The following is a 144179-nucleotide window of genomic DNA, read 5'->3' as shown; positions in this document are numbered from 1 at the left end:
CCACCACAGAAGATAGTGAAACTGTAAGAGTTGGCTGATCAGAGTGATCGGAAACTCTCTGAAGAAGCTATTTCTTCAAATTGTATGTTGATTGTTTCCTATCACTTTGGTATGCCTATCTTCGCAGTCTAAATTTATCACATTTGACTACCAACTTTAGCTACTTAATTTTACTCGACATTCAACGTACGAGATATGTAACTTCGCACTTATTTAATACAATTATGAGATATTTTCTTGAGGTCTGTAGGCTAATAAACGTGTAGTTGATGGTTTTGTTGATGGGAACTTGCCATACACAACAACGGAACAACTGAAGATGGTGAAAAGCCGAAACACGTCTGGCGACGCATATCAGCGGGGCCAGGCAGACTAAGATGATTGCAAAAGACCAACAAAAATTTGTAAGTTCTTTTGGAGAAACCGTTTTTTCAGGCGGATTCTGATAGGTAATTCAGATGATTTGATCTTGAAGCGCGTTTTGGCAATTGCCATCTTCACTGGTCGTTATGTACAGTGGTTTATCGAAATACTTTATCCTGTTTATATACATTAAACTCTCAATCACTGTATTTCCGACGTTTCATTTTTCCTAAAACAAATTAAATAACATAGGTGGCAATGATGAAAGAGAAAAATCAGTACTTACCGTCACCAAACCTGATTTAATTGCTTTTCATATTGGTATAATTAAATATTCATTAAAAAAAGCAATTTTGGTTGGTATACTAGCTGTTTTGGTCTTTCAGGCTTCTTACAATTTTCAATAGCTGGGTCTATTTGATTTCTGTATAGTCGGATCAACCTTGTGGAACGGTCGTACAAGATTATCCTTGGAAGTGATTTCTCGTTGTATAATTTCATTTAATCAACTTATGCGTTCTATTTATTACGGTTTCTACAAATGATGCTTGGTCGTTTTCGATCTACATCATCGTACTAATTGCCTATCTTAAATGCCGAAAATTTTCCATAGATGAAAATAGATCGACCAAGCTACTTAGCCCATCACTCCTCAGACTTCAGGAAACAACAAAACAATATTCCGGTTTTCTCAGAACTGAACAAACATTTACTTTTTGTTTTTCACGTTTGAGCACCACAATTTCTTCATTTTTCCATGCGCCAAATCCTAAACACCCTGCCCCGTGCATTCAAATCAGAGGGAAAAATAAAATATCCAAGTAGTGATTATGCTAATGGTGATTTTTTTCGACTGTCAGAAGAGAAGCGAAGCCCCGAGCATAGAGTTGGTACAATAATTGCGTATAAATATTAATGCCATTTGGGATCGGCGTGAATGGCGCCGGTAGAAATGCGTGGCCGATGGAAAACCGATTTCTTCACGCGAAAAGTGACCGGTAGCAAAAGCTTAATTGTTTTTTGTTTTTTTATCGGAAGATCTAGAGCCATCGCCTCTCTCTCCTGAGGTGGTGGCACGATCAAGAACTTTATAACCAACAAACTTGTAAACCGATTAATTCTCTCGTGTGGATGTCATACGCGGAACGGCTCTAAACGGATTATATGAACGAGTAAGGCGATTTATTGATGCGCCATTTAAAATTACCACGCGTTCGCTCAGCAGTAAACACGTTCCGTTTGTAACAGTCCTGAAATCAAATTTAATTATAGACGAAAGTACGGTCACTACGGTACTACTAGTATCACCATAATAATAAGTTTTTTTTTTACAAAAAATATCGTTAAACAGCTTATAGTCCAGATCTGCTCGGTAGAATGAGAATTTTTGAGTTTCAAGGAGGATTTCATTGGATTTTGGGGTTAGACGCGTGTCCACCATGAATACGAGATGAACCCGTCGATTTACAGCAATTACCAGAAACGTTTAGAATTGTCGACACGTGTTATTAGTTTTCTTCTTTGGTAATCGTTGAATTATGGTGATTGGTTAAAAGACAAAATAAAAGGCACGTCAAGAAGTTGTTTTCATTATGAATAAACCCACCCTGGAAAGGCGGTTCGTTTTGTTTTTTTAAAGAAAACCGACAATTATAATATTTATGGACTGGCTGGGGGATCTCAGCCGTTCTTTTCACTTTTTTTGTGAGGTTTCAAAGAATACCAATGTGAATGGTTTCTCCCAGCGTTTGTAAACAAAGTACTGAAATCGTTCACTAATTACAATTTGATCAATTCCCGTTTTATTTCAGAAAAATGAATTTTAGTACCTTTGAGGGTATAATTCAATGCGGTTTCAAAGCTGTTCAAATCCACCACCTTTTGCAGATATAACTTTTATGTTCCCTTAGTATAAACTATTTGGACAATTAGCAGGATGTGCACATGCACTGTTCTCAATTTGTTTAGATATTTATGTGTGCAGGTCGCACTTGCAATTAGAAACGTAAAAATGTTAAATTGAAAAACGTATTGCTATAGTTTAACAGCATATTTTGATAAACTCAATTATAATTCAAGAGTTTTAGGAGGCAAAAATGGTCCTTTATGTCACTACATTACATAGTAATATTTAATCCCTTGATTAAATTATTTTAAGTTTTATAATACTTACTATCTATAATGATGTCCATAACCAGTCAGATATAGGTGGATAGACACTAATTATATGACGATTGTGATGATAATGGATAATTAAATAAGTGAGGAAGAAAAAATAAAAAATAGAGAGAGAGAGAGAGAGCGAGGGTGAGGGAGGGATATAGAGGGAGAGTGAGTGAGTGAATGAGTGAGTGAGAGCGAGAGAGAGAGAGAGAGAGGGATATAGAGGGAGAGTGAGTGAGTGAGAGCGAGAGAGGGTGAGTGAGAGCGAGAGAGGGTAAGAGCGAGAGAGAGAGAGAGAGAGGGATATAGAGGGAGAGTGAGTGAGTGAGAGCGAGAGAGGGTAAGAGTGAGGGAGTGAGAGAGAGAGGGATATAGAGGGAGAGTGAGTGAGTGAGAGCGGGAGAGGGTAAGAGTGAGGGAGTGAGAGAGAGGGAGGGAGGGTGGGAGAGAGTGAGGGAGAATGAGTGAGCGAGATAGAGATTGATTGATTGTCGCATTATTTAACAATCACTCAAGGTTTGGACTCTAGGACTCTAGGTGTAAGAACACCTAAAGTGAAATTACAGGAACACGATTTTATAAACTCTATTCAATCTACCATACACAACAAAGTTGATCAAATTATAAACTTAGTTTATAGATTAATACATTCAAATAACAAACGGAAGAGAGAGAGAGAGAGAGAGAGAGAGAGAGAGAGAGAGAGAGAGAGAGAGAGAGAGAGAGAGAGAGAGAGAGTGATTGATTGATACCGCTTTATTTACATAATCTCTCAAGATTTGGTCTCAAGGACCACTCTAAAGAGAAATACAGATTTATTTTTACAATTACACTACTCAATCTTTTAGAAGTACATAAAACTGAAATATTCCTTGGTTTTACACTTTGACCAATTCATTGTATAATATTATGTAATCTCTTTACATATTTATAACAAGGTGAACGAAAGATAACATAACAATAACTAAGTAAATTAAATTTTGCAAAAAAAAATAAAACATAAAATTTCTTCAGCATAAAGTAAAATAAGTTAACTTTCTTTTACAAGGTATTTAACACTACTTATTAACAGAGGTATATTAAAATGTCTGACAGAATTATGATTTAAATTAAGCATAGTTTTAAATTGAATTAACTTTAATTTTAACATCTCTTATAACAGTAATTAAACTAACAATAATAATTAACATAATAAAAATAAAAGAACAGAGAGAAAAGAAACATTTTTTAAAAATTTTCTGAGAATGTTACACATACTTTGAAAGTAGCCGAGCTTTTAATTGTTTTTTAAAACTTTCTATTTTATTGCATTTCTGCATGCAGTTTGGGAGTTTAGAGAACATTTTGGTACCTTTTACTATAAATGAATTACTAAAAGTTTTTGTTCTATATTTTTGTACATACATATGCCTGTCTTTATATCTAATGTTAATATTATGTATTTCAAAAGTGAATTTAATGTTCTCATATATAAGCTGGGTTTTTTTTGTTTTTATTATTTTATACATGTTACATAGAATTTTATAATCCAACATATCTTTTACTTTTAAAATTTCTAGCTGCGCAAATTTATCACGTATGCGATCATCATATTTTAGATTTAAAATATACCTCATGCATATATTTACTCCTACTTGTAATCTATAAATTTGCATGCAATTTAAGTCGCTCATGGCTGGTAGTACGTACAATATGTATGGAAATATTAGGGTTTGCACTAACTTTTTTTAACATTGACATTGTATTTTACAAATTGTAATAATTTTTTTAATTTATAAACTGTAGAATACATTTTACCTTTGATTGATAATGTTTGCAAATTCCAATTTAAGTTTTTTTTCTATAATTAAACCTAAGCATTTTACGTTTTCTTCAAACTTTAATTCTTTTTCTTCTATTTTGATCTTACTAATACAATTTACATTTATTTTTTCTAGCAGTTTATTATGACCTATCAATATGGCTTTACATTTGCTTGGATTTAGTACTAATGAATGCCTTCTACTCCACTTGTTTAGATTTTGTAAGTCCTGATTAACTTTAGCTATGGTATCATTTATATTCAGTGCTTTAGATTGTACGAAAGCATTTAGATCATATGCGTACATACACAATTTACAAGTTCGAAATGTGTCTTTAATATTGTTTATGTAAATGGAGAAAATTAGCGCTGACAGCGTTGACCCCTGCGGTACGCCTTGCTTAATTACTTGACTAACAGACGTACGTCCCTCGGCAGTTTTAACTTTCTGTTGTCTATTATTTAAATAGCTGTGGAACCACTTAATCACCTTATCAGAAAAATTAATTGACTTCATTATAGCCATCAGTATTTCGTGATTAACGTTATTAAATGCATGGCTGAAGTCCACAAGTGTCATCACCGTCACCTGGCTATCATCGATATTTTTTCTTATTTCATCCGTCAGCATAATCATAGCAGTTTCAGTGCTATGTGCTTTTCTGTAGCCATATTGATGTGGTTTAAGAATGTTTCGGGTTTCTATGTATGAATATATTTGATGGAATACAATTTTANAGAGAGTGAGAGAGAGAGTTATGCTGCTTCATTGTCAAAAACGGATTTATGACTTTTTTAACGTCCTCTGGAATGTGGACGTCCACCAGTTGGAAACGTCAGATCCATCAGCATGTTTAGTAGGTGAAACGGCCAGTCGAAGATGTGTAAGGGTCGGATGTGTACATTATCCGCCCGCTCTCTGCCCACTGTAATTTGCACGCTGACCCGTGAACCCCCTTTCATCCTACCACAGTTTCTAAAATCAGTCGGCCACACTTTCACATCGTCTTCAGGATTTCTGTCACTCTATTTCCTACCTTTTACTGGTCCTCGTCTTAAAGTGGAATTTGACAAACCTAAAATCATTTGAAGTGTTAAATTATATGCCTTTAGAGCCCAAACCGTTGGACCTGAGTGGGATCATTCAACATTGCTTAACAAGCCAATTTAAAACATTTATCGCAAACAGCCTACTATTATCTAAGATAACTGGTTAACTTATAATTAATATTAATTTAATGTCAAAACAAATATTAATTTTTGTTCAACAGGTGAGATTAGGCGGTCGAGAATTATTCGTGTCGTAGTAGATGATTGATTTTCACTTATACAGTAGAATAATGTCAAGTAAACTTTCTTTTTAATAATAGCCACTTATACTTTTTATTTTATAAAAAAAGTTGAATTAAGCTTTTTCACCGTTAGTTCAGAATAAAATCAACTCGAAAGGCTGAAAATTTATCTTCTATGATTAATCCGGGCTATCGTACCGTGTGCGGTTAACCCGTGGATATTTCGAGATATTATCTTGATTCGAGCAGACGGATAAAATGACGATATAATCGCAGTCGGCTTCTTTTCTTATTGACAGTGATAAGAAAGCGGTGTACAGTCAAAGAAGGGAAAGAAAGAAGTTTACGAGAATAAAATGCGTTTCATTACGGTATGAGAATAGTCGAGGAATATTGCGCTCCGTGGATACGTGATCCAATCATTGACGCATACGCCACATGGTAATTTGGCCATCAAAAATTATCAACGGTCTGTTTTCATATCCCCGTGTTTTCAGAAAGTTTCAGTTTATAAATGCGACGGAAATCGATTTTTAAATCAACTCCTGGGATACGATTTCGTCAGAAAAGAAAGCATGGAAAAGTATAAAAATAAGAAACAATTTATAATCTTCATCACAAAAACCTATTTATATAACATAACTTACATGCAAGCAATTTTTCTTAAATTGGCAAAGTACTCACTAAAGTGAAACATTTGTCATGATCGATGCTGAACTAGAAGTTTAAACAAATAGACTATTAAAGAAACTTTCACGAAAACTTCGGATAGATGCCAAATAGAGGTCATGGTAGACGCATATTTGTTTCATTTTTTAAAGCAGAGATAAGTTTGACCAACCGTTCTAATTCCAGACGATGATTACAGTCAAGGTTTGCCATATTTTTGGTAGCATTGTGATCTGACAAGGGGGAGATTACAGACGTGCGATCACCGATTTTAATGATATATTTTTCGGTGATACTAGGTCGAGAAATATTCAGTTGTCAGAGTGTGACGGGAATTGTCGTAGCAAGGGTCTTTGAAATGATTAACATGCCGTTCGGGAAAAATGTAAACAAGTACACCGTTAAAAAATATTCGAAAAAAGTGTTCCCAATACTTAATAAAATATTGTCTAATATAAATATATATTATTATTCATACAATCTTTTCTTTTAGTTTTGTAGCAGATCCAGGAATTTGGAAATAGATTAATTACATTTCAACCTCACAATTTTCAAGATTTATATTTCTTTTTAAAGGCAAAACTATGTTTATATTTATTCTTCCATTGTTGAAGTTGTTGCTAAATTAGTTGTGTTATGCTTTTGCATAAAAATAAAATACACCAACTCCCCACAAAATGTGAATTAGAACTTCTCAACAAACAAAATAATAAAATAAAATAAAAAATAAAAATAAATAAATCCACTTAAATAAAGCAAAGAGAAATACAAGAATAGTTTCGTTATGTTATCGATTTGCTTCTAAATGTTATCATCGGCTGGATCAGCAATTCTATTAATGGGCTAGTAAACTACTTGGAACGTTCTCGATGTCCTCAAACTTGTGCTTCTCTCATTCTAAACGAGGCACTTATTTCAACGGACGTATTTCGGCCCACGAGTGTCAAAAAATCGAAACGGCTCCAATGAAATACGTAAAATCTTAAGATTTCGTTGAGAAAAACCCAAGTTGTCCAGAGCGACGTATGCAAATTGCCTTGGCTTCAGGTTTGTCGGTCGTTAACAATGAAGTTTGTGGGGCTTTAGTTTTAACTGAATTTAAGAGAGGATCAATATGTCAATGATTGTTCAATAGTTATGAAGTCGCACCAGTCTCACACAGTAGGCTATATAAGTTATTCATTTTTCAGTAAGTACTGATATGCAGTTTCATTGGTTTCACGAGGTAGGTTATACATAGGCTCATTATTTCATAAGGTAGGTTATGTAAATGCACTTATTGTACACTTATTTATCAATATGTAACATATGCAGTTATGAGTCATTAAGTTTCATAAAGTGGATACATACAAATTCTCAACAGTTCTGTTATGTCGTTCCCCAAACCGTTAATGGTTCAACAACAAAAAAAAGTAACAAAAGGCAATTATATATTTAGCGATGGTTTTGGGATCATCTAGATTCATGTTAGGTAAAAACTAAAAGAACATTAGTAATGTTATATCCGGTCATTAAAAAAAATCCTTCCAATAGACGTAATTTAAGCACAAACTTCTATTTATCTATCCTAAGACCTCTCGATCAGGTGAAAAAAGAAAGTAATTCATCTGTTTCATAAAACAAGGTATTCCTCAGTTTCATAAAATAGGTTATTGATGAGTTTCATAAAGTAGGCCCTTCATCAATTTAATAAATACAATTTTAATCAGTTTCATGAAGTAGGTTTTCGATCAGTTTCATTAAAGGGCTCTTTATCGGCTTCATAAAAGAAGGTTACTGATGAGCTCATAAAGTTGGGTTTTCATATATTTTGTAAAGAAATTTCATGTATTTTGATGAATTTTTATTAATAGACTCTATTGGTTTGATAAAGAAGGTTATTGAACTGTATCGTAAAGTAGGCTTTTCATCTGTTTCATAAAACAGGTATTGATCAGTTGTATAAAGTAGTTATTCATCAGAAGGTTATTCATCCATTTTATAAAGAAGGTTTTTTTATCACTTTCATAAAATAGGCTCTTCATCAGTTTCATTGAGAATGTTACTGATCAGTTTCATAAAGAATGTAATTGATCAGTTTCATAAAGAACGTTATTGAACAGTTTCATAAATTTGCTTATTCAACAGTTTCATAAATAAAGTTAATCATCCGTTTCATAAAATAAGTGATTTATCTATTTCATAAAGAAGGTTATTTATCACTTTCATGAAGTAGGCTCTTCATCAGTTTCATAAAGAACGTTATTGAACAGTTTCATAAATTTGCTTATTCAACAGTTTCATAAATAAAGTTAATCATCCGTTTCATAAAATAAGTGATTTATCTATTTCATAAGGAAGGTTATTTATCATTTTCGTGAAGTAGGCAGGTTCATTGAGAATTTTATAACTCAGTTTCATAAAGAAGGTTAATAAAAAGTCAATTATGCAATGTTTCAACAGTTTCAGAAAATATATACATGTGTAATTAACGTACATGTGTACGTTAATTAGTTTCACAAAATAAATAATATGTATTAATTAAGTCTTTAACTATTTGGTTAATATGTCATTTATATTTTGTGTGTTAATTTGTATGATAAGAGATCAATATTGTCAATTAGAATAGAACAGAAACATTTATTATCTTTTTATATATTATTATATGTAGACACGAGGAGTTACAAATAAATTATTACAATTAGACTTAACAAATAATTGCAAAATTATCACAATAAGGTATCACGACCTTGAAAAACTAAAAAAATATAATTTCGATCATAATACTATTTTCCTTATAAATGTATCTTTAAAGCCCTTTTAAAACTGGACAAATCATTAATCATTTTGATACTAGAAGGGGGAGCATTGAAAATGTAAGTGGGAATCACATTTACTTTTGATTTTTTTAAATGAAAATGGCAATTTTATAAATGTATAAGCAGGATAGAGTAATTATTTTTTTAAATTATTATTATTTTTTAACGAGGGTTCGCAACAGCAAACGTCATATAACCCTCAGGGTACCGGTCTTTTTGAAAAAAAGCCCATTTGTAAGTACGTCGGGGTCCAATCCAGCGGCCCTGCATTCGAACCCGGGACCTTTACCTTACAGTGATGAGCGCCGTGTTGCGGCCACCGACGCCCCCCATTATTTTGTTATTTACAAAAAGCTGATGGCAAAACTGCCTTACTCCTACACCGCTCATAATGCGAACAATTTTTTCGGGTTCTAAAGACCTTAATAGCGTAAGTACTAAATAAAAAAAAACCAGACCATAGGAGAGCAATGATTCAAAATTATTTGTTACAATGTGGGGTGTTTAGTCACCGTCATCGAATGATTATTTGGAGATCTTGAAGTGCGGTCTGGTGTGACGTGGATTTTAGAAAAACATTTTCTTTATCATGCCAATGTTTCGATCTTTATTGACATCACCTTCATGATGCACGTTGGCATGATAAAGAAAATGTTTTTCTTAAACCTACGTCACACCAGACCTCAGGATCTCCAAATAATCATTGGCTAACGGTCACTAAACACCACACATTTCTACACGAGAAGAACGAAGAACATGGGATTCTACGAACAGATTTCAACGACATATGGACGCCAAGCAAAGAGCATTTCGAAGGACATCGCCAACAACGAGAAGAAACTTGCATCGGCTATCAATCAGAGAACTTTTTTGTTGAAATGCAGACAACACAAGGCCCTGCAGATAATCTCAATAAAGATCGAAACGTTGGCATGATGTAAAAAATGTTTTTCTAAAACCTACGTCACACCGGACCGCACCTCACGATCTCCATATAATCATTATTTGTTACAGTTTTATGAATGTGTCGACTCGTAGTTTTATCGTTTAACATATTTTAAAACTTATTATTACTTCCCCTTCTCAGTAGATTTTCTATATGTTCATCATTTTCATAAAGAAAATTATTCATGAGTTCACCATAGGTTCCTCCGTTTCATAAACCAGAGTATTATATGTAAGTTAACATGTCATTATAACTTGTTTAAACTTAACACGGTGATATTTAACATTTTTATATTGTTTAATCGAAATAATATATTAAAAATCATATACATTAACAATTTTTTATTGTAATAAAACGGTAAAAGTATAGAGCTCGCACCCGATTCGATCTGACTAATCCGAAAGCTTGTTCATGAGACGATTAGACAGATTCTTAATGTTGTAATTTGTATACAAACGGCGATAAGAACTTGATCGATGATATCAGCAACGATGTACATTCAACTACACGTGTAAGAGTTCTGGTTCTATTCTATAATTTACTCGGGTTATATTAAGAATAAAAAATATTTATCAGGAATCAGAATCAAGGCTTAATAATACTATTGGATGATTATTTAAATATTATATATAGTAATAGATACGCTAATTTAAAATTGAATAGGTGTTTTATCAGATTAAAATGTAAACGTTATGGCGCTTAGAAATAAAATACTATAAAAATTGTATTTGTCACGAATGACGATTTCAATTGTAGGTTTTGCCTAGGGATGCATTAAAAAACTTCATTTTACAAAAAGAATCAGAATTAGCCACCTGGGTGTTGATTATAAGAGAAGATATGGGATTTTTCAGTTGTTCGACAATCCTGGAATGTATAATTTTTTGTACAAATATATGTGTACTTCTCTCAGAATATCAATAACAAAATTTAATTCATTTTAACTTATTAAGCAATAGATAGTACATATTTTAAATAGACGGCATAATTAAAAAAATGAAATAAGAAAACCAACAATGTCTTTTTTTTTCAAAATTTCAAACATTCCACTTGGGTTTTCATACCATATTTTCAAAACTCAACTATGGATAATTATTCAACATGTATTACAGTAGAAATGCAAAAAAAGTGCATTAAATTTGGTCAAGGGTTCTGAAGATAATCGAATTTAAACGAGGTCAATTTTCAAATTAGTGCACCCTAATATTCATGGAAATGCATATTTTTAAATTACAGTCGCGTATTAGGCTAAAGACTAGTTTGAGAAGTAATATACTTCGATAATAACCCTATTAGGAAAAAAAATCATACGAGAAAAAAGTTCAGGAATTATCATATAGTGGTCGATTTTGATTTAAAAAAACAAGAAGAACTATCAGTTCGCTCTTCTTGGGAAGTAAAACATTTTGTATAAAGCTTTATTTTTTCCACTATCACTTTAACGTATTGTTTCGTTATCGTTTTATTGACCAAAGGATAGTTTGAATATATGAATTTATAAAATTCACACATGGTCATAATTTTGAAAAAAAATTATGTATAAAAAATTGTTATATTTGAACTCACAAATTGATATCCAATGTCCCGGTTGTATACAATAAAGGTACAATTAATTAAGGTTTTTAGTTGAGATAAAAAAAAGTCAGTGTCACGAGCGGGATTCGAACCAACGATCTTCGCCTAGACACGCCGCTGCTCTACCACTTGAGCTATCATTACCTCGTGAGGTGACACTGACTTTTTTTATCTCAACTAAAAACCTTAATTAATTTAAAGATATTAATTGGTCAAGCGGACCACGAAAACTAGAAAATTTAATAAATATACAGTTAGGGATGAAAATAAATAAGGGAAAAAATTTTTTTTGTAAGTCTTCTATCTCTTTTCAAAAACAGGTTTTCGACCTTTCGAACTGTTCGAAATGGCAATAAAACATCACACTATAGGTACAAACAAGTTCTTTAAATTTGGTCAAGTGGTTACGGAGATAGTTGTACCAAAAGTCAGTTTTCCGATTAGATTAAATCGAGATAGTGGTCAATGTAAAATCGTATTATGTTTGGTGCATCACAGCTGCATTTCAACCCAAACAATACAAAACTATTCAGTATCGTCTTTTTAAAATATAAGAAACTGGTCTCATGAGAGTTGTATTGAGTAAGTGAAGGCGATGTACTTGCTTGTTCATCTCGTTCAGTCTACTGTTGCTGTTTCCGTCTTTCATACGAGTTTCCGCATTTCACCTTCTACATCACTTTGATTTTCATGTTTTAGCCGTGTTACTAAATCGATTTCCTTATAATTCCCCATTATCATCACATTTTTCCTTCGTTTAAATTTCTAAAATTATACCTCGTTAATTGTATGAGGTAATTCGAGTAATCAGCCGGTTGGAAGAGGGAGCAGATCTGAAATCAATTGGGGGCCGGTAAAATTCGTAGTTATTTGCATGAATTTAATTTCTTATCCGGATCATCGCCGGGAGCCATGGAGCAAATATGACGGCTAAGGCCGTTGAGCAGAACCGGTACGTGGCCCGACGCCGCTACCGGGAGCTTGACGTCAAAATGAAGAAGCCTCCGGCTCAGCCCGACGGGCACATCTTTCATTGCAACTCTTATTAGTCAGTCAAGTTATCAATGTCACGGTTTTTAAAATTGTGCTTCCCTAGGCAAGACTGTCTAACTTATAATGAGGATGAAGTAGTGGAAACTAACTCTGGCCATGCGAAGATTTCTCCATATTACCTCGTGAATGGTTAAATAGAAAAAATGACAACAAACAATTACGCCATTTTGGTGATCTTATATTTACAGGAACTGGACCGGTAATACAGGCGAAATAAGTTCTACAGTTTTGCTGTATCAAAAGAAAAACAATTAATTGTAAATCTAATTTCCCTAATTTAATACCAAAAGTGGTAAAAAATGAAATTTGCAAAGTGATGGCCATATCTCAGGTAAGATCGTAGGGTAGTATGGGACTCCGTATAAAAACATAAACAGACAACAAAAAATAAAAACAGACCAAATTGTCTCTTCTCTTCTTCACTGGGTTCCAAGCCACATTGGACAAAATGTTGACGAAAAGACTGAAAAACTCGCCAGTCAGATTTCCTGAGGCCCGAACTAATCTGTAAAACTTCAAACTACCGTAATGTAAAGTAACTTTCAAGTATATACTCAAATTAAAACCCCCTTGTACTATGAAATAGCACCGAAGAACAGAATCAGAAGAATTACACCACCAAATTACATCCAATTGGTTTCTGGTGCAGCAATGCCAGAACAGACTAGATTATCGCAGCGCATTAACAGTACACGTTCTCAATAGGCATGTAACAAATGGGGAGATGAATATAAGGTTTGTAAGTTCTTCTAAGGAAAGGATAAAACAGCAGTACACATTGTTCTGGCCTATTCGAATAAGGCTTCTTCTCAAGAGCATATAATAAATCAAAACAACAAACATAATTATGAAACCATGTTTCCAGCAGGTAGAGAAAGGTGATGAGCCCCACCTAAATATGAATGGTGCCACCCCACATGTGAATGGTGCTTGAGCACGACCAGTATCTGGGTCTCCTATTGTAATTTTTTTAAGGAAAAGTGCTGTTCTATTGCATATAATACTGCTAGTTTCGTATCCCTAGCGCCTGCCGATTACTATTATAAATTTCAAAAAGCTGGAATTGCTAGTGGCTGGGAGAAGTGATAGGCTCAACTCTGTACACGTGCGTACGTGTGTACGTACATGTTCACATTTGAGCTTAAATAAATCAGTAATCAGTAATAATTATGGAACCACTATTAAGGCTTGTAAATATCTTGAATCTAGATAGTGATATAAGAAATTATCATACAAATGGTGCTGAGGTACTTTTCTCTGGTGCTTAACCCGCATTAGGAAGTTTGAAGAGGTGTTTGCCTGATATTACAGTTTCCTAAAGTTCATGCGTTTGTTAAGGGCTTTTGACTTACTTTTGTCGAATAATTTGCACACACTTTGTGGATTCTTTTCTCCCTTTAAACCGGAGCTTCACATCTCCCAGAAATCAAGTTACCCGCCGATGGGACATTTATGTTTCCCAATGTTTTCTTCCTATTTCCTATTTATTACAGTGAGCTAAACAAAAAATACATTAAAACCCCCTAAAAGGAACCTAATGGACAAAGTGCAAAATGCAACTTAGTGACAAATCTACATGTGCCAAAAAATTGCACAGCGTTTTTCATGTTAAAGCGTAAAAATGAGCAATGTAATGTGGTATTAATTAATAGCGGTAGTGATGGGGATAAAAGAAGTGGCTGCAAGGCCTTCTGCACCTCTACCTGAGTAGATCTATGCTCCCCCATGTTTTTATAACACATACGCTAGCTTCAGGTTGTTGATCAACCTCCATAGCCTTGCCAGCGGCTCTTTCGAGTAGGATTTTGCTTGCGCCTTTTCCTCTCCTTTTTGCATAAATCTGCACCTACAAAGACCTTCACAAAACATTAACTGTGTTCTGCGGTCTTCTCCTCTTCCTGGCAATATCTGCACAGTGTTTCTTCTGTCTACTCCAATCCGGTGCCTGTGCCTTAGATCTTAGGCGGCAGTGCCCTGGAACCTGATGGACTCAGTAAAATGTCCCTTTAGTCTCCTCGATAACAAATCTAATCTAGCAGTTTGTCTAGAATATCACAGTCCTTATCAGTGAAGTTGAACAGCAGTTTGGTTGCGTCTTAGGTGACAATCCCCTGCCAGGAGTCCAACCAGAATTAATTAGCTTTAATCCTTAAATGTCTGGTAGTCTTCTCACTAAACCCCATCGTCAAGTCTTCTGACTACTTCAAAAGTGGCGACAAATGCGCCATCTTTCTTAGTTGATCTACTGAACGATGGAATGCTCTGTGAGGCCGTAAGCTTGTAGAACTACATTTTTTGTTAGCACTTTGTTTGCAAATTATGCAGCAACCATTGGTGTGAACAAAGAGAGACGAGAAAAGAGACCGAATATCCATAAAAAAAAGTAACTGGTGACTGGCTTTGACTTCTGAAAAATAAAATCAAAGAAAGATAAACTGATCTCAGATGACTACACATGGCATTCACTTAGATGTATCATTCATTAATTTCACATACACTCCTTTTAAGGACAGGATTTATCAAATAAAACTTAATTTTTAATAAGTGTGAAAAGTTAAGTCGGTATCAAGGATACGAAGGCTAACAAAAAGCCGTAGTTATAGTTATAGTTAGTTATAGTTATAACCCATATGTGGAGGATTACAATAGTCCTACCTCTTGAACGCAGTGCTAAATGTTCATAAGCAGCCTGATCGACGAATCCGTAAGTTTCAATTCAAACTTCGTTTTTTCAAGTTAAAATGTCAAATAAGGAATGGAGAACTTATAGCGAGGAAGAGCCTATGGAATGCAAATATGGATCCCCTTTTGAAAGCACTTGCTTTATACATAATCTGGAGGTAAATAAATTTTTGTTTTGTCCTGCAAACTTTGCATCACTTAAAACAGCTAGGAGGTTGTTCAGTTATCGACCAACTTTGATTATAATCTGGTTTGGGATGTTATTGGGTATGTGGTCCTTCAATGAATCATAGGAACTGTATAATACAGTGTATGATTCATTGAAGGACCACATACCCAATAACATCCCAAACCAGATTATAAAACAGCTAGGGCAACTTGTGTACAAAGAGATACGACGAAAAGCACCCGAATGTCCTCAAAACATGCTTACTGATGATCTGATCCCTTGATCATTCCCTGCTAAGATTTACCATTCATTAAAGTGCTATGTAGCTATTTTCAACAAGAAGCCATTAGAAATGATATAGAGACTAATAAAAAGTCTTAAGCGAGCTATAACTCATATTGGATGAGCACTTGGGCCTCCAAATGTACAAAATCAACATAGTTTCTCAAACCTGATAGCAGTTTTATTGTTTGTTTTTTGATACTTAATTCAGTAATACCTCAGGAAAATATCAAGCAAAAACGTATCGAATGCTGAAATACTGTTACCTGTGAAGTATTGATATTTTATCCGCATCCCTAATTAGGTCCAATTAAAGGCAAAGAACGATTGTCTGTCTGCATTGGTAGCCGAATTTATGACTGACCCCGGACAATATTAGGTAACCGGCATAACATCCTCTTGTCCGATTTGTTTATTGGACTGGACCCCGCCTTAAATTCGGTCTGGCGTTTAATTTGATGGTTCCTGAATTTTTACGACCTTGCCAGGGGACCCGCGGACGCAGTTAAGATAAATAGCGGGAACGTTTAACCGGCAGACTTGGGCTCGGACTTTTTAAGCTTGCCTTTCACCGTGACGAAAAAGCAGTTACGGCACTAGACTCTAAACTGAATCAATAAAGATTTCTGTTGACAAAAATAATCATCGTTTAATGGCCATCTTAAACAAACTGGCGCACGTGGTCATCAAATTAAATCGCTTAATTAAACGATCGATTTGCTTGCTAATAAAACCAATAACAAAATTAATGTTAATCACAAGCTTATCTATTTAAACTGATAATAATATTATTAATAAGCTTTTTGAAAAATAAAATAATACATTTTGTAAAATTGATAAAAGGTAAACTGAAACTGCGCCTTTGCCAGGAGTTCAACATTATTTTCGTCATAATAGAAAAAAGAAATTTAGGAAAACGTTTTAAAACGTCTAGAGTTTTTTTATCACAGAATAATAGGAATAACTTCGAATGATATAGTTAACACAATCGATAGATCTACTTACTATATAGTGATTTCTGTTAAGTAATTATTTTTGAACAAAGTTGTATTGTGTTTTTAGAATATTTGCTACTTAACCCCCTCTTAACTCTATCATTATGGCTCTTACTTCAATCCACAAGAACAATTTAGAGTGAAATGCACATCTTCATTTTCCTTTATGTTTCAAGTTCAAAATTTCAAAACAAATTTTCATTAATGTATAGATCCTGGTATACGATAGTAGACGATAAAGGTGGGGGTGAGGATAGTGTTTAATGCCTGTAAAAGCTAATTAATGCTTACTCGCAGTTTGTTGTTTTCAACAATCCGGATTTCAAGCCTTAAGCTCATCCATCATCAGGTTGAAGGAGTTATATATGTCGAGAGAAGTGTAACTCTTTCAGTCTGATGATGAGCTTAAGGCTTGTAATCCGGATTGTTGAAAACAACATACCGTGAATAAGAGCTACCTTTTAAAGATAATAATAAGATATGGTATTGCGCCTATTTTGACCTGACCACAAGTCTTTCTCTGACTTTATATTGTCAAGTTTACATATATATTTTTCGTTTCGCTTTACCATAGTTACGACGACATATATTTACCATATATGATAAAACTTGGCTAATTAAGCTTAGGTAGTACTTAACTACCATCTAAGTAAAATGAGTAAAGTTGAGACAGAAATATGCCGGGTCCGTCAAGAGAATGTGAGGCACTATCCCGCATACAGGATATCCACTTCAGTAAAGCATTCAGCAAGGGAAGTACGGTATGGACTTGACTATTTGGGTTCAACAGTTATAGACGAAGAAAAAACTTGGAATCCTTATTTGATCTCCCTACAATAATAAACTAATCTGGCTTTAGAGATCAGCGCTCAATGTTCCTGTGTAATGGCTTCGGTGGTACATAGGAACAATAAAGAGAAGATTAGCATGACACACTATCTTGTATTACTAAGAAGAAGATACGGATTACTTCTTGATGATGAGGAGTCTATCAACGAAGTTGATATCGTAGTCTGCTCATTAAGATTAAAAACCACCCGGACACGTATTAGGACCTGATGTTATCATATAGTAACAATTATTCGTTTTCTGAAAAATTCAAAAAGTCGACTTTTATTTAAAAAATCTAGATTCTTATATTTCCCCAAGGAAGGGTATGGGAATGCTCTACATCTTGTATCAGGGATTTAGTCCCTCATTAAAACTGGTAATTTTGCTGAGGACGTCGGGGCATTGTCTCGTGGCGAACAGCAAATGGAACTACGGAGCTTGAATGAAGGGAGAAATGGAGATTGAAGCAGAAAACAAAGAAGATACAATGGTATGCTCTAGCTACATAACTAGTGTAGAACCAAAATCACTGATTTTTAAAGTGATGGAGCAACAAATAAAGTCGAGTACCTCGGCATGCCCCTTGACCAAAAATTATATGGAGCAACCTTACTGTGCAACGTATAAGAAACCGAAGTGGTTGCACTTTTTACTTCACCCAAAATCTGAACAACCGCTAGACTTGAAACATCGGATCTACCTATTGCTCATAAAAACCGATATGGATGTACAGTCATGGATACATGGACATAAGTCAAATAGGTGCAGACTCCGCAAAATCGAATATTGAGACAGGTGCCCGGTAGTATGAAACAAATTCAACCTTGCTCTCCTACCCGAATATATCACTGGTAGTTGACGTCACTGAGGTTATTCCAAGCTATAGTCCACCATGACAACTCACCCAAACCCGCTTTAGCTGTTAAAACAGCGTTCCCACAAAATATCTGAGGGATAAAAAGAAAAAGGATGAGAAACTTGAACCAGTGAACCTTGATAAGTACAAAAAATTAGACTGTAATCATTTTATCTAAGGTTTAATAAAATTAGCAAAGTTTATTACACATACATACATACATACATATATATATATATATATATATATCGTTATTTATTGAATTGTATTGCATTATTTATAAATATAATCTTATTTGACATAAAATGATAATAAATTGGTATCTGGCTGTTAAAAAAAGGGATGAACTCGAGCTAAGCTGAATATAAGAAAAATAATACTCTCGACTGATCGTGTTTTACACCAATTAACCGCTTCATTTGGTCATAGTTCAGGTTGTCAGCAGAATGCGATCTGATTTAATATGAGCAGTGTCATTACAAATAATCTCTAGTTGTCCTTAGTAATATTTATTAAACCACAGCTCACAGTTGTTCTTATTATTTTCAAAACGTATGTTAGTACGGTCAATTTAATATCGTCCATTCAGTGTTTATATTACTAAATGAAAATAATGGATTCTGTACTTGAGGAAAAGGAAAATCCTCAAATGAAATAAAATTCTACTTAACGAAATAAATCGGCCATTTGTAGCTGTTAGTAGCAGGCATGTTTATGTATTCAGTAAATGTAAATTACGAGTAGAAATATCAACGTCTACATATGAAGAAGTATTTAAAATTATTTTGAAACAATCGTAAGCTTGAATTCATCTTAATCCATGTTTTATCTTGTTAAAACGTTTTCCTTCACGACGGTTTGCATGCTGAACATTTTATCTTCGATTAAAAACTTAATACATGCACATCATTCTTTAATGTAACATACAGTCTAATCTAGATTTAACATTCTCGAATATGTGAGCATTGGAACGAAAAGAACAAAATTGTAAGCACGTGAATTCCATTTGTGTGGAAACTATCTTAATCAGTGAAGGTTTCAAATACAGGGTGGCCTTTTTAGATGGCTCGGTTGAATTTTTCTTGACGCAATGACTCTATAAAAAAATACGTATTTAATAGTTTTTAGGCTATTTTCGAATATATTACCAGTTTTTGGAGAAATATTATGCAGGATACTTTACGCCCAGTTCAACTTCAAAATTTCAAATACGTCCCTATACATACTGGCTGTCATTTTAAAGGATTTTTACACTGAAAGTAATGATGCAATCGGATTTTAAATTGGGCAAAAATTGACAAAGTTATGGCCAATGTCTACAGATTGACATAAAGAAGTTTTTTTTTTACAGGCGATCTCAAATTTCCTTGAAGACCTATTCAGTTCCAACATTGCCAAGGATTGGCTGGCATTGCAACCTTATCCTGGAGGTGCTCCTGTCGTTATCAAACATCTCTTTTTAAAATTAATAAGATCTTCATAAATTGAACTTAAGCCCATAGTATCTGTCAGAATGTTACGATTATTATTTTCCATTTTAGTATGTAGTACCTCTGTTATTTTTCTTCTTAGTAATTGAGACTCTTTGTCAATTATTTCAACATTCGAAAAGCCAAATTTATGCCTACTGGATATTGAATGTTTTGATAGTCAAGTACCTGGATTTATTGCCACAATGAGAAACATGGCATCAAATACATTGGTCAAACAAAGCAAAGATTAAAAAAATAGAATCTATTTCTCATAATAATCTATGCTCATACTTCTGATTGTGGCAATAAATCCAGAACTGGCACCGACTATCAAAACATTCAATATCAAGTAAGCATAAATTTGACTGTACCTGAATAATTTTTCTCAAAAAAAGTAAACATGTGAAACGAGACTAAAAAATATTAATCACGTCATTTTCCTTTTATTGTAAGGACCTGATTGATATCAAAAAGTTAGTGTCACGAACGGGATTATATATATATATATTACACAGGGCGGGCGACCAGGACCCGAGGGGTTAAAAGCCTGAGTATCCCTAAAAGGTCCGGGACCTGATCGGCTCACGAGTCCTGCATAAACCTTTTGGACCTATTCACAAACCCCAGGATTGTGGACCATTTTATCCTGGGGAGTGTTTTGGTTATGTCCTCTCCTTCGAAAGTATTAAATCTTTCCCTAGCATACCTATCGCATTCTGCGAGGTAGTGTCGAGCCGTTTCTTCTTTAGTTTCGCAGAAGCGGCAGAAGGGGTCTGGTAGAGTACCCATTATGAAGAGGTGTCTTCTCAGGGGGCAGTGGCCCGTTAGGATACCTATCAGCCTCCTTATTCCCCTCCTAGAGTTAGAGAGTAGCCATTTCGTTTCTTTAGGTTTGATTTACAAATACATAAAAATTACACGTGATGGAAAAAGACCAAGCTATAGGTTCATAAGTCAACAACCTCAAGAATATATCTCATAATGTTGGGTGTGTCCCCCTTACTACAATAGATTGTATTTCAGGTGGTTCTTTTTATATTTGATTTCACTTTCATCTTTTCGTTACATTTAATGTATCGAGGTCATTCTTTCGTATTGAGTCGGGTGACGAATGAATATCCTAAAGACATGATGCCTCTACGACAAGACGTGTTTCGGGGCTCGACCTTTGCCAAAAAAATTAGGTTATACAATTTAAACCTTTGTCAAAATTATGGGACACGCATACATTTTGATAAAAGTGTTAATCCAAAATAAAATCACAAAATATAGCTGTTGAAGTGTACTTTTCTGGAGAATGCAAATCCTCAAAAAAACCTCCGGCCCAGTGCATAATCCGCCGTTTCAACTCGGCCCTTTATGATAAAAAAAATTCCGGCCCGAGATTTCCCAGGAGATTTCGACTGAATAGAGAAGATAATTGGAGTCATCACCTTTCCTCTATTTTAAACACGGGCGCCGCTCTTTGATGACCATGCCAAAAAAGGCCTCCGGGCGGCCCATGGGCTAATTAATGTTTCTTGCGCTCTCAACGTGAAGAGGGCTAGTCGAGAGAATTAGCACGACCACGAGACAATTTCGGCCTACTTTTAGCTCTTTCTATCACAAAAAGAAATAAAATTTCGCCCAAATAGAAGAACGTGCTCTTATCATAATCGTCTGTTCTTCTGGTAACTCTTATCTGTGATATTTTCTATTACTTTTTCGTTTATTGGTATATTTGGTGGTGTTTTTCAAGGTTCAAAAATTCTTGACGCCGCATATAGACAAGTGATATAACTTCAATATATTACCATATAAATTTTCTATTCAAAAAAGTGGCAAAATACTTACACTCAATCGATTTTAATATCAACAACTTCGAGCCGTGATAGCGAATGACTATTAGTAATGTGTCCACCACGATTATCAGGCCAAACACCCATATAAATCTTGCTCTAGATGAATCTGGATTGGGTATTGCATTAGCAACAAACTCTACGTAGCTCATGTCAGATTAAAGTTCCTTTACCAAATAGAAAACCACACCGAAAATAAAAAAATAGTCTCCTGGACTGTCTATTTATACTATGATCCATCTTCACATACGAGTCATCGTGTCGAACAGGGCAGTCTGATAGATCAAATCATCTAGGATTGACATAATCTACATAATCATTATTATTTTCTATACATGTGAGATATTTATGGGCCGACAAACGTTTGAGGTTATCGCCGGCCCTCTGAGTATTTTCATTCTTTTTCTGGTCTTTCACAAGTACATGTTCTAAACTGCAGCCATTTGGCTTCTCGATCTTGTAACTGATAATCTGTTTTTGTATGTCTATGCTACGTCGATATCCTAAAATGCTACTTTACTACTAACAACTACAATATATATATATAGTCTATTCAGAGGTTGAGGTACAAAGTAGCATTTTAGGATATCGACGTAGCATAGACATACAAAAACAGATTATCAGTTACAAGATCGAGANTTTATATTTATATTTATATTATATATATCACCACCCACGACACACATAGAATATTATTTATAGCCACAAGGTTGAAGTTGTAATGATTGGAGTGTTATCTCTCTTAATAGATGATTGTCCTGATTGGATGGGTAATAATAAAAGTCCCAGATGTAATAAAATTAATTTGTAAGTATGTCCTAGAGGTAGACTATGTGAAATACTAACTGCTAACTACCTTCAAGAGTTATCATGAATCTATAAAATTTTCTTTTAAAAATGAACGGAATAGATACATTTCCTGTTTGGGCGTCAATGTTATGACACCAGGATGGATCACTGGTTCAGAAAAGAAATCAACTAACTGTAAGTTCTGTAAGCTCGACATAACCCTATCACAACCATCTTTAAAACCAAATCGCTAGTCATAGAAACATGCGCACATGAAATCTGAAGACTCTCCAAGTCAACTCAAGAACTGATGATGGGTTTTGGTCTGCTAGTCGGTAGGACTTAAAGAGAGAATGTTGGTAATCGCGAGGAGGAACTGTGTCTTACTGAGAAATCCGAAAGTATGAGTGATACGGGTAACATGAGTATACACGTATCTGCTTTAGTGGATATTTTTTAAATTTTGTTTAAATTAAAAATAAACAATAAAACGTTCCGCTTTCAATACGTATAATTAGCCTGTAAATGGACCCCAGGTCGTGAGGCAGTAAGTAATCTGCTCAAATCCATTTTTAGCATAAAAAAGAATCGCATTAATACACAACTGGCGTTTTGGGTTACTAGAGAACACAAAATATATTTGAAATTTATGCCCAGGGATGTGGCAAGCGAAAAGACAACTCGTAAACCAAACCAACAGGAGATCTTACTCAATAGAAAAGAATTAAAACCCGTGACATATGTACAGGACACCTTTCGTAAAATAAATTTTAGTAAAATAGTAATTATTTAATTAATAAAAATAATAATTAATTTAATAAACTTTAAAAAAATGGATCTATAAACAGATGGCCAATGACAACTATGCCTAGTATGAGACAGAAACGACAGAGGGTACCTTATGGCCTGCCATAACTGAGAAATGGTTATAGTGACTAAGAAAGCCATTATTGGGCAATATTTTAGAGCAATATACCATACCATTGAGAAAAATGGTGTATTTAATTTAGAAAAAATCTTCCATTAAAGTATATTGCATAGGTTATATCACTTTTATCCATTAAGTATATACACATATTTCGGTTTATTTCACACAAACAAAAAATAATAAATAATTGAGTACAAAGAACAAATCCAAAATCAAAACAAAAATTTGCTCCACATAAAATATAAAACGTATTGTTGGTGTGGCGTAATAAAATATTTTAAAATAAATTAAAACATGGTGTTCGATTTGCATATTATTTTTCGCAATAAGTAGTCCTTTTCATAAACCATATATGTAAACATTCTAATAGCCGTATATTCAGCTTTTTATCTACAAAGTTTATTTATGATAAACTATGAAATGTGAAATCGTCCAAAACAACACCATATATTTTTTTTAATTTAATGTTAACGTATACAAAAACACAGAGAATTTGATAAATTGGACAATCTATTTACAACACAAGACACAATCAAGATGGTATTTGAGCCAAATGGACCACATTTTTTCTATATTAGTGTCAAATTTAAAAGTAATTTTTCATCACTGCCATCGGATTTGATTTTCATTTTAGTAATTTCATTTTCAACATTTTCGTACCTCCAAACAGAATAGATTAAATTATTGATCTGGAACATTATGTTTTGAATACACTATTTGATTTTAACTTTATATTTTCAATTTAATGGTGAATTTCTCAGACACTTAAACGTATAGACATTTTATTCAAAATTAAGAAATGTAAATTCCTGACGAACCAACTCACGTATAAACTAATATATTACAAGTTAGATTAAACAAAGGGGAAGTCAAGTATCCAATTAGACAACCTACTTTCAACAGAAGATTTTTGCAAGGTTGAATTTGAAATAAGTGGTTTACTTTCTTCAGTAATTACTGGTAGCCAACTTAAGAAGCAAACCCTTTTAATGTCAACCATTTTATTTTCATTTATTTTCAGTCTTGTATTTACTATGAATGTTATAGTATCATAAAATTCATGAAATTTAGTTAAGTTAACGTTACGAAAAATAAAATTTGTTAAACACAATGTGGTTATTGAAGTATCGTCTAAACATAACATATTTAAACAATTAGTCCGGTGTTCTGTGGTCTGATAGTGGAGACAAACATTTATTGAACTGATCGACACGCTACATTACACGCATACAAATTTCGGTATCACATCATCTTCAGTGAGGAAATATTCCGCAGAGATCCGAAAATTATTGTGAAACGGGAAGGCCGTGAAGTTATAGCACTTTTTTGGTCCATCTTTAGTGAGGAATTCCTGAACACGAGGAACGTACCTCAGGAAACAGTTCAACAAACCCGCGAGTGAAGATGGACCCAATAAGTGACCTAGTGCCGGTTCGGCTTTAGTTAACAGTCTCACAGACCAACACCCAGTATCAGCTCTAATTAAAAGATTATAATTAAAATTTTACTACGTTATTCAAATTTGAAGTCGTACATCAATTTATGTGCTTAATCACAATTTATGGTTTTGTTCAAGGCGGGAAGTGTTGAAGAGGTAAAACTGATTATCCTAGTAGAGGTACTAAGTACTATGTTCTTAGCGACGATCAGTTCATAATCTAGTCCTTAAGATCATGTCTCGCATGTTTCATGACGTAAATTGGCAATCGTACTTCAACGGAGTTGATTTTAATTGATGACACTATTCACAATTTCCTTGGATTACTTCAACTCGATAAGTACTAAAGTGAGAAAGGTGGTATCACGGTAATGGAACTGTCTCCTCCTGATAAATCCAAAATTATGAGTGAAACGCGAACCAATCAGTACAGGCGGACCCAGCAAACGGGTCAAGTCGAACAATTAATCCACTAGAATATATGTTGGATACTTCATCTACCGGTTAAATCTGATATTTCGATTGGCCGTCTTCCTAAAACGAAGTTAATTTAACTGATGGAGCATTCACAATTAAAAGTTTTCGTTGAGTTTCTTCAAGTCGATAAGATTAAACGTTAAAGCTGGAACGTGGTTGAGACATGATGTTCCCGCATACCCGTTCGTCCTTAAAAGGACTATGAGCACCTTTAACGTCTGCACCTAGCCGATTAGGCCTTATCTGACGTTTTGATTCTCACTTGAGACCTGACGCACCTCCGCATACGACAGAAGTGTGCTACTGCCGCAGCGTCCCAGGATTTGGATTGAGAAAAGATAATTCTGCTACCCCGTAGTACAGATGGTTATGCACCCTCCCCCTCTATGCAGACAGGATCTGGTACCCTAACCCTCGTGTGCCTCTGATAAGGCACCCGCCGCCCATACCGACCCGAGGCCGACTCGAGTACAGCTTGTGCTTTAGAGAGGTTGCACACCCTCAAGGTGCACCGTTATTTTGCGCCTGGATACCCCCCCTTGTAAACAAGGGTTGGGAGAGGTCGTAAGGAAGAGAGAAGGATCCCGGATTGAGAAAGGGACGTGAACGAGGACACGGGAAGAAGAACAACAACAACAATAACATTATTCTTGGACTGGTGTCCCCTAAGTATAATATACATGAAATAAATAAAGTCCCTACTATGAAATTAAAAGTAAAATGAGATAGAAATCTTGGCTCAATGTATACCAGTAAGGAAGGCTTTAACTATCCCTAAACACGATCTACACCTTTTCAGGTCCCCGAGCCTTGCCCACACTGTTCGACCCATCGTCGCCATAGTTCCACATTAAGTAGGCTACGATTCCCCAGGGTGGATGAAGAGATGAGATGGCCTTTCAAGAGCCGAACGAAACGGCACCGTCCCGACTAGTCATCTTGAGTGGGAGAATCCGAGACTGTGTAGCCTCGTGGCCCACAGGTCGGATTGGGACTGTTCATTCTCAAGTTTCCATTCTCCACATTGGTGCGCTCAGGTGGGCGACCGGAATCGCCAGGACTTCACAGATTCGCCCTCCCGGGTGCCTGCTACTCACCCGCTTTGGAGCGTTCAAGGGGAGAGGTGGTTAGTCTCTACCCAGAGGGTAGCGGGTGTCCCTAACATATCGCAGGCTCGCCCTTTCGGATGCCCACTACTACTCCAGAAATCATCCCCAGATGGTATTTGCTACGTTTGGTCGGGCAACGGCTACGCTAGGGGGCTTCGCAGGCGAACCTTTTCAGGTTGCACCCGCTACTCCCCCACGACGCAGCCGCCCCAGTACGTATTTCCTACTTCACTGAATGAACAGTTGCAATCTTGTTTTTGCTCAGCATCCGAAGAGACTCTAACAGCGACGCCGCAAGTAGGCAAAAGTTAGCGGGAACGGATAGGTTAATTGTTGCATTTCACCGATCCCCATCCACCTTCTGAACGCATTCGAGGGACTCTGTAGGTGTAGTCTCAGCGTCCTAGACGCTATACGCTTCGGTGGTCCGATCCTTCGTTTCCCGCGAGGCCGGGGTGACAAGAAGGTCATACGCAAGGCGTACGTGGATGGCCACAGTGGTTGAGACATTCCTTTCCCTTATACTCGGTACGGACAATGAGGATCTTTAACGTCCGCACCTACCCTATTCGGCTTTATCGGACGTTTCGATTCTCAAGATAAGAGCTGACGCACCCAGCACGAGTGGTTGAGGCATTGTCTCTACTGGCATATTCTAGTCTGAGTGAAAGGTGAACCTAGTTCGTCGATAAGGATTGAAGCGGTAAAGCTGTTATTGTTGGCCAGCCTGCCAGAGGATGAAAGACGTGAATTGAACTGTGCTGGACCCTTTTCTAAATCCATCTAGTCTCAATTGCCGGCTCTTCCCTGAAAAAGGCTTAGCAAGAAGAGCCGGAAATAAAGTAATAGTTGTCAATCAGTTTCGCATTTAAAACGAAAGTATTTATTATTCTCTTTTGAACTAGCCTGCGAAAGGATGAACACATTTGAATTGATCGGTGCTGAACCCTTTTATGAGCCAATTTATTCTCGCTGGTAGAAGCAGAAACCCCAACTCTATTATAGAATAAGGTAATAAACAATAGAACTATCTAAAATGACAATTCTTCACTGATGAAGACGTAGCAAGAAAAACCAGAAATAAGGTGATCGTTGTCTATCAGTTCAGCATTATAAACGATAGTATTAATTATCCTCTTTTAATCTCGTTAAATGGTTATTTCTTCTTGTTTTTTATTTTTATTAAATCCTTGGAGCAGATTTAAACACATTGCTGTTGCATAATTTCTATGCTTTCCTAGAAATAATGAAGGTTTACGCCAAGGATAGCCATGGGGTTTGAGAATTTTAGAGAATTACCCACGAGAGTGGCAATTATTTATGTTTGCATACGTCGCGGCGGGCTAAACGCAGAGCAATAAGCAATTACTCCGCCACGATCTTGTCACAAGTCAAGATTGCTGCGTGTAATGAACTCGTTGCAGCCATTTTAAAAAGACTCCAAGATTTTTTTTTTTGGAATCCACACGTTTCAAAATCCGGCCTCTCACCGGTTGTGTAAATACTGTCCTACAAAATTGATATCATGGCTCTTAACTGTCTCCCGCCGTCGGATATATTTTATAGGGAAGGGGATTTTTCGAGTCTTATGCGAACCTTTTCGGTTGTATTTATTAATTTAATGAAATAGGTGGCTGACGGGAGCCGAGAACAGCAATAAGGAAGGAATTTGGTAAATGTCCCGTGAGGTAAGAGCTGAACCTTTCCGGTTTTAAGCGAATTTTGTCAGAATTCATAGCGCTTCACTTTCCAAACATTTTAGCCTTAGGGCATTTAAGAAGCAATATTTTATGTAAATTTAATATATAACTTTATACCTAACGTATTCAGTAATAATAATAATAATAATAATAAACGCCTAAAATATTTTCGTTTAGTTTTATTGTAATTCAAAATTTAAGCTTTTCAAATGTTTCTAATAACAGATCAAATTCCACTAAACACTTAGAAATAACATTAAAACAAGTGAATTGTGGGGTCAAAAACCATTTAAACTCTTTTTATTTTATGTTTAGAAAATAGTGGGTGTCGTGATCTCTGGCAAGAAGATTCTACGGCGTGGGATCACCTACCTTAATGACCCTTTTTTGGTAATACTAAATCAAAACACTCGTGTCCTGTGCTCTTGCCAATGGGCCATAGAAATAGAGAAAAGTGAAAAAACAAATAATTTACATTATATTAATTAAATATTTAAGAAATAATGTAATTTTTTTAAAATATGGTTTTCTGCTTTTAGCGTGCATTTATTTCAACGTTATTACATATCAGTCAATTTGTTCTTTTACGTAAAATAAAAAATGATATGTAAGATTACATTAAAAAGATTAGATAGACAAAAACTCAAACTTCAAACCTGCCTTCCAGTGCACGTAAACAACAAGGTAATGCCACCATCCATTCATGTCCGCTACCTTGGACTTTATTTAGATAGCAGACATGGAACATGGAACTCACATGCAAGATTAACTCAAGAACTAACAAAAGAGACACACATAACAAACTGACATCTTACAAAACACTCATCAGATCTAAGTGGACTTATGGAGGGGAACTGCGTGGCTGTTTAGCTTTTCAATCCAAAGTTCATCGTCGCTCCGTTCTAAGTCACCAATTTTCTTTTCTTTTTTTTAATTTTTAAAGCTTGCCTTGTTCCAGAATAAACCTATATAAATATTAAATTATTTATGAACAATACAATGTTGTTGTACAACACGAAAAATAAAATAATGTCAGAAAAATATGGAATTTCAAGTCAAGCGATACATAAGTGCAGGTAATAGTGAATTAAAGGCACAAGAATAACTTTTAAAAAATAAACAAATACTATTGTAGAAGTGTGTTTCGGCAGTTCTAATTTATGATTATATATTATTTATTTTGTAAGACCAAATTTATCCAGACGTTTACGACTTTAATTGTATTTTTCGAATTTCTGGTTGTCATACCCTTTAAATTAATTTAATCATGGTTTCAAGGACAGAATGATGTACAAGGAGGATTGGTCGGCATCCTTCGTTGCTGTAGTGAACTGTGTAAATATTAAATTAAGATGAAAGGGGGAGAGCGGTGAAAAAAGGGTTAAAGAATCAACAGACATAAGGTAACTCACCATTCAGCGATTCCACACAAACAGAGATTCTTCTGCCTCTAGGGTTCCATACTGACACTGACATGGTTGTCGGCACAACGGTGAAAGTCAGAGGGTGAAAAGGTAAACAGGAAGAGGGGAAAAGGCAACGGTGAGGAAAACAGTAGGAAATCAGAAAACTACAAGCTTGGCGCAGGCAAAAGCGGTTTGACCAGCCGGGGCGGGGCATGCGGTTTTACACACTGAAAACAAAAAGTGAGCGGTCGGCTTCGATTAATCGATTTCAAACAGAGGGCGCGCTGGTAAACCCTTCGTCTTCGAAATTAAAAGCGCGACCTAACAGTTAGTTGCCTTAGAGGTTACTCATTGCTGGTGAACGGAAACGAGACATTATTACCGTGATAATAATAATGGCTTTCCCTTGTAGAACTGTATTTAAACATAGTCACCGTGTACCGTTTTGCAACTCGGCGTTCTTCGTCCCGATGAAGGGAACATTACACCAAATTAATTTATAATCAACTTTCATAGTCTAACGCTTTTAAAGGGGCGAAAACAAAGCTTTGTTCAGAAGGGTTGAACTTTCAAAAGGGCACATTTTACGATCTTTTCATCCGCTCTTCGAATATTTTACGAATTCACTACATTTAAATTTATGAGTATCATTACGCCCGGGCGATCATGTTATTATCTAGCAACACTTTTTCATCCCGTGTAATGTTTTTTTTTTCTTTTTCCAAGGTTAGCCTTTTAAAGTTTAATTTAGCGGAAGACCGTTTGTACTCATAATTATCACAAGAAAGCGTATTCCTACTAACCAGAATCCAATTCTATTGATATTAATACATGAGGATCAAGTTTTTTCAAGGAGATCACGTTTTTGATCTATTGATAAGGGAAACTTAGTCGATTAGTAAATTTAATTTTATATAAAAAAAATAACAAAAAAGGTTTAGGATTTTACGTACATTATTAAATTATGTACAATATTATAATATTTATTTCGATAAAGATCTGAAATAGGAGCTTTGACCATAGTAATTTATACTAGCAGACCGTCAAGTACTAGACAAGTAGCAATGGGAGATTGCTAATGGCTCAAATCTAATTGCTCACCGCTCCCCAGTCGACAGTCTATACTCTACACAATGCCGTACTGCTGTCGACGTTTCTATTTACAACATTGTGATTTCCTCAATGACTCACTTTTGTACTTGTCAGCCTCGGCAACTTCTGTTCAATAGCAATACGGGCGACTAGCTTCTCTACATTTCATTCTTCAGTTTTTCCTGTGTTTCTGTTTTTCCAAATTTCGTGTTTATCGAGTAGAATAGGGATTTTTCGTTATAATTGGTTGTAAAGGAATGTTTAAACAATAGAATTTACAACAAAAAAACATGTATTCGCATTTCAAAAGACTTTAAACGATTTTTTGTTTTAGTGTAATGATTATTTATATTTTATCAATGATGTGTGTTTAAATTGTGACTAAATTTGCATATCAAAGTGTTATATGAGCTGGGATTGATGATTTGATGTAGAGTGGAGGTTCACATCTGTATACTACAGAACTCTGCCTTTGAATTATTTATTATTGGCTAAAGGTCAATTATTCCAGTTATTCTTGAACACCTCACATATTGTTCTTTATGGTACTGTTTACGCCTGGCCATCCATCTACAGCCAGAACCGCACCCGGAGGATGTGTGTTATAAGAAACTAGCCAGCGCTATCAGATTAAAAGCGCGGAGGCATCTGAGACATCCATTGTTTGAGGCGACTTGGAATGGTTGGAAGTGAAAAGGGCTTAAACGGTATAGAGAAGATGGTCTGAACAATTGGAGTAAAATATGAGAAAGTAGGAACTAATTAAATCTTAAAAATAGGAAAAAATCAAAGTGGATTATGAGGTTGTTATGTAAACGAAATGAACAGGTCAACCTTATTGATTGAATTGGTTGGTGGTTAAACCTTATATTATTGGCATAATAGAAAAAGTTTGAATAGTTCGTCACTTCTATATATTTATATATAATATATAATCTTTCAATTAATTAATCTTTATGTAAGGTCTTGGTTGAAATGAAAAAGTTAGTGTCACGAGCGGAATTCGAACCCACGTCCTTCGGCTAAATACCACTTGAGCTATCGTGACTTCNGACTAGCCTGACTGTCAGAAAAGATTTTAATATCTTTTCCCATAATTTTATTTTCCATAAGTGTTCTACAACACAGATTGATGGCCCAGAGTTCCGCCTGAAAAACGGAGGTGTTATTGCCAAGAGGGGAGGAGATGCTGATTCCTAATTTTGGTATGTAGATTCCACTCCCTCTACCTTTGCACTCGGACACTAACATCCTAATGGATTTAATAAGTTAAATGAAGTATATCTTCACTAAAGTTCTCCGTGGCCATTTCATTTTTCGCCGAGAATCAAATAGATTACACGACATTTGAAAATTGGCAAAAAGGAGGGAAAATTCGAAAGGTCGGGTTGAGTTGGGAGGTTAGTGTCCGAGCGGATCGAACTCGGTTAAAGTCGTGGGTTCGAATCCCGCTCGTGACACTGACTTTTTTGTCTCAACCAATACCTTACATAAAGATTAATTAATTGAAAGTTGTGATTTGGTCAATCGGACCACGAAATCTAATGGATTAGATATTAGAATGGATTGTATAAGTCGAGTCAAATTATAGAAAAGAAAAAATATAAAATCGTAAAATATCGTGTTTATATTATATATACATGTTAAAATATTTTCGTTTTTTTTTTTAAATTCGATATGAAAGATTATCTTTTGATAACCAAGTTAAAAACGAGTTATTTACAATTAATTGGTTTTCAGTAACCGTGTCCACCGTTTCCTCCCGGGTTTTGTCTCGGTTTTTTCATTTCTGGAAGTTCCATGGCTTCTTTAAAAGTTCTCGACTTTTGCACGGATTTTTCAGCTCTCGCTCTTCCACAGTGGCTCGCCGGGATGGAGGACGAGGACGACAAATCGACATATTTTCCTGTGAGTGTTTCCTCCTGTGAAAGCGAAAGGCTGTAGGTGCTGTTCTCCTTCTTCGATTCTCCTGTGGCGGTTTCTTCTCGGCTGTAAAGAAGGCTCGAATCGCCGGCGATGTCCGAGTATAGGTGTTTCGATATTGCCGATAAAGGCGAATGTGCATTGTACGACTTCAACGGGGCCGATGTTTCGTTATTTTCAACGAAATACACTTGTACGCCTTCCGAATTGATGTTCTTGATCTGATCGATCCCCGTGACGTTTCTTTCATCGAATCCCTCCGCTAACGAACCTTCTGGGTAAATTCGGGATCTTCGTCTTTCACCTAAAACAAAATAAAAACATTTTTCACCCTATTTTTTTCTACTAACTCAGCCACTAGAACTATTAAAAAAATATATATGATAGTCATTTATTAAGTTATTACAACTGCAATGTTACATCGTATTTAGCATTATGTTGTAAGTTTCTTTGTTTCTTTGACGTAGTTGCTTTACAATTTTGGCAACCCCTAATTGCTATACAATTTCACTTTTCCTCAATTTTTGATTTTAACATTTCTAATCTTCTTTATGTAGGGGATGCCTGACTGAGGAAAATAGGAGAGCCAATGGATTTGTGTAAGCACTAAGTTTGTTTTAGATCCTTTAGAACGAGTTTTTTTGACAAATAAGTATTCATTAGAGTTACTATTTAAATATAATATTTCATAATAAAATAAATAAAATTCCGGTGAGGGTAAGTGTTTATTTCTTTTTAACTTTATCCGTTAAATAAATATGCCACACAAGAGTTTTTTTATCGTCGATGGGCTCGGAAAGGTTCATCGCGTCCTTAAAATTTCTTCTTTTATTTGTTTTAACGGGTTGAGAGCCCATGTCGAGAATTCGTTTCAAACTGTCCGCCGAATGTTCGGACGCTGAATTCGAGGCGAAAATCTGTTCGGAAATCGCGGAAGCGAGCGTTTCGTCATTGCAGGACGAGCGCGACGACGTCACAGTAAATCGTGACCGTTGCAGATCCTCCCTGCTGACGGTGACCTGCTCCAAAGACGGCCCCCTTACGTTTTCTAAAACTTCCTCTTCCTCGATTTGCTCCTCTTCCTCTTGGCCCATTGAATCTTGCGTCTCGGCGAACGATATGCTATCTTTTCTCAAAACGTTGTAAACTTTATAATGGGTCGGCTTAACGGGTCTATCCGGTATGACCCTCTCGGTCTCAAATATATCAGGATATTCCGGGCAAACCTGACATTTGGATTTTCCACCTAAAAGCACAATTCTTTAATTATTAGAAGAACAACCGGACAGAAACCCGAGCCGGAAATGTTTTATCGAAAGAGCTAGTTATAAAACGTCCTGATCCCTCTGGTCCAGTCTTGATCAATTTAGTTAATCCATCAAATAATTATTATATTTTTCGATGCTCTATTTTAAACAAAAGCTAATATTATTCGAAATCATTGGAATTAGCTAACCATGAAGAGTAATTTATAGGTACACCAAAACACCATAATACTTCTCAACCAATTAGACTAACAAAGCATAGTTCAAACAAACATTTTAATTCGTAAATACCTTCAATTCAAACACATTCATAGAGCAATCCTATAATAACAGATCCTGCTTACAAACATATCGACAGGCTACTTGACCTTCCACCACTGACACTCTCACTCCTTGCATTCATGGTAATAAACGCACTCACTTAAAAACACAAGTAAATTAAAGGTGTTAAGCTTATAATTACAATAAAATTCTTCAGTAGGATGTATATCGCATACTAAAGTATACTATAGTCACACAGAAAATTTTTACATGTTACTGCGGATAACGCCATGGTAGCGTCAAGCCTATAGTTTTTTAAATCTCTCAAAAATAACCGCCTGATAAACAATTCTAACGAAATAAAGCCCACAGTGTACTTGTAAATAAAAAAAGTATATAAATAAATAAATAAAAAAACTCTCGACTTAAAATTGGTTGACACCAAAAGCAGTGTTATTAATTTATTACCTTTCCTAACATAATTTACTGTAAAAGGAATATGTGTATATCTATGTGCATTTTTTGATTATCAGCATACTTAAACGTGCTTGCTATTTATAGTTATTATTTATACGTTAATGAGTAAAGGAAATTGATCAATTTGTGGCTTACATCAATCGTATTCTTTTAGCCTATAGCAAGTTACATGATCTGGCCTTTATTTCAATTAATTTAAATTGATTAACATATTATGTATTTATGTAATCGTAATAGTAAACAGTTCTAAGTAAAAATAATAACAACCGATATAAACGAAACATTCTCGTCACAATATCGAATCGCAATTATAACATTAACATAAGTACATTATAAAAGTGATGAGTTGGGGCTTAGTGTTAATGTATATGTGGAAAGAGCACAAGACGAATAAGTAATCTATGACATATTGACGGTCATTTTTGATAATTAAATATAAGCTGATTTGAACTTGACTTTGAACTGACTGTTGAATTTAAAACCCGGGTGGGGGATTCGTTTATATGATTTCGTTACTCAAGAAAGACGTGGACTTACTTTTCTTTTTATCTCTGCGGTATGTTGGGCTGCTGTGGTTGGAGATGGTGTCGCCGATTTTGAATTCTTCAGGTATGCCAGTTCTCACAGTTGTCGCCGGCTTCCGCACTTTGTATATGTAATGGTTGTGGACGACGTACTCAAAATTGCTTCCGACATCTACCTCGTTATCTGACGACTTCGCCGCACAACAGGGACAGCACACTGAGGCCAGCTGTAATACCTTCTGCATAGGAAAGTTGGGGGCTTTCCTACAACGCTGTTCGTTGTTTTGTATCCTTATTACCTTTTTCCTAACCTCAGTAAAGAATGTGTAACATGTGTTTCCGACATTTGTAAAAAAAATAGAACAAACAGATGGTGTGCGAAATCTTCATTTCTAGCCTTTGCATTAGACACGCCTGGCTCCAGATCGGAGGTAAAATATTTTTGTTTGCTAGAGAGCTTGTAATGAAGCTTTACCCACCCAAGCAAAAATAACTACTCAAACATCATACATAATATTTTATAAATTAATTTGGTTGGTCAAATTTTTTTCGTAAATCCAACTACATATCAACATGAAACAATAAATCAATAAGATCAAAAAGTGATGTTTTTTCTTAATTTAGTTATCTACAACATAAAATTAATTATTTTTCTCAAGCAGCAGATTAATCACTTAAAGGTCCTTTGATTCATATTCTTTTTTTCAATTGTTCGTCAGTCGTTGTGTGAAATCAAAATAAAAAGTGAAATAATTCCTGTCGTAGGATGGCTAAATGTCCAACTAGCCGTTAGCGTAGCGGACGAGGGATCAAAACGACTTTCTAATACTTTTTCAACTTATCCTCACTTAAAATTCCACGGTCAAGGCTGGGATTCGAACCCAGAACCGCTAGCCAGGCAAATACGAGTCGTACTCTGTACTCGGCCATGGTAATTCTTCCAGATACGTAGAATATAAATAGCTATACGACTTTACAAATCAGTTACTTTGTCTCCAGTCGGTTGTACTTTTTTAACGCCATTATCTGCAATTGTACAATATTTATACAATCCAGCAGAGTAGATTTTTATTTTGTGCATGCGAGGAACCTACATATTGGCAGTCGCTCTGGACTAGCCAGTGAAGAGGTCTCTGATCCATATTCTTTTTAGTCGTCTATGGGGTAATTGTGGGGCATGAAGTAATTGAATTTGTGTGAAGAAGGACTGTTGATATGCGAAGGAAGATACCAGTAAAGTTTTTATTCTTTACATGTGAAGAGGCAAAAGCAATTATTCAAAAAATCTTTGAATGAAAATTTTGTAATGTTTGGATTTTGCAATATTTTGCCAATCCGCAAACATTGTAGCACCTGTAGTTTGAGTATGTATACGTAAGTAATTTGATAAGTATCTGTTTTATTAATCGTCTGTGCGGATTTTAATTTAACCTGATATTAAATATAAGTCTTAAGTACGTAATTTTCGCCGGCTGAGGAAATAATTACTTGTATAAGTAGGGTAAGTCATAAGACGTAGTGTAAAGCTGATGTGAAGGTTTAAAGATATTTTCTAAAGGTTGCTCTATATTTCACTTATTGGCATGTGGTTTTATGCGCAAAACCTTATTACTAAAGACTCGGTTTACTAGCAAGCCTCGTGATGCAGCTAACCTAGTCTGTATCTTATAAAATTAATGAAGACACTTTAATTATCTACCAGAATTATTTTTTGTTTGGATTATCCAAAATTTTGACAGCGATGTAATAAAATGAAAAACGAAAAGAAAGAATCAACCTCAACTACTCCTTATCAGGTATCGCATTTTGGCATAAAAATTCCATCCCTTTCGACTAAGAACGTATCGTGGTTGAAGTACAGAGGGTAAATTAACTTTAGCCAACATGACAATCGACATAACACACACTTTGAGTGAGTACAAATATTTTGTGTGTGGTGATTAGTGACCGTTAATCGATATTTATTTACAAATCGTGAGATGCGGTCTGGTGTGATGTAGGTTTCGGAAAAACATTTTCTTTATCGTGCTAACTTTTCGATCTTTATTGAGATCATCTTCAGGGCCTGGATTTACAAACATTGTTTACATATTACAATTACATTTTGGATGTGGAAAAGTGAATTTATACAATGTAAAATATATTTTTTATATATTCAATCAATGTATTTCTACTCACTCAAAGTATTTGTCTTTTGTGTAATTGTGCCATTCAAGAATTGTGTGTCGTGTCGAGAGTGCCAGTGAGATTTTGCTATTTTGTTTTTATATACGTTGGATTTTGAAGGGGTGGGGAAGGATGTCGGTATAGAAAAGACATTTTTGTATAAGACGTCGGCTTCTTTGAGGTGAAAGGACGAAAAAAACATACAAATACTTTGAATAAACCTAAAATTTCTATATTTCGTACATCATTGTATAAATTCGATTTCCCATCTTAAATATATTTGTTCAATCCAAACAATGTTTGTAAATCCCAAGCCCTGAAGATGATCTAAATAAAGATCGAAACGTTGGCATTTTACTAAACCTACATCATACAAGACTGCGTCTCGCGATCTCCAAATAATCAACTAATCAACGGTCACATACTCCTTAACCCTGCTACAAATAAGCCGTACAGTTTGCTAAAAAAATTGAAAATTGGTGAAAACATCCACGCAAGTGACCATACGCGCATTCTTATGGACAAGTCAGGCAGGACTGCCAGCAAGCATTTCCTGGCATATCTGGTTTACTGCGAAAAATCGCTTATTGAGATGTGAACTCATAAACAGATTATAGTTCAGGGAAAGTTTTAATTTGTACAACAGTCCCTCACTTTGTTGAAGGAGTGAAAAACATTTGTAATTCCAGCCTACATTGGACATGAGATAATGTAATCTGTAACTGTGTGCTGTTGATGAGGATGATTAGCTGGAAAGACGAAATGATGGCTCATGATCATTGTGGATTTTTTCACTAATAACAACGCAATACCCACCCCGACATTGCATACAATTTTTGCTTCTGATACGCCTATAAATCAAAGTGCACTTACTGCCATGCCGGCAGATGACACAGCCATATTAACGAGTCACCCTTCTTCTACACAAGCTTCCCTTATGTTACAAAACCACATGTCAATAATTAAAATGTGAACCTATCTTTCAAAATAAAGTTTAAACCTTCAATGTCACAACATATCACCTTTACGTTGAGACTTATCCTGGCTTGTACTTATAAAATCCAGGTCCTGTTCCTGAATCCGACAAAGTTACTTATTTAGGACTAACATTTCATAGAAGTTTATTTAGAAATCGTGAGATGCGGTCTGGTGTGATGTAGGTTTCACAAAAACATTTTCTTTATCGTGTCAACGTTTCGATCTTTATTGAGATCATCTTCAGGGCCTGGGATTTACAAACATTGTTTACATATTACAATTACATTTTGGATGTGGAAAAGTGAATTTATACAAGTAGGCAACCGTCAATTCCTTGTTACGTTGTAGGTTTAGTATCTACGCCTTTTTAATAAAAGACAAATTCTATAAATTCCCGACGGATTTTTTATCTGGATAGGTACACACTCCGCAAGAGATTATTACATAAAACAATACAATAAAAATAATTAAAATTGCAGTCGGTGTCGAGCCAGATATCAAACGGTGTAAATATCGTTGGTCTATCCCTTTAAAATATTCACAAACGTTCAACAATTCGCAAAGTATGCTATAAAACACATAAGTTAATGTAAGTAAATATTTTATTTTCCGAAAATTATCTTAGCACCTTTTGAACCCATCATCCCACTACTCATCAACTTCACAGAGTTGCAGATTTTATTACTTCATGTCTCGAGCAGAAACTATACGCGACTGGAGTGTTTCTAGATGTTTCTCAAACCTTCGACAAAGTATGGCATGAGGGATTATTATACAAATTAAAATTATTTTTACCCCAGGCCTATTATCTGATTATCATACCATAAGGAGAGATTTTTCGCGGTAAACCAGGGTACGGAGATTTCTGAGAGGGAAGAAGTGCTTGCAGGTGTGCCACAAGGGTCAATACTCGCTCCTCTGTTGTACACAATTTTTATTTCTGATATGTTCACAAATGAGAATGCACTTCTACCACATACACAGATGACACCGCCATATTAATAAGTCATCCCTCTTCTACACAAGCTTCACTTATGCTACAAAACCGCATATCAACAATTGAAAAATGGAGTAATCTTTGGAAAATAAAGTTTAACCCCTCAAAGTCACAACATATCACCTTTACTCCTTCGTGAGACTTGACTTGTTACACAATGAACCTGTTCCTCAATCCGACAAAGTTAACTATTTAGAACTTACATTTGATAGAAGAGTAACTTGGAATCCGCAGACGCGAGTAAAAAAAACAGACACTTAATTTAAAATGCTTTATTACCTACTCAACCGACAATCAAAATTACCCTTAAAATCAAAACTTTCGCATACACATACCTACTCAAACCTATTTGGATGTATGTCAAGCTTATGGGTCAGCCAAATATTTCAATATTCAAAGATTACAAAGTTTTCAATTCAAAATTTTATGGCTAATTGTTTTTGCTCTTTTTACGTAAAAACTTTGGTTTTCACAGAGAACTTCACATGCCAACAGTTTTTCATCCATCAAAATTTATTACAGACGTTTTCATAGTAAATCACAAAATCACACTAACACACAATGATTACTCCATTCCCCATAATTATCACGTCTGAAAAGAATATGGATATTTGACCTCTTAAATGGTTAATGTCATTTTCTTATTCCATAACTGCTGCCAATGGGTAGCTTTCTCTATAACGCCCGTAATGCCACAATCATAAATTATCAAATCTGCTGGTTGTACATAATACATGTACAGTTGTAGATACAAATAAATGAAGTAAAAAAAAATTTTCTTCTCCCAGTTATCTCCTATGCGTTAAAACGTAGGCAACTTTCAAAACCGCTCAGCGTTGCGGGTTTAGTATCCACGTCATCACCGGTAACAAACTTACAAAATTGCCATTAAAATTAAAACTTTCGACATATACTAATGGATGTACAGGTTCCAGGTAAACGGATCGGCTAAATTTTACAATATTCAAAGATCCGAAAGTTTTCAATCAAAAACTGTACGTCTTATGTTTTCCTGTATAAACAATAACACACTACAATTATCTTCATTTCAACGTTTTCCTGTATTAAAACCTGTTTCACAGTAAGTAGCAGGATCACACACAAATAAAATTACTTAAAGCCCTACAATTATTCTCTGGACGACTGAAAATAATACGGATCAGAGAAGAAAGAAGAAGAAAAAATGAAAGAAAAAACAATTTTGCGACCGTCCACAGTCGCCTCGTCCTTTACGCTCCAGTCGTATATGCCCGGGGTCCCAAATTATAAACATAATCCTTCCGATTGTTTATGCTGCAAAAATTTTAGTCTTTTTTTATAGCTCCAAACACTTCGAAAAGGAACAAAACGCTCTGAAACGCAGTTTGCAAAGAAAAACCGTGAGAAAACAGTTCATTTTTGGCTGAATAATCTCACTCTACACAATTGTTTTACAGCCATGTACTAGAGACAACATATACTTATTATATACACTAAAATGATTACAAAATTATAACATTATAATCATATAATAGAAATAACCCTGCCAAACTGTGGCAGGTTAAGAAAGACGTCGATCCCTGGTTCACGGAAAATTGGTCAAAAAGGGAAAAGGTCATACTGACAAGACTACGCATAGGTCATACACGAATTACGCACGGGCGCCTGCTAGCAGGAAAACGACCGCAAAGGTGCCCATTATGCAAGGATAGAGTAACAGACGAGCACCTTTTCAATTGTAGAAGGCTCGACGTTTGTAGGCAATATTTTGGAATATCATAGTCTTGGGGCACGGCAGTGGGTACCTCAGGGCTATAAGGATGTTCAAATTTATATAGTTTATGTGTGTTTGTGCTGTGCTTGTGTTGTGTCTGAAGTGTTTGTGTAGTGTTTGTGTGGTGTTTATGTTAATATATTAGAATGAATGTAATTTATTAGCGTGAAAGGAAGGGGTTATTTACCACGCCCCGAGGAATATCGAGTACTCTGGGGTGAGTGTGTGATGTCTGGGGAGCAATAGTAAGTTATTAGCGCAAATGGAGTGGGTTCGGCCCCGCCCCGAGGGATATCGAGTACTCTGGGAGAGTGACTGTGACCAGATTTTTATGTTAGTATTGTATGTTGTTTGTATTTTACTCTATTGGAATGAATGTACTTTAAGCATGAAAGGAAGGGGTTATTTACCCCGCCCCGAGGAATATCGAGTACTCTGGGGTGAGTGTGTGACGTCTGGAGAATAAAAGTAAGTTATTAGCAAGAATGGAGTGGGTTCAACCCCGCCCCGAGGAATATCGAGTACTCTGGGGGAGTGAATGGGACCAGACTTCTATGTTTGTGACGATATATATGTTATGTATTGAATGTTGTGTATCTATTCTTAAATTGACAACCTGAGGTACTAACAAGAGGCTAGCTTTTTAAAATAACTACATAATATACAAGTAAAAGCAGAGAGTCAGTAATCAGATCGAGATGCTCGAATGACTGCAGTTCAATACAAAATACGCGAGAAAGACAGGAAAGAAAAGGAATACACGTGGATGGCCGGCGATGACCTCAGCTGTTTGTCGGCCCATAAACCTTCCACTTTATATATATATATATATATATATATATATATATATATAACATTATATTAATTGATAATGATATTATTATTTAACAGTAAATTTACCATTCTATGAGGCTTTTAAAATGTGTTAACTATTTATGTACACAACAAGTTTTAAACATGTATCGATGCATGTTTTATTTCATTATTATACCTTGTATTCTTTTTATGGCCTTATCTTCTTGCGTATTAGTTATTGTGTGTAATAACAGGTGCACTTATTTATTGGTGGAAGTGTAACTTGAAAGAAGTCCAAGGGCTACGTAGGAATTAGAACCGACGACTGCGGGTTCTACGAGCTATCTCGCTCAGCTGACCAGATGGCCACCGAGATCTTATAATTTTAGTCTTTAACCTAATGAAATCGTCATCAAAAATGTGAAATCCAAGAAATTCAAAAAAGGTCGAAATTAGGCTGATTTGTCGTTATGGAAGGAGTCAATGCTAAACCGACAACGCAGTTAGAACTTGCTACTTGCCTACGCCCACTTCATCACAGATAATACTTCAGAAATTGAACTATCTATATTAACTATTGTTTTAACATGCATAATCAAATTTTACTGTCAAAAAGCACAGAAAGACACTGAAATTAAAGCATCCCATAAAGTTTTCTTTTCTTATCACTCTTCATAAAACGTCATGTACAATCATATAAATTATATGGAATTAGTTATAAAAGTTAGTTTAAATTATTAGTTATAAAAGTTTATAGAATTAACTATCTAATTTCCAAAAATAAAAGTTCAAAATGTACGCAAAACTTCATTTTCGTCATTTAGTTTTTTTAATGCCGCAAAGGGTAAACCGCAGCTCACATTGCTAGGAAAATTATGCCGTTATGATGGAAAATGATGACGTTTGTATTCCTATGGTCGCCCTTGAATTATCGATGATGACCAACTTCAAGATTTTATCCTAATTCACAATCAACGACACGAGAGTCAGAGACACAACATAATTAAATTGATGTATAAAATTTTGATGTTTAGTATCACCGCTCCAAACGCTCTCCTAATCCATCTCTCATTTTTATTTATTTTTTAATATATATATTTATTTCCATAATATATGCACCTTGTTGAGCATATATTGTTTATACTTTTTTATTTTGTTTTATTCGCTCGTTCATTAAAAAGGTCGTAAAATGACGATGTTGTTAGTTGTTATGTGGCGAAATGAACTGTTCAATCTTCTTCGTTTATTTCTTTTTTTATTGAAATTTTTTATTAACAATAATAAAAAAAGTTTAACAGCTCGTCATATCTTTCATATAACAACTCTATACTTCCCATAATTAACCTTAATGAGTGGACCTGGCGTACGAGGAATTCGAAAAACCCGCCTAAGTTTACGCCTGGAAAAAGAGCTGATTCATTTCGCTAGATGAGCGGTTTTAATCCGTTCATCGCTCAAAAACCTGAGAAGTTCTGGGAAGACGAAATTACATTTACACTAACGGACTTATTTGCGAATTGATCTTTATCGCACAACCGTACAATCTCTATAAATCGTACGAATTAGATAGACAGATTAGGTATTATTTAATTAAAAACCAAACACATTTTCATTTTAGTTTTAATGTTACAATGGATCAGAAGACACTGTTTAATGCGTCAACATTCAACGAATAATTGTATTTATTTCAAAAAACACAAGTGAATAATGTGAATAACTTGTATACATTTATTTTAAACTATCCACAACGAAAACAAATTTTCTAAACTAACAATTATAGTTTGCAATTAATCTCCTATATATTCGATCTAACACCAATGAGCAAAGATTGAGATTAATTAACAATTTTAAGGGAAATTACAATTATAAACTTTCGGGAAAAGATAAAAATATGTTAACTCTTCTTGGAAGGATACTTTCAATACTTATACTATAAAAAATATATAATTTTCTTTTGTTTTTTAAATTGTCAACCAACAAATATTTGAACTATAATTAAAAAAACAATATTTAGAAATAAATAACATTAATAAACATACATTTCAAAATATATAAACAATATTTAACAACATTAACCGTCATAAAACCAATCCATCACTTGGGTATTGGTTCATTTTAACAACAAATTTAAAAGACAAAAATGTATGTCAAATTAAAACAAGATTAAGACGAGAAAAAATCTAACCACTCTTCACCATACACTTGAGTATATGTTTTTTTTATTGATGTCTATAGAAATCTAACAAATAGACATACATCTAAATAAGAGGTACATTTATTATGATTTTATATGACTAAAAATATTACATTATTACACTTTAAAATTTCACAATGATATATCCAAATTGAAGCATCTTCTGCAATATAATGTTAAAAATTGGTTCGGCTTTTTGTTTTACTTATTCTATTAATTAAAAAAGTTTTTTCTTAGTATTTGCTTCAATCTGAATAAAATGTGTATTGAAAAGTTTTGACGCAAGACAAAACTCATATCATAATAAAGCAAATGCTTGGTTCAATTTTTAGCACACAAAAAACATCGAAATGGCTTTTAACTTTTCTCTTAAAATACTAATGGTATAAATAATATTTAATTTAAGGAATACGTTCTTGTGTTTGTAACTGGTTCTTTTATGAAGAATTTCTTTAAAAATACCTAATAAAGGAACATCACAGAAAACATTTACAGTGCTTCTAATGCAACATTTAAGTAGTAGTTGAGTGTGCCCACAAAAATAGCTTTCGGTCATTTAATGAGAAAGATTAAACTACTAATTCGCTCTAAAATATAAGAATAATTAAAAATAGAAATACGGCAATCGGGAATATTATGTACATACTAATCGATTTTGTCATGGTCCGAAAAATTAAAAAAAGTACAAATCTGAATACTATCCAAATCCAATTAAGCATAATTGATATAGCCAATTTATTTAAAACTGTATTAGTCCCATTTGGAATGTTCATTTAAAAACATTTATTTGATTAATTACTCAAGAAAAACATTTCTTTTTATGCCATATGAAACTCAATTTTACAATTGATCTGCTGATTTTGAAAATATTTTGAAATTTATCTATTGATATTAAATATATCAATTCTTAATTTTGTGAACTTGGTTGGTTGAAACATGCTGGTGAAAACATTTTAATGTTTGTAGAACAAATGCCTGCTTTTGTTTTTATTTTTAGCCTTTATCTTAACACCATTAATACTACATTTCTTAATTTGATCACACCTCATTTGTGCCCCCAAACCTCCAAAGTCCTTTAGATTCTATGCTGGAGTATCTTTCTTATTTCCTGTAAACAAAATATAAAAATAAATAAATAAAACTCTACATAAACCAAGCTTTTATTTTCACCTCTTTTCTTTCGACGGAAACGAGGGAAAGGGCGACTTTGCCGTCGCGATTTTGTATATCGTACTGCGCGTGGCTGCTCGTCAAATGTTTGATCACCTTTAAAATCGTTACATCAATCGTTGAACAAGTAAATCAGGCAGGGGAAATGATACCTCTTTTTGCTTTTCAAGCGGGATGTCATTTCGTTTGGCAGCGAGGTGCAACGGCGTGTTGTTGTTGTTGTCCGTCATATTGACACACTGCCTTGCTGTGTTGCTGTTCAGCAGTGCCTTTATGAACACCGGGTCGCAGTGCTTCTTGATCGCAATGTGCAGCGGCGTGTCGCCTTCGTTATCCTGTCAACATGCAAAATGATCATTCAAGTCAGCAAAAGTTAAATTACTCTTTCAAAACAATGCGTTCCAAAACTCGAAAATTATCCTTTTAGTTTATATTTAATTTGTGAATGCGTACTTTTCTTATTTAAGTCGTCGATTATAAATTAAACAATGTTTTTACTTCTATCAATGTCAAAAAATTTGTTTTAATATTATTTCATTGAGTGTGAAAATTTATTTGCATATAGACTAGTTAATTTGTACGTGGTTACTACTAATAAACCGTGTATATTGGAAAAAATCCTGTTTAAAAATGTGTTTTGACGAAGATTATCTTTTCTGCAATTTCCATGAGGCTATCAGGAAAACAGCAGATAGTAGGCAGTAATCATTAATTCAACTTAACTCATTCATTTTTGATTGAATAGTTCAAAATGAAATATTTACATTTCTTCGTAAAAAAACTCTAATTTTGTCTTCACTTTGTTTGCGTTGTTAAGAAGTAATATAGATTTTTAATTAGCAGTACAACTCAATTCGGAAACAATGAAATAGGAAATATATACAAAATTAAAGAAAAGATTAGAGAAAATAACCGTTGGTAATATGCCAATGGTACAAAAATGTTGTCTGTTTAATTAACACTTGTGTCAATATCACTTTCATTTTCACTGCGAGGGAGATCTCGAAGCAATCGTCTCTTCAGTCGATGAGGAGGCTTGAGGGAATTCTTGGGGATGAGTTGTTAGATACGTTGGTCGTTGGGAGGGTCGAAATTTTCGATAACAGGAGCGGATTTGCTCTTGGGCGGAAGAATATTTAAATCTGTATCGTAAGTTTAAGGACTGGGGAGTTTGGATTTGTCTGAACCCCACACTTACAGTCAGAAGGCCCATATCGGGTTAATTATGGTGCTTAATGCAGTTTTTTGTTTATACGAGGTAGGTCAGAGCGTTTGTCAAGAAGTTGTGCAAGAGTCCTTTATTGTGTCATAACTTAGTGACGTTTCAGTCGTGTGTGAGGATGCAAGCGTTTGCCGATGTACAGTCCGAGGTACTGCATCTTGTCCGCAGTTGGGAAGGGAATACTCGAGAGGTGATCTTTTTACAGAGAGTGAAATTAATGTGGGTGGATTTATCTGTGTTAAATTTTATTCTTTACTTTTCACACCAAGAGGCTAGTAGTGTGAGGTGTTGATTTGAAAAGTTTCGAGTGTAGTCAGGATCGGAGTTACTAGAGAGGATCGCTGTATCAAATGCAAATGCGAGCGTGGTTTGAAGATATGATGGAATAACAGCAGTGTGTATAGTGTGTAGGGGGTCCAGAACGCTTCCGTGAAAAACCCCAGCCAGGGAATTGCCTTCAATGACAAGGAAAAACGGTCAGTGAGATAGAAGGTGGAGAGAAGAATGCCCTTGAACATGAACAGCAAGCCCTGGTGCCGAATTCGATCAAAATCTTGGCTTACATCAAAAAAGGCCCCAGATCAGTACTGCCCCAATTAATGTATAAAACCAACATAAACAAGTGGTAAATTGAATAAAACCGTATTTTTCTTTTCACTTAGTTATTTCGATTGTTTGAGAAGATAATGTTACCAACTTGAATTGTCAAATTGGCTCCGTGGTTGACGAGCAATCGACATATGCTATAAGCGAATTTGCTGGGTGGGTTGTGGGTCATGGTGGCGATGTGCAGGGGCGTGAGCATGACTTTGTTGGTCGAGTTGACGTTGAAGCACTTGGTCTTGTCCGGCATGGTAGCGTGTAGCAGTTCTGCCAGAACATTGGCACATTCATCACTTTCTCCCGCCAGGATATGGAACAGCGAGTTGTCGTTTGCGTATGACTGGGAAAAAGATAGCGATTAGTATCGATTCGTCAATGAACAGTTGAAAACTTTACCTCATCGGGGCTCGTTTCAAGATGAGAATACACGTCGGCTATGAATCTTGATATTATAGGACGTGTTTTGTGGACAGTCGCTGCTATGAACAAAGCGTTCCTGTTTTCAGCATCCCTGTGCTTTAACAGGCTTACGTGCTTGTTCCGTTTGACGCGCTGCAGCCTGACGTACACCCTTTCAATGAAATCCTGAGGGATCTCTTTTATCAGCAATAGTTGCATAATTTTCCTGTAAAAAGTAACCTGTTTTACGTCCGACATATTTGATGGAAATTTTATTGAATATTTTGTTAGTTTAGCGAAACAATATTTTCAGAAAAAATAACTTCATGGTACATACCAACGATGTGGGCGACCATTTGTACATGTGCATTAACAATTTAATAAAATTTCTACTCTTCGGACTCTCATATTCCGTAGTTAACATTTATAGAAAAATATTTTTAAAATATTCAGAACTACAAAATTAAACTTAGCTTTCGGACGTAATTTCTTACAGACTGGCTAACACAGCACACTTGGATTTAGAACATGCAAATTAGAGAAAAATGGAGTAAGTCATTTTTAAATAAAACTATAGCTTTCATCTTAAGAAAAAAATATTTAATTGTACGATTTATTTTTGAAGTCTGCTTAGTGATTAATCTATGGCCTTGTGGTTTTCGATCATTTTGGTCTAACTTATCTTGAAGTTTTGATCTGTGAAGTTTCTACAGGACATACACACGTCAAAACAGACCATACATACAACCCAATGAAGATGGTGAATTACCAAAAGGCGATTGACATACTAAATCCCAATCTTAGTAGTAGCGGTTGATATATGCGCTGTTTCGTTTGGATGTCATGCTTATAAGGTCTTCTCAAACACATTACTGAATATGGTGAAAAGCCTAAACTCTTCTAACAGACCTATTCGGTGAGATTAGGCATCTTGACGTGTGCTGTTGTTTCGTGCTTGGCCAGGTATTATTTTTTTGGAATTCCATTGAATTTTGAAATATTCAAGGCTTGTTGAGTTCTTATAAATGAAAAAGCAAACAGACAATTCTTACGAAGAACCAAACGGCGACGATAGGTAGTGATGAATGCTCGGGATGGATGTTGTGATTGGTATGGGCGTTGTTTCGTTTGTAAGATATCTACAAACATATGCTGAAAATAGAAAAATGCCAATACTCGCCTAAAAGACCAAGCCAGTAAGACTAGGCACTTCTAGTGGTGTTGTTTGTAGTGCTTGGTATGGTTTTTTCGTGTGAATACCTATTTTGTTTTGGAACTCTACAAACTAACCATGTCTGACTGACTAAACCAACGATACTAGGCAAACGAGAATGTCTGAATATTCAAGGTTTGTGGAGTTCTTACAAACAGGACACACACACACACACACATACACACACACACACACACACACACACACACACACACATACACGCACGCACGCACGCACGCACACATACGCACGCACTCACACAAAACTCCAAATACAGACAGTACTGCGAGGATACGTTATAATGATTGTTAGTGTTTGGTACGTGCACTTTCTTTCGTTAATGCCCTGTTTGTTGCGTGTTAGTGAGTCAGACATATTTTTCATATCGTGATCTTCAGTGGTTAATTGTGGAGTAGGATAGCAAAAGAGAAGAAAGATAAGCAGACCATAATGATCAGAATGAACTTGAGAGAAGTTTTAGAGAGCAGCGCGTTACAGTTTGAGGTGGCTCGATGAAGTGTAAGACGACTTACAAAAAATATCAAAAAGGCAATGGTAGAGAATTGCCCTGGATCTATCGGTTTGGAACATTATTTTGTAAGATGACCTCCATGGACTGTAGAGCCAAGGAGTAAGTAATACTTAAAATACGTAACCCTTTTATTAAATAGGAATTTATGTATTTAATGCCATGTAACTATGATGTACCACATTATGTTTTCAAATATTACAAAAACTGGAATGCAGCTCTCGTAGATCCTCATGCGTGCCCAATATCTGGCATATACCATCGCAGGACTTTTTCACAATTATGATTATTGTGGTTTCGTGACTGATTACAATTGTTAATTTGTATTAAATATAAAATAAAATAAAAAACGAAACTGCAATCAAATAAACGTACGTCTGATTTTCTTTGATGGAGCAGAACGTTTCCGTAGATTCGCAGGAGATAGTAATGTTAAGAGTTTCAACCTTATTCCGTTTCATGAGTTTCCCTATTCGCTCGCTAGCAGGTTTGACATATTCGTTTTCATAAACGGGTTTTTCTGTTGTCGGTTGAAGGTACTTTGTCGGGTAACTGTATTTGTTAGGCTTATTATCTTTGGGAGTAATCGGCATTGCCTGTTGCTGGTGATTCGGTTGAATCGGCTTTGGCACGTTTTGTCTCTGGAAGTAGGGCCGTTGCGCCCGTGCCGGCATGTCAGTCAGATCAACGCTGATGCTACAGACTGGAGCTTGAGGGAGAAGGAGGCCGTTATGCACCGTCTCGGGGAACTGCTGGTAGCCGTTGGAAAAACGTCCCATGTCGTACCCGTCCTTCGCAGGTTGAAGTTGCAATACGGGTTTGCAGGGATAGTTTTGCGCCTCCTGTTGATTATAGCATTCCGGCCGTGTTTTAAGTTCGTTCTCATACTCGGGGAAGTATGAAGGAAGCCTGTTGTCGTACTTGGGGATACCCCTGGGATCGGGCGAATGCCTCGAGTAGACCGAAGATTGGGGCGAGTGAATCGACTGGTTGGAGTTGGTGGGTGATGTGGCGTAGCCGGAATCGCGTGTTGAGTCACAGTACTCATTCACCAGGTCTGTCGATGTCAATGTATTGGGCAACGAGCTTTCTAAAGTTATGTACGACGATTGTTCATTAGCCTCGATCGCTTTTTGTATGCTTAACAAATCATCAACATCGAACTTGAAATCGATTAACGACGTCTCGAAGTCCTGCATCTCAGGGGTATAGTCTTCTAACAAGGTAGGACCTATTGCAGACGGTGCACCGTGCTCAACAGCTGGTAACGTAATATTGCTCACCTAAAACCAATCGATATCATTTTCATAACAAAAGTATTTAGAGAATCTGTTCGACTCATTCAAACATTAGAATACATACCGCATCGTTGGGGTCGTAATTAAACACATTATCCACATGAACGTCTCCTCTATCGAGCCAGTTGCACAACATATTTTGCACCACCTGCACATAATTTGTATTTTTCAAAAAGAGACATTATGGGAGGCGTTTTAAAATGTATTCACCGGGTAGGGTCGGAGGCTTTCGGCTCGTTTTCCTCGTCGAAGCTCTTTGTTGTCCTGAAGGCCTTTGGCGACGACTTGGTCGTCGTCCGGTTTTTCCTCTTCGTCGCTCTCATCTAATAACAAATAAGGAATGAACATTCTTTTCTATAACATTTTACGTGACAAATATTTTACCTTTTGTATCTGATGATAGTCGAAGCTTGCTCAGTTGCAAATACAGCTCATTGTCTTTTTCCGAGTAGTTGTAATATTTTCCCTCGTTGTCGCTGAAACATAACACTTTCTGTCATACTTTGTTCAAGTATTATATTTCAATTGCTTTTCCTCACGTTTTCATCATGAAATATATTACCAATGCTAAATAAATTTGAACAAAGTTAAAAAAGATTTTAATTCTTGGTTAAAAACTACTACATTGTACTCTGCTTAATTTCAACATTATCATTAATTAGTTCTTGTATTTCTTTCCCTCCTTTTCTGGCGAACAGTTAATGTAAATACATTTACACTATGTTAACAAAAGTAAAGATTAAAATTTAGGAAAGAATAATCACCTCCAAACGACTGAATTGTAATTTCAATATTGTAAGTAAAAAAGTATTGACAATGATTTGTAATTAAGTTTTACTTAAAATGAAGTAACGTCCTCCATTCTTTTTCCCATCGTCTTATTCATTTGCATATATTATCGATTGGTGAGGACTGCGGAGGCTAGATCCCAAAAATTGATATCTCTAAGGGATGTTATAATGGAAGAATCAAATTTAAAAAAAAAAATAAGAGAGAAGATTGGAAAAAAATAAAAAATCGTATTCTAAAATGATCATCTGCAGCATGACCGTATCTGCATCTATACCAAAAAATAAATCATAAGCTCACAATTTGAAACACCTCTTGTTCAAAATAGGTTCAGTGAAGACGACGTGGTCCTACTTCGTTTTATTGACAGCAATGAAGAAAATCACGAAAAGGCCACCCCATTCTCTTTGGTAAGTGGTTAAACCAAGACATTAAATTACAAAATAGTATTATCGAGATTCGAATGTCCGGTAAAAATAGACTCATAGTAACCACGTTTTCTAAAGAAATGGCAAGTTATTTAGTCGAGTCGAAAAATTTAAAGAAAAAAAAATTATGACAAAAAAAGACGATTTAGATTTAACGTTGAATAAATATCAGCTAACATTAGTCACCTACACAACCTTTGTCCTTAGAACGCATGAACAGGTACGAAAAATCGGGAGATACATTTAAAATATATGCTCTAGAAACTTGCCCGACCTCATTTAAAGGGAGAAACTATCGGAATATATCTCGATCTATGGTAGGATATGCCGCGAAAACTCATACATTTCAAAAGTAAGAAGTCTACAGTACCAAATACAGATTCATAGTACCGAAATAAAAAAACGTAGTCCAGAATATACGGAGGAGCACTCACTAAACAAGTGTAAGAAAACCTGATACGATGCAATATGCGTTCATTGTTCTATAAGAACACAGTCCAACAGCAGAGACTGTGAGGTTTACAAAGAAAACCTGAAGGAACAAAAAGAAGCATAAGAAAGCATCGTACGCTTCTATTCTTACAGCAAATAGGTTTGCTATTTTAGTAAAATTTAATGAAAATGTACCTACTAACAATTTTCCCATGCTACTCCACCAACATCTACACAGAGAGGTTTAAGAAAACATTAAGAAAACCCAAAATGCCTACAAAAGGGGGCACTTCTGAAAACTTCCCAAAAGAAAAACCCAGAATTCTCCATACCTCCTGCAGTGCCCATAAACCATTTGGATTCAATCCTTTAGCAAGAGAGGTAAATAGAGAGATAAAAAATACTTTATTCTGGGGCTAAAGTTCTCTGATAATAACAGTAAGGTCAGTTTTTTTTTTTTTTTTTTTTTTTTTTTTTTTTTAATTTGGCACTTGAATTAATGAAAGTTTGACGTTAACATATAATGAAATAAATTGACATAAAACACATAATACAAAAAATAACTATACAAATATGCTTTCCTATTGTAAAATAAAACATCCCATTAATTTGTTCAGTACCAAATAAAACTCATGTGTCTGTAAGATAATGATAACAATAATATGTAAGGTGAAAGTAAATTGTGATGAAGAAATTTAAATGAAATTCTGTTGCAACCTGTTAAGTAGCAGTCACAAGAAATATGATTCAAGGTTGTACGATTTTTTTTTATTGTGATAGAAAGTTGATAATTGGGAAATAATTCACATCGGTCTAAAAACGTGACCTAATAACTAATTACATGAGTTTAGTTACATACTTATTTACCTTGTTTTACACATTCACAAATATTTTTATATTTATAAACCTTAAATGAGATATATTTAAGAGGCAAATTAATAGTTTTAGATAAGCAGGAAATTTTTGTATATCGCCAATGATTAAGATTTCTTGACTAACACTGGATCAGATATGATGCTATCACGCATTATTTCCTATGCGGTTAGACCAACTTCAAATATGTAATAATTAATAAATTTTATAATTAAACGTATAATTTATTGAAATAATTAAGACTGTCAATTATGGCCGCTTAACATACATAGATTACTATGTAATAATTGTAATTTACCTGTCACTCTCTTCATCTTTGTCGTCCTTTTTTCTAAGGGTGTACTCGTCGAAGGGGATGTTTGGAAATTTGGCCGAATTTGGCGTTTGTCCCTTGTCCAGCAGCTCCCGTGGTTTTCCGGGGCTCTGCACGATGATGTCCTTCATGTGCATACCTTAATCTAAACTGAAAAAAAAAATCAATGAAACAAGTGCCAAACAAACAATATATATTCAGATTGTCTTAATTGTACATTTGACAAAAGCAATAGCATCCAAATTACAATGACAGTTTATTTCGAAACTCTATTGTTCTATAATCGCTGTTTGTATCTCCATTGAAAGGTGAATTTTGAGTGAATAAATATTACCATTCCAAATGTTATTTGCTAACTCGATTTCTATTTTCACTAAAACCCAATAAATTATAATAATTATTAGTAACAGGAAGAGAGATTTAGTTAAAATAATAAGGAGAAGAGGTTCTCACTGATTTAGCATTTCAAAGCTAAACACAAATGTACGTTTCATAGTGACCTGTTCTTTTCATAATTTAATTTAGAAAAACACCTTTTTCATTTTTTTGCCGACGTTCCGACCTTTATTCGAGTCATCATCATTGCATAAAGTGTGGCACTATTCTTGTAGTGCCATATTGGTTTTATGTGAAAGTGTTGCGACAGACAAAAATAACGAACAACAATCCAGAAGTTGTAAAACCCAACGTTAACCTAATAAAAAGCGAAAAATAAAGAAAACTGGAACAAAACATGAAAAAGAGACAATAAACATAGTAAGCAACCAATGCACAAAACCAATACAAAACTACAAGAATAGCACCACATTTCATACCCTGAAGATGACCCGAGGTCGAAACTTGGGCAAAAAAAAACGAAAAAGGTGTTTTTGAAAAAACTACCACATCCTTCGCCGCTCCTCACTTCAACAAATTGCTAACCATAAATATATTTAATATTCCAAACAAATTAACACCCGGAGAAATTAATTAATAATAAATAATAAGCAAAAGTAATTACATATGAGTACCGCATAATAAAAAAACACAAAGAGAATCGAAAAAAAGATATGGGTTGTGATTGTAATAAACACACGGGTTTTATTTTTATTCAGCTTTGAAAATTCTAATATAATTAAATTCCTAATTTAAATCCCTTATATCAACAAGGATAGTTGAATCTTCAAATTAGAACGTAAACATTGTAGATTGAGAATTTGAACGTCATCTTCAAGAAGAAGAAGAATGTAGTCAGGAGAGCAAAAATTGAAAGATAACCCAACGATACAGACATTCAACTTTTCCTTTTTCCGCTATCACTGGAATGTCGGAATTTATTTTCATTTAAAATTAATTAAACGGTTTGTTTCTGACGTTTTTGGCAAATGGTTTTTAATTGGCGAGATATAATTTGGTAAATTCGTAGATAATCGATACTTCCGTAGGAGTTGAATAACGCAAGCTTTCCGTATGCGATTTCCTCGTTTAACTGTTAAAGTTTGATTATTCTGTTATTGCGAATTTCGTTAACTCATAAACTATGAATGGTCTTCTAAAACCGGAATATACATTAAAACTGTAAATGTACATTTAACTTTTATACGTGATTTTAGACACTTTTGACAGAATCAATACAGAAGATTGATGAAATATCAGATTTATACTTTCAAAAAACGTTAGTAATTTTTTTATTAAGTAAACTTAAGCCAAATGAAAAGTGTGGTTTTTGTATAAAAATAAGAAAGTTGTAAATTGAACGAGAAATGAAACTGGTGTAATCCAATCGGTTCGAACTCAGATATTTTCAATCTAAATTAACCGTTTGGAATAGACTATGAAAATAATCCAATAAATAAATGTTTTATGGATGAGTTACGATTCAAAACGCTTCGTTTTTACTGTTTTCTTTCAATAAAAAAACATTAGGAATTCAGGTCATTGTTTGCAAGCTAAAAAACAAACAACTTTTAACAATTAACTGTTATCGAGAAGTAAAAACTCACCGTTTTCTTACTGGCTTTTATAATATTATTCCCTCTACTTTTGAAGCGTAGACGGACTAAAATAAAAAAGGTAATTAAACGTTAAATTTAGCGTGACTCGGTTGTTGATGCTTTTTTAACACAGTCGAATGATAATAAACGAACGGGTTTTGAAAACAGTTCGCCCTTGAAACTGCACTGTTTAACGTCGTGCTAAATTAGAACTACGATTTAGTTCTAAATTGAAAAAGTTTAAACAGATCAGTTGATGTGAAACGCTTTAAAACCTCAAATATAGTAAATTTTCCGTAAGTATTGCGGCCAGTGCTTGTAGTTTGTAGTTTTTAAAGTGAAATGTTCAACGTTTTACAACAAAGCTTTTTTTATTTTATATTTGGTAAGTTTCATAAACAACTTTATTAGGAATCAGTGATGATCGATGAACACGAAAACGATCACGCAAAAAATTCCTATCGAGCCCAAAAATTATGTAAAAGCTTGTTACTGGCATTGGAAATTTTACTTCGAACTAATTAACACACACAAAAAGAGGGTAATTTAATTCGATAGATATTCGAAAATACGGGATCTTCCTTAATTCTTGATGAGGTTATAAAGTCCATTGATTAGGATACCAGGCTTAAAGGATATTAAGAAATTAACACCGAATCGAACGCAATAAAAGTAATCCATATCAAACACTTTTTTCTTTCTTTTTTCATTTTAAAAATTAGATTAAGCACTCAAAACCGGGTCAAATGTAGCAAGCAAATTAAAAAGTAATTTGAATAAATCTGCCAAAGTATTCGGAGTAAAAAAGGTCCTAACAAAAATTGCAAATTTCTCGTTAAATATAATTATAAATTTAATTTATTCTTGGCTTTAGTTTATTACGTATCATCTTCAAAAGAACTTTCAAATACAAATCATACCACCTGGGCTTTGCTAAATTGAAAGTAATTTTATAACTTCCAAATAAATTATATTTATAATTTAATTGTAGATTTTATTGTTTACTTTTTTTAACAAGCCCATATAAAATTGTCCCAATAAAGCCCGTTTTGTACTTAAGTTAACCACATGTTGGCATATTTTACCACAAGTTTTATTATTTTTTTATGGTAGTGCGACCTAAGAAGACCTATTGTCGAACCAAATTATGGCCATACCTTGGAGAATGCGCTTTTTCTAAAAGTAACCACTTGGTGCCTATTTCTAGACCTCCTTTGGAGTGAGAAAGTTCAGGCTAAACTTCACATTCACAAAAGTTATGTGCCGATGTTTCTGGTTGCTTCTGACAGAGTCGACATCTTCTTAAGCTGATGGCCCGGATATAGGCAGATTTTCCTCAAATTCTGCCAGATGAGAGAGAGGAGTTCCTTCGCAATACGTTTTGAGAGAAATCTTTTAGCTTGCTTCGTAACTGGTGCGATTGTCCAGTGCTTGAGTTGTTCTTTCCCAAACTATTTTTCCAGATCCATTTTAAGCACGCTCTCCGGTGCACTTAGTAGGGGGTCGGGCCATATGGGTGAGAAGGCTGATACTTTTTCGGCTAGTTGGTCAGCCTATTCATTTCCTTCTACGCCTTCAAGTCCGGGAACCCACTACTTTATTTCATACACAGCATACAATCTAGGTACCAATCTAAATCTAAACATTTATATTTCGATCTTACCGGATGGCAAATTCAACGGAAAACAAAAATTTGTTTTGGCATCAAAATTGGTTCATAAAAGGTCATTACTCTTGATTAAGCCATTTTCTCGTGCAGAGTATTATCGACACCTTTTCGCGTCATCAGCAAGTAATCCATATCAATGAATCATTATGTTGTTTGGCTAAACATCCTTTCATTCCGTCGTTGCAATTTTGAGAAACTAAAGACCTACAATGTAAACGGAGTTGATAAGATAAAATGATTTTTTTGTTTTGTACACTTATATAGAAACGTATTAATCTTCTGTAGCAAAAGAAGAGACAATAAAGATACTAGCATTATAATTGTTTCTATCAATTTACTACAATGAGAGGCAAAAAAGTGGCCACCGTTAATATTATTAATTATCTTTTAGACAATCCTCCATTATCATTGGATTGTCCATTATCTTACTTCTTGTTATTGATTACAGTTGGCCCGTTTTAAAGATTAAGGTGTGAATAAAACGCAGATACAATCTCCCCACTTGTGCCTACAATTGGAGTTTGTAACTAAATCATTGAATAGTCAATCCCTCCTTTGTTGGTTTTTCTGTAAAGCTTCTTACTAAAGTTCCGGTGAGGATTTTTTAAGTCATACCATTTTTAAGTTTCAAATTCATTTGTGTGGTGGTTTTATGTGATACCAATTCGGCTAAAATCATTCGTGTTCAGGTCGTAGCTAGGGTGCTTAACATTCCCAGAACAACTGTCAGAAGTATCTTCCATCGCTACCAACTGAAGGTTAGCCAAGAAGGCATGGAAGGCATGTCACATCTGAGAGAGAGGGTGGTTTTATTGTTTCCAATGTAATCCGTAATCGACGACATTCTACCGCTGCTGAGATGAAGCAACGACTTCAGCAGATTGGCGTATTGTTTGCTACATCGAAAGCCAAGAAGTTGTTCTTTAAATCGATCAACCTTTGTAGGAAAAAGAAGAAAAGGTTTGATAAAATGGACTTAACAAAAAGAGTGTGCGATAAAGAACAGAATCCGTAGCAACCATGGGTTATGTGGAACGTTTCTGTTCAGAATAAATTTTTGTTTCGATTTAGGACAATAGTAGATCTTGAGCACATCATAATGCACTGTCCCTGTTACCAATAAGAAGAAATATTGACAAATCAATAAATTATAAACATTTATTAATCTTGAACGCTCCTGTAGTATATAGAGCAATTTTGGGATTAACATTTAAATGTAATGTAAATTCATTAGTTTTCGTGGTCCGCTTGACCAATTAATATCTTTCAATTAATTAAGGTTTTTAGTTGAGATAAAAAAGTCAGTGTCACGAACGGGTTTCGAACCCACGATCTTCGGCTGGATACGCCGCTGCTCTATCACTACAGCTATCGTGACCTCGATCTACTCTGACACTAACTTCCTATCTCAACTCCACCTTTTGAATTTTCCCTCCTTTTTGCCATTTTTCAAATGTCGTGTAATATATTTGATTCTCTGCGACAAATGAAATGACCACGGAGAGCTTTAGTGAAGTATACTTCATTTTAATTCATTAAATTCACTAATTTCGTGGTCCGCTTGAAAAATGGCAAAAAGGAGGGGAAAACTCAAAAGGTGGGGTAGAGCAGCGGCGTATCTAGCCGAAGATCGTGGGTTCGAATCCCTCTCGTCCCATTGACTTTTTTATGTCAACAAAAAACCTTAATTAATCGTAATATATTAATTGGTCAAGCGGACCACGAAATTAATGAATTTAATAAGTTAAAATGAAGTATACCTTCACTAAAGAAAAATGGCGAAAAGGAGGGCAAATTCAAAAGGTGGGGTTGATATGAAATGTAAATATTTATATTTGTTAATTAAATTATTGAACAATTACTTATTTATTTGGTTGAGTTGTTATTATTTATTTAGGTTTTGATATATATGTAAAAATCCAGTGAGGGCCATGCACTGCAGCCGATTGTGAAAGCAAGGTAAAAACAGCATTAATTGCAAAGTTCCTTTGGAACTTTGACATAAATGTGTAAACCGTAAAGTAATTTCTGTCACAAGGAGAAGACTTTACGTCCAACTACCCCTTAGGTCACAAATGTTTCAAACAATGAAATACTTTAATATTGGTATGAAAAGTAAAAGAATGTAAGTTTCTCCGTTATAATCGTTTAGAGACAATCTCTCCCAGAAATACCATTTGAACTAAATAAATTTAATGTTCAATGTCAGTATTATTTGCACTGTTTTATTAGAAGATATGTAAACAACTTTTCGCTAATTGTTAACACTACGTACCTAAACCTATGCCACAATCCTTGGGATTGTTATTTATTATAATTTCTTTATTAATGATTTATTTATGTGTGTATATGGTTTTTTTTCTCAACACTCGCAATAGCTTTGACAATAATTTGTCTTAGCATTGTTCATTGGAAGGATTGAACTGGATAATGGATTGGTTGGTCAAAACCCCCAACAGTGTTCGATCCTAAAATTTTCTGTCTAAGTATAATTGTGAGTATCTGATTAAGTGAAAGTTGGTTGTTCCTTGCTAATGATGTGCAGCGGGCAAGTCTGTTTTATTGTACACTGTGCACATTTTCCTCATTCAGTTTTGTCCTGCCGACTAATAATGTCAGGTGTTCTTGTTTAGATTAGAGTTAGAGAAAAAACTGTTGTGTTTATTTAAGTAAAGTAAAGAAATTCCCGTTATACAGGAGTGTTTAACGTCCAATTAAATTTAACGATTTAGGAATGTTTCAAGGCATGCAGACACACAAATATTCTTTCTGTTCTTTAAATTGTTGGATTATAATTTTTTCTGCATGGCAGAAAGGGACAAAATTTAAGCGTTACAGAATCCTGACTGTACTATATGAAAGCTATAAAATTAGTTTGACCGGAAGCGAAATAGACTAGAACAACATAAAACGATCCTAGCCATAGGCTTGATTTTTCCTTTTTAAAAGTGAATCAATATAAAATTGGTCACGTTATGAGTAGGTTCCTTTTTGAAATCGTAGTAGAGAAACATACAGTAATTAACATACGTAAACGTTCCAATTATTTTTTTAAAACGTAGCTGTTTCATCCGACGAGTCGGTTAGCAAACATTCCAAATCGGTCGAAAAGTTTTGACTTGTACGCATTTTCTCATGCGATGGCGGCTTAGCCTTGAAGTTAAGCTGACAAACATCTAAGCGGATTTGTTAATTGGTCAACGCAAGATCCTAGGGATTAAAACGCACACCTACGAATTTATTAAATCCTTTAGAACGAAAATTTTCTAATCCGATGTGTGTTTTATGATAAATTATTTCGTCTTTTCGAGAAAAAAAAACGCATTCCTTTCACGACGTGGATTATATATCGCATTTTTGATCGATGTCACGTATCTTCACACATACGTGTACAATCGATTAAGGTTTATCATCCACTGAACCAGTTTTTCTACTTTCTTTATTAAATATTTACTCGTTTTGTTATTTTAAAGGCTTTTCAAACACGATTCCTTTATATCCAATAATATTACCCCCGTAAAAGGGCGTTTCTTTGATTTATACACCCATGTATTTACAGATTATTCAAAATAAGAATTACAAAGTAAATTTCGTTGCAGCGTTAGGACACGTGATCATTCCTAAGTTTTCTAAAATATGGTATATTATTTATTGGCAATCAAATAAACTAAGCCATGAATGCGTACATCTCTAACCATCCCCAACCAAGCAAAACTAACTTTCTGAAATCAAAATTATAACGTTGGATAACCATATCGCAAATTTGTGACAAAAATCTGGCACTATATATAAATTGAACTAAATTAAACCTCTCCTGTTTAATTTAGTATGTAATTTCCTTGCTTTTTGAGTCTACTAGACGCGTTTCTGCTTGTCGCATCGTCAGTAGTGTCTGTGGAATTTCTTTGTAGAAGGATCTATTTTTTAAGTTCTAGTTTAAGGAAATCTTAGATATTTTGAGTTCCACTTGTTCTTCTAGTACCTTGAATAATCTTTTGTTTGTCTCCTCAAATGGTGTGATTTCTTGAGATCTGTAGGATGATTAATCATATTAGTTTTTGATTATTTTGGTCTGTCGGTGTTTTGACATATTCAAGTGTTTCTTTCTGGAAGAAAAGTACACGCACGCGATCATCACAATGACAAACCACTAACTGAACTTTCGGTGGTGGCGAAATTACAAAGCAGACTAGAACTATTATAGAGACGGTAGGTTAAACATATTCTACCTACCAACGCCATCTTCAGTGGCGTGTCACAGTTTTATACTGGGTGAGGCTAGACACCGAAGAAAATCCTAATCGCTGAATAGACATGGTAGACTTAGATTTTCGTACACGAATCTGACAATGGTGCACATTCATCACTTTTTACGATTTAGTTTGATCGCATCCGATCGTTTTGGCCTGCCTACCATCGCAGGCCTGCCTACCTAATGCGTTTAGGTTTTCTCCCTTCTTCACTGGTGGATCACGGTTAAGAGCTGGGGGAGGCAAGCTAGCGACTTGAACGTCCGGCAAAACCAGCGGAACAGGCAGAACAGGATTATCGTAAACGGGGACGATCATGCTACAGATTCTTCCTTTATGTTAGAAATGTTTAATGGTGGGTAGGGTGACGGGTTGAGTGAAACAAGAAGCCGGTAAAAGCCGACTGCTTCTGAGAGGCAAAGCCAGCGGGAAAGACATATCTAGGTTTTCACAGTTGGAGTCGTCACATGTGCCCCCGTTGTTTTGTTCTGGTTTTACGCCATCTCAGCCATTGTTATAAACTGGGAGAGACAAGATTTCGAAATGCCGAAGAATCTGACCAGCAAAACCACTGACACAAGGTAGACCAGGATCAGTGGAAGGGAAGGACATAGTACAGGTTTATCACCGTCTTATTCCAGATCCAGCATTTTGGTCTGCATTCCATGTTTGTTCTATTCTGTCAGAAACGTTTCTGCTTTTCGCACTTTCAATGGTATGTCAGGGATATAAACTGGATGAGTAAAATACTAATGAAATGCTTAAACATTCTAGGCAAAACCTGCGAAACGGTGATTATTAGAGATGTAGATCATGTGAAAGTTTATCACCTTTTACCAATCAGCAATGTTGTTTTATCGTCCTGGTCCGACTTGTCTTGCTGGTTTGATATGTCAGACTGGTTTAGGCATTTCGCCATCTTCAGTGGTGGGTATAAGCTGAGTACCGAAATGCCGAAACCGAAAGGAGCAGAGAGAATAAGCTACAGGTCGTCACCTGTAGACCCAAGAAGAAATTTCACAATTTATCTGAGTTTACTATGACGTAGTGTCCGCCGCGTGCCCGTAGTCCTAATGGCGTCCGATTCTCGTTTCTGTCACGTGTTTGGCATTTTCTCTCATCCCTCTCCTCATGCCAGACGTAAGCCGAGTTTTTGAAATTTTGAAGTTCTTCAAGGTGCACAAATAGAAAATAATTGTTAATTTTGCACAAGGACCTTTTTTCTTTTTCCCGGATTCCGACTTTAGAAAAAAAGTGAGAATCAGAAAAAAAAGAAAATAAAATACGGGAATTCTCTGTGAATACACCGCTGATCTGATTAAATCTGGCCCGAAGAGGGGATGGCCTCAATCATATTCCCCAAGATCGAGGTCGCGACCGTCCTCATTTCCTTCTAAGAGCCGAAACTGCTGAGACTCCACATGGCCAATCATTGGCGACCACAAAAATTATTTTTACGATCCATCACAACGCGGACTTATGTAATAGCAATTTATTATTTAAAATTTTGCGGTTAATCTATATTATTACGGTCACCGTCTCGAAATAGTGGCGGTAACTTTCTGGATTTCACTTTTCAAAACTCAATATGACGTTTGACTTTTATAACCTTCAAAGCTTACTTTGTTTCAACTAAAAATACATATATTTAATCGGAAATTAACAACAAATGAAGACTTATTACAATAGTATATGTTCCGCCGAAGCGAGTACAATTATTACAACAGGTTTTTTAATATAATCGCCACTCTGAGCGTTTTTAAAGAAATTAAACAAATATGATTATTTAATTTGGTAATTTTTCATTTTTTTAATGTTTACGTTAGTGCAAAGCTCATATGAGAACAATTGTTTGAAATATTTTATGTTTGTAATAACAGAAAAACAGATTCAACATAATCCTTGATCCCTGGTATTTTGATTTTTATCCACTTATATTTTTAATAATCAACATTAACTAACTTTTCCTCACGTAAATTCTAATTTAAAATTGCACATCTGGCTAAAACATTGTATTCAAGCACAGTTTTAAAGAGTATTTTTAATAATTAAACAGTTGTAGATAAATAAATGAAATTAAAACAAAAATTTAGGTGGAGTATTTCTATTATGGTTTAACACACGATCATTTACTTACTACTACTGTAATTAATTAACACATCATTCATCAGTCATTTTGAAATTTGATTTGAGTTTGTAAAGTTTACCAAAAGGAACCATTTTACTAGAAGCTACGTACATTTTATAATCATAAAACAATTAAAATTAAACGCGAGAAATGTTTGGATTGAAAACGATTAAGATTAAAAATATTTTTAAGAGGAAAAAATAAAAATTGTAAATGGATGTAAGTATCTAGGAATTGTCTTTCTTTTGTGTCTCGTATTAAAGAAAGAATAGCCACGGCAAAATTTAGTTTAAATGGAGTCCAGTCAGAGTTTATTATTAACAGAGTTGTTCCCTTGTAAAAAGTCAAAAATTTAATCAGTCTTTCGCTCAGTGGTCTGTTATGGTCTAATCTGGGCTTTACAGCGATATGAAATACTTGAAATGAAAAGAAAAATGAAAGCGCCGGTTTTCCAAAAATTTACTTCACTCACCTTCGGTCAAACTGCCCTGTCTCATTTATTTCCATTTACTCTTTCACTTCATATAAAATACTTACATCTCTCTTACAGATTTCCGTTTCCACCAAGTAGTGCGTTTTGCGTATTAGAAAAGACAACCTTTTGGTTCAAACAGTGGATATCACTGTCCCAAAAATATTCCTGCACTTTCTTAATTCATCAGAAAATATGCCCTTATGGGGTGCTTAATCATCATGTAAAGAAGGTTCCGTGTATAACGAAGAACGTACCCAGCGTGCAACTTCTCAACGGTTTGTGTAAGATAAGTCTACAAATAATAAGTACATCGCAAACCAGAGGTACAAGAAAACCGGATTTTGGTTGAGTTAAGATGGTTTTTTACACTTCCGGGTGAATTACCTCAATTACAAACCATGGCCAGAAAAGGTCGGGAATGTTGAAATGTACTCTCTTTCATTTGCTGGGTGTATATCCACAAGTGAAGACAGTCCAATCCACAAGATAGATAAGAATAAGCCTTTTATTCCGCTAAGAAAACCTTCTGAGGGAAGAAATTCTCCCAATTCTAACCCGTAAAACTGATGTTCGTCTCTTAATTAAGTACACTCGACCGCCTGGAAAGTGAGATTTGAGCGGTTATCAGATACTTAAGGGTCCTTGCATCGTCTTTGTTTTAAATAATCCCTATTTTCGTGTTTATGTATAATATTTTTTTGTATTATTCAATCAATCTAGGAATATTCTCTAATTAGGAGCGCTTTTACATTTTAACACTTTATATAATTTTTAATTTTTTGTCTAAGTTGCAACAAACTCAGCAGACGGCTAAGCCATTTCATTAAAAAGCATATATAATGTATTATATGTTTTATATGTAAGCATATAAAATTGTACGGTTTTAATAAAGTGTTATTATTAAGGCTGAAACGATGAGAAAACATGTAAGGTTACAATGTAAACATAAATGTATACAGTGTTGAAAGAGTAAACCATGTAATATCCTTGAACATTTTCCGTTTATAACTACAAATAAAAATGAGGAAAACCGAAATCGAGTCCTTATAATCAAAAAGTTTCTATTAGAAAATTTGTAGAACTGTTAATCTATAACAAAAAAATTAACTAGAGTTGGTTTTTCCTTAAGTGGACAATATTATGAACAACAGACGAATTTTAACAATTAAAAGAAATAAGCTAAAGTAATATCTTTTCATTATCAAAAAGCTTTTATTCTGAACCGCACTGCTTCCATTTTATTTGGACATAAATAAAATACCTGCTAGTGAAAACTTCCAAGCAGTTCATGTCAAGGATTCGGGAGCTATTGTTCTGTTGTAATTATATAAAACGTCAAAACGACGGGGGGAATCGGAAATAAGAGAATTAATTCAACTGTAGTACCATTGTTTTGCCTGTAACGTAAAAGAGGATCATATTTGTTTTCAGTATGTGACATTTTCAATCAAACGTTTGCATTGGGCTGTACTATATGAAATGTTCGTTTTTGTAATAATAAAAGTTTAAAAAAGATAAAAAGATTGGAGGGTTTCCTGTTGGTTCCGAGCAAAATGTTTTGTATCTTCAAAAAAGTTTAATTAATTTTCTATTTAATAACAATGTTTCTTTAATACAAACAATATTTCATATATAGTTTATATTTATTAAATCCATTATATTTCGTGGTCTATTGACCAAATTACTTCATTCGATTAATTAATCTTTTTATGTAAGGTTTTGGTTGAAATGAAAAAGCTAGTGCCACGAACGGGATTCGAACCCACGACCTTCGGATAAATACGCCGCTGCTCTACTACTTGAGCTATCGTGACTTCGATCGACTCGGACACTAACTTCCCATCTCAACCCCACCTTTTGAATTTTCCCCCCTTTTTGCCATTTTTCAAAATTCAAAAGGTGGGGTTGAGATGGGGAGTTGATGTCCGAGTGGATCGAAGTCACGATAGCTCAAGGGGTAGAGCAGCGGCGTATTTAGCCGAAGGTCGTGGGTTCGAATCCCGTTCGTGGCACTAGCTTTTTCATTTCAACCAAAACCTTACATAAAAAGATTAGTTTATATTTATATTAAAAACATAAATCTGCAGGATTTTTCCAACTTGTGTACTTTATACGATCAGATACGGTTACTATATGTTATGGATGCAAGACATTCGATTCAATAAATCATAAAAAAATTATTAGATAGCCTAAAACCCATTGGATGCTCTCAGGTGACCAGGACTATCTTTCGAAGTTATCTTGAAGATAGAAAGGTCGTAGTAAAAGTGGGGCAGTCTGATAGTGAGTCCTTTTCCATCGATAGAGGAGTGCCTCAAGGGAGCGTACTTGGGCCAATTCTTTAAAACATCTATACAAATGACTGCTACGATATGGTCGTCAATTATGGGCAATTTTCATTCGTTGACGACTCAGCATTTCTACTAATCTAAAGATAAGTTGGGTACACGGTAATTGTCAAAGCTCAAAAAACTCTTGACGATTTGTCTAAATGGCACATGAAAAAAGAATTAATCTTTAATCACAAAAAATCTGGTAGGGGGATTCAGGACACCACGTATGCATGCGTTTAATAACGAGAATTATAAATACCACTTTTGTGACTGCCTCATTAGTAATTAAAAAAAGATGCATGTGACTGTCTGAAATTAAATGAGATTTCAAGTACAAAATATTTGGCAATAATACTGGATGAATGCTTATCATGGGAACAACGCTGTTTGAATTTACAAAAAGAGCATTTAGTGCAAAGATTTATCGCTCTAGTTACTAAGTAACTAAGAAACTACTAAGTAAGTACTAAGTACCATTATTATGGAATACAAAGCCAATTTTGAATCGTTATTTCAATACGGTGCTGAAAGCTATGGTGCAACGGCCAGTGGTGATTTAAAGAAGTAAATACTTTACAAAAAGGAACACTTAGGAATATATTTCATGACAATAACAATATAGTAACCTCAAAGGACGTCAATCTCCTACTTCCAAAATGTATCATGTTTTTGAAATTATTATAATGTTCAAGACGAACTTAGTTTATAGGAATTATAAGGAAAAATGAAATCAACGAGAAATAACATTTATTTTACTCATATACTCCAAGAACAAATATGATGATATGCCTAAATTGTAAAATATTTTATTTATTTAACAAAATCCTTCAAAATCGATTAATGAATTCGGTATAAAAAAATTTAAATCCAACCTAAAATGCTGGTTAATTGAGAACATTAACAATTTTTAAACATAATTAACTCTGTTCAAAAAATTTAGAATAAAAAAATTAATTAATTAAAAAATAAACCTCATTTTCTATTAGGACATCCCCATTGCTTGGGAGTTTATTACCTTAATTATATACGTTATAAAACAAAAAAAGTCTCAAAGTGAGCCTGCGACAACCAAAGAAATTTTTTAGGTTATCAAATTAATATTGTATAACCTAATAAGGTATATTTACATTCTGCATAATTTATAGTCAAAACTTTTCTATAAATTCAAAATGTAAAGGAACCAGCCGGTAGAGTTTTTAAATCTGGCTGGACATGCTTCACTCGAATGTAATGAACTGTTTAATAATAAAAATAAATGTGTGTTTATTAGTTAGCAAAAAAATGAAATGGGTGTTTTTTAAACTCCCTCATTCTTGTCCGCTTCTCACGACCCAACAAAATAATAAAAATAGAATGAATTAAAAAAAGAATAGAAACATAAATGTAATATTAACAGGGCTTTTAGAGAAGAAAGTACTACTGAAAAAAAAATTATTTTGTGAGTTTTCTTCTTTAGAACCTATGTAACAGACGTTCAACATTAATGGAGGACGAAGTTCTTAAGGAATATGAAAGAAAATCCTCATCAAACTGTCATAGAACATATAGCACAGGTTGACTCAATTAGAACGAGAGTTTGCCAGATAAAAAAATTAATCGGAATTTTAGAAGATAGACAGTCCTTGCTGAATGAACTTCTGAAACCTCAACACGTTACATTTTTTTTCGGGCGGCATAATAACAAACAAATAAAACATGTATGGCAATAGTAGCTGATCAGGTCAATGGTTATATGCCGTCTGGCCACATACCAAGTTATTGTGATTTTTTCAGGTTATTTTCTACGTACAGGTATAACAATCAATGACAACCAATAATTTGAATTTCAAAATTTGACATAATTAGGAACCTTTTGCGTGTCAAAGGCCGACCAAATGTTCCAATACAGACTGTGAACAAATTAAAGAAGTTCATAAAATACAAGAATTTTTATTAAAAATATTTGTGTTTTCCGAAATTTAAATTGACCAAAATCATCAAAATTGGTTCAAATGCCATCAGGGATGACGATGAATGATCTGTTCCAGTTGCATAACACCTTCCGACCTTATGTTTTCTTGCATGTCAATAAATATTCTTTTCAATATTATAAATCTTAATAATAATTAGCTATTTTCTGAGCATAATAGCATCCAACGGAAAGAGGATTAGACACAGGTCACGCGTAAACATAATTGGGGACTGTATGGTGATCTACGGTTGAGTTCATACGTATTTATTTTGACCAGGAAAAGAAACATTTAACTCCAGAAAGTCCAGCCACAAAATTTACCGAAATCATCAAAGTTAGATCACTAGACGACACTGTTAAATATGAAAGGTCTTAAGATATTATGATAACTCTCGACCCCCGGTTTTAACACAGAGTTCGAAAAAATTCTTGCCTGATACCCTAGCACATCTTGTTTACTCTTCTGATCTGTCCTTTATTGATTACCAGTTTTTTCCACGCTTCAAATTAACCAAAAAAAGCACTGGTAAAAATGAAAAGTCATATCATGTTACATGACATCGCCCAACATACACCAGCATTTCAATACAAGTAGTGAACAAATAGAAGAATTTCATGAAACGCTAGAAATTCTATTAAAACTACCAGTTTCTTCCCAACTTGAAATTGACTTAAAAAATTTTAAATTTGTTCAAAAACCGGCACCGGTGAAGATGGAAGGTCCGTTTCTGCATAACAACGCCCGACGTCATGTTTTCTTGCTCGTCAGTAGATGCATGTTTCTCTTCTTGACGACATATTAATTAACTATTTATTTAAAATAGTTATAAAAAATTATGTTCATATATTGCAGATTTAGCGATCTCTATCTGTAAAGATTAAATTAGTGACTTCATAATTAGCTAAATGTTCAGTGGTTGGGTTCATACATATTTATTTTCGACGGAGGTAAAGAACGACGAACTTCGCGATTTACAGCCAAAGTCCTTGCAAAAATCATCAATGTAACGATCTCAACACATCACTGGTAAATGGGAAAGGTTATAATCCTGTTTTATGACCAAGCCCGACCTCAAGTTTTCTTGCGTCATTAGATGTGTGTTTCTTTTCTTGTGTGACATAATAAGTAGATATTTCTTTGGACCATAAATAACATGGAACGAAAAAATGGATCAAGTCTGGCATGTTTAGTTAGACGGTCACATGCCATAAAATGACCTTTATCCGTAAATGTGGTTTTCTGTGGTTAGGTTCATCCATATTGCTTTTCTTCAGATAGGAGGAACGTTCTTTCAGACTACCAGTTTTTCAAACTTAATCAACAAAATTTTAAAAAAATGTCAATCAATAATTTTCGTGTTACCGGGGAATGCGCATGGGTTAGATTGAGTTGTCTCACAGGTCCCACAATAAATTTTTGAATATAACATTGTTTTCTTGTGTAACGTTATACGTGCAAAAGTGTTTATAAGAAAACTAAATACTAACATAAAACTTATTGATGTGAGAATAATTAGATTAAATTCCATTGAATCCCTCCCATTTTTTTTCTTTTTGGCGTTATGAACTATGCATAATAACCATGTGATAATTCGTATATGTGTTCAATTTTTTTTTTTTTTTTTTGGGGGGGTTTATTGTGAAAAAAGGGCCAGAGGCGACGGTGGGAATCGAACTCACGACCGCGGCGTGAGAGTCTCTCATGCTAACCATTCAGCTACCGCGGTCCCCATCCCTCCCATTAATAAGGATTATTTTTCATTTGACGAAATGAAATTAGTTTTAAAAACTTACTCCATCCTATGTTATCACAATCCAAAATAAATTTTGTAACTTTATGCACAACAAATAACATTTAGTTATGCAATCACAAATTCAATTTTTGCGTGCACATTTTCGCTTTATCGATTTCGCATTACAATGGTAAGCCCATGGGTTAGGTTTAAGTTAAGAAGGGTTTAGTTGCATAGAGTTAAGTTAGGGGTAAACTAAGGCTAGAGTTAGGTTAGGTAAGATTTTTCTTTTCCCCCTCTTTATTTTAGTATGCACCGTTAACAAATTACATACCTTCATAGTGTAAACAATTTATAGTTTAATATCATTTGGCTCTTTTGATTTTTTAATAGCGCATATTTTTACTTATGTTTATATAAAAAAAATATGTTTTAATAAAATTTTTCATCACATTAATCACACTATGATCGCATAGATTTATTACATTTTTTCGAAGTTTCTAAATTCACTTAAGTACTTTTCAATCAGGGCCGAGAGTTCATTCAGCCACATGACTGCCAAAGCATTTGCAAGAACACTAACCTTAGCATTGACTCAAGATTACCCTACCTAATCTAACCTTACTGCATTTGTCGAGTTGTACCAAGCTATCTCCAGCTGTGAACGAGGGTACCAATTTTGTAGCCATTTATTCATACATTTCAATGTTTTAACATAGCCTAATAAGGTATATGTAAGAAAAAACCAAGACACTTAATATTTATCAGCTAAAAAAGGAGGAGGCGTCTGCGACGTTGACAGATTTAGGAAATTTTCGGATCATCGCCCTCTATTTTGAAAAAAGGTTTACCAAGTGAACTGGGATAATTATACTTTTGAATTCCACGTAAAAAATCAATTACCGGAGAGCATCACCATATTTCTATACCAAATCTCTTTTCATAATAAAAAACTAAATTTTGTAATTGTTTTTAATAGCGTACCCTTCACGGGTGTATGGCCAAGCATGCATAGCTGACTCTTCTAATTTGACGAACATGTTTGTGTGCATGTCTCTACGTCACCACGCCGGTCATCAGACTTTCACGGGACATGTCCAAACATGTATGGCCCCACTTTTCTTTTACTCAACTTATTTCGTTTATTCCAAAAAGAATTTATTTCATCTGTGACAGTTGTCACTGTTATTCTTTTTTTAATTTTTTTATTTGCATTGTTTTTTGTGTGCGAATATCCGAAAATCTCCTAAATTGGGGCGCCGCCGCCTCCTCCTCCTGTTCTAGAACATATAAACTCCCCCCCCCTACTAACCTAATATATAAATAAACAATATTTTTGTTGTTAAAAAAAATCGACCCTTACCGATGAACGTCTAACTCCGACTCGGATACAAGCCCGTAACAAAAATGAAAAAGTAATTAAATTTATTCAGGTGAATACCAAAGTTGTTCTGACCAGACAGGACGGCCGATGGAAAGGACGAAACGGAAGGCTGACAGTCAAGGACGCCTTGCGGACGTTTTCATGACCATTACAATTCTTCGGGCTCTTCAACCAGCTTGATCCCACGGTTTGACAAATATCACGGTAAATATCATAATATTTTTTCAATTAATTGTATCATTGTGTGTTGTTTAGGTAGATAAAAACATTGAAAGTGATGAAAAGCAGATATTCATCTGTCAGACAAAAACGTTCGGTAAAACCCAAACTACGCGGTCATCACCTCGCAGTCCACGCAATTTAAGGGTTAATGCGCAGCGAAATCGGTCGTAGTATTTGCTATGGGCACAACCACAACAACTGGGCATTAATCTAAATCTAACTGTAAAAACATATTTTTTAAACTGAAAAATTTCGTCTCAACCAACGGATTCCTTTAATATTGAATGCGTTTTGTTTTCCCTACAACACAATTTGATTTCGGGTCACCATATTCACATTAAAATCTTACAGAAATGTCGATACCGGATAGGTACGAAGAAACAAAAATCTGCCTGAACGTGACAATCCGCCTAGTTTATTCGATCATAATATCGTTACGTAAAGTTTGCCATGTTGGTCAACTATTTAAATATTGAATATATTTATATTATTATTTAATACATTTATATTACATATTTATATTTTATGTGGCCTATTCTGTATTCAGTTTACTCCCTGAGCACCTGTAGGAGCTCTCTTGAAGATATCATCACGAATTCCAAAGATAAGATCAGAGGACTGGTGACAACAACGGATAGTGCCAATTGTTCTAATAAGGGTAGACGACGGACGTGGGATCACCTATTTTAAGGAGGCTCGTTACGGTGGTAGTAGGTCAAAAAATAATAAAGTGATTAATCTTTTTATGTAAGGTTTTGGTTGAAATGAAAAAGCTATTGCCACGAGCGGGATTCAAAACCACCACCTTCCGCTAAATAAGAAGTAATTTAGACTAATAGACCACTAAATACAATATAATAGATAATAAATTGAACTGAGTTAATGCCAATGGGCCATAGGAGCCTATTAAAAAATGAAATAAAAATAGGTGATTGCTTTTTATATTTCATGTAGTATATTAGTATTTCAGCTGTCAGCTAGTAGATCCCCACAGTAGCCTCTGGATTTTTTCTAATGCCGGTGGTCACAAGGAAAATCAGCTACTCTAAATTTGATCCGACCCTCTTTGAAAATGATTTTCTTCGATAGAAAGGAAGTACACCGGCATAACAGGGGCTCAATTACCATACCGTAATTTATAATACAAGATTTTCTTATCAATTAAAAAATAGAAATAACTAAATAAGTAATGGTTTCCCTATTACAAACAAACAAACCAACTAGATTTTAAGACGTTAATAAAATGATTAGTTTTTACACATAAGCATTTACTACTAGTAATAACTAAGTATATCTCTGTTCAGTCGATTTGGCACTAGCAATATTACATCCAATAACGCAAAGGCTCTCAACCTCAAAACCACAGAAAAAAATTTATAAATAAATCATTTGCGTTATTCTGTTTTTGGTCAAAATATAATATATACACTATAGTATTAAGTAATTAAGCTCTACATATTTACAAAGAAACTGCCTTCTCAGAGAGTTGTACATAGGGCTTCAAAAATAATATGGTGTAATGTTTCTTTTACATGCATGTTACAAGCCAAACAAATGTCAACATGTTTCTATAATAACTTCCGCCGAAGAATGTTTATACTTCACAATTAGCTATCTCAACTGAACTAATAATCTCATTTTCATAGTAATTAAACTAAAAAATAAATATTGTTGAGCGGAAGTTAATAACAATAATAATATTAAACCAGATATCTTTCTGAACCCAGGGTTATATCGCGAGTTCATGTTGATGATGAGTTTTGGTCTACGAGTCGGTGAACCCTTGTTGAACCGGGACAGGGTCACTGTGATTGTCTCCACGCGAGTACTTGGAATATATGTTTATTCTTCAACTTCTCAACTACTTCATCTCTCCTTCTTAAAATGCATTCTGAATACGTGTAGTGAGGGATGGATTTACACCCCAAAGAGTTAAGCACTTTTTCAGGCCGTCAAACTAATTACCACTTATAGGCAAGCAGGAATTTGTATTTAGATTATATTCAAATGAGCTTCTCAGAAGAGTCACTTTGTTACATTTTAATATTTTTCCAATCTGTCAAGGGTTGTTTTAGAAGTTGGGTTCATTCTAAATGGAATTAATCCAAAATCAATTCTGACGTAGTGGTCTGGAATATTGACAGAAAAATGATGCAGTTGTTTAATGAAGCGTACATGAAGTTTATCGATTTCTTCCATGACTCAATGCCAACCTTATACTATACTATTTATAAAATTAATCCATATATGTATAGAGTAGACATAATTGATCGTATTAATTATTTTAATTGATTATACTTGTTATCTAAAGTTTTGGTCGAGGTGAAAAAGGTCACGAGCGGGATAGCCGAAGGTGGGTTCGAATCCCATCCGTGACACTGGCTTTTCATTTCTACCAAGACCTTCAATAAAAAGTATAATTAATTAAAACTAATTATAATTTGAATACTTAAAGTTATTTATAGAATCCAAACTGAACTTTACCCATCATATAAAAATAAAGTGCTCAACGGCCTTAGCCAATATGAGTGGCCTCTACCCAATAGACCTTCACATATTTAATAAGAAAAAATATTTTAATTGTACATTAAACCAATTTAACTTAAACTGCCACAGTATGGTCAAATATTTCTATTGCAAATTACAAAAAACTTCAAATTGTACAAAACAAGTCTCTTCGAATTATTGGTAGCTATCTGTAAAGAAATATTGTGTCTACGATGGTTCCTATGACTTCCAAGTTTATATACAATGTAACAGTAAATTGTATTATTAAGTGTCACTCTAGTGAAATTAACAATTTTCTATAACATTTGGAATTATACCAAAGGTACACTACTTGATACCAAACTCTGTTTTAAGTGGTTATATTTTTTATTAGAATTATTAAATTTATTTATTTGTTTTGTATTTTATGCCATTAAATTGATGGCTAACAAAATAAGTTAGATATGAGTATTGCCAATTTCAAATGTATGTTATATGTTGCATATGTCAAAACTGTCTATACTGTTTGACTGTATGAACGCTTAAAACGGTTTGGTAAAAACTATTACTTATAATAAAACGTACTTGCAGTACTAAGTATCTAATATTCTGCACAAGGTATTACATATTTGTTATGTTGAGATGAATTTTAAAAAATACTTATCCCAAAAGATCTCAAAATTTTTCTGGTAATCACTGCAAAAGGCTTGTTTTAATTATACTCAAGTGGTAACCTAATTAGACAAACTCCTAACACCTAAAATTTATTAAAAATGTACAAATATGTAGAATGTAAAAAATAATATTTTTTGTGGGTCCTGCTATGAGATATCAATCCCAGTTAAGTGTTTCTTGCACATAATTGCATAAATTACATGTTATAACTACCACTTATATAAAAGTTTTCATAGCGCTGGATTTACTGTTCGGCAAAATATCAACAGGTGTATGAAGTTAACACAATTAATGTTTAAAAAATTTTATCAATGATTGAAAAAAGAGGCCTTACACTAAATGGTCATCCACCTATCGAAGGTTATCAATTTTTGGATCGATATTACTATTTCATGATATAATTAGTTATCAATGTTATAATTTACAATTTCAAAAAAAAGCCGATCAGGGAGAAGGCCAATTACAAGGAAAACACTCAGTTCCTCCAGTTAACAAATGAACTGTTCAGCTTACTACTTACAATTTTGAAACTTTTGGTGTAATGGTAATAGACGTAATTTTCAAAATTGTTATTAGCTATTTATATTTGTTAACTCTTTGATTCTATAAGTGCCCATTACAAAAATTACACACATTACATACTTATGTAATTAATTACTATACCTGTCATAGTACTTAACGTTGAACTACCCGTAGAATATGTCGCGAACGTGAAGTCAAACCACTTTTCAATCATTTGTTCATAATATTCTCAATTGAAAATCCATGAGCTATGCCGGGATTCGAACTCATAAACTTTAGAGTGGCAAACGAGTTGAACGCCTTAACCACCGCAGACCTTAAACTCAAAGTTTGAAAGTACTGACAAACAGGATAGTTTCCATAGCTTCAAACAATTTTTTATCATAATTTCTTATAAGCATAAATGTTTAACTAATAATATAAAATATTCAGCAGGTTGATTTCTCTTATTCGGCGCAGCGATTATAGGCATTAGAGAGAAACCCATTAGTAAAAATTGCATACTAAATACATTTAAAACAAAAAAATATTCATTTCTATTCTAATCTTCCTTCAGAATTCAGAAATTCCCGGTTGTGTTTGTTAATCTTTTTTGTTTTATATCGGTAACTTCAATAAAGAAACTACTATTTTAATTGTTTTATTGTATTGACAAAACGATTTCAGAGGCATCTGCTTCTCCTCTTCGCTCTGATTTTCTTTGTTGACACATGTATCTAAAACAAAAATGTATGCGAAAAGAAGACAATACTAAAGAGAAGAGGCAGGGCAATTTCTCGATATAATAAAAAGGTATCTTCTTTTTGAAGCAATCCATATGAAATTATTATAAAAATTGTTGGATTCGTGATTATTATAAAATGTATGCTTCAATGGAAAATTTCTTCATATATGATACAATCTACCGTACACTACAGGGGGAAATCTCACAATTTTCATCTGTTCTTATTGTAGATAAGTATAGATAATGGCGGCTTTCATTATACTTAGAAAAATGCTTGTTTAAAGGAAAACATTGAAATACGAGATTCGAACGAATGCGTTATTCCTATGTTTTCCTTTAAACAAGCATTTTTCTATGTTGCAATTATTTTCCGCCTAACTTTTACCCGCGAAAGCTTTCCTTGCGTTCCTGAAGAATAAAAGTGACAAAAACTAAATCAACGACTGTGGTCAGTGATACTATGAAGCGGAATATTTTTTTTTACCCTGTCGCCCAAGAAAAAAAATTTCCTTCTTACAGGATTTGGGTTCAAGTCAATAAACACGGTAATTCTCCGGATTCCGATTGGGCCTAATAGCGGTCTTGAGGATGCAAAAAGGTCTTTTGGACTTGGACAGCGAAACTGTTATTCGCTCCCTGAGGCGAAACAACCCGTCGAAGAGGTGGTCACGCAGAAAATAATTGCCAGGTACCCGAAACTGCGTTTCACCGAAAACGTTCTCATTTCATCCCCACACAAATTTACTTAAAATGAAACAACAAAAAAGTACTGTATAAACGGAAAACATATCGCACTGTGTGTACATAATAAGCATAGTTAACCTATACGCTTTCTTCAAAAATAAAAGTGGAATGTTGTAATTTAAATAAGTGGATCTATTATTTTACACAAACAGGATAATGGCATGGCGTCGGGGTTCAAAAAGGTTAGAGCTTGTCGAAAATAAACAATGCACGCGTTTATCGTTTTTCCATTTTGAAAATTATAGTTAGCATGTTGTTAGTTTATAACGTTTCCTTTGATATAAGGTTGTCTTTGTGTCAATGAATATAAAGGGGCAAAATATTTCCCTTCTTATTAGCTTAAAATACTTTAATTCGCACCTTCAAAAGTTGGAAAGACACACCCAAAATAACCTATTTTTCTTTCAAATTTTGTCACAGACCTTGTATAAGGAACAATGGCCAGGTTGTTGCCAAGTTTCTAGGTTTGACGTAAGATTTGTCTGCAGGAAGGCTAATAATGTAATAATCAAATTTTGGTTGAAAGATCGTCAACTCCTTCACTGGTGAAACTCTCATTTTATTAAATTATAATTGGATGTATTGGGTTATGGGTATAATGCCTTTTTGCAGACTCGAACTTCGCAAGTTTCTATGTTCAAGTTGTAGTATTTGAAATTCTACCATATTCAACCCATAAAATATAAATCTCAAATATGCGTAGTCCACATTTTCTCTCACCTAAATGTAGCATATAAAATAAATAAACAGAAGTTTCAAAATTTCCCTCGGAAACATTACAATTTTTTTTAACAAGCATTAAATTATAAAGTATTTTCCCATATTATAATTTCAAATAACCTATTTATTTTGCAGTGTAATTATATTTATTTAAATATTTTTAAACCTAATTTATTTAAGTTTAACTATTTAATATTATGAGTATAAAAACTCACAAAATTATCTTATAATACATCTAGCATTTATTATATAGACATATTTGGAATAATTTCAAGGCTGAATCGTTCATAGCACAAATCTAGAATAAATTCATAAATATTACGCTTTAAAATATAAAGTAATTTCACCATGTCATAAATGTAACATACACAATTTATATAATCCATATTTAAAAGTTTCCTACTGAAAATGTATTACTTGCATTACATATTTATTAATATAATTCATCATGTTCCTTTCTGAAATTTGTATTAAAGTAAAGCGTATTTTTATCATATTATAAGTATAAAAATTTTCAAAATTTATCTCACAGTACAGCTAATGTAAAATTAGCATTTATCTTAAAAACAATATTTGGAACAATTCCATGGCTGGATCGTTCACAACACACAAATCTATAATAAATCCATAAAGATTTAAATGTTTTCTTCGATTAATAAATTTTAATAAAAACTACTTACTTTTATTTGAATAGTGGCTTAAAATGTAATGTATTTTTCATCAGTTTATAAATATGTACATCATATCCAATTTGTATAGCTGTATTAATTTAATTATTTAATTTATAAAATTAATATCCCTGTTAATTTAAGAAAAAATATAGAAGGCATTGTTAAAAATTCAAAAGTTTTATACGAAAAAAATTAAACTTATGTTGTTTTTTTAATATGCTTTTAATTATAGTTATGTTTATCTGCAGTATCTAAAAATCATTTATATTGCAAATATGAACCAATCGATACATCGTGCAATACATCTAACGTAAAATCGTTATATCTATAGTAATATTAGCCAGTATATTTTAATTAATTTCAAATGTTAATCACTCGAAATTTATAAATTTATATTTTCAATAATCGCAAAATTTGTATCTTTTTATATTTATATTATTTTTAAATTTTATAAAGTATTTCTCATAAACCGGAAGTCACGTATGCATCCGGCATGTAGAGAAAGGTTGCTCAATATGACCTACATAATTGGAGGTTGTCATTCCTTGGTTCTATATAGAACTTCTCAAAAAAAAAAACTCATAAGGTGGGGTTGAGATGGGGAGTTGATGTCCGAGTGGATCTAGCTCACGATAGCTCAGGTGGTAGAGCAGCGGCGTATCAAGCCGAAGGTCGTGGGTTCGAATCCCTCTCGTGCCATTACCTTTTTTCATCTCAACTAAAAACCTTAATTAATTGTAATTATTAAACTTCGAAGGTTGATTTAAAAGGTATTATTCTCGAGTTGATATCAAGTAACAATAATGTTTAGTGTATTTTTGTCAAATTACAAATATAAAATATACAACTACTATGGGTATAATATAATAAAATAATCGCTCACATTATTTGCATGTACATAAAGATGTTCATTGAAAAATTACGTATTTCTTGCATTTACAATGCTGCAGTGGCTGAACAGCATAAACTTGTTAGTATCCAACATCATAATCTACAGTTGATCTATTTCCAATTTTTCATTATTTTACCATGTTTTAAGAAGAACCTCTAAAAATGCATATCAACTTTTGATAATTTTTTTTCCTCTTGATAATTCGAACTTATTGATAATCAGAATTAAATTGTGGCCCTTTGAGTTTCGAATTGTAAGAGACGCCTGAATTACAATACTGTATATTTACAAAAGTGGTGTCGAATTTTAAAGCAAACCTCGCCTTCTGAAATATTTGGGTAATGAATGTATTTCAAAGCTATGCTATCATTCAAATTTTAAAAAAGTGCGTCTAGGCAATTGTAAGCAAATTTTCGTTCCATCGTGTAAATATTGTTTTAAATAAGAAAATAATGGGCGACACGCCCGTGTCCACTTATCGAATTTTTAAATTTATGATCCAAGTTGCCTGTGGCACGCTGATGAGCTCAATTATGCAGTAATTCATTGATGTAACAGAACTGTAAAAGCAAGCTTGGTGCTGAAAAGAAAGCAACCGGCTAATTTCCAACTTTTTTGCCATATTAAGAGAGTCTGTTAACTTTTTTCCTTCAAAAGAAGTTAAAATATGAAGACAATCAGTCATTAAAACAATATTATACGGTAAGTCTAAAAAATTTAATTTAAATGCTATTCCCAAAGGAATGTAGGCGAAGATATATTGCATAAAATTTAATTACTGAATTAATCATATTTGCTTAGCGGTCATAATTGACCATAAAATTATTCCAATTAATTATTCTTTATATGTAAGGTTTTTGGTTGAGATGAAAAATTATTGTCATGAGCTGGACTCGAACAGACCACTTCAAGTAACATGAAGTCACGATAGACCAAGTGCTTGGAGCAGCGGCGTATTGAGCAGAAGGTCGTTGGTACGAATCCCGCTCGTGACACTAATTTTTTACCTCAAATAAAAACCTTAGATTAAAAAGAATAATTAATTGGAATAATTAAATACTGAAAAGAATGAATTCATTAGCGATATTATTTGAGAACATGTATTTTGAAAAAATACTTTCATTGACTTTCTGTTTGTAAATAAATAATATTTTTGCAACTGATGTATCAAATCACTTCTGGTTGTGTCATCACCCGTTGTATGACCTGGCTTTTTTGTATGTTAATATCTTTGCCCTAATATTGTACAGAAACGAAATTAATTTAACCCGAGTTGTATTTTCCATTATGTCTGGTCTTCCGGGCCGGCGTTGATGGCCTATCATTGTCAAAATATTTCCATCGGTTTCTTTTTTAACAACCCATCCACGATATTATCTGAACTTAAGGGCTATGTACTTACATCGATTTTAATTATTGAATATTAAAAATTGTCTTGATTTTATGGAAGAAAGGTATAAATTTCTATTCATCAAAATTTGGTATCTATCAAAGTCTATTTGCCAAAAATCAACCTGACTAATAGAACGTGTTTATTTGCGTTATTATGATTTTTACATGCCCTCGAAATTAGTCTGGTTAGTAAAATTTTACTAATTAGTTAGAATTTGAAAAGAGGGAGAAGAAAGAAAATGAGAGAAGGAAAAAGAAAAAGAGAGTAGATAGAAGGATAGAGAGCAAGATGTGGAGAGGGAAAGAGAGAGATAGAGGGATGGAGACAGTAAGAATGAAAGAATAGAAAGAAATGTGAAAGAGTGAAAAAGAAATGTGTTGTTCGCGAGTGCTTCAGTTTTCAATTCACTCCACATTCCATGACAAACAAATATATTACATTATCTCTACAAAACGACCAAATCTTACTGAGTTAGACAATATGGCATATTTATTTATCTTTTGATTCAAAATCTTAGATATGTTTTGCTTTCATCTTTTCAATTTAATTTTTTTAATTATCTCTAGTTTTGAAAATAAATATGTACTTTTTATTTTTTTCAAAAAGTACGGCACCCTGAGGGTTGATATAGCCTCTGCTATTGCGAACCCTCGTAAAAAAATATGTACTTCGTTTTTCAAGATAATTAAAACCTTTTTAAACTTTATGAAGGAGCTGAAAGTGACAATAAGGCAAAGTAAATTATACAGTTTTGCAGTTTTTGGCACTCCTCTCTCACTCACACACTCACTCTCTCTCTCTCACTCTCTCTCTCTCTCTCTCTCTCTCTCTCTCTGTCTCTCTCTCTCTCACTCTAATTACATAAAAAGCGATATTCATGTTATTAGGGACTTTCTAAAATTCAAACATCAAATGTTCTCGAATTCTACTTGTCAATCTGTTCAGATCCAAACTTCAACACTTCATTAATTCTTTTGAAACAAACGAAATTTATTGTATAATTAAGCAGCTCGTGGAATTATTTATTATTATTAAGTCTTTATTAACTAATTACACATTCAATAGAGTACAACTTAAATAAATGCAATTTAAGACAATAGTTTTGGCTTTAAAAAGCGGTCAAAAGGAGTCCTTTTTCAAACAAATTAAAATATTTCTTAAATCATTGGTAACAGAAATTAATAAGGGAAGTTATGTAAATTATACAAATTATGTCTATTTCACTCCCTCTCTCTCTTTCTCTCTCTCCCTCCTTCACTCTCTCTCCCTCTCCCCCTCTCTCTTTCTATCATTCATTCTCTCACAGTAAGATTACTTTAAATGTATGAACATAATGCCCGATTTTATTATAAGACAACTGATTAAAACACAGTTCATTAAATGTCGCTTTTGTGTTGTAACAGCCAAACTTTGACCTTTAAGGTAAATTATTTCTATTGGATGACCAGACTTTTATGTTAGTATTGTATGTTGTTATATTTTACTCTGTTGGAATGAATGTAATTTAAGCGTGAAAGGAAGGGGTTATTTACCCCGCCCCGAGGAATATCGAGTTCTCTGGGGTGAGTGTGTGACGTCTGGAGAGTAAAAGTAAGTTATTAGCGCGAATGGAGTGGGTTCAACCCCGCCCCGAGGAATATCGAGTACTCTGGGGGAGTGAATGTGACCAGACTTCTATGTTTGTGGCGATATATATGTTATGTATTGTATGTTGTGTATCTATTCTTAAATTGACAACCTGAGGTACTAACAAGAGGCTAGCTTTTTAAAATAACGACGTAATATACAAGTAAAAGCAGAGAGTCAGTAACCAGATCGAGATGCTCAAATGGCTGCAGTTCAATACAAAATACGCGAGAAAGATAGGAAAGAGAAGGAATACATGCGGAGGGCCGGCGATGACCTCAGCTGTTTGTCGGCCCATAAACCTTCCATTTTATATATATATATTTCTATTGGAATATGAAACTTTGCCGTAGGCATTTTCTCTACGTTCCATCAATGGAAACATGATGATTGATAAAACATATAATTAATAATTAGTAATAAGGTAACTTTTTGTGGAAATTGGCACAAATAATTTTAAATAATAGATTTTTTGAGACATTAAATTAAATAGATAAACTAAAAGATATATAACAATTAATTATGCTGGAATGGCATGGTTCCGTCTAAATTAGCGGTTTCGACCGAGCGCCGGTTCACAATGTGTTCACCAACTCGCAGACCAACATCCTTAAAATAATAATATAAAAATTATCTTCGGGATTGGAGAAAATCCTTTTTTCGAAATAAATAAATTTACTAAGAATAAAAGAGTAGAAAATGAAAGAAGAGTAGTTAAACGCCTCTGGGGATTAGCTCTCATGCCGTTTACGATTTTGGTCTTCTTTTTTTATCAACGAGTAGAAAAAGACAACCATGTTTACCCAGGTTTCTAAACTTGTAAGATTAAAGTTGGCCTAATTGTTAAGATGTTGAATAAAATGTGTAGTGTTTTTTCACAAAGCAAAAGAACAATATATTTGTCTACTATTGTACGAACTGACTTTGTATTCTATCTTCGTCATACTGCGGCAAAATGAAAAAAATATCATTAACTAATCATTTTATGTAAGGTCTTGGTAGAAATGAAAAAGCTAGTGCCACGAGCGGGATTCGAACTCACGACCGTCGGCTCAATTATGCCGCTGCTCTATCCACTTGAGCTGTCGTGACTTCCATCCACTCGGACACCAACTCCCCATCGCAACCTACAACCTTTCGAATTTTCCCTCCTTTTTGTCATTTTAAAAAAGATTAATAATTAATTAATTGAAAGAAGTAATTTGGTCAATCAGAACACTAAATAAATGGATTTCATAAGTATCACTAACTTTTATTCAGTATGATCGGAAACGACCAAACAAGACATTTTTATCATAAAGAATAATAATAAACGGTCACTGCTTGTCGGCGAGTTTTTAGTCTATTCCAGTGAAAGTGAATGACTGTGGAGGTAATCAAATTATCATTACACTGCGAAAATGTAAGGGAAAAATTGAACGAATATTGCCGATTTTTAAAAATTCACATAAAAACTGTATTTTTAGCAAAAATCAACATTCCAACATTGTTGTTCCCCTTTTTTATGACATTATCGACCTGAGCTTTGAACTAGGTTTTTCCTTCGCCTTTCTTATTAGGGAAAAGTTAATTTCTTCTTGAATTTATTAAACTACTTCTTCCCGAGGGTTCCGACTTTCCTTTTTTTGTGAATTTTCCAGAGGGTTTAAAGTTTTACTAACAAGCAATATGACATTTTTATATAGTAATTTTTGTAACAATATATTAAATTAATGAAATAGTTATACATTGCTGGTCGTTAGTGGTCTGTACAAGATCAAAGATGTAATGCTACTTGAGTAGGAGAGTGCAGAAAGAGCCGGACAGACTAAGCATGAACTTTCTAACAAACGTGGCTTTCTACTATTCCTGCTGCATTTACAGTCACGAAGATCGTATATTATTATTCGTTTGCAGACTTTTAGGGTATTCGCGCAAACGTTTTATCGTGTTAAATGTGTTATTGTACTATTAAGATCGTACAATAAAAACATAAAACGACCTTTCAAAATTTTCCTAGTAACGGTGTACAGGAAGGTAATTCATAAATTTTGTAAGTTCTTGTTCGTGATTAACAATTAATGGCTTTTTAAATACCAATGATAAGTAAAAAACGGGTTTAATCGATTATACGCTTAAATGTGGCTTGTTGGAAATTATTTGATGAAATTTAATTTTAAACTGCTTTGACCGCACTTTGATCCTACTCCTTTCTCAGTCTAACCGATTAAAATGTGATGTATAAACCAAAGCTTAACTTCAATTAAAAGAACAAACTTTTGGGAATTCGCTAAAAAAAAGGTTTCATTCCAAATAGCCCATTCTTGACAGACTACTCGCCACGTCCATAGTCGTCCAGATATCCTCTTTTAAACATACAACTATGTAACAAACCGTCAAACACTTTATTTTTTCAAAAATGTATGTAAATTTAAAGCAGTTCTGAGTATTACTATTACATTTTGGTATCTCCTTCATAATAATTTGGCTTACATCAAATTTATTTATATAATTACCTGTATATAATTTGTACCACTTTTGCTATTTAGTCACTGAAGATGGTCTAATTTGACCGAAACGCGGCTGACGAAACAAACGCCTATTGTGGCAAAGACAGTTTATTTCTTACCTTACATACTATGGAGTTCCACATAATTAGGATGGGCACTATAAAAAAAATCAATCTAACTTGGTAATATATGAAAATGATGTACTTACCCAGTCTTTCATATTGTTACACGATAGAGGAACATAAATCTATTAGGTTATATTAGTCAGGCGGTATTCGGTTCCTCTTCGGTCGTATGATCGTGAAGTGGTTTGACTATGCGATTTTCCATTTTTATGTCCCATTAGAAACTCTAAAAACGTACCAAGGAATTGGAAGAGACAAGAGAACACGATTAACGCTGAGGGAATAACCCTTAATTGTGTAGATGACGGTTAGTCAATAGCAGCAGGATTGGATAAATTGAATGGCCAAATTGATTCATGAGATGGCCAGTATTTAGAAAATGTTATTTCCATGACAAAGATTAATTTGATAAATATTTTCGATAGAAAACTATGATTTTTAATTATTAACCAAATAAAATGCACCATAAAAAAATTAAATTACAAAACCATTCATACTATAAAAATATTAAAAGTGTACAGTTTATTTATTTTTTAATTCAAAACGCTTTTTTTCCTGTTTTCCTCCCAGTGAAAAACTCAACTATCAGCACCTATCAGTCACAAATGTACCAGATTTTTAATAAGAATTGTTATAATAATTATTTAAAAAACAATATGAATGATTTTAAAACAGCTGGCATACATAATACATCGAATATAATCTATGTTTTAAATATTAAAAGATAGTAGAACCAAAATTTCAACTCATAAAGTCCTTTGTGACTAAAGAATTAATTAATAATATGAAAAAAAATTAAAAAATTCAATTATACAACCGAGTATAAATGGCAAAAAATAAATAACATTTTCAAAATAAGAAACTTGTATAAAAACATTTAATGGAAAATATGTTAAAACTTGTAAAACAATGTATTTGCCCTTTTCGAGGTCCCCTTATATCAAGTTGAGAGATGAAAGCGCCGAAATCAGAAAAAGCTCCTAAGCAAAAGTGTAATTAGGGACCAAAAGGAAATACGAGTGAGATTACCTTCTAGTAATTAGATATGCGTGTGATTTCCGACGGTTTCGCCAGAGAGGCCTATCAGCACCCATCTTTATAATAATAATGTTGAATAAGTAGGCAAACAATCCCCTATCGGCAATGGAACGGGAATCAAGTCAAAAAACGATTCTTATGTATTCTTATGCTAATTGCGTTCTTACGTTAATTACATAGAACTATTCACAAACGACCCCACCGAGGATGAGGCTGAATAGGTAGTTAAGATTTGGACGATTGACTATTGAAAATTCCGTCATTCGGTTAAAGTTAAAATCTGAAAATCGTTCTATTTTTTATATTTAATAAATGTTTTGAAGTTAAAACTATCAACATTAGATAATTGTGACATCAAAACCTGCTGATTCAAGAAACGAAACCTTGGTTCTCGGAGTTTTAATAACGCTGTAGCCTTCATTTTTTCGTAAAGCAAATTATAATTTGAATTTCTGAATTAAGTGCTTTAATAATAGTATAATTCTTTTATAGTAACAACAATAATTGATCCAAGAGGAAAACACACCGTAACTTTACGTTAAAATCATTCCAGCCTCTCAAAACTTCCACACATAAACACAGGCATTGTTTTTACAAAGAAATCATCTGAAAATTTAGCGTTGATTCTCTCAACTTTGAGTCAGAGGTAATTAAAACTGTACAATTTCTTGATCAATGATGATTAAAATGAACATTCTAAAGTAGACGTAAGCAAACTAAAATATTGTGTCATGTTTTATTTTTCGCATTGCTATGCCTAGTAAAGATACCCCCATGATATAGGGTGTTACAAATTTCTAAAAATATACATGTATTCCAGCTAAGTAATCTAAAATCCTATTAAAGAAAGTCGTTTTTTGTAATTATTGACATGTTTATTTTGATTTGTTCACACGGTCCGTCATCGATTCTGTGCCAAGACAACGAGAATTTCGGGAAAAACATGCGCAGACATGTAAGTTAGTGGGAGTACCTAATTGCGTCCTTATCCCTACGCTTTTTATGGGCCAAAAATTTTTCTATAAAACTTATTTTAACATAAACATTCCTCTTTTGCAAATTTTCTGAATGCGAAATTATTTATCTGATTCTATTCATTTCCACGGAGCACTAGAAAAATTCACAGTGTACCAAGTTTGGAGAAGAATTTCAAGAATTTATTTGTGGAAGGTGTGTACTTTTGAGTGATAAGTATAAGTGCTTTTGTGCATGGGAGATGTGTGCGCGTGTACGTGACTCAATTAGTGTGAATTTGTGTGTGTGTGTGTGTGTGTGTGTGTGCGTGCGTGCGCGCGCGCGTGTGTGTGTGTGTGCTGGGGTATGTAGATTGAATCACTGACTAAACGTGTATGAGATTATCGACTAAATCGTTCGTCGTACAAAATTGAGAATTTTAAAAAAATGTTTCGAGTAAAACAAAACCATCTTAGAGAAGAAAAGTAACATCCAATAATCTACGTTTTCCTTTCATCCCTTGATTTGACATCATTGGAGACAACATTGATTCCGAGGTGTCAGATTTTTAGTTTTGAGCGAGTGCATAATTCAGTGTTGAATTGTTTCCTACACTGTGAAATAACGAATATAGAAACCTATTTATGATGTGTGTAAAATCGGATCATCTGAAATGTAAAAGGAGTTAACACTGTTTTTACGTTTGTCCCATGATATAGTAACAAAGGGGGCAACAATGATTCCACGTTGCAGATTATTTAGTTTAGCCTGTTTAAAATTTAGTTGAATTGTTGTCTGGAATGTAAAACAATGACTGTAAAAACCAATATGGGTAATCCGATCATCTAAGATGTAAAATGAGTTAACACTGTTTTTCCCTCGAACCCATGATTTGGTAACACTAGTGGCGACACTGATTTTCAACGAGTCATGTTATTAAGTTTAGTGCGTACTCGGTTAGTGTTTTTGTTTTTCACTTTTGGACAACAATAAATTCCGGAGAGTCAGATTATTTAGTTTAGTGTGTATTTAGTTTAATGTTTTCTGCAAAGTAAACTATCGGCTATAACAGTCGAACATGTTTAGGTGAGAACCATAATTGCCCACAACAAATGATTTAATTTATTGTGATTAATTATAAATTAATTTAATTATATTTAATAATTATTTATTTAATTATAAGTCATAGGGCAAACTCTATAGATGGTTGAACTGAAGAAGATATGTGTTTGTTTGTATGAAATTAAAAAAATATTTATAAATAGAGAAAGAATCGTGTAATATTTTATTCGCCTTATTTAGACTTTAAAATCCAAACTTATTCGCTAAAGTAGTTGTGATTATAAATTTTTCGAAGAACATTTTATTTGGCCACTTGAACTGATTTCAAAATGATCAATACGCATTAAATGACCAATTCAAATCATTCCATTTTAAAAGAAAGCTGCGTTTTTTACCAGAATGTGTAGTTTAAGATTTCTATAATGAGCGATACTTATTTATTTTATGCTTGGGACAGAAACTAGGATATCTTCTAACGATACTTAATTTAGGCTTTTAAAATTGCGAATGTACCTCGACCTTGAAAGAAGAAGTTTGACATAAATCGTTTCTAGATAATAGTTAGTTTCATTTGAAAGGGGGATCCTTTGTTTGCTAAACCTTTATATTTTGACTAGTCGCTGAGCAAATAAATTGAATATCATTCGAAAAGAAGGAAATCTTTCAAATATGATTAGGGTGATACAAATAGATAATAACTTAATTTGGCGATCAATTATGCTGACAATTGGTAAACTATCAAACGCAAAAAAAAACAGTAAAGACTTCTTTCGAAGCATTTGTATGTAGATCTGATGAAATTTCCATTTCTAACAGATTAATTGAAAAAATAATTGAAATCAATTAAGAACTGCGATAATTACACATAGAATAATATTGAACAGTAATTGATCAGAGCGCATAATCCTATCATTGAAAGCATTTTATTCCGTAATGCTAGTTAAACAATAACTACAAAAATTAAACACATAAAACAGGTTTCTACATACAAAAAAGCAAAGGAAATCCTACTAAAACATTCATTGTATATTCAGAGCACGTAGGTCACCATGCTCGCTTTTCGTGATATACATCACACAGATATACTTTGTGGACGGACTCGAATTTCGTGTAAATATCATGTTTTTATGATGAATCAAATAACGAACGGCCGAGGCCGTGAACGAGACAACATCAAAACGTGTGACCAAGGCTGGCCGGGAATTGTCGATGAACAGAAGGAGATCCCTTGGATAATAATAATCGCCGACGAAAAACATAATCCGTGCTTAAATTGAAAGAAGAACTCTCATTTTAACGGGCTCGACTGAATATAATTTTCTTTTTTCTTTTTCGTTCTTGGGCCTTGAGTTGTGTAACCGGCGAATTTTTGAGCCCCATAATTTGCTTGAATTTCACCAGGCGGCGAATAATTACATAAAAGAGATATTCATGTTATTAGAGACTTTCTAAAATTCGAATATCAAATTTTCTATAATCTTATTTGTCAGTATATCAGATCTACCGTCTTTTTACAATGACTGTAAATCCTACTGATAACGATTATAGTTGGAAGCATACCTTTCTTAGTGGGTAATTCTCGATGAAAAAGAAACATACAAACTAATAGAAGGGTAAAAATGTCATCAGGTTTCTAGTGAAAGTGCATGTTTATTTGGCGTTAAACGCTTTACCTCCTGAGAATTCAATATTATTGTTAATATTTACTAATGATTATTAGAGCGCTATCTAAGCTTGCTTATAACTATTTGGCTCGTTCACAATATCCTTTCTTCAATAATTCTTTTGAAACAAATGAAAATGAAGTTATGAAATTTGTGTGGTGATTAGTGACGGTTTGTCGATGATTATTCAGAAATCGTGAGATGCCGTCTGGTGTGATGTAGGTTTCAGAAAAATATTTTCTTTCTCGTGCCAACGTTTCGATCTTTTTTGAGATCATCTTCAGGGCCTGGGATTTACAAACATTGTTTAAATTTAACAAAAACATGTAGGATGTGGAAAAAAGTGAATTTATACAATGCAAAAAAAATAGTTTTTTTATATTCAATCAAAGTATTTACGCAGTAGTAGTTAGTAACTACGCAGAAAACAAACACTCTGAGTGAGAAGAAATACTTTGATTGAATATTTAAAAAAATATTTTTTTGGCACTGTATAAATTCACTTTTTTCTACGTCCTACATGTTTTTGTTAAAATTAAACAATGTTTGTAAATCCCAGGCCCTGAGGATGACCTCAATAAAGATCGAAAGTTTGGCACGAGAAAGAAAATGTTTTTCTGAAACCTACATCACACCAAACCGCATCTCACCATTTCTGAATAATCAAGTTACGAAATTTATTGTATAATTAAGCAGCTCATGAAATTATTTATTATTATTATTAAATCTTTATTAACTAATTACACATTCAATAGAGTACAACGTAAACAAATGCAATTTAAGACAGTAGTTTTGGCTGTACAAAGAGGTCAAAAGGAGTCCTTTTTCAAACAAATTAAAATATTGCTTAAATCATTAGTAACAGAGAAAAATAAGGGAAGTTATGTAAATTATAGAAATGATATCTATTTCTGACATGTGCTCCTGCAATTGAGTAAATTTTTTTATATTTTGCCAGACAAAAATATACAATTAAAACATTAAACAAATGATCATGTAACGTTAAAAATTACGTAACTTAAATAAATGACAAATAACTTATAGTAAAATCAATAGACGCAATGTACATAATTATTCAGTTAACTGATAAAATTTAAATGGTATCTACATCATTTTTCCAGACAAAAATATACAATTAAAAACATTAAACAAATGACCGTGTAACGCTAAAAATTTCGTAACTTAAATAAATAACACATAACTTATAGTAAAATCCAAAGACAAAATGTACATTATTGTTCAATTAACTAATAAAACTTAAATGGTATCTACAAACTAGCTTATATAAGTGATTATCTTAAAGTGTAAGCCTCGGTGTACTGGATTTTTTTAAAGCATTAATACAATGGCCATAGTATCCATGGTTGCCAACCCGTTACACATTAGGGATTATTTTAATTTTTTTTAAATATAAATTAATTTATAAATTTTTATATTTCTTGAGGACATCACGCTATAGTTAAATGGAAGTTCTAGATAACGGCTTACTTCATTGAACAAAGTTTTCTTTCTTTGTAGATTGTTTATAGAATTTTGACCAAATCAATATGACATGTTCCATTGACTCTGTGCCCAAACAACGATCACAGATGTGTCCGTCTCTGACCTATTTATGTTTCTTAAGTAATGTTTGCAAACGGCATGGTTAGATTTAACTTTACATATAGTCTTACATAAGTCTTTGCTGACTTGTTGATTTTTCAACTAATTTCAACTGTTCGAAGCAGTTTTTTGGCCATTTTTAGATTTGATTCTTTTTTTACGTATTTTATTAATTCTGTACAATTAAGCAGAAAATTTTAAACCTTTCCTGTGCCAAACCATCCACTTTTTCATTATGATCACCAATATGATCTCTTGAATGAACCCATGTCATTTTAATTTCTTTTTTATTCTTAAAGAGATGAATTTTGGACAGGATCTCAAAAGTTATATAATTATCAGAAGCCGTGAAATTACCTTTGTTTAGTTTTGTGAAAGAGCTCTGAGAGCCAAATATTAGCAGAAATTTATCCTTTTAGCTCGAACAGCCTCCGTTGGTAATTTTATTCTGTATTCATATTCGTTTTGAGGATCATAAATAGCACAACCGGAGTCTTACTCAGTTTTCATTATGTTAAATCTCCCATAACACCTGCTAATTATAAAAAAGAATTAGAAACTATTAAAACTTTAGCAAAAATCGATGGATATCAAGAAATATTTATTGATAGGTGGCTAGTTAAAAGAATAAAAAGATTAACTAGGGGACTATATTGGTTTGAGAAATTTGAAATTAAAATATATAAAATTGAACATGAAGATAAATGTATTAATAATATAATAGATTTTGATTTGCCTCCTATTTTAAAAATGTACCTAAATAATATTACACGTACAAAATAATCAAATTAATTAATTAAATTTTTATTAATTTTACCATTATTTTACTAATATATTATTAAGGTATTATTTTATTTTTTATTAATTCATAAAAACAAAAGAACAAAATTAAATGGGGCGTCGGTGGCCGCAATGGTTAGCGCGTAAACGGCGCTCATCACTGTAAGGTAAAGGTCCCGGGTTCGAATCCAGCGGCCCTGCATTCAAACCCGACATACTTACAAAAGGTTTTTTTTTCAAAACCCCGAGGGTTGATATAACTTCTGCTGTTGCGAACCCTCGTAAAAAAATAAAAATAAAGTTAAAATTTAACAAATTAAATAAAAAAATTTAAATTATCACTGATTTATAATTATTTTCTTACCGTATTTATTGATATAATATTTAATTGTGTTATAATTCACACTTTTCGCACGTTGATAATTGAGCGGCATTGAAAACCAGCTTCTCATTGGAACGTCGCGTTGGCGGTAGATCGGCGGGTTCACTCTTACAATTCATGTCGAGAGGGATGGTAGTAAATTCGTTCAGACTGATGATGAGCTATAAGCTTGAAATCCGGATCATAGGAAACGACTAACTGTGCGTATGAACTATCGTTTTAAAAAGGATTAAACAAGAACTTGTCCAGCACAATGAGTGGGTTGTAAAATTTAACAGTGGATGTAACTCCCTTAAAAGGGAAAAGAACACAGGTGACCATCAATGTTTATTGATGAGGTTCTACAGAAAATGTAAATTCAAATCCTACGATACGTACTTCAGTACTTGCCGGGAATGTCGAACGACACCATTACTCGCCATTTATAATCCTAGTGATCAGGCTCCAGCGGGTAGGCCATTGCAGTTGGCAATATATAAGAATATCGTTCCATAAACATTTTCTCCTCTAGTAGATTTGTCAAAAACTTTCTTCGCAGAACATAAATCCGGTGTTATTGAAGATGTCCATTGGCTCTGCAGTGTTGAAGCAAAAAACCTTTGTTAATCACAACCTGCTTTCTTTACCGTTTGTTTTATTTCTTTCCGAAAATATTATAAGATGGCCTAATGTTCCCTCATTTCTGTGGAACCAGGGTCGCAGCTTATTTCTCTCTATCCTTGCAAGTCCTGGAGACTGAGACCCAGTAGACTGTGACTCAGTTGTGCACACAACTTATAAAAGTTTGCTTGCAATCTAGAAATAACTTCAGTGTATTGGAGTTCATGCTCTGATCGATGTTCATGACTTGATCACTATGCCTGAAATTTTATCTGTTTAGATAAGTGATCCATTCACGAGCTGATCAAAAGGGTTAACTCACTTTACTGAGCGAGGGATGAACTTCTCTGAAAAAAAGAGCAGTAGCTCTGATATTGATATGCCCTCTACTTTTCAGCGATCACCGCTTAATTTTGAATTTTACCTGTACCACCACTCAGTAACTTGACAATGGCTCCTCCAGCTACTCTCTACTTACTTCAGTTCAAACGCTCTCCGCTCCAGTACTTCTCCTCTCTCCTAATTCACCTCTCCAGGCTGTTCCGGAGTTCGCCTTTCTGCAATCTCACTTGTTCAAGTTTCAACGCTTCTCGATCCCACGCCCAGCATTGACGACCTTATCTTCGATGACCCCAGCTCTTATTTATTTGCAAGTTAAATTAAAGAAATCACAATGCTTATAGATGAGCTCTGTGAGCTTTTAAAAATATACCTGTTAATTTTTTTTAATTTTGTTTAATAAAAATATATATTTCCATTATATATGCACTTTTATTTGTTTAAATATTTTCTTTTGTATTATTCATTCAAGACAAAAAGCCAATAAAATCACAGGGTTGATAATCGTTATGAGAACGACATGACAAACTGTTCAACTTTCTTCGTTCAATTCTTCGTCTTTTTTATTGACATTTATTATTGGTAATAATAGAAAAGGTTGAAAAGTTCGTTGTTCGTATTTAAAATAATTAACAACCCTGTAATTCAACTGGCCTTTACGATTGGCCATGGCACTGGCACACCAAAGTTTACGCATGGAATTTTGGGTGATGTGCCATGGTAACTAGGGTGAGCGCCATGAAAAAAAGCTAATTCCAATGAGTGAGCGGTTTTGATCCGATCCTTAAAAAGAGAGGTTTAAACATACACGAAGCTCTCAAAAATCCGCTGTTAATATAGAAACTTGTAAAAAAATTTAAAACCTTAAGATTTTACCGTAAATATGTCACATATGGGGTGGTTGTATCTATTAAAAAAATGTAATTAGGACTTATTTATCACTAGTTCAGATGTTCTAAGAACCCCGAAATCTATTGAAAATAGCATGTACGAAATATTGTCATAGTTATTCAGCTATGGTAAAACCACTCGATTCTTGCAAAATGTTTGGCCACATGTGTCGGACCAAGAAAATTGAGTCCAGACCCTCTGTAACAACATTGCTTGCTTTGATGGTCCAAATTGTTCAAGGGAGACTGGGAGGGCTTTTTCGACAGCCATACCAAAGAGTGGGATCGAACAGCTGATGGCATATATGGCATTTTAATTTACATATACCAAATTTTTTTGTAGAAAAACTGTTTTTTTACACTTTATTAAAATACAGGTAAGCACCGGATAAAAATCTGTAAGTGTAATTGTGCAACGAAATTCACTTGCCATTCAACTTACGTCGCTCGGTAAATCAATGTCGTCATATAAAATTTACATTTGTTTACTCTTTCTCACAAATAGGCCATCTTTCTGTCATTATATCACCATCATGCGGTTTTTATAAACCGAGAAATTGTCAAATGGTTGTAAAACGAAGTAAACATCTGATGAACATGTCGGTGATTGTGCAACATTCCTCGATAAATCTATATTGTCATATTAAATTTACATTTTTTTAATTCTTCCTCACAAATTGTACATCTTTCTGGGGTTATAACACCAACATGAGATTTTTACAAACCGCGAAATTGTAATATGAATGTAAATCGTATTACGGGTCTGATCAACATATTGGTAATTGTGCAGTCATTCGTCGATCAATCAATATCGGCATATAAAACTGAACTATTTCTATGATCCTTTCACAATATGGAAAAAAGTTCTTAACAGCCGAAGATGTATGAATCTAAAAGTTTTTAAACTGTTTTTTTTTTTCTTGTATTTGAAATGAAAGAAAAAAACAGCTGTGTATGTGTATCATGTTGTGTATGCTATCTAAGAAATCTTACATCAGCGGGATTAATTTAACCAATGTATTTATCGCGGTTTTGGGTAGACATTTGTTCAACATTCAACAACAATACACGTATAATCAGAGTTATAATTAAATAAAACATATTTCAAATATTTTTTCAAATGTATTTGTAGTTTATGACGATAAGGCCAGCCCCCATCATGGACCGGAGAGCGTTGTCGGAACAGGACCACTTCGTGGCGAGCGGCCAAAAAGAGAGAATCGCCCTGCCGTTTTTATTTTGGAGATTTTTGCAGTAACCGATCTAATATTCTCGACGGACATCCACCTGTCTACCCCGGAGGAGAGTTACCAGTCCGAGGAAGCGGATTCGACGAAGGCCGGCAAGGAGCTCACCAGGTTCGTTGAGCGTGGTGGCTGGACGACTCCCTTTTTTCAGGGAGGTGTATGATCAAACAAGCATAACAAAAACTATTCGCTCAAGATTTAACGAGGAAATAAGTTTATTTTGTCTTATCTTTTTTTAATTTAATAATTTGCACGAGAACCCATTTGTTTTGTAAGAAGAGTACCTATTGTAATTATATTATTTTCTCCTTTTATTTTTATTATTATTTTAACTTCTAGTCTCCTTGTGTCATGTCGTAATAAGTTGAATAAGGTGTATTTCTTGTACCCATGTTGCCGTCAATTGTGTACGAAAGAAAAACCAGACCGATATTTATGAAAGACGGCCGGAAAAACCGCCGACTTTCTATTTTCAGAGTTTGAATAGAAAAAGCGCACTCTAGGCTTATTGCAATTTGATTTGTGCTGATTTCATGTGATTTCCTTCTCAACTGTCTCAACTGTGGCTAACCCAGCAAGGTGGGGATCATATTTGTAATTTTTTCTCAATCAAATTTCCAAAAAATTCCACCAACAATGGAATGTGCCTTGCACTTAGAGATCTATTAAGGAGATATTTATTTATCTCAAATTATTATACTCCAGTTAATTATTGTGTGGACTGCCATAGGGCAGGACCCATCCTCAAATGCCATGTTAATCACACTTATTGAGTGTGCTGTATATCAGTATTTATTAGCAAAACATAATGTGTATGTACACAAAAGTTAAATAAAATATTAATTAAAAAAAACTTAGAGATCGGCCAACATAGTGTTGGTCAGACTGTTTTATTCTGAGATTTCTTCTTGAATTTCACATGAATAACCTGAATGTTGTCGTTTTCAATCAGTTTGGTCTGCCCACACTCTATGTTTTTGTCAGTCAGACGCGTTTATTATTTCGCCATTTTCTTTGGGAGTTCATGAAGGATGTACACACGATAAAGCGCCCAGACCAGCTATTAAACCTGGTGAGAAGCCGAATAACGTCTGACAGACCGAAACAGTGAGAATATATCGACCGGGATGATTGACAACCACGAACCTACAATTTGTAAAACTGAAGAATATCGAAACGTGTCTAATCAAAACAAACATGAAGATATTCTGGAAAGATAAAGTCGTTTTAAATTACGATGAATTTGAATGGATGGTCAGCGTTTGTTTCGCATTTTGAGCTTTATGTTATTTTCTTTAGAGGTCTATGAGTGATGAACTCTCAAGTCCGTTTCCGATCATTCGGGTTTGGCCTGTAGGCAGTGTGACAAGTTCCGTGATTAATTTGTGCAGTAGGAGAAACGCACGGACTAACCACCAAAGAATCCCACCACTGAATATGTCGAAAAACCAAAACCCCTATGACATACCAAACCAGCGAGGATAGGCTGAAAAAATTACTAGACAGAGCCAATCTATAGGTTCACCTAGTAAATCTCAAAAATATATCATTGTGAAGTAAGTTCATATCTGCAAGGTGTTAAACTATAGCGTGATAAACTCCAATCATGAACCGCTGATTCTCGCTAATACTGTAATACCTTATAATTATTAACTAGCTTCAATAGTTGTTTATGTATTTTGTTTTATAAAAGGATTAAAGGATGGGGAATCAAATTTTATACATTTTGTGTATTACAGCAATTGTTCTTTGAAAGTCCCCTGGGATATATAGATGTTGAATTAGTGCTTCCTGGTACAGTTTGCTCCACCAGCCCGCAAAACTAATGTCTAATAATGTCTTAAATGCTATTTTATCTTTATTTAGTGCAGATATAAAAAGTGAATACTAATTTAGGGCGTTCGAACGACAAAGCGCACGGACCAACTACCACTGAAGATGGAGAAAAATTAAATCGCGTTTGACTAAAAAAATTATCAGAAAAGAAGTCATTGCTCATCATGCAGCAGATCTCAAGAATTATCCAAAATTAAATGAATTCAAAGCTATATTGAGATAATCAGTAAATTGGTAAGATATGATTATATCCATTGATTCTCGCTGATATCTAAATAGTTTATGTATTATGTTAGGATATCCTATAAAATAGGATGATAAATAAGCTAATGAATCCCATTTTACAGGTTTTAGGCTTTCTCTCAATGAGCTCTGAGGTTCAATGACGGCAAATTCAATGCAAAAGATTTAGCTGGATCCACTATCTTTCCGAAATAATGACTTAAAAACATTTTTGATTATCTGGGACAGGAACAAGAAAGGATAATTATTAAGAGCATTCACACGACAAAGCAGGAAGATATACCATTGCACAAACTCAACACGGAAAATGGCAAAAAGTGGAATGACGCCTGCCAGACCAAACCCAAATTTTTAGGCTGATGTATTATTATATTTTATATGATGCGTTTTGTCAGGCCTTAGAAAAGTGAGGAATCACATTTTATAGATTTTAGAATAGACCATTAGTCCTTTCCGATTACCCCTGGGGTAATAGAAGTCGAATTACAGGAGAAGGCTTGGTTGATTACCCCTTCATTCCGAAAAAATTACGATCTTAAATTCAATTACTTTATTATCGGGCTCACGAAAAAAGGTAATTTTTTTATGTATTGTTGGTATGGGGTAATAAATTGTAATTGTCTGTTTGTTCCAAGCCGTTCTCATAAATTCCAAGCCATATTTTTTTTAACATATTTGTTGCTAATAGAGTCGGAGTTAATAGGTGTTAAATAGTCTTTATGATTAATTAGAACCCTGGGGTATTTTGCTTGAGACGTATTCAGCTAGTATGTTCTAGATGAGGTTAAACAGTGTGACGAAAGGACAAGTGAAACCAACAGACAGCCTTTGTATGGGAATGATTGTCACGGCGATGATCGTTCAAAAGCAGTATAAATAGGACCACAAAGATGTTCTATCAGTATTCCGTAATGTTTAAATATTATTTGTTAATTTTTTTATATCAAAAAATGGAAAGTGGAAAGAAACTGTCAAATAAATACATGTAATATCCTTAAAAGTTTATCTTTTTTAGTAATTCTAATGAAATAGGACATAGGTTTTTTATTTCTGATTTGATAAAAGATTTATAACATATTAAAAGATAAACCGGTACGTTTGTATGTCAATGATTTGCACAAATAGTAACAATCTGTTGACTATTATGCCTACAAGAGTTAAACCCAGCAGCGGTTAACAGGAGGACAAAAGCACAATAAAGATAATTAGTAGGGACTAGAGAAATTAATATATATTTACTCAACTCGAGTAACTTAGCCTTAGCGAGGCTTGTGCCTATTTCATTAACAAAGCTCAATTAATCTGCCAGTAGTAAATGTTTATCTCGGATTGGAAAATTGACAAAACAAATAGTCTATAAAATTTAATTAAAATCTGTTGTTTCTGTAATGTGTTGTATCTATTTTCTAAATGCAAAAAATTTTATATAAATTACACTATGATATTTACATTTAATTTTTTGACGAAATAATGTATCTTTTTTATAGTAAGTTATTTTGGTCTCTTAAGCAGATATGAAAATTTAAAAGAAAATTTATTAATCTATACTCTTTTCTTATAATTTAATCCTTTTCTGACATAAAATGATTATATTACATTACATCATGATATTTATGATTGTATTGCATGACAAAATAAAACTCTGATTAACACAAATTTTCTTACGAATTTCTATAAATATGAAGGTACAGCGTTTGGGGAATGTTCTTACTTCTAGCCCATTAACTCATTCACCACCCCTGTTAAAGGGGGTTCGAAACAGGTAATATTAGCCCCCGGGTTCCGGTGCCGATCAAGAGTCCATTGTAAGCTTGAACCCTGAAGGCTATGGTTAATCGGATGCGAATTCTGACGAAGTTTCGTCCGAACAAACAAATACTTGTGTTTACTTTGGCAGCAAAGTACATGTCAGAACACGCACCATGTCGTCAGAACCATTCGAGCGTTCAAACCAGTTTAATTGTTTCGTGCGTTCTGACGTTCAATTTAGACAGTTTTAGCATTTCACCATGGATATAGATAAACTGATTAGTCTTGTTTGTTAGAATCGGTGTTTGTGGGATATGAACGACAAAAAAATATCACAACAGAGATATTTATCGGCCAAAGTGGGAGAAAGTTTCTCAAAAAACAACACTAGCCACCATATTTGGTTAGTGGTCATAGTTGATTATATTAATTATTTTAATGAATAATTCTTTTTATTGAAGGTTTTTTGTTGTGACGAAAAATTAGCGTCTCAAGCGAGATTCGAACCCACGACCTTCGGCGCAATACGCCGCTGCTCTAACCACTTGAGCTATCGTGACTTCGATCCCCTCGGACACCAACTCATCTCAACCTACAACCGTATGAGTTTTCCCTCTTTTTTCCACTTTTCAAATTTCATTTTAATTAATACGTTAAATTATGACCGCTAAACAAACCTTCATGGACTAATATGCATTTTTTTTAAGGGACTAGCAATAAGTTTGAAAATCTCCCTTCTCGTCTCTTGTGGAAAATAAATGGTTAACATGCTCTGTTTTCCCACCAGCTATCAACAATAGCTTAATCAACGGACTTTCAAGTAAAAAAAACTTATTAAGATCGTCCATTTTGTTGGGAGGCAGAAACGTACTGACTATCAGAAAATGCGCACAATGTAACCACCTTGTTCTGACGAGGATTTCGGACGTTTATCAGAACAAAATTTCGGCAGAATTCGCATCCATAGTTAACCGTAGCGCTGATGCTGTCACACTTGGGATGGATTTTTGAACGACCCAATTGCGCACAAACATTACCAGCCTAGGGAATGTAATTAGCCAACTCACACTGGAACGGACTTAATCATACGTATAAGTATTTTTTTTATACAAAACTCAATACCAGCAAGCTGAGATTTTTTCCGTTCGCGATGACCTAAGGACTCACTTCTAAAAAGTACAGAATTTTCATTGCATTGATGTTTACATAATCTCAATATAACTATAATAAGTAAATATAAATTATTTATATTTTGTATATATTTATTCTTGAAAAATTACACAAAAAATGTTTGCACATTCCGTATGTATTCATTATTTTACCGCTGAGCCCATAAATTTATCTTCTCCTGCGCGAGAATTTTGTAAAGCCCATGGCGGGCTAGGAGGACCCGTTCGCACCAGTTCGGTAAAAGTACTAACTATTTTGGATTCGTTCACTTCCTGCAACTAAGTTCAACTATATTGAAAGGTTTGATTTAGTTTAAAATTAACAGTTTGGGTTCAGAACATCCACGTGGATGCCCTCTATTACATATCTGAGAAAATATTAGGTTCAAAAATGAAAAATCTTTTAATGGTAGGGACCGTGATTGAATTATTGCCTTTGATCTTGTCAACCATGACCTATTAATTATGAACCTTGAATCTCTTGGTGTGTTTTCTTGGTGTGTTTACCTGGATTGGTTTTGGTCAGTGGACTGTCAAAAAGTATTTATAAATGAACATACCTCTTCCACAGTTCTTGCTACTACAAGGGTCCCACAGGGCTCAATTCTTTGCTACTTTTATTTAATGGTTTCATCAATTACTTACCGCTAAGGATTAATATTCGTGTCGTATCTTCGATTTAGGAAAGATTCGTCTATTACACCTCGGGTCATTCACTCTCTCAAGGGCCCAAATCATTGAACTGTTGAATGGTTCATATCCCCGGGCTATCATACGGTATGCTCGCCACGCCTGAAGTATATACCATTTAGTCCAGGAATTTAATTTTTAATTTCGTATACACCTTTCCTTCATTAAATACCACAATCATCAAAAAGAAAGATTTATGATCTGGACGAAAAACTCATTTTTGTGCATTTATTTCTATTCATTTTATGCTCTACTATTAATGCATTTGTATCCAGTATTTTATGTTTAATTTTCAATTTCCAAGTATGTGAGACAATTTACAACGATCTCCGACGACAGACGGATTTAATTCCATGTTGAATATACTTTTATAAATATTTTTCTGGATGTGGACAAAATTTTAAAATAAAATATTTCTAATGATCATCTATCTTCTTATCTATCCGCAAATTATGCCACTGTCATTACGGTTGGCACTAGTGTTAAATCAACATCAAAAAATGTTTGCATGAACTTCAATTCGAGAGCGAGCCGGAAATCAACCCAATTGGTTGTCAAGTACGGCAGCGAAACTTTGGGTTCCTTACCTTATAATCTTTATATTTTAGTTTATGAGGTCTTATCAACCATCCGGTTGTAAGTGATTCTGAAAAATGCCCATTTGTAAGTATGTCGTATAATAATATATATTAATTCGAACCCTCAATATTAATTATGATCGTTAAAAAAAAAATCACCAAAACCCTGAAAAATCGTGTTAGATTAAATTAGCAATTTATTGCATGGTTTTGCTGTTAATTACGCGTATTACCTTTTCAGGCCTCTTGGAAGGTCTTAAGTCTCCTAGTGCTTGCGATCGGATTTCACCTTGTGAAATAGAATCCTATAGTTCAACAGAGCGCTTTGAAGCTGTTCAATGCTTGTTAGAGACTGCGAACGATGTCTAATCCGTCTCTTTATCTTGTCCCATAAGTGTTCTATGGGATTCATTGTCGCAATCTCTACATGTAATGGGAGACAACTCTACTGACCCTGAGACATCTACTACGGTCGGGAATTATCATGCTCTAACACGAAGTTGTTCCCAATAACTGGAGCGAATGGGACCACAGCTTCCAGAAGAACTTCCTCAATGTTCTTTAGTGCAGGCAAAGATCCATTCTGTATGATAATAGTTCGGGCAGGGACGTTGATTCCACCCCATACCATAATGATCTCAAAAATAGGTTGCGACTCTCGCATGGCATATGAAGCAAAGCGTTTTCCACACATGGACTCGGTCATCTGAATGCCCAAAACCAAACCGGCATTCATCTGCGAAGAAAACAGCCCCGATTTGCGAATAGACGCCTTTCCATTCGATTCTTCTCCAGTATTAGAGAACCTGTGCGGGACGTCTAGAGACGCTATTCTCAAGAAGCCTTCTGATGATTTTTAGAGGTCACCCTTACATTATGGACCGCTTAAAGTTGACTACCTCTCAAGGAAGCCGTCAAATGACGGTTCCGTAGCACGTAAGAGACCGACAATATAACGACCGTCTCGAGCTGTCGTTCATCGCGGTCGACCACTACCGATTCTCTCCGATCGAGACTTCCGGCAGCCCTAAACCGACCATCGTGGGTGATCTTTGAAGAAATCTTTAATTCCGTAGTTTAAAAAAAAAATTTTTTTTACTAAAATTAATTGTTTCATCAAAGGAGACCATTTAAAAAACTGCGCTGCCTGACTGTAAAGTGTGTAAAAGAATTAGTAACTCTCTATAAACTATTAACGTGATGTTTAAGCTAAATATTTATCTTTATGCCTAGTTTTTTATTTTATTTTTTTTTTTTTGCCTTACCGTAGGTATTAGCTATCAGCCAGATAGTTTGTTGCTTATTTGAGCTGTACTTATTATACATATATACATACGCGTACACACACACACACACATATATATATATNACCTACAGCATTTGAGAAATAATATAATTTATAAATACATTATGCCTAGTTATTATGTAAAATAGGCGAATAATACAAGCAATATTTTTTTTCCTTTAAGTATATGTGTTTTTTTTTATATGCGAATTTATAAAAAAACATTCCAAATTGAAACGATATAACTTCTTTTTAAAATTTTCAAAACTCAAATGTAAGGATTAATTAACAAACACTGCCCAATACATATTTGATTCAATTCGGTCAAAGACATGCGTCGAATCGACGCTACATTTAAATTGGCCATAAAACGTCTAGAGTTGGTCTTTTTTACGACTTTTTTTATTTATGGATAAATTAGAGACACTGTTTCTAAGCCATCCTAGAGTTTAAACAGCCTAACAAAATATCCACAGCAAAAAATGTAGTTAAATATGCATAAGCGAGTTTAAGCACTGAACGTTGAAGCCGCTTAACTAATAAAGAATTCAGTGGTGGAAACAGTTTCGCCATGAAAGTCGTAGTCGAAATAATGAGAATATTTTTTCGTATCTTTCCACGGCATTATGAGCATGCTATCCAGCAAACAATTAAAATAATTATGCTTCTAGGATCACACATGGCCGGCGAAAAGACAAACCTCGACCTACGTTTGAGGACTACTATTAAACTTTTCCGAATGTAACGATTTTATTTTCAACTTTAACGAGCTTTTTTGCTTTTTTTCTATAGACTTCGCATGCGCACGTGTTAAGAATTGGATTCTGTGCAGATTAAAACATCCTGTTAAGCGAGCATAATTTCATTCAAAACTTTCCGAAATAATGCCTTATACAAAATGCCAAACTTCGCATTGATTTAACAGGCCATTTTGATGAACATAATGCGTTAAAATTTCCATTGCATTCCGTTAGTAAATAAGTGATGGAAATTTTAATTAAATATAAATTTTTTGTTATAAAGCGTAAATAAAATTATACAAAGAGAATATGTACCGCCGCACTCTACAGGGAAAGTAAAGCCCTTTTGTACGGTAGGACCTTACTTTACTTTTTACTGAGAGAATATATAAAATATTTTAAATCCAATTGCACACAAAAACGAACAAAAATCTAGTGTCACACGAACCAAGATTAAACATGTACAAGATGTCACCTTGGATAAACATATTTGGAACGTAGTAGAATTCAAAAATGATTAAACATCAGCACATTCGACAGTCGTCAATATTGATAATCACAGAAAAAATTTACAACATTAGGAGGACGTTGTGCAAGTGAATTTTGCGAAATCTAAACTTATAATAATTCTAATTACGCCGAAATCGTAGTGCAAGACGAGCAATTCTGCAAGAAAATAAAATTACACGAAATTTTATAGCACCGTGTCGATACAATCAATACTAAACAGGATAACCAAATGGATTATATTATTGTAGTTTTGTTGGATGATATTTAACGTGAACAGAAGTGTCAAGAATTACATGTTTACTATACACTTAAAAAAGCTAATTATCAATTAAATATATTTAGGAATCTACTAGAGAAAATGTTATGATAAATCCAATAATTTCAATAAATATACACTATGAAAATCGGACAACTATAAACTTAAAAAAGCTAATTATCAATTAAATATATTTAGGAATCTACTAGAGAAAATGTTATGATAAATTCAATAATTTCAATAAATATACACTATGAAAATCGGACACATTGCAAGAATTAATATACGTTTGTATATTTATGTCGAATTTTTCAAAACAAGCAATTATTCAAGTAAAAATCTGCTTGATAAGCAAAAGAACTGATAATAAAAAATAAGGCTAAATTAATTGGCCACTTTCAAACATACAGGTTGCTAATAATGACATGAAAGTGATTGATACAGACATATTTTGTCCGGTCGACCAGTCGTAAATGTGTTTAAAATTAGAAACACCCTTTTATTATCTTCGTTGATAAGAGTTTTTCAAATGTTCAACATTGAAACAACTTATCTCATATAATTCATTTTGAAAAATTCGGATAAAATCGGGTTCAATAAGTAAACTAGATAGTTTACATTTGAGATAGTAAGGAATATTTGAAAGTTATATTTTTTGATTATTTTTTATAATTAATTTAAAAACACGGTATGGTGATATGTAATGTATAAAAAAAATCAGATATACTTATGAACAGATGTGGGTGTGTTTAAAACAGGACTTGGAACCGGTCTTTTCTTCAAAATCGCTTTTGTAAAATGAAAGCATTTCTTAATAATAAAACTGATTTAAAAAGGTCGATGTTTTTAAGCATCAAGGCTTATGTTAAAAGGGTAGAAGGGCTTTTGTCAAGGTGTTGTTGCATTATTGAATGGTAAATTACTAACTTTGGGCCGTATTCGCGAAAAGGAAAAATTGAAAAAAAAACTGAAAAGATTGGGAATATTTTTAGAAATCGATTAATAAAAATACTCACCGCCCCTACGTACGGCTGGGGAAACCTGTCAAGTCCGGAGAAAAGTTACGTCCACAACACTGAATTAGTCAAAATCAAAACGGGCGTGTTAAAGCAAGGAAAACCGCCTTCAGACTGAAGCAATCCAAAGCGGAGTGGGTCGGCGGCGGCAGTGGGGGCTCGTGCGAGTGGGGGAATCGTGCCCAATGTTTTTCTGAACTTTCCTGAGACCTCAATCACCCTGAGGATGGTTGTGTCGGTAAACTGGTTATTGGCAGTCTGCTGTATCGATGATAATCATATCCGAGTGCTCACTTCGTCGGGGCCTCTCCGGCCATTATCCGTTGACTGGAAAAAAAATTGGGTTTCCCCAGTTTCCCCCAAGGCAGACAAGTAACAAAGAATACAAAAAAACTCGTCTTATCAAATAGTAATTGTCCGTTAAGCCCTCCTGCCAGGACTCACTTTATTATTAAATTTATAAATTGCCACATCAATATAATTATCTAGGAAATTTATAGAGTCAATTACTCCACATAAGCATGTTTTTACATTTTGAGATTTGAAGGTTTTGAAAGTGATTTAGTAGAAAAATAGACTAAATATTAATTAAAATTGAAACGAACTACTGAAAATATGAATCTATACAGAGTGTTCGGCTACTCGTGTTACAAACTTTGCCAATAGATTCTACATACAAAAGTAAAACAAAAAGTCCTAATTAAAGTTGGTACGAATCTCAACAGTTTCGGAGTTATTTCCCTTTTTCTGATTTTTAAGATTTCACGACCTTGCTTCAAATAAACAATGATATCTCCAAGACTAATAGGTTTTGGACAAATCCGTTGATACCATTTAAAACGACGTTAAATTTCCAATAAGATGTGATCAATACTAAACTTGTAAACGTTGGTGAAATAAGCGTTTTAGTAACCAGAACTTTTAAAAAAAATTTCAAAGTTGGAAAATTTACTATGGTGATTCCAAACTATTTCCAAACCTAGAGGCCAGCAAATTTCAGAAAACATACTTCATTAATATCCTTTTTAGTGGCGGATTTGGAAAGATTAAAAAGTAAAATAAAAAACTTAAGGAAATTTTGAATGAATGAACTAAAAACGTTTTGAATTTAAAACTCTTTTATTCCGGGGAATAAACAAAATACAAATAAATACAATAATCCTATAATCAAAGTTGTACTCGTACTGGTAAATAAGTAAAGTAAAAACACTTTTAATAAATTATTTCATTTTTTTTAATCTTTCCACCTCATCAATCCATTAACCACGGTTTTTTCCTTCCTTAATCAATTTCTTCATCTTTGAAAAAAGCAATTAAAAAGCAATAATTGTAAGTAATAAGTAATTATTACACCATTAAAAATGATATTAAATGGTGTACGTTTTCTGAAATTAGCTGGTCTCTTGGTTTGGATATAGTCGTTTGAGTCGTTTGGAATCACCATAGTAGCTTTTCAATTTTGCAAAAAAAATTTAAGTTCCGGCTACTAAAACGCTTATTTCACCAACGTTTACAAATATGGTATTAATTGCATCGTATTGGAAATTTAACGTAATTTTAAATTGTATCAATGGACTTGTCCAAAACCTTTTAGTTTTGAAGTCATTTGAAGCAAGGTCGTGAAATTTTGGAAAATCAGAAAAAGGGGAATAACACCGAAACTGTTGAGATTCAGACCATAGTCAATGAGATCTTTTTGGTTCCATTTTGAATGTAGAACCTACTGGCAAAGTTTGTAACTCGACTAGCCGATCACCCTGTAAATATAAAAATATACAAATTTAGATTAGCTTGAAAGGAAGGGGTTGTTTAACCCCACCCCGAGGAATATCGTGAATTCTGGAGTGAGTGTGAGACGTCACGGGAGTTAAAGTAAGTTATTAGCGAGAATGGAATGTGTTCTACTCCGAGGAATATCCAGTGGGAGAGTGAATGTGACCAGATTTCAATATTTGTGGTTTTGAATTATATATAATTCGACATTTATGGCAAAAAACGTGCTTTTTACGTGCTCATGGAAAAAACCGATCACTCTCCCTCCCGATTGTACCATACCTAACCTGTTCTTTCAATGCGTTATTCGAAGCCAAACTGCCAAAACACCTTTGAAATGGGAAGGAAAAGTTGAATTTCCGTGATGAGGTGAACAAGTGGTTATCGACAGCAGAAGCATTCGCGTCCCAAAAAGTCAAAGTAAGAATTGTCAGTTCCCTGTTCGCTTTTTTGAAAAACATGTCAGAACAAAAGTCGTGGAGCGGAAAATTTACGAAAACATAACTGTTCAAAATTTATGTATTCTTGAAAATCGGGAGAGAGAGAGAGAGAGAGAGAGAGAGAGAGAGAGAGAGAGATCAATTTTTTCCATGAATTTCTAAAAATCGCGAATAACTCGAAAACGGTTAAGAAATTTGGTAAAGTGGAAATAGACCAATCGAAAGCTTATTCAAATTTCCTATCGATTGCTGTAGGGCGCCACTCCAAGACGATTTCAATTTGAAGTTTTCATACAAAATGCAAAAATTAAGATGTTCCCAAATTTTTGAATTTACTGATGAATAACTGAAGCTAGGAAGACATTTAAAAAAGCCATCAGCTTAAAATTATATAAAAAAATTAGAAAATATACATAGAATGAGGCTATCATTTTAGGGTATCGACTTATGTTATTTTTCATATAAAATTAGAATTGTAGCACATTTGGTCTATCAAATGGCTGCAGGCATCAAAGACCGAGCAAAGAAGTACATTCTCCAGCTGGATGCTCCCCACACATATTTTTTTGCAGGTGAGACGTTATTTGAGACGTCACTTCCGGGATAGGTGGATAGGAAGGACATCATGGCCCGATCTGTTGGCCATTTCAAAAACAGTGTCTAAGCCAATCATAACTCAGTTGAAGAACTACGGCAAAGGAGAGAAGTTGTTAAAAAGAGCAAATCTTTGCATCTTTACGCGAGGCTGGCTGTTCGAAAATAAAATGAGATTAATAAATAGCAATCCAAATGACTTTTCCATTGTTTGACAATTTACGATCGATTGCACCATTGTTTTCGGCGTAAAAAAACCTTTAAAATGGTGTGTCATGATGTATAGGGTCGTATTTGAAATTTTGAAGTTGAACTGGGTCTGAAGTATTCTGTATAATTTTTCTACAAAAAAAGATAAAAATTTGAAACTAGGCTAAAAATAATAAACACGTATTTTTTGCTTTTTTGACAGCGTCATTGGTTCGAGAGAAAGTCAGCCGGGCCATCTGAAATGGACACCCAGTATATTGTTCGTAAAAATTCTAGAAATTCATAAAATTTCCCAAAAAAAAGTTTATAAAGTTTTATTCATCGGGAAATTAAGGAATGAACACGCGGTTTAAATATTTAATTTTAATCTAATATTATACCCAAGTAGTTAATACTATGGGTAGAAGGAATAGGAAACAAGTACATTTGTCATTATCTTGAGAGGTATGAAAAATGAAATTTAAAATTGCTTGTGATAAAAATGAGCATTTATATGTAATTTGATGGAGAATTTTCGACTGAAGTGATTAAAAACATTTGGAACTGGAATCCTGTGGTGTCCCACACTTCACAAACTACGCCCAGAGAGGTCATTATTGTAAATTAAAATTTCGTTTTCTATGTCTAAGCTTCGTCTGAGTCAAGTAGTCTTTTTAATAATTATAATGTCGGTTTGTTTCTTGTATGTTCAGCGTTGTGGATAGATTCAAAGTCAGTCGTTTATCCATTAAAGTCCAAGATAACGCACAAGGTCAGTGGTAGACAATAGGGTTCCATTTATGCTAACACGTCGTCATGAGTACAGCGTTGTATACGTTGGTTAAGTAAAGCAAACGTCTGTTGGGAAAATTTCGTAATATTTGTGTTGTAATTAACTCATATGCTGGAAAATTAAAACTGAAGATTGGAAGTTTGTAAACAAGATATAATGATTTATATAGTGGTATTTGCTGTGCAACTTTATGGTACGTATAATTTCTGTTAAATTACAATATTCAAATATTTTAAGAAAATCAATAGATGCCAATGTAGTGGAACATTTAATACGTCGTGATTAATATATTTTAAATTCCAAACATGAAAATGAACAGTACCGTAACAGTACACGTAATCCCGACGGGTTCTCAATTACATATTAAGACACAATACAATGAATTTAGAAATAATCAAAACACTGACATATATTGTACAAATCACAAGAGGTATACAACATACACAGAATTTGAAAGGGTTTTAGAGGTTTATTACATAAATACTTAACTCAGAAAAAACCTCAGGTGGAAAATTTGCAAACAAGTATATAATTTGAAAGTAAATATTTTATAAATGATAAAATCATCCCTGTTGAAGAAATAAACTCACTAAAAAACAATACAGTAGGACATGTATTTGTACATAATACATCGTCACTGTTCGTTTTAATTAAACCTAAGATTGTATTAACCATAATAATTTTAAATATANTGTGTGTGTGTGTGTGTGTGTGTGTGTGTGTGTGTGTGTGTGTGTGTGTGTGTGTGTGTGTGTGTGTGTGTGTGTGTGTGTGTGTGTGTGTGTGTGTGTGTGTGTGTGTGTGTGTGTGTGTGTGTGTGTGTGTGTGTGTGTGTGTGTGTGTGTGTGTGTGTGTGTGTGTGTGTGTGTGTGTGTGTGTGTGTGTGTGTGTGTGTGTGTGTGTGTGTGTGTGTGTGTGTGTGTGTGTGTGTGTGTGTGTGTGTGTGTGTGTGTGTGTGTGTGTGTGTGTGTGTGTGTGTGTGTGTGTGTGTGTGTGTGTGTGTGTGTGTGTGTGTGTGTGTGTGTGTGTGTGTGTGTGTGTGTGTGTGTGTGTGTGTGTGTGTGTGTGTGTGTGTGTGTGTGTGTGTGTGTGTGTGTGTGTGTGTGTGTGTGTGTGTGTGTGTGTGTGTGTGTGTGTGTGTGTGTGTGTGTGTGTGTGTGTGTGTGTGTGTGTGTGTGTGTGTGTGTGTGTGTGTGTGTGTGTGTGTGTGTGTGTGTGTGTGTGTGTGTGTGTGTGTGTGTGTGTGTGTGTGTGTGTGTGTGTGTGTGTGTGTGTGTGTGTGTGTGTGTGTGTGTGTGTGTGTGTGTGTGTGTGTGTGTGTGTGTGTGTGTGTGTGAGTGTGAGTGTGTGTGTGTTTCCTTATATCAGTATCCCTGGAATGAGGGAGTTTATTGTTAATTTATTTACATGCTACATGCTTCCATTCCAGTGATTATATGTATTTCTTCTAGAAAATTATATATATTTATATATTTTCTATTAGGTATTTACATACATTTCTTTTTCTGACAAAACAAGATGGTGAATTTATAGTAAATTAAAGCTCATCTTGTTGAGAAATTTTCACGAATACTTCAGATATTTTTTTTTTCAACCAGTTGATTCTTCTTCTCTCTCTGATTCAAGGGTGATTCCTCGTATTAGGATGCTTCTCTCGATGTCATACATTGGGCAGGAGAAAACGATGTGATCCCAGTCTTGAATCTCGGCTCCCCATGGACAGTTGGGTGACTTGACGATGTTGTAATTGGGCTGGCTAGTCTACTCCTTATAGTAGGAAAATAATCCTTAGTCCGAAGAGCTTTGGATGAGGTTTCCCACATTTTTTCCCAATTATGGACCGTCTGTTTTCTGCATTTTTGTTTTATGTAGGTTATGGGAATTTTTGTAAAAGAAATTTCCAAGTCCTGGCTTGCAGCAGCTTCCTTAGCTCGTTTGTCTGCTTCTTCGTTTCCCCGATGCCCTGCGTGCGCTTTTATCCAAGACAATGCTATTTTCCATCCTATGTCTTGTAAAATGCGTATATGACGTCGAATTGCCATGGCCATTTCACTACAATTTTTGTTGTTTTAGTGAGTGAAATGAGGCTGACTGTCAAGATATTCGCAGTTCTGTCTGTCTCGCTAAGTTCTTGGTTGCATAACCATTTTAAACTTTCGTAGATTGCTAGCATCTCCGCCTGGTTATTAGAACACCAATCGGCTAATTTGAATTGCAGGCAAAATTGTGGTGTAATCCCATTTCTTTCATATATAACGCTGCTGCAACCTACCAGGCCATTTATTTTACTGCCGTCTGTGTATATAGAGAATGTTGTCTCTTCGAGAGGTTTGTCGCAGATTTGTAATATCTCTGCAGGGTGACAGGTCTTATTTAGTGGTATTGGTGTATCACACTTGATACATCATCGCTGTGTATGTATTTATAATTTCCTCCTAATTTATAATTTTTAAGAGAATAGGCGCGCAGCCAGAAATTACATTTGTGGCTTCATGGGAAATCGTTTTATAGCCTTTTATAACTCTTAACAGCATTAAACGTTGGACTTGCTTTATTCGTTGAATATTTCTTTTCTTTTTTAAGGCTTCCTGCCAAGTTTGGACCGCATAGGAAAGTATGGGTACAATTGCACCTTCATATATTATTCTTAATGCATCAGCACCCAAGCCCCAGTACACTTTTGCAGACTTGGAAAGTTGATGAATGAGTTGTGATGCCCGATTCCAGATATAGTCTAGGTGTTTATTCCAATTTAAATGTTCATCAAATATGATACACAAGTAATTCTCGTCGGTGAATTTCAATTTCTTTCCTCTATAATAAACACTCATTTCATAAACTTTGCCTTTTAGTGGTATATACACGGCTTTAGATTTCCCTACGCTTAATGGTATCTTGTTATCCACTGTCCATTTCTCTATCATAAACATGCATTTATTAGCTATCGCTTCCAATTCAAGTTTAGTTTTACCAGATACCTACCAGTAAGTCATCCGCAAAAGCATGTACTTGTACTCCTGCTGATACTGAAGTTTTAATACTGGGTCGAATAATATTGTCCAGAAACTTGGACTGCATCGAGATCCCTGAGTTTTCTTGGGACTTGAACTGTAGACATGTCTATTGTTGCTACCCGATCGCTGAAATAATCATTGGATAGACTTTGCAAGTTTGCTGGGCATTTTAATGTCTTTAGTCGATGCAAGATTACTGGGTAGGATACTGCATTGAAGGCGCCTTCCACATCCAGGGATATCATGATGACTTTCCCGTTTAAGTTCAATTGTTCCTCTATGAACTTTTGAACGGCAATCAGTGCATCAATGGTGCATTTTTGTGGAGTAAACCCATATTGCCTTTGGGATAACACATCATTTTTCGTGAGAAAATACATTGTGCGGTCGATGGTTAGTTTCTCTAAAATTTTCCCCATGACTTGTATTAAGCTGATTGGTCAAATTTGTCGCGTTTCTTCTGTTTTGTTTCCCGGGTTTTTCCAGCAGAATAATTTTTGATATTTTCCAGCATTTCGGAAAACATCCTCTTTCCGAGCAACTATAATATAGAGTGCCATAGGTGGTGTTTTCTTCTTGATAATCGTTCTTACTTCCAAGAAACTGTCCTGTTTAACGATTTCCCTGTTCTGCTCCGAAAAAATCCGTATAAAATTGTCTTTTGATGTTTCCTCGGGGATGTAAACAATAACCCTAGGCTCACCTTTTCTTTGCTACTTCTGCTTTAACCTCCTTACTGCACTTGCGCTTTATTTCATCACAGAGTGTTATGATTTCAGATTTCGTGCTCACTTGCGTCAAAACCGATTTATCGGGAATAGTTACTATTTTGTTGACCCCTATTTTCATTTTTGCGGGATCAATACTTTATTTGATAAGCGTTTTTATGTTATCAGGACTAGTTTCTTTGCCTTTCCAAGGACGAATAATTACTTTATGAGTAGTAAAGGAGGAATTTTCCTTACCCGCTTTTCCACGGTTGCATCTCTGTACGAACGACCTGTTGATGCAGGGGCCGATCAGCCACCTTTTTGACGGCCAGAATTTCGGCTTTAAGCTTGTTAAACATCTCTCCGAGTTTCTTCACGGCTCTCTCTTAATATTAACCTTCAAGTCTTTTCGCAAATTTCCGCTTTCTTGCACTACTTCATTTAAAAGTTCGATGGTACTTTGATAACGCACGTCATACTCGGTCGGTCGCCATCTTCCTCTCTCTGTGTGTGTAAAATAGTAGTAGTGTAATAAAAATAGTATTGGCAAATGGACGCCCTCCTGTATGAAAGGAATTACTTTTTTATTGAATTTATAAATTCAGCTGTGCGAAAGCTATATTATCTAAAGAACATTATTTAAGATCAAAGACGCCACATACACAAGTTTTTACAGATTGAAATTTGAAGAATTTGATACAATCGGTAAAAAAAAAGAACAGAATAGATACGTTAATGATTTAATTGTCTAGAGATTTTTTCTATTAAGGAAATTAAATCAATATATCAATTTGAACTTAGCCAAGAGCGATAATCTGAGAATATGGGTGCCCTGTACCGATTTTTAGAGGAAACAGGAATATTTTACGACATACAGTACTGTATAGATACCTCGTCTTGTGTTTTGTTGTGTATATTGATATTGAATCTATTTATTAGCGCGATTGTGAGAGTGAACAGTGTGAGAGGGTCAATGGTCAAATATTGAGTACCCCATCAACCCTCAATTAGATTAGTTATATAAGAGTGTAAAGGGTGAGGAATATCGAGTCCACCACCTAACCGAGTTAATGGTATTACTACGGATAGCTTTGGGTTGATGAAAATACCGTACAAACGTATATGTAGATGAAGTCGGGATGTGTACTGTACTCCGCCCTTTAAGAGTTGTTGAATTCCCTCTTTCTGTGCCTATAGCACACCCGGAAGGAATTTGATTAGTAGGCCCGGTTCCATTGGTTGAATTTATTCCACGGTTGCATTGTACGACCCAAAGCACTTCCACCTGCGGCAAGTGTAGCGCCATAGTTTGTTAGTAGGTGTGTTGGTGTGTCCTCCGCTTCTTCGCAGAATCTGCACGTGCCATTTTGGGTTATGACATTCTTCTTCAGATGTCCATTTAGTTTGTAGTGTCATGTTAAGAAACCTGTTAGGATTCGCCGGTTTTTCCTGCTTCCTTTAATACATTCTGTTACCTCTTTCTTTCCAAAGTTTGTTAGGATATTCATGGATTAATTGTGCCCAATGATTGAGTTCCATTGTTCTATCATTTTCTTGTTATCCTTCCGAGGTACTCATTGAGAGTGTGAATTCCTATGTCACAAAAAGGGCCTTTGAAAACTATTGAACGGGGTTTCTTATCTATCGGTAATAAAAGAAATAATACACAAACAAGTATAATTAAGACGAAAAAACAATTATATTTAACGAAACAACCCCCCAAACACACTGGCAAATCTTTGATCCTCCAAACAATACAATATTTATAAGAAAATAATCCATACAAATCTACTATATCAAACACCGGTTAACACTGAGAAAATATGCCGAATCTCCAGGTGGTGCAATCTTAATTGCCAGAGCGAAATTAATTATACTTAATTAAAGTTAACAAATCGTAACAGTATGTAAATAAGAAAGAATGTATTTAAGAGTGAGTGAGAATGTGAATGGGTTTGGATAGAGACTGACTGCGTAACCTAGTTGTTGATAGCTCCTTGAATCCAACTTCGGTAGCTGGGCGGATTGGACCGACCTTTCTTAACTGATTTGTTATGATGATGACAGGTTTTTGTGAGAATCTGTGAATAGAACTATCATTTACACAAAAAACATGAATCGACATACTCACCCCACTTTCATTAATTTTATTAATTTGCTAAATCTGTGAGTAGAACTATCATTTACAAAAAGGTAAATCGACATAACTCACCCCACCGTGGTGGGAGATTCCCGAGACCTACTGGTAATTTATTGTAAAAGCTGGAATTGCCGGCGGACTGCGAGAAAAGATAGCTTTGGATACGTATGTTTGTAAAATGAGTGAGGAAAATTGAGTTTACATAAATCAGTAATTAGTAATCAATACATGTTAACATAGTAACATCGTGTTTAATCAATTTTGGTATTCCAAATATAAAAATAATCAGAACTGCCAACGGGTAACGATGTATGTATTTGGAAGCAATACATTGAATTTCTAATTGCAATACTATTGATAAACTTAAATCATATACCATTATCTCATGCAACTCACAAATGGCAAACCAACATACACAAATCTTTATATATATTTAAGGTTTTTATCAGTCGTTTAGTAAAGAAATAATTAGTTAGTTTGGTTGTTGAATAATCAATAAATACTTTATTGAACGAATACCATTAGTCATAAGGATCAAATATGCAACATAATCAGGTCAATATTTGAAAGTTTTTGATAAAAGTTTCGTCAATAGGCAGTTAAGATCTGAAGAAAAATTAAAACAAACGACGGAAAACATGTACAATTATTATTTAATTTTAAATACGTTGCTCTATTGAGGAAATAAAATCGTTATCAAGCAGTACTATCACTGATTACTTAATTATTTTAAAAAATGCATTTATTTGATCAATGCTTATTAAAACTACCCCATAATGGATTTCAGGTAATATTTTTATGACAAATTAATAATAAAAAAAGGGAGCAAAAGTTACATACCCACTAGTAATGTCCATAAGTGACAAAAACTAACAGTTTGATCCATTTTTTTTTCTTTTAGTTTTTCACTGTCCCTTGTTGTCTTTGTAACTGGTATTCACGATTTTTAGCCCTGTTAACTATGTTAAGTGGTGTTAGGCCGAGAAAAATGATAACGTTGGTCTGTTAGAATGGGCAACTTAACATTATTAGATCTGTAGAGTTGAACATGTGTTAGCTGTTAAGTCGAATCGAATAACAATGTAGTCAGACTGTTAGCCCAACGAGGTAACACACTTGATGGGCATGAATTGAACAGCTGGGTATTTGTTGTTATGTATTGTTACTTTTAAATACGCTAAAGGGACATGCTCAAACTGCAGAGATGATCATTCTGCAAATTAAAGAGGGAACAATGCCTTTAAACACGTACAAGCAAAAGGCCCAATAAGTAACACGGAACGAGGCAAAAGAAATAAAGTATCCGAGTACTACGCCCAAACCATCCCAACTGGACGAAACCAATTTTCATCGCTCTCTTATAAGAACTATGCCCTATCTCCTTCAACATGGGTGAAATCAACAAGAACTACAGAGAATCGAAGCAACCTACAGAATAACATCAATTGGATACCGCCTGGACATTTTCTAACCCAAATGAATACACTTATCCAACCTCTTTTCAACATACCAATTCAAATCTCCCAGGCCCTTTGTACACAACAAATACAACTCCCGCAGCAAATTACAAGACCACACTAACACACAAACACGATTATTCCATTTCCAACAATTACCACGCTAGCAACTGAAAAGAATATGGATAAGAGACCTCTCGCTTGCTTAATATCATATTTTTAATCCAGAGCGGCTGCGAATGGGTACCTCACACTATAACGGCCGTAAAATCACAATCACAAATCGAAGTACAATATGCTAGTTGTATAAGATATACGATTGTAGATGAAAATAAATGAAATTAAAAAAATTACGCTTTAATGTAGTCCGGGGGCAAAGATGGATTGGACATGGAGGGATTAGATTTTTTCAATTAATGGGTTTGTAGTGATAGGAATATTGTGAAATTGACCGTAACCGGATCGAGTTACTTCATGGACATAGGGAATTGAGAACGTTTATCTTGGTGTGTGATATCATTTAATACATAAAATGGAATGTCGAGAATTTTTGATTGAGAAATTTAAATAGGTCGTTTGAAATACGTTAAATTTATAAAAAGCAATGGTCTTGTGTAAGAAACTTAAAAATAATATTACAATGATCAACTGATTGACTATGTAAGTATTTTTGTATAGTTACCAGTAGTACCAATGAATAGAGAATGGAACAGTGCTGCTAATTATTTTGTAAATGGCAATCAAGCTTTGGGGAAGGTGAAAGAATTGTTATAAAAGGCAAATCAAACTCGACATAAACTAAATTTAAGTTATTCGACCCTGTACCTAACTGCTGCCACTATCTTGTTTGTATTTGGGCGATTTCACAACTAGAAGAAATTGTGAAAATTGAATTAATGTTTATAAAAAATACTATTTAATTGCCTGTAATCATCAGAACTAAATTTGGTTGGAATTTTGTCAAAATAATGGATTTACAACGGATTATTATTGAGTGGTGGGAAAAAATTTTTGTCCTGACCGAGTGATGATTTAGCAAAAAGGCCTTTTGAACGTAATTTAAATTTAACTATGTACTTGGTATTAAAAACCTCTAAAGTTGGTTCTGTCAATCGAATAATAATATTCTAATGATTATAGGTTATGATTTATTGGCATGAAGATGAATATTGCTACGACCGAGAGTGCTTGACACAGAATATATGTTGAATTTTCGACAGATTTCTTCATATAATGGGAAAAGGGTTTATTTAATTAATCCTTTTCCTATAAAAAAGGAGGATTATTTGCAACAAAGATTTGCCAATATAAATGAAATTACACCGTATATTCATGGTAATGCTGATTTAATAAGACCTATGCACTATATACAGCGTTAAACCCTTTGAAAGTTTGGAGTACAAATTGTTTGTCTATGGTTTTAAAATCATACTTATGCCATCAAAAGAATTATTTGTAACTCATCCAACTTATAATTTAATTTCCTATATATTTTATGATATTACTCTCGCCTGGCTTTCCTGCATTTAAGTTTTCTCTCAATTATAATTTTTTTAATTACACTGATAGACAAAATCATCGTACCACCCTTAAATTTTAATGTATTTAGGTTTATTCATAATTTGCATGCCAAAAATATGATTTATTATTATTGAGTAAAAAACAAAAAAATTAAACAAAAAAACACATTTTGTCCCCTTCAATACTGAGTACTTCTATCTCTGCCATGAAATGCCTTTGCATATCTTTGTAAAGATTTCTAGTAAAACCTTGAGGAATTCTTTTCCATTCATCAACAGCAGCCATTTCCAACTCTTCTATATTGATACGACCTGGGTTTCGCCGTCGTACTCGTCGCTTAAGCTGGTTCCAAATATTTTCGATTATGTTGAAACCTGAAGTTCGTGCTGGCCACACCAACACTCCAATCCAGCCTCATTCAGCTATTCATCCACAATAAGTACTCTTTCGGGCCTGGCGTGATCTCGCATTAATAAGAATCTCTCTAAGAATGTGAGGGCAAATGGCTCTACATGATTTTCGATTGTGGAGATTGCATTGCACAATAACAAATTCGGTACTAGCGTCCAAGGATATGTCACCCCAGAACATCAATGACCCACCATGAAATCCCACGAGGAACCATACACCATCGGGCGTACCTTTCTCCTGAGCGTCTCTAAATGAAATTTACCCATCTAAAGAGTTGAGTCCAATCCCCATCTCATTTGCAAAGAGAACTCGTCCCCAATCTTCCAACGACAAAATCACACGCTCCTGTGTGAATTGAAGCCCTCTGTGGTTATTTCCATTGAGCCTTCTTCTTACAGTCCTCGAGGAAGTCGAAACATTTCGGACTTATCAGATTTCTTAACTCATTTATCGTGTGCTGCGGTATCGAAGAATCTGATGATGGATGAATCTATCGACTTTCTCGTCTTTAGACGTAGCTCGACCCTGTTCTGGCCTTTTAGTGTGAAGCCCCGCCGACGAACCCTAGAGTAATTTACCTCAGTCTCCAGGCGACTTCGCTCTATCTTTTCTTTAGGAAAGACACTGTCATACTCATTCAAATGCTTGTCTGGAGCCATTGAAAAGGCTTAAGAATAAGAAAAATGTCAGATGAGACCAATGAATGAAGGAGATTAGCTGAAAGCGATCTTTAGGTGTAGCAGAATGGAAGAGCAAAATGCTACTTTTTGTGCATATGGTATTAATCAGTAAAAAAGTAAATAAAGTAAGTAAACAAAACATTATTTTCTGTTTATTATGATTATGATACCTCTCAATTACCTATAACTAATTTAGAAAGACAATGGATTTAATTTTAAACTAAATAAATTGAGTGGTACGTTAAATTTGTCCATCAGTGTAGTTTATTTTTTTTCTATTTCACGGATTACAGTCTTCTCAATAGTCTGATCGCGATAATTAAAAAACTTATTTATTTAAAAAATATCATTAGATTGCATCTTAATTTAAAGGATTTTATGGATTTACTAGAAAAATATAATAGTAATGTGGGATGGTAAGCGGCCCTTATGAGACAACATCGCCCCAGTGGTGATGAAGTGCTAATTGATACGAGATAGTAAGATAAAACAAATTATATATAAAAAGAAATTGCAGAAATTGTTCAGAGTCTGTATGAGACGCAGAGTCGAACGTAGTTGTAATCAAATAAAATCTTTCTTCCTTTATCTTAAATTGTATCGACCTCGACCAACCCCAACCTTTCATAAATGAAATCAACTTTAATGTAAGGGTTGTTATAATACAATTATATAGCCCATAAAAAAATAATGTTTGATAAATTTTCGTCTAATCGAGATATATTTTAAGATTTAATCAGTATTTAAGTAACAACATGAATATTTAAGGTTTTCATAACCGGCCTGAAAAAGCCCTTTTTTCCAATAAAATATTTATTACCAACTGAATACATTTTGAAATTTTATGGAATATCATACATATTTACAAAACGTGAAGGGAGTTAGCAACCATTGTTCTCTCAACAAAGAAAACACTAAGCAAAGGATTTAGCGTAATTGAAAATACTGTTTAATTTCATGTTGTACATATATTAATGGTTACATTTTGAATGGATACGATGTGAAAGTAAAAAATGTATTAAGATAGTAACGATGCAACAAGGCGTCGGCACTATTAACTGTGTACTCAGGTGGTATTTTAAAAATAGTTTTGTTTTAAATAGTGGTCTAAATACAGTAGAGTAGGTAAACACAAATTGGCAGTCAAGTTCAAGAGGAAAACTACGGAAACGTAAACTTTCACAGGTTTTCCTCATTCTTCTCTTCCTTTTTCTGTTTTTCGGGTGGGCGGAAAATCATGTATTACATTTTCAAATTTAGCTATAATGAAGACAAAGTAAAAGATTAATTAAAAATTAAATTAAAATATTATATAATTTATAGCTTATTTATTTTACTTGTATATTGTTGCCACAAGTTTTCAGGTTAAATCTAAAACTTGTGCTCTTTATTTTAAACACACCTGAACATTTATTATCAATCATTAATTAATTAAAGTTTATCACGAATTTTCCCACGGGCTAATAATAGCCATTTATGGTTTAAGCCTTGTCGATATTAACTAACGAGGCTCGGCCTTTGGTAATTCGGTGAGCAGTTTAACTGTAGTAAATTAAAACTGGTTTACTAATCCTTTGCGGTTTCCCTTTAATGTAGTCTGCACCAAGTACACTGGCTTAACTTTTGAGCCAAGCATATGACTATTGCTTGCGGAAGAGACGCTGCCTTCTAGGTGTATATGAAGAACGCCTATCTCATGCTCGCCGGACGAGCCAACGAACCGAGGGAGCGTTCCCGGAGCCGGGGTCGGTCACTACGGCCGGCGCACGTATTAACTGTGTTCGTTCACAAAATCCTTGTGCCCGTAGGAGTGTAACGTACCCCTAGTGAGGGTTGCATGAAGTATCTTGGTCTAATAAAAACGCTTTGAACAATAACGGTCACGTCTTGGTTGCATTGAATTAGCTTTAAAATTACCACGGTTACCCAAACATAGTCTAGTTAACTGCAGCAAATTAAAACTGGTCTGTACTGAGACTTGCATGGATTAAGCTGCCAGCTTATGCCTACTGGAAGGATCGACAAGGGAACCTACTCCGGAGTGAAATGTCATCTTGCGGGCACACCGTTGCCGACGCGCGGAAGATCCTTAGGTGTTTCCTGATGTTTGAATGTACGCCGATCTCGAGCAGCCTGACGAGTTGACGAACCTAGGGAGCGTTCCGATACTACGGCCATGCCCACGGTTTCTTCACAAAATCCTCGTGCCCTTAGGTGTGTAGCATGCCCCTAGTCAGGGTTACACAAAGTGTGTTCTCACACACGTCAACAGCTTTACAGTCTGTTCGAATACTGACTGGCAATGGGTCCTCGTCACATCAAGCATCAACCATATAAACGAGTTTTCGAGTAAGAGACTTTTCCTCTTCCCTCGCAACCGGTCAAAAAGTCTTGAGGATGGAGGGACAAGAGAGTCTACATAAAGGTGCCGTGACGACCGGTGCTGTAAATTTCTTACAGTCTGTGTGTCAGGATGCAGCCATTGAGACTTGTTCACAGCCTAGAGCGTGAGCACTTTTCTGGCTGCAGTGGTATTATTACGACGCCGAAATTGCGCTGGCGTACAAGAGTCGGACGGAGCGATCTGCTTTGATATAGTATGAAGTGTGTGAACAACACCATGCTGCGCAATGACCTGTCAGTCGCCTTCGAACAGAAAAAGTATCAAGTGACCGAACATCCCAAGCGACTAAACATCGGTATCTCATACCTGTCTCCCTGTCCGCATGACTGTATCTGTCCTTAAGTTACATCGGTCTCCTCGAAACCAATCTCTTATACCGTGCGAGCCGGGCCTAAGATGGCCTTTCGAGCCCCTCTCTGGGGGTTCTCGGCCTCGCTCGAATCCGTACGCCGCCCAGCTTCCTTCCTAGTGTCCGACACTCGACCACTCAGCCTAGGGATATATTTACATCCTCAACGGCTGCTTCTCATCATAATAGATCCCGCAGACTCAGCAACTCTAACGAGGCCATATTAGACCCTCTCCCGGAGTTTGAACCACATCTTAATCACCATAAAAATTCTGTATCTTTTTTTTCTTTATAACATGGAATATTTATTATAGCATTACTCCTACAGCTAAATTTAATATTTATTCAATAAACTGAACAATGACAAATAACTTATGTAGAGAACAAGAGACTTAAATAATAATTGGCGAATTAGGTTTTTAGTTAATGGGACGTTTGCAATTAAGTGTCCTATACAAAGCCATTTATATTGTAAAATATTTACTCATTTTAATTAACGCCTCAAAGCCAACATGTTGCAGTATTTTCCTCAAAGTTCCAATAAAATTTTGAAATATCGTCTAATTTTCGGTAAAAGGTTAGACTAGAAACTTATAATTTTTCAAAAAATTTAATAATGACTGTATATATAAATAAATAAATGCTTTATTTCCACAAAAAGAAACACATTAACTTTCCATTTCATGAAAGCTATTATTGACAATGGCCTTACCGTATGTCGAGTTGCCATTCTATACGGGACGCAAGCTATTTCTAGCACGGATTACAGCGTTCCTTTGCTTGCCTCCCACTTTTTAACCAGGTGAGCAGTACTGCAGTACTTTAGCTCATCCCTACTTATCTCTACACAGTACAGCCTACCTAACTCGACAGCAGCTTATACCACAACATGCCTGTTGTTTATACAGCGTGGGCCAGAAACTGCTAGGTGTGTGGTTCAGTTACTTTTCAAATATAATACACATGGCGGCTCAAGATATAGCTGTAGAGCGGTGAGACCGAGCTCTCAATATATAAAATGGAGTCTGGGGTGCTAATTGCAATGCAGAGAAGTTGCTTAATTTATGGACTTTCTCTATTTCTTCTAAAGGTTGCTAGATCAAATATGTTGAACTAACTGCCCATTAGCAAAAGTGCTCCAAGCGCTAAATCATTGTAGCGGGGGCTTTAAAAGCCGCTTATAGAACTTTCTCTCCATAGATCAATATGGTTTTATAAAAGGTCAATCAACCTCAACTAATTCAATGATGGCCACGAGGTTCATTCTGTTTATATCGATCTTTCAAAAGGCTTCCACACAGTGGATCAATTTGTGCTGAATTCACAAGTTTAGCTTGGCGGGGGTTGGTGAACCGTTGTTGAGTTGGAACCGTTCTTTCCTGATTAGTCATTTCGGGTTAATTTTGGAGGGGGTTTTTGTTCGGGCGAGGAATCTATGAGATCTGGAATCCCTCAGGGATCACATTCGGGGCCAATCTTGTCCAATATTTTCTTTAGTGATGTTGCTAATTCAATTAAATTTTCTAAGGTGTCTTTATTGGCTGATGACATAAAAATCTACAAATGCATCTCTACGTTTAATGATTGTTTCTTGTTACAAAAAGATATTTCTGCTTTTCATGATTGATGCATTCTCAACAGACTTTCGATTAATCTACATAAATGACATGACATTTCTTTTTCTGCAAAAAGGTGCCTTTGTCTGAAGAGTATTCCGTATCATATTCCTTAGGTGGTGTCCCTCTTGGGAATGACACCGTGATTACTGATTTGGGGGTGGTCTTTAACAAGAAGTGTAACTTTGAGGATAATTAATACAATAAGGCATACACAAACTTGGGTTTCATTAAACTTATGACGTCTGACTTTAGTGTTTATGCAACAAAAATATTGTATCAGTCTTCGGTTAGTAGTGTTCTTGAATACGGTGATATAATTTGGTCTCCTTTTTTCAAAACCCATTCAAATGATTTAGAAATGATTCAGAGAAAAGCTACCAAATACTAATGTTTACTAACTAGGACGCTTTGTATAAGGGCTTCTTGGTCACTCGTCGTTGTGCTGCTTTATTAGGATGGAAAATTTTAAATGGTTGATGCTCCAGAAATTCTATCACAACTCAGCTTATTGGTGCCTAGCCGGAGTATGCGAATGGCTGAACTGTTTTAAATTTCTTTTTGCAGAAATCTCTCATCCACCAAATGGGCTTATGGAATTTCCCATCCTTTGAATGTGTCAAACATTGATCCATTTGTTGTGCCTATCACAGGTGAAAGTCAAGTGGCCCCTTGAACTGCAAGCAATCTTAATCTTTGATTTTCCTATTTATATTTACAAGTAATTTTCGACTGTTGTGTTTGTTTATTTTTTATACACTGTTTTTACCTTATATATTATTATTACTATTATTTTATTTTGACTGTTCTATTTTAAGGCTGCTTTCCTGTTTGAACTAAGTAATAAATGAATAAATTAATTTCCTCAGTGTATAAATCATCCGTAACATACTACAGATCTATAATAGGATAATTTAAACCTTAATATATTATTATTATTATTTAGACTGACGCACAGTGGTGCCCAACGCTTCTTTACACTACGATTGTGCTAATTGAAAATAATTGAATAGGTTACACATGTCACATTGCTTCGATTCCGGATCGAATACAACTTTCAAGTCTCTACTAGTAAATCACAAACGGTTCACCACGGTAGGATATGAACTGGTGATGGCTGCCAATGTTCTGGTCAAAGTTTTACAAGTTTTCGTAGCAACTGAACGTTTTTAGTACAGTTATTTGTTATTTACAACTATAAATATTCTATTAAGTAAATATTTTCTTTGTATGCTGAATTTGTCGTTCGAGCCATTTGTAGGAGAAATAGCCCAATCCTTCACACTAAAACTTCGTCATTGGTCACTTACTGAGGAGGTCTCGGAGTCACTTTTGCTTCAATCGTTTTAGAGGATTTTCTGGTAACGTTGTAACTGATAACTGTCGTACTAGTAGACTTTTTGCATGTTCAATAAAACACTTTATAGCGGTTTGATGACGTCGAGTAAACAGGATCCATCGCTCATTATGAATAGTATGATATGAAACATAAAAACAAGCATTTGTACTGTAACAGAGAATTTTAGACTGGAGACGTTGGGAATTGGAATCTTTGGTTGAGCCCCACACTTCACAGCCGTACTCCCAGAGAAGTCTTATCATTGTCTTGTAAATTAAAAATGTGCTTCCAATGTCTAATTTTGATCGTGAGTCAAGTAGTCTTTTTAATTCATAATTAAATAGGCCATTCATAATGGCGGTTAGTTTCTTGATGTTTCAGCCTTTTGTGGGAACTACTAGTCAGTCGTTCATCCATGACAAGTCCAAGATAACGCACAATGTGGCAATGGAATAATAATAATAATAATGTGGGAAGTTTAGGGGCAGACAAACGGCTGAAGTCACTGCAATTCTGCAGTCAATGAAGTTCTTTTTATACTCACTCTAGGACCGATACTTTTGCGCACGGTAAAATTTATTTGCACGCTTTTCGTTGGGTTTAATTTCATTCTCCACTTTGTGTCCCATATTGTTAAGTAATTGAGGAACACCCACCATAATGCGCACATAAATGAATATTTAATAGACGGACTCGGCAAAATAGGTCCATCAGGTATGATCTCAGTGGGAGAAAGTACGCATGAGGGAAGATACTTCGGTTTCCATTGCAATCCCGAGTTGCAGGCTTGATCGCATTGGCCACTGAACTAGGAAGATATCGCACATCCACAAGAAAAGTGCCAAAACTCAAAAAAGAAATTTTACAGGAGAGCTAGACGGAAGTTTACTTTTTTGTTTATGTATTAAGTACTCGCCATTACAGTTGCTGGCTATAAAAACTGCCTTGATCCATCTATAATGTCTTTAGGGGGAAAATCCAAACGTTTTAAAATTCCAGCTGTACTACCCCTAAAACTACCCCTTTTTGAGTTGTAACACTTTTCTTGCATTTATTGGCTCTCAGTAAGTAAGGTTAGTTTGTTTTCTCTAACGGTAATGGTAGTCAATAAATGACTGTAAAGTTATTAATTTTTTTTTTATAGTAACAGACAGCATAGAAACCTAACAAACAAGCATAAATATTCATGTAGTAAGTTTTACTAGCATTATTTTTGACCAAAATGAACTTGGCTCCTAAGGTCAGGGCTAATTAGTTATTCAAAATATAAAATTAATTATTGAAATAAAAGTTTTATTGATTATTAAAAATAATGTAATTAAAACATTAAAAAATCGTTGAGACTATAAAATAAAGTAAAAGTTAAAGAAGAGCATTGCTAAACAAATTGAAAGAACGATATTATAATTAAAATGTTATCAAAATCAAATAAATGAAACTAAAATAATTCACACTCTAGATCAAGGTATTATCTTGAAGAAAAAAGCAAATCCAGTTGTTACTACCAAGCTTTTGTACTATTTTAAGGTCATCATCAGGGCCTACATTAATTCCACATTACGAAAAACGTATGTGCACAATTGATTTAACAATTGTTTTTCATAGCATGAAAATGTAACTCCGGTACAGCATAAAATCCTTCACTAAACAAGAAAACAACTGACGTAACTCGAATTGTGCCACTTTTGCTGATAAATACTCACACTGATGCTTTAAAGCCACTTTTCGTGAATGGTGACGTTACCAACCTGTTTGGTTTTTAGAATTTTTTGACTTGTGTCACTTTTCTTGATGGTACGCGATGTATTTCGGTTTGTAGACAAAGAGTGGCTAAAATAAAAATCCGTGAAGCCATCATAAATATTAAAAGGACTTGACTAAGATACATTATAATATGACATGCAATATTATATAATAATATAATACTATCGAACGTCTTTTGTTATGATGTTCCCAATGTTATGTTTTAAGACAGGTTATAAAACTTTGTGTACCTGATTGAGATAGATCAATTTGTTTTATTCGAAATCTCATTGAATATCTTTTGGCAAAGATCCGTGAAGCCATCATAAATATTAAAAGGACTTGACTAAGATACATTATAATATGACATGCAATATTATATAATAATATAATACTATCGAACGTCTTTTGGTATGATGTTCCCAATGTTATGTTTTAAGACAGGTTATAAACCTTTGTGTACCTGATTGAGATAGATCAATTTGTTTTATAACATTTTTATACGAAAGGTGTAAGATTTCTTCTTAAGTTCTGAAAGAGTGATTGGCATGTCGTTGCGGATCGTCCTGGTCGCTTGTGGACAGACTGGTTGGGGTCTGTCAAACTCGCTCTGTTAATTCAGTTTATAAATGACTATTATTAAACTGAATTAATGTTTTATGAGGTTAATGCAGTGATAAATAATACCACGATGTACGGAAACATCCAGAGTACAGTTGAAAAGATTTTATCGATTATATTTTTATACCTCTGTGGTTCGGTTTCGTATGATTTCTGACTTTACTGAATTTTTATAAAACTCGTTTCGACCACCTAACGCTTTGGATTAGTGTCGAGGTGAAAGTGGGTGAGTTTGACTCCGGATGTTAGGAGCTGAAAAATAAGATTTCCTCCATTTATATCTCTCCACGACAGGATTTCTCGGCGACTAGACCAATTTACTCCAATTTTATGTTAGCTTTAGGTATTTATACATGAGCGCGTTAATTTCATAATAAAAGTCTCAATGTAATTATGAGTTTTTTCTAGGTTTTTTCTCTGCAATGTTGAGTTATATTCAACTGATATTATATTAATCAAAGTGACAACTGAACTTCCAATTTTTAAAAAATAAACCTTGCACTTTTGGCAAGGAGGACCAAATCACTGAAGGTTTTAATTTAAAAAAAATTCAGAGGTCTTGACCTCCTGGAGAGAAGGTCTTCGACACCGTGTACTAAAATTGTTTATAGGATAATTGAATATAATTTCCATAAATTTATTTATAAATGATACGGTAGTACTACGAATGGGATTCTAGATCTTTTTAATTGATAGGTTGGTTACGTAGAAAGGAGCGTCGAGGATACGCGGAGAATTTTGGATTCGTTGATGATGGAGTTCTATGTAAGTCTGTAAGTCTTTTATCAAAGTATAACCGTAGCGGACTCAGTTTCGATGGAGCTGATTACCTAGTTTATGAGCAGTTATATTGGGATGTTAGGAAGTGTGGGTGTATCAGTAGTGTACATAGGGTAAGTGTGATGGAGGATTCGCTATGGCTTGAAATGGAGCCCGAGGTGCCACAATAACGTGCTGGATACTGTTGAGAAATACTGCGTGTTTTCCAGAACCTAGGACTCGCATTTTCTACTCTAAAGCCCTGCTGAACTGTTGAATGGTAGGGTCGCAAACCGAAATGGGGATTAAGTTTTATGAGTCGATTGTGGACATTGATCAAAAAATGAGGTTTATTCGTTCGTAAATAGGATGGTCACTGGAGTATCTGAGAATAAACTTATATTTTAAATTAAACTAAAATAATCTTGTGATTAAATGTAAGTTGTAATTTCTGTAGCTTCTTCCATTTCTAAGAAAAAAATCTATGTTTAACACACATAATAAAATTTCAAATGTTGTATGGGATTTGGCACGCACTTGAGGTGATTCGAGACGTTGGTGGGACCTTATCTGGTCTGCACTGTCTCTCTCGAGGTTACTGCTGTCCGTGACAGGTTCTGCGTCGACCTCTCGTTGTACTCTTGCTAGAGAAATGCCATGAACTGGAGCGTCTCGGCAAAACGGTGGTTGCCGTCTGCGTACCCGGACATCTCAAATACGAACAGTGGACGTCTCAACTTGCAGACTTTAGCACAGCCGTCCGACCTTCTGACGCTAAAAATGCAATAAAAAATATGATTTCAAGAAAGTGACACCGTCGGCGGGCTAGATCGGCAGAGAAGCTCTCACGTGTATCAAGAGCTCTGTCGATAGGTAGCCCTCAGAAAATCTGACTGGTAGAAGTGGGGTCATCCTCTCCCAACCAACTAAGAATAGACCATGCTAAGTTGTGATACGGACACTTACTTTTGCACCAAAACCCGCATATTTGTATCGTATCTAGAGAAACATTGCTCTGTGTGCCACATAGTTGTAGAGTGCAATTCCTTGTCTCCATATAGGGAACGTAGAGAACGGCACCGAGTATCTGGGTCCCCTTTCAATTTTTGGAGAAACAGGGTTATTTTATTATATATAGTTTTGAGTCCATAGCGTGTGTTCAGAGTGAATGTGTAGTGTGAGAGGGGCGATGGTGGAATATCAAATACCCATCGACCGTCCATAGGTTAGTTATTCAGGGTGTATCAACGATATTTTTCTATCAAACTTTAAACCTCCACCCATTTAGGACATATTTTGCTAAAGTTAATCATTTCCTAATTAAATGGGTAGACTATATATAAGGTGATACATCCTGTATAATAGGTGTAAAGTTTGATAGAGAAATATCGAGTACTCCACTATCTAACTGAGTAAATGGTATTTAAATAAGAAAAAAATTATTTAAGAGTTAGTGAAAGTGTGAAGGGGTTTGGATTAAAAGCATAAAAAGGAGGCACAGAATTGTTTTAAACGACAGACCTGTTCAAACACAGGTTCATTTCATAGATGTATTTCATCATAGCCTATTGGAAACAGTCTTTGTCAATTTGGAATTTGATTACTATTATACTTAATGATTATTTAAAGATCGAGAGATGCGGTCTAAACACCCACATTATACTTAATGATGTGTATATCTTCAATAAATGTATATATTTATTATTTATAATTTTTTGAAAAATACTGACGTAATGCTTTTGTTTATGACAAACGTCTAGAATTTCACCTCTCCTTAAGCTAAATTGTAATACAATCTCTAAACAGAGCATGCGTCAAGATGTCGCTGATATTTTAGCAAAATTAAATGTCGGAAGCTATTTTGTTATCCATATACACATTAGTCATGGAACCTTGGGACAAAACTACCTGACTAATTGTGTACATTACATTAATTTACAACGCAAACTGTTTTCTCCTATCGTCCTAGGTATTTGGCTAAATAACAAAGTTCAATTTAATGTTTCGAGACGAGTACAAAACGGCGTGACAGCCGGCAATCGTCTCAGATTGCGGTTATTCCATCTTCCTACGTTTCGTCAAATGACCACTACGAATTGATGAAAATTGCATCTAAAAAGTATATTATTTATAACATCGTACTGGGTTTTCGTGTATCGATTGCTGTCATGACCTCAGGGTCAAATATTCCACCTGCAGAAAAACCCCAGATCCATCTAAAAATATAATGTTCAGTATGTGCGACATGTACGACATTAATCACATCGTCAGTGTTTTTAAATGGAACATTTTTTAATACTGCAAAAATAAAAGTGTTTTGAAGGCTTACGAGGCCCGTGTGTACACATCGATTTGAAATGACAAGATTAAATGTAAACACTCGAAGGAAATAAGCTCCCCGTTTATAAACGACATTCGTGATAATAGAAAGTTTTACATACTATGTATAGTAAACAATACATCATTTTTTTCTTTAAATGAAAATGATTTTTTTAAAACATTTTTTAAATAGCATAACGTAAATATTTGAGAGAAAAACAAAATTTTAAAAAAGTATAATACAGTTTAAACAAGTTACAAACGATAGAAACATTTTATCGACATATGTTTTACCATTTAATGAAAATGTATTATACTCTGTCAAGAGGTTTTGTTCTCTCAAAATCGTTTATTCACCAGTCATGAAATACAGTAAACCAAAAATATAAGTGAAAAGTAAAATAATAATATAATTGATTACATTGTTCTAATAAACAATTTTTTGTCTAAATAAAAGTCAATATTTGTTATGGAAACATAGTCTAATCTTTTTAGTTGATTTTTTTAATAAACATGTTTTATTAATATTGCATATTATTCGAGGTTGACACATAGATTCTTAATTTTGGGTCAAAGCGGGTCATTCCTACACGCTCTATATATTGAGCCAAGGTGTGAGAATTGCTGGTGAGGATGACCCTCCTTCTACGAGTCATATCCTCCGAAGGCCAATCATCATCCGTACATATGTGCTACTCTGACGACCCGATTCCAATAGTATTATTTACCTTTCATATATATTTTTTGGTATATTTTTCTCAATATTGTAAAAAGGGAGTGGTTGACCGTTAATAAATAAATGGCCGGTTTACGTAACGAACTAGAACTATACAAATTTTACAACGATGTCTGGTCGAAGGATTCGACACTTAATTAAACTAAGCAGTTAAGCCTAAATCTATAACTGACACTATCGTTAGAAATCTATTTAGAAGTAAGGATTCCTTCATTACGTTTAAGTATTAAATATTTTGAATTTGTTAAATCTTACTTTAATCTTAGATACCTTAACGAAAATCATTCTTTACTTTTCTTATTTAAAAAAATAATTGTTTTTCTCAAGGAAATGCATACAAAATATCTGACAATGCCTACATCCATACGGTATATCTGATACTTCATTAAATTTAAGCAGTCATGCATAAATCTATGACCGTAATTATCGTCAGACTGTAAAAAAATATTATAATGGAACATAATAAAAAATGTATGTGAGAAAAGATACAATAATGATATTTTTGTTCTTTTTATATAATGTGATAAGCATCATCACCATATCAACCAATATGGGTAAATCTTTTTAAAAAAGATAGTTCCTACTCACAGTAACTTGTTCTGAACGATCCTCATTCCGAGCTTACAGCTCATCATCAGGTTGAAGGAGCTACTAAGGCTCTTAGTAGTAGAGTAGAACCTTACAATTCATGTCAAGGAACGAGTTGTAGAGCTCCTTCAACCTGATGAGCTGTAGGCTCGAAATCCGGATCGCTGAGAACAACGTACTGTGTGTAGATACTACTATCTTTTTAAAAATACTGAACAACACACTCACTCGACCATTTATCTTTTCTATTAATTTGCAACTCAAAGCATTAGTGGATTATAACATTTTTTAATGTTTTAAATTTTTTTTAATTTTAACATATTTTTAATTAATTCCTATTTATCCCATTATTGTAGGTTCACCTTCGTGGTTTACTTCTTTTGAAACGTTTCTTGTAACAAAATAGGCTCCAAAAGAAACAAATGGACATTTGTATTTATCTGTTTGTCTCCAAAATTTACACTGCTGATATACTCCCACATCCACACGACGAACACTCTTCGCGAACTACACTGCAATTTTGCCAACACACTCCAATCCTATCCTAGCCACAAAGAAATTCAACATCATTTGTTCTTCATTAACAGGTGTATCAGGTTGAACGAGTAAACCAGCCAATAAGTTATGTTAATCTCAAACGTCAATCCTGCTCAACATTGCGCACACAAAATACAAACAAGAAAATACCGCACACAAAATCCACAAATCCACATTAACCCCACCTAACAAAAGATACGGACTACTCAAACACCTACTTGGACCATAAACAATACTACGCCTACAAAACAAACTACCCTCTTACAAAACCCTTATCAGTCCCTATTTCGACTTTGGGGCTCGGCCAAATCCTCCGAAATCCAACGAATTCAATCCTTTCATTCTAAAGTTCTCCCTCGAGATCTTAAAATGCCATTCGTCAAAAGAGTTCCAGCACAGGCTGGGGTCTATCCCCACTGCCTTCCGGTCAACAGATCTGTCAGATTTGTGTATATCTATGCTCTTTGCTAATTGTATATTTTTGTACAAATAGCAATAAATAAAATAAACGATGTTAAAAGATAAAAAAAGAATTTTCCATAATAACAGGTATAAAGATTAATAGTTTACCTAAAACATAAGCACAAAATATCTTGTTATTTTTAGTGTTACTAATCCTTTTATACTCTTTAGTACAAAAATAAAGAAAATTAATTCGATTTCATTTATTCCAGAAACAACTTGCGAGTTAATATATTTTTAAATTATTTTCTTTGATGAAACAATAAATTTGCGTTAAAAAATTGAATTTTTTCTTAAAAGCATGGTTTTAAGTTGAGAAGATCTCTCCCAGGCAGATGCTTTGACAACGAGAACGTAGCATCCGTTACTCCAAGTACTGCATGTGCCGCGTTCTACCATCCACAATGGTGTATAGCGGTTTAGGGTCACCAGAAGTCTAGATCGAACAGAAGTTAGTTGTCGACCGTGAGGTATGACTGCTAGAAAAGATCGTTTTATTGCTCTTATTATGGAACTTCATACGCTTCTGTAAATTAAAACAAAGTTTAGGGTGATCTGTCATAGGGTCTATTATCATAAAGAATGGATCTTTGCACTCAGGTACATTGAGGGAGTTTTCTGGAAGCTGCGGTCCCATTCGCTCCGTTTATTCTGGACTTCGTGTTAATTGAATAATAAAGCTCGACAGCATGTAGCCCGAGTTGTCACCCATTACTTGGAGGATGTAGAAATCACGATAATGAATTGGCCAGCACGTTCTCCTGACTAATACCATAGACCACTTATGGGACAACAAAAAGAGACGGGTGAAACATCGTTCGCCGCCCCTAACAAGCGTTGATCATCTTCAAACCGCTCTTCAAAAGAATGGAATTCTGTTTCACAAGAAGAAATCCGATCGCTTATTTATGCGATGCCTAGGAGACTTAAGACCCTCCACGAGGCCTGAAAAGGTAATACGCGTTATTAAGAACAGAGCCAAGCAATAAATTGCTAATTAAACTTTAATCTAACATCATTTTCCAGTGTTTTGGTGAATTTTATTTTAAACCATCATAATTAAATAATTTTTATTAAAATCCATGAATTTCTGATTTCGATTAATTAGGTTTCATTAAAATAAGTATATTGTAATTATAGTAACGATATCAATTCATTTAGTTTGAAATAACGAACAAAATACAACTGTCCGGTTTTTATTTTTGAGTGTATATTATAACCAATAATAACTTATAATAATAAATTTATATAGGAATATACAAAATAGTAATCGCGAAATTAAAATTCAAAGTAACTTTACTAGTTTTCGTGGTCCGCTCGACCAATTAATATCTTTCAATTAATTAAGGTTTTTAGTTGAGATAAAAAAGTTAGTGTCACGAGCGGGATTCGAACCCACGATCTTCGGCTAGATACGCCGCCGCTCTACAACTTGAGTTATCGTGACCTCGATCCACTCGGACACCAACCTCCCATCTCAACCACCTTTTGAATTTTCCCTCCTTTTTTCCATTTTTCAAATGTCGTGTAATCTATTGATTCTCGGCGACAAATGAAATGGCCACGGAGAGCTTTTAGTGAAGGTATACTTCATTTTAACTTATTAAATTCATTAGTTTTCGCGGTCGGCTTGACCAATTAATATCTTTCAATTAATTAAGGTTTTTAGTTGAGATAGAAAATCGAGGTCACGATAGCTCAAGTAGTAGAGCAGCGGCGTATCTAGCCGAAGATGGTGGGTTCGAATCCCGCTCTTGACACTGACTTTTTTATCTCAACTAAAAACCTTAATTAATTGAAAGATTCAAAGTAACATTTAAATGTATCAATAAATAAATACCTTAATAAAAATTTTGTTTAAACTAAAGTCAGGCACATTTAATTAAAGCACAGCTCACTGCATTGAGGGTCTCAAAGGCGATCAGGTCTTGTGCATTCAGTATCGGTTGCACTTCTGTCAGAATAGCTTTAAAATTCTCTTTACACGTTAATACAGGGGACAGTTTAATGTGGATGCTGTCATTGACTCCGCAGTTTGTACAAGTTAACTCTACGAAACCAGTGTAATTATTTATTAAAATGTGTACTGCAATTATACAATTAAGCCAGAATTCCGGTTTTATCCAAGATGCCTTGCTAGATTTGTAACGTTGGCCGATACTCATGGGTCAACCTTCCCTTTGCACTTCCTTCCCATAAAATGTTTGACCAATTCGCAAACAAATGTCTCAAATCAAGTCCTGGAGCACATGTTTTACAGCTTGGCAGAATTTTTTATAGTTATCCATATAAATAAGCATAAATTGAGACCTTCTTCCCTGGTCATAAGTGAGCCTTGTGTGCCCTCTACAAGAAGTTAATATGGCTTCTTCATGTCTCAAGTATCGACAAGAGGATCTACAAGAGTTCTCTTATGATGTAATTATCTTAATTTTGCATATATGTTATTAACCCATCTTCGGTATACCCATGTTTTTTGTTTTAACTGTGATAAGAGATGTTTGTTCTGATAAAAAAACATTGAAATGCAAAATTAAAGATTAAAGAAAGTATTTTTCCTGAAAAAAGCGAGAGGCTCGGAATCAAAGATCATTGTCAAGATCAATACATTAGGCTTTTAAAAACATTATTGTCGAGAATTACTATAAAAAATATTTTATTAAATTTTTTATGCCGAATTTAGTAGTTATCGTTCTTCCAAGATTAGATTTTGCAATTGAGTTCATTTAATTCTCTCAGTTGAAAGAATGAATTGATAGGTAATAAAAATCATTAGATATGTTCCCTTTTTTAAACAACAACTAATATTGAATGAAGGAATAGGACAAATGGAAATTCTATTCCGTATAAAAATAATATTTAGAATTCTAGAACAACTTCATTGTAACGCTATTCCTTAACCAGTATTTTGTTTCAAAGAAAACAACCCTTCTGTATAATTTTAATGAGCAAGTTGTAAAAATATCCATGATAATATATTGAAAAAATAACCTTTTTTGTCGTAACTCGTTTTGCTTTTACGTAACTTAATCAACCTTCGCAACTTGATATTAATTAGAACGATAACGATAGGTCTTACATCGGAATTGGAACAAAAAACACCACTGTAATAATACTATGAACTGTAAATAATAAAATTAGTAAGCGATCCTAAACCTCTTTTTTTACTTCTGATGCGACCACGATGTTGTGTAGAAGCATGATTTTAGCAATTACCATTATTTCCTAAAGTGTTACAGTTTCCTCTTAAGGTCTGGGAATGTTGAACCTGTAGACTGGTCGTTTTCAATAATTTTGGTCTCTTTCCTCGCTGTTTTGGTCTATCATACGCGTAATAGCCTTTCGTCACTTCGTACCGCTCTTGTGACACCCAACTTATATCCCTATCCACCATATCAAACTATTAATGGGTAGTATGGTAAAATTTAAGTATCATGTTAAATTTTTACCTGGCAAAACAATATATTTATAAAAAAAACCTTCATGATTTTGTCATCAGCAGATTTGTACTGCATGTCACCCTCTGTACAAGAATTGTCTTTTATTTAATCTTAGAAAACCTTGGAAATCTTCAGATTTTGACTGTGCCAGATTTCCTTTCTATCAGATTAAATAAATATCAAAAATAGTGACAACCGTGAATCTGAGAGGCATACGAGTTTCGACATTTTTCCGACATCAAAAGTTGATAAGTTCAATCAAGATCAAGTTCAATTGCCTCGCAGACCGTGCAGAACCCAACAGCCGACATGCGCGTCGAACTAGCGAATTGAGGACGATCAACCTGCAAAAAAAGGCACACCGGCCAAACAATGCTTCAGCAAATTCCAGTGTTCACCAACAGGAAAATCCAGCTTGTCGTAAAACTGTAGCTTTCGTTTTTATTAAACTCATACGAATTTGTACAAAATTACATCTGTAGATCACATCAATTAATCCTTTACAATATTTTTCTATTTAAATATAATCAAACAAAAGTCGAACTTTTTGATTCAAGAATAGTTTTTCTTTATCTACGCTGCCGAACTATGGGCTATATTCCCATATAACTTCCAAAGCAGTTTTTCCACTTGCCTCACACACCTGACCATTGTATTCGGGAGGAGTTTGGACATGTTTCACAAAGTGTTCAGATAATGAGCAGAATTCTAGGCTATTGTATAAGGTACTATAAGGAAAATGGGAAACTACACTATGGTCAAGTGTTCATTTAATTATAGTTCTATCAAGGCTGATTGTTAACCAACAACCATAAACCCGACATTCTTCGTGTACGGAGGGTATTTCCAAGCAATAGAAAAATGTACCAATTCACGATATAATCCATTGTCAGGAGGATTTCCTCCTTAACTTCGTGGCTTTAGTCAAGTCTATCGAGAAAAAGAGTTGATTGCACAACTTACTCCTACTTTCCTGGTATATGAAATAAAACTTTTCATTGATGGCCATTCCTACAAAATCAAAACCCAAGATAAGTGCATCGCTTGCGAAGAAAATTTCTTTGAACGTTTGTTACATACTTCGTTAAATTGCATGATGAACGATGGAGGCCTACTTAACATACACCTATCTAATATAAATGCAAGTAAATAATTACAATATTCGAACTTGTTTCAATAATAGATAAAAATAAGGCAAACGACTACATCTTCATAGGTGCTTTTAAATTAAGGTCTTCCTGTCTACAGAATGTATATTTATTCTAATTATTTGTTGTTGTTTTTTACTTGTAAGAAATAATTGTTATTATGCATTTTTAGTTATATTTATTATTATATATGTATTGTGTATATTATTAATTATTTCTTATAGTCTGTAATTAGAGAGCTTATTTAAATAATCGTTAAATTAAGTTATGCTACAAACTAAAGCAATGAAATTCTATTTAACCCAATTTATATACCATATAAATATAATCGAATTCTTTTAAACAAGGTCCAGTATCTCGACCTTGTCAGATGGAAAATTGACTCATGTCAGTATTAATATCTTCCCTTGAACAAATTTAATAAATTTTTACATGATAGTTTAACGTTTTCAGGTACTATATTTGAATCTATATTTCTATTTTGAAAGTTTGAAAGTATGAAATCAACTAATTGTGACCAAATATGGTTTAAAGTACATACAAAATACCCTTTCCTCTGTTAAAGCGAATCAAATTAATTGTGGTCAATGAGAACCTGTTCGGATTTTCGAAATATTCTTCAATATATATAAAAAGAGGCCGTGTATACTAGATTTAAATTTTTACAACTAAAGAATTACATATAAGAATACTTGAGAAATTGATGATTGGTTGTTTATTATGCACATTTTTTTATATTGACAACTTTACACACACACACACACACACACACACACACACACNGATTAAAAGATATCACGATTTTCCGACGCCAGGACGTGATATCTTTCAAAATCGATAAAAAGCGAAATTACTCTGAAATGGTTGAGAATCGGACCATGGACAATATGAACTTTTTTGTTCATTTTAGGGTGAAGAATCTACTGGAGAAGTTTGTAGCACGAGTAGCAATTCACCCTGTATATATATATATTATATCTTAAAAAAATAACTTTAAATTTTACGAAATCATGTTAAAGTGTACTTTGGGTTTTCCAATAGTTTTCCTAATAAATGATTTAAAAGCAATTTAATTGGTATTCCCTTGAATTCTAGACTAATTGTTTTTCTTTTTTTAATTGTTATGAAAAGTGGTTTGCAATGCTCAGTTTTCATTTACCAAATATTTTTCTGATAGATATTTCTTTAATTTTATCGTCATTAATTTATTTACAGAAACAGGGTTTCCCCAGAGGCATTATGCCATACGAAAATGTTTATTTGGAACGACCTAAGACATACAATTTTTAGAATATTCAAATCAACTTGATCTCCGTTTTTAAACAATACCAAACACAATTTCGAATAAAAATATTTTTTCCAACTTAGGGGCCCGTCTTGGTGGTATCGTAATAATATCAGAGTTTTCTTATGACTATCACTTGCAATCGCAAAGGTCATAGATTGGTTTTATTTACATATAAAACAATCAAGTTGATTTAAAATAATTATAAAAAACTTTAACATATTCACGAGTCTAGAAATTTACAGCAACTTACAAAGCTTGAGTCATCTGCAAGCAGTTAGAAGTAACGGTGATTTATTTACACAATGGTACATACAAATATTAATAGCCCTAATACTGACCCTTGGGGTACACCTATTATCACATCGATTTGATTAGAAATTGTCCTTTTCTATCATTTAAGATCTGCCACTTAAAAAATCCCTATAAAAATTTAAGGCTTTTCCTTAGCCGGAAGTACTGATCAATATATGTATCATGTTAAGTTTTATCCTAAAAGGCATTGTAGGAGGTTTTCGTTTTCTTGTTTTATAAAACGTTGCAAGAGTTTTTGTTATCTCATCCTTTTTTTTCACTGATAGAGAAATAAATTCTAAATATTATTGACAAATGCAGAACGATTATAAATCAAGCTTTACCACCAGATATAATAATGTCGAATCCAGAGAGGTTACGAATTTTTAAATGGAATGAATAAATTAAATCAATCAGTATTTCTGTTTAATTCCAATTGCACACGTCAAATTGTTATCTAAAGCGGAATGTAAAGAAACATTTAAAATTGCGTTTTATTATCTTGCGCAAAATGTTCAACTGGCCAGTTTTGGGGGTCATTGATTGCATACTCGAACCGACGGACGCACTCATTGACACCCCATATCTTGGTGCTGATAACCAGATGCGTACAAGAGAATTTTCAAAATTGAACATCTGCATTGCACTATCGAATCTCTGGGCTTTCTAACAATTGTGGCTAAATTCTCGAGGATGAGTTCAAAACAAATCGACCTGAAGACAATTAATTAACAATCGATAGCTATAGGGTCATCATATTTCTTATTATCACACTAAATATCACTAATGTTTAGACGGAAACTGTCATTCATTTTCTTGTTTTCACATTTTTTTAATATTGATTTCTTTCCAAGGTATCAAAAAATCGCATAACAAATTGGAATTCGAAGGTTTCTTCTTATTCAAACAGATTAAAAATATATAGTCAATCTATTCAAAAGATCTTCGGACTAAACATGTCTCTTGATCAATAGCTACCAAAACAAACGCTCATCACTAAGGTAAAGTCTCAGGTTCGAATCCAGCGGCCCTGCATTTGAACACGACCTACATACAAATGTGCTTTTGTTCAAAACACCGGCGACCAAGGGTTCAAATAGCCTTGTAGTTGTAATATCCACGTAAAAAAAAAGCCTCCAACTTCCCATTGTGAGATGAAAAAATAGTACATTTTCTATATTTTTATCATGTCGATGCCCTCTCTACACACGTTGTGATATTATTTTCGGTAGTAGCAGGGCTCACAAACCGGCTCGAATTTCAAGGTTTCTTCGTCTCGGTTCTGCAGATAAAAAAAGACAACCATCAATTATTTTGAAACAGGATTTCCTCGTTGAAAGTACATCGATAAAAGAATGTAATCTACAGTCTTTCGATTTCGATTATTTGCTCCAGTATTTTTTTGTTGTTATTATTATCAGTTTTTTCTTCTTCGTTTTGCCTTTTTAAACATTTCTCCCTCCTTATCGCCAATCGTCTTTCTGCGAGATAGGTGTGACTCGTTTTTATTCAGAAAGTTATCCAATTATCTTTATTTCTTATTAATTAGAAATTCTCAAAAATATGTCCACAATTATTGGAGGTCACAAGCCTCCTCACCCTCCCGCCAATAGGCTTTACCCCAACTTAACTTTTCATGATTCAGTAAGCTCTTACAACAAACCGATAGAAAGATGAAATAGGGCCAAAAGACAATCGACAGAAGAAAACATAAATTCAATCAACAAATCGGTGATACGTAATACAGAAGATATAAGAAAGGATAGGGAAATTAAGCGATAGTCAATAAAACATCAATTGTCATTCACTCGCAAGGAAAAGACGACATTGGCTCCTATTTCGTATTTATTGAAAGCCTAGAGGGAGACTAGGGAACGTCTATCCCAAGCGTTTTGATAAATGGCTATTCCAGGATAACGAGCTAAATAATAAATCCATCACTGAGATACGCATTACCTGTAGAAACGGGGTCAAAATAGGAACTTACAACGGAGAAACGGCTAATTATCTGGCAAGTTGTGATGAACTGAAAAGAAACAATTTGTTTGCATATACACCAGATTTTGCCTGAGGTTTTGGGCAACGTGACGTGTCAAGCATAAAGCCAGTGATAATAGAAAGAGTGAATAGATATATAAAAGAAGGGGACAAATTTATAATAATTCCCTTAGAGACATGTACTGTAATGTTCTTAGGACAAAAATTACCTGACCATATTTCTATCTTCGGGAGTCATTGCCCGGTCCGACCATCCTTCCCGCAAGGCAGCAAAACAACTGCTTAAGATTCAATTATAGGCAAAGAGCGATGCCCAAAATGCGGAGAGGACCACCAAACGAAAATCAAGCCTCTCAACCGAACCATCGTGTGTCCACTGTTCAAAGAATCATGTGGCGAATAATAAAGAATGTGAAGTATATAAAAAATTAATATAGAACAGGATTTCCCTCCACTTCACACACCGAATCGCCGAAACATTAGACGAGCCGTAGTGATAATAAATCGCCCTACTTCAAGAATTGGATCTCCTATAGACAGTCCTACCATAAACCGAATTTATAATAAGTACCAAAACTTTCCTTCTCACTCTATCGCAAGCAATCCACATGTTACGACTGAAGACGAGAAGCTCATTTCTCAATTAAATACTGCCCCAAAGTATCCAAGAAAATAAGTATTAAATGACAAAACCAGAAGCTATAGGCCAAAATAGGTTTGATTCTTTATAATTTGGCCGTAGAAAACCCAAACACAATACCATCCCTGAACAAAAAGTATAAAAGAACTCAAGACAGAATAAAACCTACTAAAAACACCCAACTACCTTAACACAATTATAGTAAACAAACCCACATACTAAAATTCAGTGACAGAAGCTTCGGAGGTGGCGGAAGAACTGGCGCGGCATTTTGCCGCGGCATCCAGCTCCGAAGCCTACTCCGATAGCTTTCGGCAAAGAAAGACCGAGGCGGAACGCATGACGATCGAACAAGTGAAGCGTACAACGTGCCCCTGACGATGGAAGAGTTCGAGTCTGCGTTGGGGCGCACCCGGAATTCAAGCCCCGGGTGTGACGGTATCCCATATGAGATGCTTCACCACCTTCCCCAGGGTGTGAAGCGTCGCTTGTTGGACCTATTGAACAACATATGGGAATCAGGCTCCTACCCCGATCGTTGGCGAGAGGCGCTCATCATACCTATCCTTAAAGAGGGTAAGGACCCAAGCTTCTCTTCGACTCTTACAGACCGATTTCGCTGACAACCTGCTTGAGTAAGATCCTGGAGTCCATTGTAGTAAATGGTCGGTTGACCTGGTACTTTGAGACGAAGGGATTTTACAGCCAGTATCAGGCGGGATTCCGTAGACATCACTCTGCGGTAGATCATGCATGTCTTCTCGAGGGCGACCTTCAGGACATGTTCCTGAACAGAGAACACGTTCTGGTTGTGTTCTTCGACCTTGAGAAGGCGTATGATACGACGTGGAGATACGTGATACTACAGAAGTGTCACGATTTTGGTCTAAGAGGTCAGTTACCGAGGTTTCTCCGGTGTTTCTTGGAGAACCGCAGGTTCCGAGTCGAGCTGGGAACCGTGCCCTCTGAGGATTACGTTCAAGAGAACGACATCCCTCAGGGTTCGGTGATGAGCGTTGCGCTTTTCTTAGTGGCGGTGAACGGCATTGCTGACGGCATCCCTCCGCAGATAAAAAGGATGCTTTTTGTCGACGACCTCTGATTCTACCATTCCGGTAAGGATTTGGCGGAGGTCGGCGGCAGGGTAATTGATGTGGCAACCAAAGCAAAAAAAAAGTTTCTTAAAAAATAAAATCAATAAAGTTGAAATTGTCAAATATGTCTCAATTGTGAGCAATATCCCTCATACTCTATTGTTTGGCGTCATTTTTTTCATGGATTTGAACACATAATTTAATTTACATCCCTATTTGTAAAAAACACACTATATTAATTACAATTTTTATTATGCTACATTGTAAATAACATTCATTTTTTCCTTTATTAACAAACAAGGCGGATTACATTCAATCCAATACTGCTTTAATTAAATGCCTATCTCCACTCTCAAATATTCTTTATTTAATATTAGAGAATGATATTTTATTTTATTTAATTATTCATCCAAATGTAAAAAATTCGAGCCGCATTTTGTAAAAAATAAAAATTTTCAGAAAAAAAATTTGAGGCTAGAGTTGCCGCATGTGTGATATGCGTACTATGTGCTATATAGAGATTAAAAACCCTGACAGGATTTAGCTTCCTTGGTGGCGATCAGGTGTTCATGACCTCCTGATAGCGATTTGTAATATCAGGACGTACAGACAAGCTGCCGAAGCATCTCTCATATATTAACCACGCGTCAAGTTGAAGTGTGTAAGACGAGCCCGGGGGTATAAATTAATCAAATCTATCATCGATTGCGATGGAGATTTACCTTCGATTCACCCTCCTTTGCTTGCAAAAAGGATAGATTTTCCAACTCCTTGTTTTGCTTGGTGGTGCTATTGTACAAAAGTGTTTTGTTGAACTTCTCTAACCAATTAATTTGTCTACTTTTGGCAATGCATTTCGGGGCTCGGCTACTCTTAGACTTATTACAATAATAATATACATATCAAGAATTAAGAATTAACATTCATACCTTTTTGGATTTGAAAACTTACTCGCAGGTAAAAATAAAAACTTGTTGTGGACCTCATAGTAATCATTACTTTATGGATTGTGGATTATGTTCAATGTAATACTGTTTTAGATTACATTTCCTGAATTGGGTTCTTGAACATGAAATTAAACCTATATCACGTCTTTCACGGCCTCTTGATAACCTGCAGAACGTCCCACAGAAATGAACTCCTCAAACAGCAACCTGACTTCTTGGAAGGAATCTTAGCATCCTTGCTAGTAAACTAATACCAGGGCAGACTCTAACCATCCCTAACCATCTCAAAACATGAAATTAAACCTATATCACGTCTTTCACGGCCTCATGATAACCTGCAGAACGTCCCACAGAAATTAACTCCTCAAACATCAGCCTGACTTCTTGGAAGGAATCTTGAGCATCCTTGATAGTAAACTAATATCAGGGCAGACTCTAACCATCCCTAACCATCTCGAAACATGAAATTAAACCTATATCACGTCTTTCACGGCCTCATGATAACCTGCAGAACGTCCCACAGAAATTAACTCCTCAAACATCAGCCTGACTTCTTGGAAGGAATCCTTGAGCATCCTTGATATATATCCAGACAAAGTCTCTTGGTAGTGACTTTGAGTAGCACTGACTTCTGATCCTTCAGAAATTTTTTCAACAGGTACCGTGCACAGTTGTATCAATTGTGTGAAACTACTGAACACTTCCAGAAGAATTGATTAAAACAAATCAATCATCGATTACGAGAAAAGGGGGCGACGGTGGCCGCAACGGTTAAGCCGTTGACAAGGCGCTCATCATTGTAAACAGTCCCGGGCCCGGCATGCTTAATGAGTTGTTTGTTGTTTTGTTTTGTTTTTCAAAAACACCGACACTTTGAGGGTCGATATGAGCTCTGGTGTTGCGAACCCTCGTGAAAAAAATCACGACAAAGAAAGAATCTTAGAATAGCCCTCTCAAATGATCAAATCACTGTTTACCCATGTTTCCAACAACAGA

The 144179-nt window shown here is 34.5% G+C and overlaps 3 protein-coding genes across 5 annotated transcripts; 1 reads left to right on the top strand and 2 right to left on the bottom strand.

The window, feature by feature from the left end:
• Window positions 1-32367: 32367 nt before the first annotated feature.
• Window positions 32368-35739, bottom strand: LOC106672710. Of its 2 annotated transcripts, none has more exons than XM_014404348.2 (2): window positions 35188-35739; window positions 32368-32951 (listed from the first exon to the last, which is right to left on the bottom strand). In XM_014404348.2, the coding sequence occupies exons 1-2, from the start codon at window positions 35417-35419 to the stop codon at window positions 32461-32463; spliced, it is 723 nt and encodes a 240-aa protein (XP_014259834.1). In that variant the 5' UTR covers window positions 35420-35739; the 3' UTR covers window positions 32368-32460. The 2 variants fall into 2 exon arrangements, with proteins under 2 accessions (XP_014259834.1, XP_014259833.1); XM_014404347.2 differs by lacking the exon at window positions 32368-32951 and adding an exon at window positions 33364-33893 and having other exon boundaries at window positions 35188-35726.
• Window positions 35740-44076: 8337 nt separating this feature from the next.
• Window positions 44077-105277, bottom strand: LOC106672678. Of its 2 annotated transcripts, none has more exons than XM_014404288.2 (11): window positions 105143-105277; window positions 53312-53476; window positions 50876-50967; window positions 50702-50814; window positions 50556-50639; window positions 49569-50476; window positions 47449-47677; window positions 47147-47392; window positions 45380-45562; window positions 45228-45323; window positions 44077-45165 (listed from the first exon to the last, which is right to left on the bottom strand). In XM_014404288.2, exons 2-11 carry the CDS (start codon window positions 53461-53463, stop codon window positions 45133-45135), a joined length of 2136 nt encoding a protein of 711 aa, XP_014259774.1. In that variant the 5' UTR covers window positions 53464-53476; window positions 105143-105277; the 3' UTR covers window positions 44077-45132. The 2 variants fall into 2 exon arrangements, with proteins under 2 accessions (XP_014259774.1, XP_024086392.1); XM_024230624.1 differs by having other exon boundaries at window positions 53312-53471.
• A 36646-nt stretch (window positions 105278-141923) lies between these two features.
• On the top strand, window positions 141924-142244 carry LOC106672656. The gene has a single exon (XM_014404242.1). It carries the CDS (start codon window positions 141924-141926, stop codon window positions 142242-142244), a length of 321 nt encoding a protein of 106 aa, XP_014259728.1.
• The last annotated feature ends 1935 nt before the right edge of the window (window positions 142245-144179 follow it).

The sequence above is a fragment of the Cimex lectularius genome, unplaced genomic scaffold (assembly GCF_000648675.2).
Source record: "Cimex lectularius strain Harlan isolate CLEC.00 unplaced genomic scaffold, Clec_2.1 scaffold61, whole genome shotgun sequence".
NCBI lineage: Eukaryota > Metazoa > Arthropoda > Insecta > Hemiptera > Cimicidae > Cimex > Cimex lectularius.
Note: the sequence above shows the minus strand (reverse complement) of the source record. Positions and strands in the feature narration are given on the sequence as shown.

Coding starts and splice junctions, on each gene's coding strand:
- LOC106672678 (XM_014404288.2), bottom strand. CDS start 53,463: ATGCACATGAAGGACATCATCGTGCAGAGCCCCGGAAAACCACGGGAG. Junction 50,477..50,555: donor ATTACGACCCCAACGATGCG/GTATGTATTCTA, acceptor GATTGGTTTTAG/GTGAGCAATATTACGTTACC. Junction 47,393..47,448: donor TTGAAACGAGCCCCGATGAG/GTAAAGTTTTCA, acceptor TCTTTTTCCCAG/TCATACGCAAACGACAACTC.
- LOC106672710 (XM_014404347.2), bottom strand. CDS start 35,419: ATGCAGAAGGTATTACAGCTGGCCTCAGTGTGCTGTCCCTGTTGTGCG. Junction 33,894..35,187: donor CCGCAGAGATAAAAAGAAAA/GTAAGTCCACGT, acceptor TTGTGCTTTTAG/GTGGAAAATCCAAATGTCAG.
- LOC106672656 (XM_014404242.1), top strand. CDS start 141,924: ATGTTCCTGAACAGAGAACACGTTCTGGTTGTGTTCTTCGACCTTGAG.